The sequence below is a fragment of the Odocoileus virginianus genome, chromosome 27 (genome assembly GCF_023699985.2).
Source record: "Odocoileus virginianus isolate 20LAN1187 ecotype Illinois chromosome 27, Ovbor_1.2, whole genome shotgun sequence".
NCBI lineage: Eukaryota > Metazoa > Chordata > Mammalia > Artiodactyla > Cervidae > Odocoileus > Odocoileus virginianus.
In genome coordinates, this window is record NC_069700.1 from 20922098 (window position 1) to 21066276 (window position 144179).

The window sequence follows — 144179 nt, forward strand, 5'->3', positions numbered from 1 at the left end:
AATGAAACATAAAATTTAAAATATATACATATATGTAAGAGATACCCAAAGAAATACATAATTTATAATTAAAATCCGAGTCAATTTTTCAACGTGGGCATTATTCAAAAAATCCTTGAAATTGCAAGGGAAATTTTTTTAGGAAGCCTTCCCTAAGTCATTGAACGGGCAACAGCGCCCTCTGTCGGGGTTTTGTGTAAGCAAATTCTGCACGAAAGCACGATTTTTTGCTTTTTCCCGAGAGATTTCTTTCGGTTCTTCAAAACCTGTTATTATTAAGGACATTTTAAAAGTTCAAGTCTTATCATATCTACTAATTTTAGAAATGATTTTTTCCGCATCTAAAAATTCCAAATGTCTCAAGTATGCACAAATAAAAGTTCGTTCTCTTCTAAGAAAAATTTCCTAACTTGAGCCAGCTTCTAACTTTCCATTGCATTTCGCTTTAACCTCCAATCACGTGATGCAGGAACAGCTTCCCACAAGGACTCAATAAATGCAAAACAAAATAAAGGCAAAGGCAAAACAAACTCTGGTTTCGAAGGGAAGATAAACGACCCAATATATGTATTTCCATCATCATTTCATTTTCCATTTCATCATGCCTTACACCCATACATACTTATTTTTTTTTGTTTTGTTTTTCAAGGCTGGCACACGCTAGTCTAAGTAGAAGTGCTCTGGAGACGTCCCAGGTTCATATTTTCCGCTCTCACTTAAACTTACGTTTTTAACAGCAGAAAGGAAGGTCGATAACACTTCCCTTTTCTCAGCCTCAGAGAGAGGGACTATTTTCCGATAAATGCGGGCGCCACACATGGATGTGAACGCTCTTAGCATGGAGCCCTCTGCCGGCGGTTTTCTAGAAGATTTCCAACTTTTTTTTTTATGTCACCGAAAAATATTCTATTAAATAACTATTCCCACTCTCATGTCTCACTTCTTTCTTCTAAAAATCTAATTAAGAATTGTCTAAATTTCTCCGACTTCCTTCCTTCCCCTATTACTCACCTTGGCACCTGAGATTTAAGGTTTCATAAACTCTCTCTGTGGCTCCCTGTGACTGCCTTTTCTTTTACACGATACACTGTCGGCCTGGGTTTCCCTCTTCTGTCATTCCAAGCCACAAAGATAGTAAAATGGAGGAACACCAAGATTTAGGATTATCGTGTCACTTTAGGACCCGGATCCCTTTCATCCTGGGTGTTGGAGTAAGCTATTCAATAGCTAGTGAGCTGTGAAATGGGGATGCATGTGAGAATTCCTTAAGATCACACATGGGAAGGAATCCATTCCATACTGTCACTTTGCAAAACAATTTAATTTCCCATCATCAAGACCCCGAACTGGGTGTAAAGAAAATGAAGGCTTTCATCAGCTGGGGACGTGCATAATTTCCTGCTTAGAAAGTAAGGGTGAGAACTCCAACCTGGATCTCCCACCTATGTACATACTCAGCACTTTGTCCACACTGCTATGATGCTGTCTTTCTTCCTCCCACCCTTCATTCCTTTCTTCTTCCCGAAATGAAGGAGACAATATTTTTGGACTATCACTTTTCTCCAGAGTTATTTTTGTCCTGGATTCATAAACAGGCAAAAGAAAGCAAGAAAAGGGAGCGTTGACTTATTTTCACATACCCAAATACTACTTCAACCTCTTACCCGTCAAAAAGCATAACTGCTCACCAAATCAGACATTACAGGTGCATGTTTTGTTGTGATAGTCTGACTCTAATTTTTTTTGTTTACCACTTTTCTATCTGGAAGCTTTCTTGTAATCATATTTTGGAGGAATCTTGATTATATATTTTTAATATCAATTTGGAAAAATTACTGTCGAATGTGTGAAACTACAGTTCAAGTTCCTGCCCTTAGATTTATAAGACTTTGCTACCACGTAGGTGTCAGTGATCTGGATGTAAGAGAGCGAAATAGAAGGGACTAATGTTTGCATAAAGGTTTTCTTTTTCTTAAATTAAATGCGGGTGAAATGACCTCTAGAATGATTCTTCATGATTATACAGATGGAGGCAAACACTGGAAAGGAAACAACTTTTCTTGCTTTAACCATAATGTTTAATCAATGTCAATATTGTGAATTTCTAAAGTGATGCTTAAACTGAAATCACTTGTAAGGATGAAAATCACTGTGACTACAGTAACTTCTACCTTCTCTGGGACTTTGAGGAGCAGCAGTAATTTTATTGCCTATTTTGGATGTTCGAACATCCTTAGGCTTTTCTATTTAATTGTAGGGGTGTGAAGTTGCAGAAAGGAACACTTCAAATTTCTATCTCCTGGAGATAAAGAGGTTAAGGAATGGAAGATGGGGGTAGGGCTTGGAGTAAATGGTGCAAATAGCCAGAGAACAATTGTTTCCAACACCAGTAGATATTTCACATACAGAATGTGAGAGGTGCTCATTTTCCCTGGCGTGACCAATGCAGGGGGACAGGTATTTCCATCATTGTGAATATTTTCCATATTATTGCTTAAAGAAGGGGCAATCTCAAAGGGTGAGAACACTAAACAATTTGGTTTCAAAATGCAACCAATAGACCAATACACATCTGTGAGGAAAAATTTGCAAATAAAGACATGGAAAGATGTAGAGCAGAAATCTAACCTTTAAAGCATGAGTAAACACATACGATGTATAACATCAGAGCTGAAATGTTTCCTAAGTCCAAGGAACATTCAGGAGAAATTAGCATCGCATTGGAACTATTTCCTAAAAGTCCCATTCATGAACTTTGAGAAAAATGGAGAATTATGTGTATTCAATGACTTTTTATTTCTTTAACATAAGCAGATTCTTCCACTTACCAGCTATGTCATCTTGGGCAAGTCCTTGGATCTTTCCACTCCTCAATTTTCTCATCTACAAAATGAGACGAATTTAATGAAGGATATCGAAGTTCTTTTTCCTTAGAAAAGGACTTAATGAGATTTATAAAAGCAACTAATGGAAATTAATGAAAAATTTAAAACGAAAGTCTTTCTTTCTGAACATGTTACAGCAAAATCTGAACTCTCTCGGACTGTCTAGGGGACAGTTTAAGAGAACTAACCCTGATCTTTTGATAAATACTAGTCTCACACATGGGCTTCCCAGGTGGTGCTAGTGGTAAAGAATCCACCTGTTCATCAATGCAGGAGACATAAAAGACATGAGTTTGATCCCTGGATCGGGAAGATTCCCCCAGAGGACGGTATGGCAATTCACTCCAGTATTCTTGCCTGAAGAATCTCATGGACAAAGGAACCTGGAGGTCTACAGTCTATAGGGTCACAAAGAGTCAGACATGACTGAAGCGACTTGGCTCACACACATAAAAGCTTTTAGGAAAATCATATTAGAAGAAAATGAAGAAAGGATAAGAATAAAACTTGAAGGAAGAGGCAATCATGTTGATAGTACCTAATAGGCGCTTTGAAAGAGATCAAGTGTCAAGTCTAGAAGAATGACATCCTAATATAGTCAAGAGTTTGCAGTTTTGATCTTGAAATTATGGTCAGTTACCTTTGAAAATGTATGCAAAATGGGAAGAATGTGTAATAGCAGAGGCTGAAAAAAACTTATTTTTCAGAAAGAGGGAGAAAGAGGGGCTCTAGAAACTACAGGTGGGGAATCATGCTGTTGTTTCCACAGAAAAGTGATAGTTTAGATTGTCAGCGTGGCTAGTCATGCACTCTGGAAGGGAAAGACGGCACCCCTAGGGGCCAGCATGGATTCTGGAAGAACAGATCCTTCCATGTGTTTGCACATCCTTTGCTGTAGATTTACTAGACTGAGTATCAGGGCCATAATGTATCTGGAGCTTACAGAGACACTTCAAAACTTGCTCACTGGCTCTCCAGTCTGAGTTGAGTGATGCCGTGCTATGTGCAGGCAGTGTGCCTTTAGACTAAGGACATGCGCTTTGGAGTGGGACAGACATTTGTGAATTTCAGATCCATCCCTTACTCTCTTGGATATTAGAAAATTACATAACCTCTCTCAGCCATAATCTTCTTGTATGAAACCCTTGAAACATACCTCAATATATGAGAAACATTCATTATATGAAACATGCATAGCAATAATCTTTGCATGGGCATGGTTGTGATGATTAAATAAAATAATACATATGAAATGCTTATCATGGCCTCCAACATAAGATCAATTGGTATGTTGTATCTACCACTTTCACCCCAGATTTGCAGCTATTTGAATAATTCTCTCCCAAAGAGGTTGATTGACTAATAACAACCAATTTGAGACAATTGTTTCAATGATTTGCTATAGGACTCTTGTCCTTAGCCTTATCCTTTCTAATATTAAAAATTAGTGACTCAGAAGAATTAGAAGATGTGTTCATTAGAGTCAGTACCTTGCATTACAGAATGAGGATTCAAAAAAATGTTGACAGGCTAATACTCTGGAAAAAATCCTATAATTTAACAAAGATAAAAATAAAAACATAAGCGTAAAGGGGAGGATGAGAAATGGACAGAGGAAGACATGAAAATGTGTACAATTTGGGGATTCTCTGGCAGTCCAGTGGTGCCACACTTACACTGACACGGGCGTGGCTTCAATCCCTGGTTGGGGAACTTAGATCTTGCAAGCCACAAAGCATAGCATAAACCACATTAAGCATCATGCCCAGCAACATACTGAGACCGACAAACACAGGGAATGAGTGAAATCCCAGACTGCATTAGTAAAGATCAGGGGTGATGTGCTTATGACCTCATTTGTAAACCCAAATGTCCCTAACAGCAATCAGATTAGAGAGTCGTGGACATCATGTTGAGGGAGAAAGAGTTGAGGAGATTGTGATCATCATCCTAGAACAGAGAAAACTTAGAATTGTGAACCCTATCCTCCAGTATTTGGGGCTGGTTTTGGGGAAGAAGATGTAGACTGTGGATGAAGTTGGTATTCGTCTCTTTCATTCTTACATTGCCAGCATACAGCAAAATGGTTCACCCAGGCGTGCTCAAAGCATTTTAGGTGAAATCATGCCCTTTTCCTGTAAAGATATAGGATAAAGGTCAGTCAAGAGATGTTACCAGGAGACTGATCAAACTCAATGTGAGAAAATTTTTTTTCTAAAAATTTAAAGGACTGGAAAAGACAGCTTTGACTGTGGTGAACTGCCTGTCCCTTCAGGATGTAAGCTTAGCCTGGGCGATCTCTGTCAGGGATGGGGTGACTGTATAGAACTGGGTGGGAAGTCCTTAATGAAGCCAAGGTATGGTGATTCTGCTCAATGTGCTCAGCTTGACATTCTATTGCAAGTCTACCAGATTAATCACTGTAAAGGACTGGTATTGAGAGGTGTATGAGAAGATCCTATCATTTCTGCATCTGTATGACTATTATCTGATTGAGGAATTGCACACATTTACTCAGCACGTGTTTCCAGGTACTGTGTATGCTCAGTTCAGTTCAATTCAGTTGCTCAGTCATGTCTGGCTATCTGCAACCCCATGAATCGCAGCACACCAGGCTTCCCTGTCCATCACCAACTCCCAGAGTTTACTCAAACTCATGTCTATCGAGTCGGTGATGCCATCCAGCCATCTCATCCTCTGTCGTCCCCTTCTCCTCCTGCCTCCATCCCTCCCAGCATCAGGGTCTTTTCCAATGAGTCAACTCTTCGCATCAGGTGGCCAAACTACTGGAGTTTCAGCTTCAGCATCAGTCCTTCCAATGAACACCCAGGACTGATCTCCTTTAGGATGGACTGGTTGGATCTCCTTGCAGTCCAAGGGACTCTCAAGAGTCTTCTCAAACACCACAGTTCAAAAGCATCAATTCTTCGGTGCTCAGCTTTCTTCACAGTCCAACTCTCACATCCATACATGACCACTGGAAAAACCATAGCCTTGACTAGATGGACCTTTGTTGGCAAAGTAATGTCTCTGCTTTTTCATATGCTATCTAGGTTGGTCATAACTTTCCTTCCAAGGAGTAAGCATCTTTTAATTTCATGGCTGAAATCACCATCTGCAGTGATTTTGGAGACCCCAAAAATAAAGTCTGACATTGTTTCCACTGTTTCCCCATCTATTTCCCATGAAGTGTTGGGACCAGATGCCATGATCGTCGTTTTCTGAATGTTGAGCTTTAAGCCAACTTTTTCACTCTCCTCCTTCACTTTCATCAAGAGGCTGTTTAGTTCCTCTTCACTTTCTGCCATAAGGGTGGTGTCATCTGCATATCTAAGGTTATTGATATTTCTCCCGGCAATCTTGATTCCAGTTTGTGTTTCTTCCAGCCCAGTGATTTTCATGATGTACTCTGCATATAAGTGAAATAAGCAGGGTGACAATATACAGCCTTGACTACTCCTTTTCCTATTTGGAGCCAGTCTGTTGTTCTATGTCCAGTTCTGACTGTTGCTTCCTGACCTGCATACAGGTTTCTCAAGAGGCAGGCCAGGTGGTCTGGTATTCCCACTGTGTATGTTACCCGATGTCTATTAGTAGAAATAATATCCTAATAATTATACTCAATAACATTATTGGTCTGTCCGTCTCTGATTCTTTTGCTTCTGTCATTGTCACTTTTCTCTTTGTTTAATTGGATTTCTGGGGGGTGGTTTTGTAGAATTATAAAAGGAAATTTATTTAGGTTATGGATGAAGGGCACTTAAGCTTTCATTTGTAATCATTTTTGAGGGACATTTGTTTGATCCATAAAAGTCATAAATCCTTTGCTGAGGATTTATCCAATGACCACACTCCAAACCAAATTCTACTGGAGCCAGTTTCAAAACTCTTTTATTAGAGCTTTGTAATTCTAAACAATGAACAGTAACTTTTATTTCTGGATTCTTTTGTGTAGGCAAATCTTTTGCTCCCCATACCACAGAAATACTGTATCAACTTAACTCACAGAAAGGTGTATTAAATAAATAAATAATTTTAAACAATGACAGCACCACAGTAAAATATTTAGACAGTTTAACAAGCACACAATAATAGAAAAGTCATTCTTTTTCTTTTTCTTTTTTTTTTTACTATTTTTATTTTCCATTTTATTCAACGTGTGTGTTCAGTCGCTAAGTTGTGTCTGACTCTTTGCAACCCTATGGACTGTAGCCTTCCAGGCTCCTCTGTCCCTGGAATTTCCCAGGCAAAAATACTGGAGTGGGTTGCCATTTCCTTCTCTGGGGGATCTTCCTGACCCAGGGATTGAACCAGTCATGTCTGACTCTTTGCAACCCCATGGACAATACAGTCCATGGAATCCTCCAGGCCAGAATACTGGAGTGGTTAGCCTTTCCCTTCTCCAGGGGATCTTCCCAACCCAAGGATCGAACCCAGGTCTCCTGCATTGCAGGAGGATTCTTTACCAGCTGAACTATGAGGGAAGCCCAAGAATACTGGAGTAAGCAGCCTACTCCTCCAGCGGATCTTCCCGACCCAGGAATTGAACTGGGGTCTTCTGCAGTGCAGATGGATTCTTTACCAACTGAGCTATCAGGGAAGCCCCCTGCATTGGCAGGCAGTTTCTTTACCACTGAGCCTCCAGGGAAGCCCAGAAAAGTCATTCTTTTAAAATCTTTCTTTAATTGCTTTCACCATTATTTCTCAAGAAATTATGGCATATATTCTTTTCCTGTTGTATTGTAAAATCTTTTTATTAATGCCACCATCACAACCTAAACAAAGAGTGAAAAAGTATTTTAAAACCCAACTAAGTATGGACAGCATGTTTTAAATCATCTCTTTCTTACCAATTTCCTTCAAATTTTTGGTCAATACATGAAATATGGAGTAATCAAAATGGAAACTTGCATTAGGTCATATTTTCAACTTTTGAAGCCATCTGATGCTTTTATGGGGCCCATCCTTTCAGTAAATGCGTATTAAGGGTCTATTGTTGGCAGTGCTTTATACGGATATAAAGGTAAATCAGAGAAGGAAATTAATTGGAAAGATTTTACTGTCTTGGCAAAGGAAGTGAAATAGGATGAGAAGAGTTTGTGATTTTGGCAATGAAACTACATTAACGGGCATTTTATTTTCTAATGGAAAGCCTTAAATAACTTATCACATCCTATCTAGAGTTTAGAAGCCCTAGTTCTGACAAATTTTGCTTTTCTTTCTATGAGTTTTGCTTTATTTTAAAATATAGAAATCATGATTAGTGTTAGTATATGAAATGCATTTGTGTGTGTATGTGTGTGAGTTCAGTTCAGTTGCTCAGTTGTGTCCGACTCTTTGCGACCCCTTGGACTGCAGCACACCAGGCTTCCCTGTCCATCACCAACTCCCGGAGTTCACTCAAACTCATGTCCATCAAGTCAGTGATGCCATCCAACCATCTCATCCTCTGTCGTCCCCTTCTCATTCCACCTTTAATCTTTCCTGGCATCAGGGTCTTTTCCAATGAGTCAGCTCTTCCCATCAGGTGGCCAAAGTATTGGAGTTTCAGCTTCAGCATCAGTCCTTCCAATGAATATTCAGGACTGATTTCCTTCAGGATGGACTGGTTGGATCTCCTTGCAGTCCAAGGGACTCTCAAGCATCTTATCCAACACCACATTTCAAAAGCATCAGTTCTTTGGCATTCAGCTTTATAGTCCAATTCTCACATCCATACATGACTACTGGAAAAACCATAGTCTGATTAGACTGACTTTTGTTGGCAAAGTAATCTCTCTGCTTTTTCATATGCTGTCTAGGTTGGTCATAGTTTTTCTTCCAAGGAGCAACTGTCTTTTAATTTCATGGTTGCAGTCACCATCTGCAGTGATTTTGGAGCCCAAGAAAAAGTCTGTCACTGTTTCCATTGTTTCCCCATCTATTTGCCATGAAGTGTGTGCATAGGTGGGGGTCTATTTGTTCCCTTTCAAGCTGTATGATCCCTGAGCTTTCATTTATTCATAGGAAGAACTGTTCCATATTCTTCCAGCGGTGACTGTGTCCCATGAAGTTTCAGCCTGAGCACCCCAGGTCTTGATTTACACAGTCAATAGCAGAAGCCTGGGCTTCCCTGGTGCCTGCAATGCAGGAAACCCAGGTTTAATCCCTAGGTAGGGAAGATCCTCTGGAGAAGGAAATGACTACCCACTCCAGTATTCTTGCCTGGAGAATCCCATGGACAGAGGAGCGTGGTGGGCTACCATCCATGGGGTTGTAAAGAGTCAGGCACAACTGAACTACTAACACTAGCGGAAGCCTATCTTCAAGGCCACATCTCTTATCATCATCATAACCTTCGATACTTGGCCCAAGGAAAGCAAAGAGCTTTGGACTGTGAACTGAAGAGGAGCCTAGTCCTGGCTTGGACACTGATGTACTCACTACCTGGTTTCTTGACCTCCCTGGGCCTCAGAATCCAGGATCAGTATTCTGTGACTCAGCGTTCCTGTCTGTTGAATGACAGCTCATGGAGAGAGCTAGGTCAGGCAGCAACTAGGCAGTTACTTGGTGATGCTACAAAGTTCCAGGACTTAACAGCTTTACCAGCTTTTCTGATTTTCACAAATCTTGAGTTCAAGTCTGACCTTGGTTTATTCTTAACCTGGTTTCTTGGCACAACAGCTCTTAAAAAAAAATTATTTATTTATTTTAATTAGAGGCTAATTACAATATTGTGGTGGTTTTTGCCATACATCGACATGAATCAGTCACGGGTATACATGTGTCCCTCCATCCTGAACCCCCCTCCCCACCCCACCCCTCTGGGTTGTCCCAGAGCACCAGCTTTGAGCGCCCTGCTACATGCATCAAACTTGCACTGGTCACCTATTTTAAATGTGGTAATATACATGTTTCAATGCTATTCTCTCAGATCATCCCACCCTCTCCTTCTCCCACATGGTACAAAAGTCTATTCTTTACATCTGTGTCTCTTTTGCTGCATGGCATACAGGTTTGTTGTTACCTCTTTCTAAATTCCATATGTATGTTAATATACTGAATTGGTGTTTCTCTTTCTGACCTACTTCACTCTGTGTAATAGACTCCAGTTTCATCCACCTCAATAGAACTGACTCGAATGCATTCTTTTTATAGCTGAATAATATTCTGTTGTGTATATATACCACAACTTCCTTAACCATTCATCTGCCGATGGACATCTAGGTTGCTTCCAGGTCCTATCTGGGATAACAGTTCTTTGCAATCAACAGCTCTTTTTAACCATTGGCCTTGATGTTATTTTTAAAAATACTTTTAATTTCAGCTCCAGTCATGAGGACAGAAGTAGAAAATGAGGAATACAATTTTAGATGTGATGATGTGGCTGCAAAGCAACCTATTACCCAAAGGATTCCAAGAATAACAAAAATGAATTTGACTACAAAGAGAGGCCTCCAAAATCATATTTGACATGAAAAGAAAAAACATATCAGCTCTAGCCCTTTGAAATTAGGGTGTTTCAGAAATATTCTCCAAACATTACTTGGTGAATTTATTATTTCCAGTCATCATTTTTTTCTTCAATAGTAGAAGGGAGTCACTACTTTTGGAATGACTATTATATCAATATATTTCTAGTACCACACACTTACATTTGAGAATGAACTCAGTTGTTCCGGTGAAACAGCCCCATGACAGACACTTGGAAGGAATTAGCAATTTTTTGGTGTAACTTGGCAGAAAGACTCAAAGACTGATTGACCACCAATAAATTTGCCCTTTATTCTGCATTTATCTTCTTTGGGCTAATTAGATTGTACCTGTTTTGACAACTAACAATAATAATGTTTTAACTGCTATTGTGAGCTCTTCTACTCTTAAAATCTCTTCACGGTGACTGAGGTATGGCTTCCTTTTCCCTAGTAACCTCCTATTAGTAAGTAATAGTCGCCACCTGTTGAGACCTTCTCATGTCCCATGCCCTAAGCTAAGTACAGTAATTAGTTGAGCTCACTTAAGATTCTGCAACTCCAATGCAGAATTTAATTCTTGTTCAGGGAACTGAGATCCCACATGCCACATGGTGTGGCCATTAAAAACAAAAATCAAAAAAACCTAGATGTCCGTGAGATACCTACTATTGGTCATCAGTGCTTCAATTCAGTTCAGTCGCTCAGTCATGCCCAGACTCATTAGCATTTAGGTTATGATAAGGATGGCTAACGTTTACTAGGTGCTTTTCTGTGCCAGGCAAAGTTCTAAGTGTATGTGTTATAGGTGTTATCCCATGTACTGTAGCAGCCATTGGGCAGTCTGGAGATGAGCAGAAATCAAAGCAGGATTCCTTCAATTGAGAAGCAGTGCATACATCGCTTCTCTGCCTTTTGGCTAAGATCAAGTGAGAAGCAGTGCATACGAGTCTGAAACCCACTTATATATGGAAATGTCTGAAAAGAGAAAAGGATGGAAGGGAAAGCTAGTACTAGTCACACATGATTTTACTCAGAAAGGATTTCCAGGAGAAGGTGAATATGCAGCTAAAACTTAGGGGAAGCAGAGGAGAAGGAAAAATACGAAGAGGAGAATGGGTGCCCAGGAATTTTGAAAATATAAAGATAGCCCCTTCCAACAGTAACTGAGAAATCCTGTGAAAGATACTGGAATATGCCCTTGGTTGATGGATCATTTTCCATGGTTATATCTGAAGGTGGAGTTCTAAAGCTAACGAAGTGACTCAAGATGAGTCTAAATTCAACTTGATCCTCGTGACCTTGGGACCTGAGGTCTTTGTGTGTAAGCCAGACGGAAGGCAGTCTGAGCTGTGAGTGGTTCCAGCAGACGGACTGTGCCTTTCTCAGATGCAGAAATGGATGTCTACACCTCTACAGTGCATTCAACAGTTTATTTTTTCATCTAGCTAGCAATCTCATTCACTGAGATGAAAAAAAGGGGAAAAATTATCTATTTTCCCAGGTGGCCAGAAATGTGCATAGGATGCTGGCTAATTGGCTCACTGATGTAGTCAAATATTTTTGTTCAAAGGTGTATCTCACTCAAACATTCTATATATGGGCTGATTTTTAAAAAGCAGTAATAATACCACCTTTGTTTTAATAATGCTACTTCATTACATTAAAATAATACTGAATATTTTAGAGACACTATAACAAAATCCTAAAGCCTAGGTATGAAATTTCATTATGCAGTTTATTAAAAATATGTTTAAAAAGAATCATTTTGGTTAAAAAATATCATCTACTAATTTACCATAATATTCTGGTGGTGGGGGGGGCTACCTGTAGTTGAACTATCACAAGAAAGGCCCAGTTTTCATCTTCGTTACTTAAGGAAATCAGGATTGGCCAGGTTCAAGGATGCTCCTGGGACTATGCAGGGACTTGTGTCATTAGGGAGTAGATTGTTCTGTTTGCAAAGCAAATCTGGCTCTATTTTTACTTACTGGTTTATGTTTGTTTTCACCTCTTTGATTTTTTTTCCAGTGGTTCTCATTTGCCTCTTTCCTGGATCATTACTTTTGTAATCTTCAAAAGCAAGTTGTTATGTCTTTGACATTTCCTATCTACAAGATTTGAAGCTAGGAATAAATTATATTAAAGTCATATTTTAAAAGTTTTTGTATAAAGAGGACTTGTAATTAAAATCAGACATTTCAGATTAATCCCTGATACAAAATGGAACAAATAAAATGAATGAAATATGGTGAAGGAAGATAAGTAGCAAAAACTGATAAAGGAAATGTTTCTTTTTGTTAACATGTGTCTTAGGGTTCATGAGGAATGAAACTTCATATGGCTCTGCAAATTTGAATTTTGGCATAATTTGTTGTTAGACAATGGGAAAAATATAGCTTTCATTTCCTATGCAAATAATAGCAATGTTATACTTTAAGCATTCATGGGAAAAGATAGATTCATTCAAACAAATATTTTAAAATCTTTTTTTTTTTTTTTGGTATCTTTTAATACAAGTGAAGAACTTCCCCAATGGCTCAGAGGGTAAAGAATGCACCTGCAATGCAGGAGACACAGGAGCTGCAGGTTGGTTCCCTGGATCAGGAAGATCCCCTGGAGGAGGAAATGGCAACCTACTCTTAGTATGCTTACTTGGAAGATCCCATGGACAGAGGAGCTTGGCAGGCTACAGTCCAAAGGGTTGCAAAAAGTCAGACATGACTGAGTGATTAAGCACAAGATACAAATGAAAATGTCATACCAACTTGGAGGAACTGGACAAAAAAATAACACAATAAGCAACATTCTTTTTTTCAAATTCTGAAACATAGGATAGAAACTAAATATTCCCTTCAATTTTCCAGGTTATGGGTCTACATATTCACATACAAAGAAATAGTGAGAACATAACTAGTTAGGTACAAAGGATGGAGGAGATGGTGGGAGCCTTGAAACCTATATGTGATTACAAGTGGAAAAAAAAAAGTTGTCTTTGTAGCACTCACCCTTTTCTTGCAAACTCTCTAGACTGTGAAGTAAATAAGATGGTAAAACTCAGTCCTTGTGATTTAATGTCACCTGATTCATCCTGCAATTGTGACGGATAGGGAAGGGTAGCATGCAAGTGGAGACATTTTGCTTGAATGTTTTGGCTCAGACAGTAAAGAATCTGCCTGCAATGCAGGAGACCCAGGTTTGGTCCCTGGGTCGGGAAGACCCAGGAGTAGGAAATGGCAACCTGCTCCAGGACTTTTGTCTGGAAAATCCCATGGACAGAGGGGCCTGGAGGGCTACAGTCCATGGGGTCACAAAGAGTCAGACACGACTGAGTGACTAAGCAAGCACAGCACAGAAATTACGTGTTCTCATTGCATCCTTAGAAGGTCATTGACGTCAGCCTGTGCCACGATTGGTGCTATCAGTGTTGAATGACTGGCTCAAATGGTGTCTGCCATGTCTCCACTGTAAAGTTATTTTTTTCTTTTATCAGGAAGGAACACTGCATTCATGCAACTTGAGAGATAAATGACAAAATAACTGCTCATGTAATGAAAGAGGGAGAACTCTTCCATGTTAAAGGAGATTAAAGGGATAAGACAACCGAATGTAGTGCATGATATGATATTTTCTTTCACTTTAAAAGATGTTATTGGTATTATTGGTGAAATCTAAATAAGATTGTAGATTATAAATAGTATCTTGGCAATATCAAGTTCCTGATTTTGAAAGTTCTGTCGTGGGGTAATACATAAAATGGGTAGCTAATAAAATCTTACTGTATAGCACAGGTAACACTACGCAATACTCTGTTATGGCCTATAACGGAAAAGAATTTTAAGAAAAAAGTGGATATGTGTTTATGTATAACTGATTCATTTTGCTATATAGCAGAAACAAACACAATGTTGTAAATTTACTATACTCCATTAAAAATTTACATGGTCTTAAAAATTAAGAAAATTAAATTTTGTTTTGAAAATAAAAAAAAAAGAAAACTTAATGAAAAAGAGAATACCATCACACTTAGGAAACACACTGAAGTTTTCCAGGATAAAGCAGCATTATGTCTGCTGTTTGTTCTCAAATGGCTATACGAAAAACAAATGAACTAGATGGTTAGTATTTGGAGAATCTGATGAAGTGTATATTAACATACACAGCAATCAATAAGCAGAAGAAAAAGCACAGTTTTGGCAGCTGGTCCTTGTTTTGATTTCTTATCTAACCCTGGGAAAAATACTTGGACATCTTATTTTTTAACTACTGTAACCATCAATCTCACTATTTTTCACCTTGGTTTGTTCTCATTTGTAAAGACTTTATATTCACTTTCTAATGCATTTCTAGACTTTCTATTCATTTTCTTACTTTACAACCTCAAGTGAGTTCAGTTTTGCTAGGAGTAAACTTTGCTGAGAGGCTGTCTTTTCCAGCCTCTGAAGGTCATATATGTATATGACCAGTGAACTAAACATGCAGTGAACTTTCAGGATGGATGCTCAAAGAAAGATTAGGCTGGAAGAGTACATTTAGTCTTTTCTGTCTTCCTTATTTCTCTTGCCTGCTGTGTGGGTATGGTGGCAATCATCTTGGACCATGAATTGAATCTTAAAAATGGAAACCAGGGCTTGGATGGTGGATTTGAAGGATAGAAGGAGCTTGGGCCATTGATAACTGGTGTCACCACACCTACCCTGGGCCTCTTACCTCTGGATTCCTTTTATCTAAGAGAGAAGTAATTTTTATCTTACTTAAGGCTTTGGTATTTCAGATTTTCTGTTAAATCTTTTCCTAATTGACCATGTTACTGTGAGATTCTCAATAAGACAGTTTTTCTAGGCACTTACTTTTTAAAGATATCAAACCTAAGTTAATCATGTATTTCCCTAGTCTTTCAAGTTTGGCAGGCCTTATGGAATGAGTACATGGCTGAAGACCAAGCTATTATTTAGGTTTATTTATCGAGGGAGGATGAGTCAGGACTTAGCTTCACCTTTGGTTCTTCCCAAAGAGCTGCAGGCGGAGGACCCAGAAGTATAGTGATTTCACTTTTCTTCTTGTGCACAGGAGATGCATATATTTCTCCTCTCCTCCCAGACTTCAGAAGTTCACTAGGTCTGGAAAGAGAAGGCTTCTGATTCCTGGGAGAGGCTGACAATGTCAGGACATGCCTATTCTTGAGGGAAACTTACAGCAGACTCAGTATGTAGCTCAGACCCTCTAAGACAGCTATCGGCATCTCCCCTTCAAGCTTGAGACTTCCACTGTATTGTATCAAACCCTCTCTCTGGACTGTAAGACTTGCAAAATGTTTCTCCATGCCCTTTATTGGGTTGTTTCTTTCAGTCCTTGTCAACCAGTTTCCATAATCATACATTAACTACATCATTCCAATTCCCATATCTGACTTTTGTTACTCTCTGCCGAATTTCAACATTATTTAAGAATCAATCCAAGTTTCACCTTCTCCTTGAATCATCCCCCAATAGTTAGTGCTCCTTGATCTCTCCAAGTGCAGTTAAAGTCAGCAGCACACAGGTTAGTAATTGATTATTATATGGCTCATGGCGTAGCTATCTCCTTGCACAAGATTAACATCTGCTTGAGGGTAGACAATACAGCTTATCCCTTAGTGAGTCCCATAATTGCCTCTTCTCTTCTTTTGTGTACATGACTTTCTGTATCCTTGCTGTTTTTGTGGGGTTTTTAAATTTTTTAATTTTTTTTTTTTTTTAATTTGGCTGCACCACACAGTTTGTGAGATCTTAGCTCCCCAACCAAGGACTCAATCCATGTGCCCTGAGGTGGAAGTATAGAGTCCTAGCCACTGGACCAAAAAGGAATTCCCTCCTTGCTGTTTTCAATTTCAAAACACTCAAATGAGGTGGATAAAAGGTATTTTAAAAAGACAATTATTTAATAGGAAGAAAAGCTGTAAGGCTAAGAAAAGTGAAATGGTTAATGGAAAATAAATTGGACAATAAGCATTAGAACTCAAATCTCGTTTCCTAGATCTTCCTCATCCATTAGGTAACACAAGTTAGAATATACGCTCCATGAAGGCAGGGACATAAGTTTGTTTTATTTGCTGATATAACCCCAGTGCCTAGAAGAGTGTCTAGAACACAGTAGGTTCTCAGTAAACATTTACTGATTAACTGATGGGAGCTTTTGAGCCTAGATAATCATTTGCTCTTTATTTAAAGACCACAGACAAATAAGTGTTGGTCAGAATGTGGAGGAAAGGGAACTCTCCTGCACTAATGGATATTACACTCGATCTTAGCCAAAAAGCCGAGAAGTGATCTCCTGCACTAATGATAGGAATAAAAATTGGGGCAGCCACTATGGAAAACAGTATGGAGTTTCCTTCAAAAATTAAAAATAGAACTACCATATGATCTGGCAATGCCACTTCTGGGTATTACCTGAAGAAACTAAAAAACACTACTTTGAAAATAGATATGCACCCTTGTGTTTATTACAGCATTATTTATAATTGACAAGATATGAAAGCAATCAATAGGTGCTTATCAATAGATGAATGGACAAAGAAGATGTAATATATATGCATATATATATGTACAATAGAATCTTATTCAGCCATAAAAAAGAATGAAATCTTGCCATCTGTGACAACATGGATGGACCTGAGGGTGTTACGAAACAAGTCAGATGGAGAAAGACAAATACTGTATGATTTCACTTTAATGTGGAATCTAAAAAACAAAATAAATAAACAAAACAGAAACAGACCTATAGATACAGAGAAGAAAAATGGGTAGCTGCCAGAGAGCAGGGGATGTGGGGCAGAGAACAAAAGGCGAAGGGGATTAAGAGGCACAAACTTTCAGGTACATAAGTCATGGGGATACAATGTACATGATAGGGAATACAGTCAATAATAATGTAAGAGCTTTAAATGGTGACAGATGGTAACTTACGGTGGTAAACATCTCTCATAACATATATAAATATCAAATCACTATGTTGTACACCTGAAAATAATACAACATTTGTACTTGAATTTAAAAAAAGGCCATAGACATATAAGCTATTTTCCCATATCTTCAAGAAAGTGTCAGAAGTTAAGTGTATTTTAAGGCAGGAAGCAAATAAAAATACAAGGTATATTTCCATCAAATAAACATAAATATATGAAACACCTATTTTTCTTATGTTATTAATTAGCTGATAAAATGGGTCTTCAAAATCCAGGTTAGTAAAATTGCTGTTTTTTTGTATTTGTAAAACAAAGAATATTTTTAAGACATTAAAAAAGATCATTTGTTTAAAATAAAAAAAGGAGACATAATTTATTTTGAGAAGTGAAGAATTCTTAAATGTGACTTTATTGCCATATAAATTTGTATTATATTTACAAGGGTAGTGATTTAGAGTATTGTTTTAAAAATAGAGATAACCACATGCAGCTGGAATGTACTGATTAGTACCATGGAAACTAACCTGAAGTTAAGTGGAAATTCCCTCAAATTTTCCAACTTAGAGTCATAAAAGCCTGTTTCACCAGGGGGTTTATGAATGAACCATATAATTTTGTGGTTCACAAGTAAGGCGTATTCATGATACCCTCCCATCTGTTACTTACTTATGCAGGTTGGAGTTGCAGACACATGCGGAAAGACTTGAAGGACAACATTTTGATCCTGAGGAGGGAATGCTTCACCTGATTAAGGCAACCAAGACATGCAAACATTCTTACAGGGGAGGACATTATAAAATGGTTAACGGAATGATCTGGGCTGAAGACATGCCTGCTGAAAGGAAACGAAACGTTATCTATCCTGAAACCACCGGACCAGCAGGGAGGTCACCTCACTGCCGAAGAGGCTCTGAGAGTCAAGAATGACAGCCTAACACATCTCTACTGTGGTTCCTGGATCTTATGTTGTTTATAAATAATGATTGCTGAGAATGAACGGATTTTCACTTGTTCTTTCCATTTTGGACACATGGATTCTTCTCATAGATAGCAAGGAGGCTGGTCTGGATCTGTGGAAGTCATGGAATTGCCCTAATAGTTTAGAGGTAAATAGTTTAGAGGTGAGCACTGAAGGTAAACACACACACACACACACACACACACACACCTCACCTTCTTAGCTGCTCTGGTTGTAAACATCAATTCAGTTAGGTCAGAGAAGGGGAAGCTATCCTATGGCTCTAACCAACCTGGTTATGGATAAAAGAGGGGAAAGGAACTGGAGAAGCAATGATACATGTAAAGAGAAGGGTATTTCTCTCTCCCCTCAGGCTCTATAGGGGCTGCAGTTTCTCTCAGCTGGTCACCTGTTTATGGATTTCCACCCTCAGAATGGAGGGTCTAAGAAAGGTGGTTTTTTGGTTTTCTTCTTCTTCTTTTTTTTAATAACAAGCTGCTTTATACACCAGTTAAAACAAGTTTAAACAAAAAACAAGAAGCAAGATCTCCATTATAACACAAATCTGCAGCAGTTCTATTTTTCTGAGCTCAAACTATAGTTCCAACAGTGGTTTTGGATTTTTTTTTGTTTTTAATTTCTTTATTTTAATTGGAGGCTAATTACTTTACATTGGTTTTCTTCTAATGCTGCGTTCTGCAGGAAGATTCTGCAGTGAACTCAATGAGTGACCCATTGCTCTTAAAAACTGGAATAATGTCAGGTCATCCATAAGGACCAAGTCATTAAAGGACAAAATACCAGCAACAGTTTTTATCAGCACCTGCTAGGTGCCAGGACTTGTGCTTTGCACTCTGTATGCACTGTCCCCCATTCTCCCCTAAATTCAGCAAGCTGAGTTTCTTTACTTTCATTTTATAAATGAGAAAAATGCAATGCAGGGAAGAGATTTCATGACTTACTAACTCCATGACTGAAGTCAGTGAAAGTAACTTAATAGTTTCTGTGCCTTAGTTTATTCATGGGTAAAATTGGCACCTCTCTCCTGTGTCTCTTAAACATGGTATATACTATGCAAATATTTGCTCTAACAGATATTCAGTGCTTTGTTAGAACTGAGATAAAATTCCAAGTTTATTTGAGTCTGAAACCTATGCCTGTTCCCAGCATGATGATGCGAATAACATTCTTGAGTCAGTGTTTCTGTCCAAACATGACCCCAGTGAGTCACGGAGGCATCATTCAGAAGTGAGTGTCAGCAGTACCTGGCAAGGGAGGATACAAGCATGTTCCTAAACTAGAACAGCTTAAATTTTAAAGCCATTTTATTTCCAAGTTTATGGAAACTTTGAGTTAAACCTATGGTTCTAATAAAACTATGACATTAAATTTGACATCTGTTTTTAAGAAAATTCAAGCACACACAGTTTGTCATCCTCAGGGAACTTCGAATATTGGAGTAAAAACGTAGATGGGTAAGCTAAGGCACAAAGCAATGCAAATATTTATCAAATGTGTTAAGGGCTCTAATGGAATATATATAGAATAGAGAAATGAAATAAATTATAATGTGATAAAACCTTCTTTATCTATCCAGTTATTCTTTTCTTACTTGACAACAATTTTCCAGTTTCTAGCCTAAATCTTTTCCTTCTGCGGAGCATCTTCAGTTTATCGATTATCTGTACATGGGTTAGGACATCTCTTCTCACATTCCCTCCTTGTCAAATGCCTGCCATCTAAAAAGTGTTATCCTAGTTTTATCTTTCAAGTTTGTAGAAGTTTGATTTAGAACTGAAAATAGATCTAACACAGTTGCAGAATATAATCAATCTTATCTCTGAATAATTATCTATACACTTATCAATTATCTATAATCTCTATCATCTATCCATCTATTTATCTATATATCCACCCATCTATTAATCTCTCATCTGTCTATGTCTATATCCAGCATCTGTTTTAGATGATACATTGGCTGACAGATGATAACTAACCTGGATTAGTTGACCTTTTCAGTTGATGGGTGATAACTCCATCTCCCAGCAGAGGGCAGCAGAATACGGTCTCTTGCTTATCAACGCCTTCCTAGCCACTGCTAATATTTGGGAAAGGCAGTATTCATTTGGAGAGAGAGTAATGTGAAAGTTTTAGGTGAAAAAACTTAGAGGAAAAGTAGGGGTTACATTAATTCTTGTCATAAGAATGAAAAATTATTTTTATTGTAACTTCTTTCTTCTTCAGGGAATTGGTAACTGCTGCATGACTCAAAAACCTTCATTACCACAAAACCCTGTACTTTTCCTGTATCTTTGTGAAGTATCTCCTATATTTGAATAATATTTCATCCATTTTGTGTTGCCTTGTGAGACAGGTTGCAGGGCATGTAACTATAATGCCTGTGTGTGTGTGTGTGTGTGTGTGTTCAGTCGCTCAGTCGTGTCCGACTCTTTGTGGCCCCATGGACTGTAGCCCGCCAGTCTCCTCTGCAAGGAATTTTCCAAGCAAAAAGCGTCCCCTGCATTTGCAGGCAGATTCTTTACCACTAGCGGCATCTGGGAAACCCCCGTAACACCTGGTTACTAGTTTATTTAGTAAGGTAAATCCGTGCTTTATAGTTACTAAAATAATTAGTAGTCAGAGAAACCTGTGCCCTTAATTATTAGTAGTAAGTAGTAGTAAAAATCACTCGGTCATGTCCAACTTTTTGCGAACCCATGGACTGTAGCCCACCAGGCTCCTCTGTCCATGGAATTCTCCAGGCAAGAATACTGCAGTGGGTAGCCTTTCCTTTTTCCAGGGGATCTTCCCAGCCCAAGGATGGAATTCAAGTCTCCCGTATTGCAGGCAGATTCTTTACCAACTGAGCCACCAGGGAAGCCTATTTTATTCAAGAAACATGTAAAATAACTTCAAAAATATTTTACAGACAGAGATCCTCTTCCAGAACCCCACGTCTATAGATTATTTTATCCCAAACCTTGTTTATTCATGCCACTCCAGTGCGTGAGGATATATAGGAAGTTCCCTCAGTCCTTTGATCTCACTGCCTGTTTGATCATATTTTTATTCCCTGTTACCCACATGTACGCATCTCCACCATTAGCAAATATCTCTCCTTCCACTGCAGTGATCACTGTCTGTGCCAATTTTCCATTAAGAAGACAAAGTACAGGAAGTAAGAAAATGGAAATATTCCCTCAGGTCACAATTCCTTGAGGTCTCCTGGTGCTGGAGACATTTAGTTGTTTGCTAGTCATGATGAAGGTGAAACTAGAATTTGGGGAAACAGCATGAAGGAAAGAAGGATGGGCCATCAAAGGAGAGATGGGAAAGTCTGCTGAGCAAAATCACAGTTTTTTGTAGGTGTTCTTTCGAAGATTTAAAGTCTGTATCACCTCAAATACTCTATTCATTCTTATTTTTAGGACTAAGAGGCTGAATTATATTACATGTATGGTTTATTCCAATTCCAAATTCTCTAAATAGCTCCTCTTACCTGTTTGTCTGGTTGGTTTGGTGCAACATCTTTGATAACTTTTCCTGCTGCCCCAGGTGCTGTAGGAATAAGATAGATAAAATCCCTGCCCACTCATGGACTTAGTAGTTCAGTAGAGCTCACAGTGAATAGATAAACCCAATCAAGAATTATAGGATTGCCCCTTTATTTAGCCTTTCTTTATGTAATTGACTGACGTGTATTGATGACCTACTCTGTGTCAGGTATCCCACTCCCATGGACACATGAAATAAATCACTTGACAAATGAATAAGATACTCCCAGAGAGTGGCAAGTGCTATGAAAAATGTAATCAGAGATTCTGTGTGTGAGTTAGTCACTCAGTCATTACTCTTTGAGACCCCATGGACTCTCAGACTCTTTGTGACTATGTGGACTGTAGCCCACCAGGCTCTTCTGTCCATGGAATTCTTCAGGCAAGAATACTGAGTGAGTAGCTATTCCCTTCTCCAGGGGATTTTTTGCGACCCAGAGATCAAACTGGTGTTTCCTGCACTCAGACAGATCCTTACCACATGAGCCACCAGAGAAACTCAATCAGAGATTACTATACTACAAATATGGAGTGAGTGCGAGAAGCTTCTGCTCTGATCATATCTAGTATTATATGCTAGTAGGTAGTAGTTTTGGTGGTGCTAAGGGACATCACAGAATGCTTCCCAAAGGATGTGGTATGTACACAAAGAACCAAAGGATTCACAGGTGTGAGAGGTAAAAGGGAAGGTGCTGAGCAAAGAGCATTCCAGCATGTGCGGGATCTAGATGGGATGACTTGCCCTTTCAGATTGTTGAAAACGTTTGGATACTTCCCAGGATCTCCGATTAAATTTGGCGGCTGGCAAAATTGGAAAGGCTGACAGAGCAAAAGAATTGAAGTTCCCTCTGCTTTGTTAAGGTGTTTGGGCTTTGTCACAAGAGTACTGGGAAACAATTCAATAGAATTGCTTAACATTTTAAGAAATATTTTCTAGATATGCTTTGATACTGAATGACATTTTCAAGTTTGTGAATTCTTTGCATATGGTCCTTTTGTAAGGGTCCTGTATTAAATGTGTGTTTTCCAAAGAATACTTTTAATTTCATTCATTTATTCATTAATATTTAAGTGAAGTGAAAGTCACTCAGTTGTGTTTGACTCTTTGTGACCCCATGGATTATACAGTCCATGGAATTCTCCAGGCCAGAATACTGGAGTGGGTAGCCTTTCCCTTCTCCAGGGGATCCTCCCAACCCAGGGATCAAACCCAGGTCTCCCGCATTGCAGGTGGATTCTTTACCAGCTGAGCCACAGGGAAGCCCCAGAATACTGGAGTGGGTTGCTTATCCCTTCTCTAGCGGATCTTCCTGACCCAGGAATCGAACCGGGGTCTCCTGCATTGCAGGCGGATTCTTTACAACTGAGCTATCAGGGACAAAACATTAAATTTTTCCTCACGTGGAAGCTCATTTGAAGGAATAAATTAGAAAAAATTTACTCAGGGAACTGTTGTCAAGAACTATGTAGGGTCTGAGACTTTACTATACTCGCAAGACCCTGGTTTGATTTCATATAAGCTGGCAGAAAGTATAAGAATTCTGGGTCGGAGACAAAGGACTTTATTAGGAGCCAGAACGTAAGCATTTGTGCCCATTCCCACAAGATAATGTGGAGAGGGTTGGGTAATACCTATACATGCAGTGAGTTGTGTTATAAGAGAGGAAACCTGAGCTTCCTGAACACAGATCTTTTATAAAAGACAGTAAACAGAATGACTATCCCTTGCTCCAGAGAGAGACACTACACTATATTATTATTGACACAATACAAACAACCTTGAAGAGCCAGTTCAGACCAGAATACTCAGTGCAAAAGACAGAAGCACAGGCGATCCATGGAGAACAGTCCTCCAACAGCTTTGTCTCTGTTCTAGTCAACTTAAAGCATGGGCCACGATATTATTCCATGGCCAAAAAAGACCGAAGTGCATCTGCTGCTTTTTTAGTAACAGTATATCTGGATCTATCCTTAGTGGGTCTGTATAGGTGAGTTTTGTGACTTGCTGACCTCCATACATTAGATCTACAGACTTTAGTCCTGCCTACAGACATGTTCTGAGAGGCTGGGAGGTTTGGGGTTTTAGATACTCCCTTTTGTGACTGTTGGAGATTTGTTACACCTTTTAGCAAACTTCAAAGCTGCTTTTCCTGTTTACATGGCATTTACATGCTTATGTATAAAGATAAGAACAAGGTAAAATAAAATATACTGAAAAATAAATTAATTAGTAAAATTGTCATAGAGAATACATTGGTGGTTGCCAGGGGAAGAGGAGTGGGAGAGGGATGGATTGGGAGTTTGGGATTAGAAGATGCAAAGTGGTGTGTCTTGGCTTCCCAAGCGGCACTAGTGGTAAAGAATCTGCCTGCCAATGCAGGAGATTCAGGAGACGTGGTTTCCATCCCGGGATGGGGAAGATCTTTTGGAGTAGGAAATGGCAACCCACTCAAGTATTCTTGCTTGGAAAATTCCATGACACAGGAGCCTGGCGGGCCATAGTCCATGGGGTCAGAAAAGAGTTGGATGTGACTGAGGATACAAACACGCACAAACTGCTGTGTGTGTGTGTGTGTGTGTGTGTGTGTGTGTGTATTTAATGGGTAAACCACAAGGTCCTACTGCATATCATAAGGAACTATATTCAGTATCCTGCGACAAAGCATAATGGAAAATAATATGAAAAGATATATATATATATATATATATATATATATAACTGAGTTACTTTTCTGTATGACAGTACTTAATGCAACATTGTAAACCAACTGTACTTCAATTTTAAAAAATCAACACATTGTAAATCAACTATACTCCTATAAAAATTTCAAAACAATAAATAAAATAAAAATTTAAAAATTGCCAATGTGGTAGCTCTTAAAAAATTGTCATGGAGAATTTTTTGGCCAAATTTTTAATAGATATTTAAGATTGGGCATCCTTTTTGATGGCTACCTTACTCTGTCAGTGCTTCTAAGTGATTTTCAATCATATAAATAATATTTTAATTGTTACCTTTAACTCTAGAACTCTAGTTACTTTAAAGTTTAATGTTATAGTATTTCCATACAACATATATTTAGTTTCTTATGCAGTAATTATTGTAAATTTTAAAAATGAGAAATGCTATTCTTGTCAAACATACAAAACATCCATTTTGGGGAGCTGCAGGGATAAAAGTATTTTAAAACACTAAAGGAGACAGGACCAGTGTCTTACTTAGTTAAGCACAGAATTTTTTTGGCAAAAGCCTCACACTTGAAAGATTCACTTTGTAAAATCATTGATCAATCCAATGGAACATTCAACCTCACAAACTGATTTCACCCCAAGTCCCTCTCCTCTTTTTTTGGATAAACTATTGTATGCTAAATCTAGATGGCACTTACTTATTTAAATAGGAGTAGCTTTTTCCTATTTCTCCTCTAAAGAAGGTAGGGTGGGCATTTTTAGATGAATGTCATCAATATTTCTATTTCTTGATATCACAGAGTTAATGTAAATTCGTGTGCCCAACACACAGTGAGGACAAAGAAACTGAAAGCAGAGAAAGGTTCACTGCAGAGCCATGCAAGGAGACATGTGACTCCTGCCCTAAAGAGCCTGGAACTCCCCAAGGGTTTTGGCAAAGCATTTTTAAAAGTCAGGTGAGGGAGCAGGTTTCACAGGGTACTTTATTAGATTGTGCAAAGCTCTCTGATTGGCTAACGGTGCATCACGGAGGTTATCATTGTCAGTCCCTGGCTCCAGCAGACCTGGGGCTATGTACTCATGGTGATCAAGTAGTTAACATCTTCCAGTTGGTGGGTGTTCACATCTGCAAAACAACTCAGGAAATTTGCATCAAATACTATAATCTAGGTACTTCAAGGATTAGTCAAGGAGTACACCAAGGCTGTATATTGTCACCCTGCTTATTTAACTTATGTGCAGAGTACATCATACAAAATGCCAGGCTGGATGAAGCACAAGCTGGAATAAAGATTACCAGGAGAAATATCAATAACCTCAGATATGCAGATGACACCACCCTTATGGCAGAAAGTGAAGAAGAACTAAAGAGCCTCTTAATGAAAGTGAAAAAGTTGGCTTAAAACTCAACATTCAGAAAACTAAGATCATGGCATCTGGCCCCATCACTTCATGGCAAATAGATGGGGAAATAATGGAAACAGTGAGATACTTTATTTTGGGGGGCCCCCAAATCACTGCAGATAGTAACTGCAGCCATGAAATTAAAAGATGCTTGCTCCTTGGAAGAAAAGCTATGACAAACCTAGACAGCATATTAAAAAGCAGAGACATTATTTTGCCAACAAAAGTCAGTCTAGTCAAAGCTATGGTCTTTCCAGTAGTCATGTATGGATGTGAGAACTGAACTATAAAGAAAGCTGAGCACAGAAGAATAGATGCTTTTGAACTGTGGTGTTGGAGAGACTCTAAGAGTCCCTTGGACTGCAAGGAGATCCAACCAGTCCATCCTAAAGGAAATCAGTCCTGAATATTCACTGGAAGGACTGATACTGAAGCTGAAACTCCAATATTTTGGCCACCTGATACGAAGAGCTGACTCATTGGAAAAGACCCTGATGCTGGGAAAGATTGAAGGCAGGAGGAGAAGGGGATGACAGAGGATGAGATGGTTGGATGGCATCACCAACTCAATGGACATGAGCTTGAGCAAGCTCTGGAAGATGGTGATGGACAGGGAAACCTGGTGTGCTGCAGTCCATAGGGTCACAAAGAGTCAGACATGACTCAGTGAATGAACTGAACTGAGGTACTTCAGTGATGAGCTAAAGCAGAGGATATGGGGAGAAGGCCTATCCTGGCCCCATAGGGTCCTGCCTGGTTACAACAGGAATATTTATAGTTTGAAAAGCTAAGAAGATGTGAGCTGGAGTTTCTTAGGCCAGGCTCTGTATTTAGAGAGCCATCTCATTCATCTCATTGGGTTTTCCTTGTGGTAAAAAATCTGCCTGCAACGCAGGAGACCCGGGTTTGATCTCTAGATTGGGAAGATCCCCTGGAGAAGTAACTGTCAACCCACTACAGTATTCTTGCCTGGAGAATCCCGTGGACAGAGGAGCCTGATGGTCTTCAGTCCATGGGGTCACAAAGAGTCGGACACAACTGAGCAACTAACATTCATCCAACAGTGTTAAACTTTATGGGAAACCTATATTCTTAGGAAACAGCAATGTTTAAGAAATCCTCCCTCTCTTCTGCTTTCAGGAAATGCCTTACTGCCAAGAAACACTCTTCCCCATGTGACTTTGATAAGACCCAGGTATCCCCTCACTGACCTTTGGCCATGCCAGACACACACCCTCCACATTCTCATTCCTTTTCCCATAAATGATGGTTTGAACAGTTTGTACCCACTGACTAATCTGAACAAAATACCTGACTTGATCAAAGTGAAATGAAGTTGGTTCCTTCCCCCAAACTCTTGAACTTTGGGTTACGCTCAATCTGAGCCAGTGTACAAGCCCTCCTTAACCACCCTTCCAAGAATCAGCTGACCCAAAGAAGGGGCATTCCTGGATGAACTGTCTGATCACTCCACGTCCTCCCCTGCCCCAGATTCCTTCTAGCCTTATTTACTCCCCATCTCTTATTAAAGTCCTTTTCTGCTGGACCATTGAAATCCTGCAGATCTTCCAACTGGGGTGTCTCCCTACTGCAAGAGGCCCCCTTTCCCAACCTGTAATGATCTGTTTGAATGAAGTTTCTCCTTAACTAAGTCCAAATCAGTTTTTATTTAACACAGGTTTAGTCTCCAATACTGTTCTTTTCACCTCTCTTTGAGGAAATTGTCAACCTTGTTTACATAGAAAATTAAGTTCAATTCATAGGCATGTTCAAAACATTCAAAACACTTGACTGCGGATGGTCGGATGTTAACTAGGACTAGCATGGTGCTTGTATGTACAAAATCCAGTCATTAGAATGTACACACAAAACTAATAAAATATTGTCAATTATATCTCAATTAAAAGCAAAACAAACAAAAATATACTTGACTATGGTTTCCACAAATGCTTGGAATACATCTAAAATGGCAAGTTCATATGAATTTCTTGGGGGTCCAGTGGTTAGAACTTCATGCTTTCACCGTGGAGGGCCCCAGTTCAATCCCTGTTTAGGGAATGAAGATCCTGCAAGCCACACAGGGCAGCCAAAAAATAAAATAAATAAATAAAAATTTGAGATGAACTTTTGTTGCTGAGTACTTGCTAGTGAAAAGTCAAGTACAGTTTCTAAGGAAGCCATATACTAAAGATAAAACATGATGTGGCAAATACTTGAATATCAGTTGGTTGCCAGATCCACTCTCAGCAAGTGCTCCTGGGGAATTTGAAACTTCAGACATCAAAGACAGTGGCTCTGCCATGATCTTTGGTTGGGTATCTTCACTGAGGACTTCAGCAATCCTGGATTTTGAAGATGCAGATTATCACGCTTACCCCAAAGTCTAAGGGTTAGGGGACTGGGCAGCCTCCCTCTGGAATCTCATCGATGCTCTTTGTCCACTGCATTCTACAGACATGCACCTGCTTTTCTAATGAGATTTTAAAACATTTATTTCCAAGCTTCCAAAATTATTTACCTGTTTCCAACTATAAGGGAGCCCTAAAAAGAAAGAAAAACATAAGAGTTCTAAAGGACAGATAGGAGGAGGCTTTGAGGACTGAAAACCCCAATTGGTTTCATCATTTTCTGGATTAAAAACTCTCATTGGCTCTCTACTGCACATACTGTGAAACACAAGACCTAGAGTTGGACCACAGGTCTGGAACACTCCTGCCATCCCATCTCCACCCCTACCTGTGGTTCATCTGGTCCTAACTCACCCCATGGAAGCCACACTGGCCTCTGACAGTTCCTGCAGATGCCAAGCTCTCTTCTCGAGGGCTCAGCACATGCTGTTCCCCCACCAGAAATGATCTTCACTGTCCCCTTGGATTAGTTAACCACCACCATTCTTCAGGTTATTCTCCTTTTCATTAGTAAGGTTTACCTTCTCTCTCCTTGCCTAAATTAAATCTTTGTCATCTTGTCTCCATAATAGTACTTTATATTACTTGTTGATTCGTTAATTCATTTCAAATTAGTGCTGAAGTGCTGAGGTTGAGAAACTCTAATTTGCTGAAAGAGTGTTTTTCATTGTTCCTTTCCCAAGCATCTTTTTGAAAGACTTTCCCTCTCTTAATCTCAGTGTCAGAAATTGTATTTCTGCCTAGCAATTGTTTTGGCTTAGTCTTAGGTGCAAACACAGTGAATTGAATAAATGATCAATTTCCATTTTGCTATTAGAATTAAATCTGTTACCTACCTGTAGTAAATGGGACTTCCCAGGTGGCTCAGTGGTAAAGATGTCCTGCCAGTGTAGGAGCTGCAGGAGATGTGGGTTCGATCCCTGGGTCAGGAAGATCCCCTGGAGAAGGCAATGGCAACCCACTCAAGTATTCTTGCCCAAGAAATCCCATGGACAGAGGAGCCTGGCAGGCTACAGTCCATGGGGTCACAAAGAGTTGAATGTGACAAAGCACACCTATAGTAAATACTCATAACTCTATTTTTTATTTTAGCTTCATTTCTGGCTCTACTTTTGATGATCAACTTGTATTTCTGAGCTGTTTCTAAATTGTAGTATGTTATTATCTGCATAAGTTCTTGAAAACTGTATTAAATCTTATTTTTAAAGAATCTAGGGGTATAAATGAATAAATGCATAAAACAAAATAATGTATTTTCAGTCTGTGATCAAGGACTTACTGAAAAATAAGTACATAATAAGAAGTTCTACATAGCCACTGGAAATGAGCATGAGTATCTCAGGTCTAGGACTTGAAATTAATATGAATCTTTAAGAAATGAGGCCAATGAAAACAAGCAGGAAAAAAAAAAAAAAGGTTTAAAGTTCTAGTGCTGAGCTTATTCAGAATCCTCTATTAAATATTTAACATAGTGACTAGCATGTACTAAGTTCTCAATAAGTATTTGTTGACTAAATAAATAGATGAATGAATTTGATTAGTCTCCATTCTCATCATGACAGTGAAATGATTTTATAAGAAAAATTTCTGGGTTCAAGAAAGTCTGTTATTCAATATGATCTGTTGCTGAAAATTAGAATTTTAGCTTGACCAATTTATAAAAAAATCTGGAATTCCCAAAGTTACTACTATTTGTTCTAGAGTTACATGTCCATATAACAATTAAATACATGCTTTCATTCATTAGCCAGGAAATAGAGGAAAAACTTATATACAGTGTGCTCTGAGCATAATATTGCTTTTTCTTGCATGTTCTAAGAAAGTGACAGGCAATCTTCGCCAAAACCCTTTCAATAAAACCATCATAAATCTTCTGTTTCAAAGCCATTATAATAGCTTTATAACTTCTAGGATAAAAGACTATAATTTTCAGTGAAATTCTGTCATTCATTAAGAAAACAAAATTTATCCACTATAAAATGGAAGTTAACCAATTAGAGAAAACATTTAGGAAGTCAGAAAGAAAATGCAGCTTTGCCATACCCTCTCCACTACTCCAGAAAAAAAGAAAGCATCTCAACTGCTAGTAAATAGGCTTTAAATAGATAATTAGGATAACTAGGAACAATAAGCGTTTATACCCATTTCAGTGCTTTTTGAGGATATGACACCATGTACCAAGAATGCTCTGCTGTGCATGAGACAAGAAGTTGTCAGTTTTATTTTGCATCGCTCTTTCATTTAAAATCTTGGTTTTAGCAATGTGCTTACAGGATTTATACACTGGAGGGTGAATGTGACAGTGACTTTTTCTGTGTTAATACAGGAGATATTTTGCTACTATCACTTTTTGTTCTGGTACTGTGAATCTGAAAACACTTCTAGGGCATCCAATAATTTATGATTGTCCATTTTCTTAAGAGTCCAACCTGCCCTGCTTGACAGCTACCTGGGTTGCTTCTGGGTGTGCCTGAAATATCCATTTTTTGCTTCATCTCTATGAGTTGCCAGAATAGCTGCTGCTTTCGTTTTCTGTTCACCTGCACACCCTCCTGGTCTCTCCCAGCCATGCTGAGAGACTCTTCTTGTCTGAGAACTGTCTGCCTAAGACACACTCCACATAGACAGCACCCCAGCTTCTGCTCAGGGCTGGGTCTTCTTTCTCCCTCCTGCACCCCCAGGATGTGGTCTCATCTTAGAGGGATGCAATGATCACTAACCTTTCTTCAATGCTTCTTTTATCCTCTCGTTCTTTTGTCAACGCGAGGACTGTTTTTTTGGGCTGCTGTGTGTGTGTGTGTGTGTGTGTGTGTGTGTGTGTGTGAGAGAGAGAGAGAGAGAGAGAGAGAGAGAGAGAGAGTGTATGAGGAGAAAGATAAAGGTCCTGACTGACTTTTAAACCTCGAGTCCTAGGACTTCCTTAGATTAGGACTCCATGCTCCCAACTCAGGGAACCCAGGTTCCACACCTGGTCAGGGAACTAGACCTCGCATGCTGCATGCCACACCTGAAAAAAACAAAACAGAAGCCCGCAAGTCCTCCTTAAGCCTTAGGACTTTGCAACTGAAAACTTGTATAGAGGGGCAACACCTTTGCAGGCTGCATCCGCTTGGTCCTTCCCTGAGGCAATATGGGCAACTTGTTAGGTGACTCTGCAAATGGAGGAAAAAATAACCGGAAGTCCAAGCAACATCAGTTAGTTTCCAAAAGTCACTACTGCTGCTACTGCCAAGTCACTTCAGTCACATCCTGCCCTAAATGTTTTTAACTTACCCAGAACCATAAAGTCTCCTGTTTCCGGTTTCCACCTTTCCTTTCCCTTCCACCTTCACAACTCCTTCCTTGATTTCCCTCCCTCCCCACAATCCTCTGGACCTGGGTCTGGTTTGTGTTGGGGTAACTTGATACATTTACATCAGGACACTAACCATATTCTAATGGCTGGGATCATCACAGGAAACCGCAAGAAACTCTCAAGAAAAACACTTAATTCCACTATCTTCAGTCTCTCAGACAGAGCCTGACATATATAATAGAAAGGATTCAATAAACTGAGGAGATAAAAAGTATGGTTTGTCCCAACTCTAAGTATTAATGACAACAACTAATAGCAGTAGCTACGCCCCTGCTCTTGGCAGTTTGGATCTGTCAACTCTTTGATTCAGACAGTAATTCTGTGAATAGGTATCTAGTATTATCCTTATTTTACAGATGGGGAAGTGGAGACACAGAAAGGTTCAGCAACTTGCCCAAGATCACATAGAAGCAAATGAAAGGTCCGTGATTTGAACCCAGGTAATTTGGCTTTAGAGTCTATGCTCTTAGTCACTATCTCAGGCCACCTCTCGTATATTGACTTGGCTTTCATAGGGAGATGGCATATTCACTGTGTAAAATATGCTGATACATTTTAAAAATTACTGGTCAAAAACACCTCCAAAGAAACCCAAAAGAAAGAAAATATAAGGCAATGGAATTACATTGCTTTACTCATCTTAACAAGGATAATTCATTGACACATTCATTTTAAAAGCACCAGATGACAAAAGGTCAAATTCCTATCACTCTCACTCTAGCGTCTGGACGCTCATCTGTGCTAAAGGTCACGTTTGGTCTTAGATGCTGAAGAGAACACACCCTCACAGATGGAAAGGAAAAAGGAACTGCAAAGCTAGAAAGAATTACTCTTTTCAAAGCATCTGGAAAGAAGGATGCAGGAGAACAGACTAGATACCTTTCCTGTGCTCTGATCTTTCCAGAGAAGAAAATATAGAATAATTCAGAGTTTACTTTGCAAGAACCACCAAACTTAAGTTAAAAGGTAACTACAGTGAAATAACCATAGCAATGGCATTTAAATTGGTTACTGAAACGGCTTTCAAACAAACATTTCTTTTTGTGGGAGTTTGACTCAATCTTTCACAGGTTTATTAATTCTAAGTAATTAATGACAGATTTGGATAAAATGCCTGGGCCAGTAATAGTTAATCTGGAAAGCTTTTTCATTCCTTTCTTACGTACTGAAACACTGAAAATCAGATTTTGGTGACTTATCTTCCTTTGCTATAAATTATGATACTGATAATGATCATAATTTTACTTCTGTGGACATTCTGATACTTACCTTGTTGCTTTTATTGTTTTATATTAAATGCACCTAATTGCAACTAATGTGATAGAGTGGAAATATTTTCTTACTCAAATAAAAAGTGTTATCCATAAATTACCATGGAAGAATCCAGCCAGATTGAAGCAATGGGTATCAAAAAAAAAAAAAAAAAATCAAAAGTAAAAGTAAAAGGTCCTTTGGCCCATTTTGGACAAAGAACACACACACATTCATTTACTCATTTATTTAAAAAGTGTTGAGTACCTATTATATACAAGGTAAAAGTTGGTATGTTAACAATGTCTATTAAATATGATAAATAATTACTCTGAACATGACCAGTCCATTAATTCATTTATGTCCTAATGGCTGGGTAAGTTAAATGATGGGTGCTGTCCATTTAAGGCTCTGAAGACACCCAAAATCCTGGTAAATAATATGCACTGTAGTTATAGTTTTACTTCTGTTTCAAAGTTAATAAATATAACACCCCACTGAGGTGTTAAGAACCCCCCAACTAATTACATCTATGGGTGAAGTAAGCTGGTACGATAAGCCGGATCTAATTTTTTTGTCTGATTATGGGTGAACATTTGACATAGTATATAACTACATTAAGCACCTAGCAGATATGCATATCAAAATGCCATATTAAGTACATATGTATGTTAATAATAAAAGGAATAAAATTCAATGTGGAAATTTCATTAAGGAAATTAGTAGCCCACATTACCTGTATATAGCTTTCCTACTAGTTGTTAAACTGAAATAGTCATCATTTTTTGTTTCATGTATATATTTTACAATATGAGAATTTTCATGTAAAATGGAGTCAATTTATTTTGTGATGAAATTTGGAACTGCAGCAGAATCTCAGCTTTTATTCTATTTTATTAAAAAAATTTAAAGCCATGAATAATGGTAAGATTTTAAAAAAAATGGAGCTAGAGAAACACACGAAGTCACAATGCATTACTTTTACATTTTCTTTAAACTCTTCTACTGTGTAACTATAAAACCGCTTTATTATAGAATTCCTTATTAGGGTCTTTTGTTAACTGAATTTAATCTAGAAAATTTAGATATTCATTGGTTATGTTCCTCTTTTCTGTACAAGATTGAAGATAAAAGTTAAATGATTTTAAGAATTATCAGGTAAAAAACATTTTCTTGTGATCTCTTGATGAAAACTCTCAAGCAATTTCCTTTCCATTAAAAATAATAATATTCCTTACGGGGTTATAATGTGGCCGAGACTTTCTGAAAGTAATTGATGTATGTTAGCGAGAGGAGAATATTTTCATGCTAAACAATATCAGGGGTTCATGTATTTTTTAAATGATATTTTTCATTGACGATGACCTACGTTTTTATTTGCTTACAACTTTGAAAACTGTTAACAGTAGAAAGGTTAGTACTATGTGGTGCCAATCAGGTTTCTCTACACATTCAGGTTTTAAAGGACTGAACTTTCATTCAATTAGCCCCTGGACTTTGCAGCCAGGAACCTCTTGTTTTCAATGTTTTAACTAAAGGACAATAAGGCTTACGAACAAGCTATGAAAAAAGGAAGCATCTTAAAAGCAAAAGTCTTCTCTGATCATTGTGTTTTCGTTTTCTTTATTGAACACAGACCTGAATGCTTTGAGCCTCTAAAGGTTTAGAACACAGCTACTGGGCAGGGAGAAGAACCACAAAGGTAGAAAAAGAATAGTGGGTGTCATTATAACCATACAATCATTGGCCGCCAACACGTTGAGGGGCCTCCACTAGTTCCCTGGGCTCCTCTCCTGTCTCTGAGGGACGGGTTTCCTGGAAAGTGCTGTTCCTATCCTCATGCTTTTCCAGCTGAGACAATACCACAGCTTTTCTTTGGAAGCCTAAGTAGCCAAGCTCCCCTTTCCTATATCCATCTTGCCCTGACCCGCTATGCACAGTCTGTTTCCTTAAACTGTTAGGTTGGGGATGTGAGAAGATTGGATAGAAGAGGTCATCTCTTATCTCTTAAACATTCTGCTGAGTCTTTAAAAAAATTGGTCCTAGGATGGGATGGGAATAATCACACAAAGAGGGGATAGAGTTTTCTGGAGTTTTTAAATACCACCAAGGCACTGGTAGTTAAGTGGGCTAGCGGTGACCAAGATTTAAAAATTGCTGTCAATTCACAGGACAAAGATTCATGAATGCCCTTTTCAGTTCCCAAAGCATTTAATGATGGGTTGATTGCCAAATTGGTCTATTTAGTGGAAAGAGGCACTCTTTTGTAATAGGGGATTAAGTTGAGAAAGACGGGCGCTGTTGGCGCTGGTGGTGGGTTCCAGTTTGGTCATGCTTTCTGATCCCTAACTACAGAGTTGGATAAGAAAGTGCATCAGTTAGATGTGAAAAAGCATGTGCTGCCTCTCCAAAGTCCAGAAGTGCTTAAAAATTGTGATGTATATAATTCGGAACAATAAATTACGTGCACAAAAGGAGTTTATCATAACATAAAATTAAAAAGTGACAACTTCATCACACAGTTACACTGCTGTTTTCCGGGTTTTTTTTTTGTCTTTTTTTTTGGATTTTGTCCTTTTTTGTTTCATTTTTCATTTCCTTTTTTTTTTTTTTTTTTTTATGGAGGGCTGGGGGAGGGCAGAGATTTTGTCCACTGAAGATTAATCACCCTCAATGATATATAAATTAGAAAAAATATCAGCAGCAAGACTCTGGAAATAGATTCTGTTTGATGTAGCTAGTCTGTCTTTTCTGTTTTGCCCTCTTTCACGGCGGCCTCTGAAGTTTTCCGCAGGGGGGCTTTCTCCGAGGTGCCATGTCCTTGGCCAGAATCTGCCGCTCCACCATTTTTGTGAGTAGTGTGTTTTTCCAAGTAGTTCAGCATTTCACTGAGGACTGTTTGGAAAGTGCTTAGGGCTGCACATATTGCTGGGGTCCCAAAGCCATGAGTGATCAAACTGGAAATGAGAAACAGTAGGAAAAAGAGATGAGCAATTTGCAGTATGATATGAGATAACAAATCATCCCTCCCTCATTTAATCTGGAACATTCCATTAAAAAGCATTTATTGTATTCCTAAACGGTGCCAAGCATTGTGGAAGGTAGACGCAGGTCAATGTATTGCTCTGAGTGATAAGAAATTCAGGGTCTATTTGTTATAATATGTCATTAATAGACTTGATTTGTTGTTGTTTAGTTGCTGAGTTGTGTCCCATGCTTTTTCGACCCCCATGGACTGCAGCCCGCCAGCTTCCTTTGTCCACGGGATTTCCCAGGCAAGAACACTGGACTGGGTTGCCATTTCCTGCTCCAGGGTGTCTTCCTGACCCAGGAATTGAGCTTGTATCTCCTGCACTGGTGGGTTCTTTACCACTGAGCCACCAGGGAAACCCTGACAGACTTGGTGGGCACTAATTATTAGCAATTCCAAGTGTTTGACACATGCCTTGACTCAGTCTCTATATCACTAAGAAAGCCAGTAAATACAACTTTCTATTGTGAGAATCATTGCTTTTAAGAATGGCACATACACTTACATAAGCAGAGATCACATAATAAGAGACCAAAAGTGGCTGAGTGTGCCTGACCGTTAGCTGTTCCTCTAACTTCATTCTTCTTTTCTTCAAAGTTATGAAGTTTTATCTGAGCATGAGGCATCCTGTTGGAGACCACATTCCCAAACTTCCCTTCTTGCAGGTAAGTTTGGACCCAGGACTAACTTTTCCACAACAGACCAAAAGAAGAAGTGATGTTTGCAATTCCCATCTACTTAAAATGAAAAGTACTGCCCTCTATTTTCTCTCAAAATAGCCATGCAGCTGTGCAGATGAGAACAGAACAAGATGGCAGGAATCTACTCACCTCCTGTCTCCTATCTCTTTTTTGGGGTTTCAGCAAGTAACTAATTCACTAATAGCCATGACTAATGAGTCATGTAGGGAGGGCTGTGGCAATCTCAGCACTGGTAGCCCATCCAACCGTAACAAACATCCTCTCTAGTTGAACAAATACCTAAGCATAGATTCACTCTTTCTGCGAACAAAACCCATGCAGATTATTCACTTGTGTCTGTTGTTCCTGAAATGACATTGTCAGGTTGCTCCCCATTATTCATATCTTGTAAAATATAGAAAAACATGCTTTACATACATCATACACATGTGATTATATCCATTTATCTATATATAACATGGCAGATAAATGGTACATTCGATAAATGAAGTCATTAACTGCTTACAAGCCCTAGTTGTTACAGTTATTGTGACATTGTGCTTAGTCGCTCAGTCGTGTTCAGCTCTTTGTGACCCCCTAGACTGTAGCCCACCAGGCTCCTCTGTCCGTGGGGATTCTCCAGGCAAAAATACCGGAGTGGGTTGCCATGCCTCCTCCAGGGGATCTTCCCAACCCAGGGATTGAACCCAGGTCTCCTGCACTGCAGGCGGATTCTTTACCAGCTGAGCTACCAGGGAAGCCCACTGTGATATTAGCAGTTTTAAAATCAGATAGTACTATCCTTCATAATATGTTAACTTGCTAGTTATCCTTCTTAGGGTATGTAATCTTAAGGGACAAAAATGACAAGTTCTTAAAATATTGTAAATGATGAATTTAGGATCAAGGCAGCTACTGATATGCCTCAATGGTGATAATAGTAAGATAGAGCACATGGAGTTGTTGCTTAAATTAATACATGCAAAGGAGTCTGGATGATGCCAGACTATTAGGAAGTGTTTCAGCAAATGGTAGAAATTGTTGGCTGTGGGATGTTCATGGTGAGGGTGAATTTTTCTGCATGTACATTATATTTTACAGGTTGCTACTATCTTTCATGCTGGCATTTTACAAAGCCTACCCTATTCCTGAGTCATAACTAACATAAATTAAAAAGAAAAAAAAACAGACCTCAGTCACCAATTATTTAGAAAACAAGACTGGTTAATGCTTGGACAACTATATACACCAAAGTTTGCCTTTTATGAGTAAGGCATCACCATTGTTGAAGCATATACATATACATATCTTGCACTGCTGAACAGGAAAACTGACTTCAGCTCCATTTCTACAATGATAACAGCTAGAGGGGAATCCAAATATTTTAAAACTTATCAGGAAGAACAACATAAATGGAGTTGATTGAAGTGATAGAAGAATTAATCATGGCGGCAACCACATAAAGAACAAATGAGGCCATCTATTAATGTCTAGATGCTTGACCCTGAGCTCAAACTGTTGGGTTGACCAAAAAGTTCATTCAGTTTTTTCCATAGGATGTTATGCGTGCTAACATGATACCTCTTCTCATGCTTTATTCCTGTTCAAGGCTCCTGGTACCATTGAAAGTGAAAGTGAAAGTCACTTAGTCATGTCCGGTGTCTGACCCATTGTGACCCCATGAACTGTAGCCCACTAGGCTCCTCTGTCCACAGAATTCTCCAGGCAAGAATACTGGAGTGCGTTGCCATTTCCGACTCCAGGGGATCTTCCTGACCCAGGGATCAAACTGGGGTCTCCTGCACTGCAGGCAGATTCTTTACCATTTCAGCTACCAGGGAAGCCCATTAGATGAATTTATTTTTTTCTCTATTGCCATGTCCTCTTGGTTTTGACTCCTCTTTTCAGAAATTACAGAATTTAGTTCCACTTGGGTAAATATTAAGGTTAGTAGCCAATATTTGAGTCCTGATCATATGACAGGCCCTAAGTGCTTTCTTCTGCACCTCTGATACAATCCTGGCAACAACTCGAAGAAGTATTATTATGTCCATTTTACATATGAAGAAACAGATATTCAGACATATTAAATAATTTGCCTGAGAAATTCTGTATTGCCTCTGTGCTTATTTACGTTCCTCTCAGGCTGTGGGTGTGTTTATGACTTCACTTTGAGAAGTGAAGTCTGTTGGCAGTTTTTGCTCAGCTTCTCTAACTGAACTTTGTTTTACAGGCAAGCTTATAGCCTGAAAGATCATTCTTACTCATTTTCCTGTTTAAGACCAGGGTTCTAAAAGGCCAACTACGGGGACTTCCCTGGTAGTCCATTGGCTAAAACTCTGTGCTCCCAATGCAGGGGGCCTGGGTTTGATCTAGTCAGGGAACTAGATCCCACATGCTACAACTAGGAGTTCACATGACTCAACTAAAGATGCCACATACAGCAATGAACCTTGATGATCCTGCACACCACAATTAAGACCTGGTGCAGCCAAATACATAAATAAAAATAAATATTAAAAAAAATCTTTTTAAAGGCCAAGTACAAAATAGATAGGTCTGTATAAATGCTCTACTTCTCCATGTTGAGAAGAGTGGTTGTCATAATGAAAGATTCTCAGGCTGGCATCCCTCCTTGGCTGATGATCTTTTTTGCTTCTAAAATATGTACCTGGTCTTTAGTAAGCTGCATTGTCCCATATGCCCTGGGTTGAGAACTCCTTGCATAAAGTCTTCACAGTGCCTTTGACCTCAGGCACTGTGTAATTTGTGGGAAGTTATGTAGCCTTGTAAGATGGTCTGATGAAAACATCTGCAAGTATCTTTCCAGCTCTAAGCTGCAGTTCACTGGTATAATGCTTATGGTGCACTTCTTAAAACCAAGGACATGACAGAAGGTTATGGACATTGAAAAACCACTTAGCTCAACAAAGAAGTCTAAAACTCTGAAATATTCAATGTAAGGAAAGGAAGGGCCCGAAGCGCTATCTTCAACACAAAAAATATAATGTAAATGTTAATTTCCTTGATTTCACATTATCTGCACATCAAAAAATATGCATGGAACACTACATAGGATAATGTTAAATGCAAAGTATAGCTCTGCTCTAGCAGTGTTCGGTGAGGTTTATGAATCCAAATAATTAAAGTAAACTATTATTGTATGAGAATCACAGAATGAAGTGTAAAATCACAGGCTGATTAAAAGAATTTCTGGGGACATCATGTTTTTCTTTTGGCCCCAACCATTTCAGAAAAATAGGTATATCTCTCATTCACAGTGACATACAAAAAGGAGAAAAGGAATAATGTAGAGTCTACAGAAAAACAAGAGAAAAACAGAAAGCTGAGGCTGACTTTCAGTCCTAGACAGAAAATAAAGTCATGTGTAAGGTAACACCCCATAGTCAAATCTTCAAAATCTTTGATAAGGCCCTTTTTTGCCCTTAGAAAATATTTTTAGCCATAGATTTAACACTTAAGTTATATTTGGTATTTGCATCTATTTTTATCAAATTAATATCAGAGAGCATTTCACAAGTAAATATTACCTGGGCTAAGTAGCAGCCATGATGGCTTGAAGGAGGTTATCAAAATATAAAAGTCTTTATAAATTCATGTTCATCTAAAAGTTTGTCCTCAAGTAGACAAGTGAGAAAGACAACCAACATGGTGCTAGATGTATCATCTTCATGCCACGTTGAACACATTTTGCTCAACAGTGGCAGACAATACAAAGGTTGTATCAGATTCTTAATGTATTTGCATTCTACTGCTCTCCTTTCTTCACTCTTTATAATTATATGTTCTATTATTGTATTTTTGAAAGGCTTATCTCTTCTCTATCCTTAAACCTACAATGGTCATTCCCACTTGTGTTTGTTTATCCGCCCTTTCCAGCCAATCTAACCTTCAAAGCTCCTTGGATAATATTGAAAAAAGGAGAGAGTTTCCTGGTCCCCTGATTAAGACACTGAAAAGGATGTTGCTTCTAAAAGCATGGAAGCTTGCCAAAGGACAAAAACTTGCCCAAGTGACGAGAAAACTTAACTTGAATTCTGAAGAGAAAGGAGTAACATTCCCCACCCCACCGCCACCCTAAAATATAAAAGTAGAGCCCAGAGAACACAATGAAAAGAAAATAAGTGTGGGCAAGATCTCATCATCAAAGAGGAAGCTATACGGAACCACATCAATTACAGCATAAGTGATCATCAAAGTTTCAACTTCAATCATGCCTGAAAGGGCAGTCAGAAGGTCCTCCAGTGCCGGCAGGAGGGCCTGGGCTCCTGAGGCTCCAAAGGGAACAGCAGCCTCCAGGTTCTGCCCTTGCCCTCAGGCTTCTAGAGGCTTCTCAAAGCTGCTCCTCAACTCTGGGACCCCTCCTACTCTGTGTTCGTAAGCTGCGAGCAGATACCAGCTCTCATGTGGACACGCGTGTCTGCCCAATGCAGGGGAAGATGGTGCTCGTGGCTTCCTCCAGGCAGCCCTCACCCCATCACTCCCTGCAGGGCCTCGGCGTTTGCACATCCCCTGCCTGAGGCCTGAGCCGTCCTGCTCTCAGCACCCTGGGCTGTGGGCTGCTCCCGGGCCGGGCCCTGATCTCCCTTCTGCCTCTGGCTGGGTTGCCTGCCCTGGCCAAGTGAGTTCTGACAGTGCCTCCCCTTCCTGGGGCCTCCAAGAAAAGTATTTTTACACCTCTCTCTTGCTTCCTTTTTTATTCAACTTGTTAATAAAGAGCCTGTAGTGAGAAAAAAATTTAATATAAGATTTAGTATATTCATATAAAATCTATATTAACAGAGATTTTAATGTAAGTGGCAAATAAGATGTTAACTGTATCTCCAACAATCTGGCTTGAACTCTTACCATAAACTGGTAATCAAATGTTAGAGTCTAGCCTTCAAAAAAATACCAAGGGCTGTTAAAACAAAATAGAACCAAACCACCAGCTAACAGCAACAATTAAAACAAAGAGGACTGAGACAGGGCACTTGTATTGTCAACCTACACTCTACTTGACATTGTCTGATTGCCACCATTTGTGTATTTGTGACTTCCAGGAGGCAGCAGTCTTGAGGGATAAGAGGCAGGACTCCCATGTATGGAATAATTGAGTTAACGAAGACTAAAGTTTCCTTGGTTTCATCCAGGAGTCTCTGTTGCCCCAGCCTATAGAATTTAAGTTTTTTTGGTTGTGCTGGGTCTTCATTGCAGGCACACAGGCTTAGTTGCCCTGAGGTATGTGGTATTTAAGTTCCCCGACCAGGGGACCTGTGTCCCCTGCATTGGAAGGTGAATTCATAACCACTGGTCCACCAAGGAAGTCCAAGACCTGTAGTTTGAATTTCTGCTCCAAAAATGAGAAAGAGGAACAATACAGACAGGCTTAGGTGAGGGAGTACTATGTTAGCAAGTGATAGATTAAATGGTAATTAAAATATTTTGCTTTCTTTTCAAAGAGGTTAATCTTTAAAACTGGCAAGGGTATTAGTGGAACTGCAACTTTTTTTTTTTTTTAACATAGGAAACTCCTATTTAAAGATAAAGAAAACATAGGTGTTTGTTTCTGACATATTCGAGTGGCTGAGTAATCTTTGAAAAATCACAGAAGATGGAACAGAAGTAGTGAAATAGAATACTCTAATACTCTGGCCACCTGATACGAAGAGCCAACACATTAGAAAAGACCTTGATGCTGGAAAGATTGAGGGCATGATGGAGGATGAGATGGTTGGATGGCATCACTGATTCAATGCACATGAGTGTGAGCAAACTTCGGAAGATAGTGAAGGACAGGGAGGCCTGGCGTGCTGCAGTCCATGGCGTTGCAAAGAGTCAGACATCACTGAGCAAATGAACAACAAATACCTTAATAATCAAAGCAGGGGGAAAAGAGACAGATTTTAGAAATTCTAGGTTATTAAATTACATTTAATTAGTCCCATAGTAAATTTCTTATAATGAGATATTTTTAAAAATCATGTATACCTAGTTTGAATTTACAGACAGTAATAGTAACCCTTTTTAGGGATGTAGTTTGCTGAATTTCGACAAACTCACAAAGTTGTATCATGAACACCATTACCCAAAACATTATCTTGTGATTTGTTTTGGTCAATGACACTTTCCTCACCCCAAGATCCTGGGAATCAGTGTCCTAATTTCTATCTATATAGTTTTTACTTTTCCCCTGAATGTCATACAAATTGAATCATGAAATCTACAGACTTTTATCACTGGCTCTTTTCACTTTTCCTAGTAATTTTGGGATTCATCCAGATTGCGGTGTTTATCAATAGATGATTTCTTTTTTACTGCTGGTAGGTTTTCCATTAAATGGAATTATTGCAGTTTGTTCATGTAATGAACACATCTAAGGGGCTAATATTTTTTAAAAATAGAAGTGATCACTACAGTGCTGCATGGGTTCAGTAATAATAATTGAGTTCACAAAAGCTAAACATTCCTCAGTTTCCAATGGAATGCTGCAAGACTTTCTCATTAATCCTACTCTGCTCCACATCTTAATTGACAACGAGATTGACGGCATCATGGATTTGTAACTTAATGGCTGGCATTAGAATAGAGAGGAAAATTCCTGCATTAGATAACAGAACCAAAGTTCTGAAATACCTTTATGTGGTAAAAAGCTTAGTTGGTGGGCTAAATCAATGATGTGAAATTTAGGAGAGATTAAGGAAACATCCACTTGCAGTATATTGAGAAAAGGAGATAGCTGACTCGAGCAATTTTCAGGGAAAAGGCTCACCAAACAGTAAGTCAAACCAAAAATCAGGGTCAAAATGTGAAGTTTGGGTGCTAGCTAGTCAGGCTTAGAACTACATTCACCTTGAACTATTTTCTCTCTAAGTAGATTCCAGCTCATTGATTTAATTTTCCCAGAACTAATTTCACACTGAGGAGCAGACAGGTTTTGACAACCACGTGCTGAGAAAACCTAGACTGTTATAGTTTACAGCACCTGATGTTCTAGAAAATGTAACTTATATTTAACAGTCATCTTCTTAATTTTACTCATGGTTTTAAAAACCCCTACTTTGCTAGACCTTTTAATTGACATTCTCTAGAGTATCTTTCTGCCACATAAACCATTTTCAAATTGGCTCAGTTTAGGACGGTAGGTAATAGTTTGCTGGATCCAGAGGTGAAACCCTACTTTTGACACTGCCCCTGGTGTTAAAAGTATGTTCACATCTTAGCAGTGGGAGAGGTACCAAACGGTAGAACCACCTTTTCTAGGGAGACTCTCTGTGTATGCACACATGTATACCCAATCGACTTACACTGTTTTTATTGACCTGAACACATACTACAGAGATAGACTTTAACTTTTTAAAGGAAAATATATTGCAACAGTTCAAATTGTCCTCTCTATTAGTGAGATTAAAAATGAAAAAATTCAGGGACTCTCTGGTGGTCCAGTGGCTAAGACTCTGAGTTCCCAATGCAGGGGGTCTGGATTTGATCCCTGGGCAAGGAACTAGATCCCACACGTCTCAACTAAGAGTTTGCACGCTGCAACTAAGACCCGGCACAACCAAATAAAGAAATAAATATTTTTTAAAAAAAGAAGCAATTAAGGAAAAATGAAAGCAGTCATAGAGGATGGTAGAGACGAGATTGCTGCTTGAAAAGGAATAAATTGTTATTCTTTTTTCTTTTTCCCTGTGCAATTTTCTAATAAGACGTTATTAACAACACATCTTTAACTTCAGCAGTATTTATGTTTATAAACTACTTGACATTAATCATGAGGAATTATCAGGAGACTTCTATATAATAGAAATTTCACAAACTCCCTGTGATCTCTGGCTAAATGAATATTTTTTGCTTGTGGCTAAGTCCTTACGTATTTATCTTTAAAATCTTCAAAGCTTCAGTGCTTACTTGGAATATAGGTTAATATAGGATTCTGAATAAACATCTATCAGAGGAACAAGTAAATATAGTTTACATTTCAATAGCCTTGCTGTCCGCTAGAGACATGTTACAAAGCCTTTTCCATATTGCCCTAATTGTCCTTCAGAAATGCTTTATCACAACTTTAATTGATTTGTCTAAACTAATTTAAATTAAGCTACTAAGGTAATTTTCTAAAGCATGGCCTAAAGCAAATTTCTATGGAATCTTCCCCTGAATTCTTCCTATCTTGGCAAGAGTTAGGCCTGGCACATGAAAAGATGATCAACACCACTAATATTAGAGAAATTCAAATCAAAACAACGAGACATTACCTCACACTTGTCAGAATTGCTATCAACAAAAAGTCTGCAAGTAACAAATGTTGGTGATGATGTGGAGAAAAGGAAAGCCTTATACACTGTTGACAGGAACATAACCTGTATGTTCTACAGTTATGTAGAACATAATTGGTAGAAAACAGTATAGAGGTTTCTCAAAAAACTAAAAATAGAGCTATGATATGATCCAGCAATTCCACTCTTGAGTATACATCCAGAAAAAAAAAATGAAAGCACTAATACAAAATGATGCATGTATACCAATGTTCACAGCATTTATTTACAATTGCCAACATATGGAAGCAACCCAACTGTCCATCAACAGATGAATTTACAAAGAAGATATGGTATAGCCACTCTAGGAAAAATTAAAGTCTGCCCTTTTAAGCAATGTGGATGAACCTAGAGAATATCATGCTTAGTGAAATAAGTCAGAGAAAGACAAATACTGTATGAAATCACTTATAAGTGGAGTCTAAAAAATAATGCAAATAAATGACTATAACAATACAAAAACAGGCTCACAGATATAGAAAACAAACTAGTGATTACCAGAGAGCAGAGGGAAGGGGAGAGGGGCAAGTTAGGGTTATAGGATTAAGAGATCCAATTATTATGTATAATAGATAAGCAATAAGGATACACTGTATAGCATAGAGAATTATAGTCATTATCTTATAATAACATTTTTTTAAAAGTCTAAAAATACTGAATCACTATGCTATATAGCTGAAACTAATATAGTACTGTAAGTCAACTGTACTTGCATTTTAAAAAAAGTTGGGCCTGGGGCAAAATATCCTTTCTACCTACTAAGTAAACACTCTCTAATGGCAGAAAGTGAAGAGGAACTAAACAGCTTCTTGATGAAAGTAAAAGAGGAGAGTGGAAAAGCTGGCTTAAAACTCAACATTAAAAAACTAAGATCATGGCATTTGATCCCATCACTTCATGGCAAATAGAAGGGGAAAAAGTGGAAGCAGTGGCAGATTTTATTTTCTTGGGCTCCAAGATCACTGTGGACAGTGACTGCAGCCATGAAATTAAAAGACACTTGCTCCTTGGAAAGAAAGCTATGACAAACCTAGACAGCATATTAAAAAGAAGAGACATCACTTTGCTGACAAAGGTCCATATAGTCAAAGCTATGGTTTTTCCAGTAGTCATGTACAGATGTGAGAATTGGACCATAAAGAAGGCTGAGTGCTGAAGAATTGATGCTTTCAAACTGTGGTGCTGGAGAAAATTCTTGAGAGTCCCTTGGAAGGCAAGGAGATCAAAGCTGTCAATCCTAAAGGAGCTCAACCCTGAATATTCACTGGAAGGACTGATGCTGTAGCTGAAGTTCTAACACTGTGGCCACATGATGTGGAGAGCCGACTCGCTGGAAAACACCCTGATACTGGGAAAGATTAAAGGCAAAAGAAGGGAGTGGCAGAGGATGAGATGGTTAAATAGCACCATCGACTCAATGCACATGAATTTAAGCAAACTCTGCGAGAGATAGTGAAGGACAGAGGAGCCTGGGCTGCTGCAGTCCATGGGGTCACAAAGAGTCAGACAAGACTCAACGACTGAACAATAACAACAACAAGCAAACACTAATTTAACAGGATTAAAAGGAAAATGAAAGTCTCATTACCATGTGCCACTGAAGACTGCCTCACTTAGTTATGTCCAACAGCCAAACACAGATTTTTTTGGCTTTCTTTTCGGATACAAAAAGCTGGGCATAGTAGATACTATCATGCTACAAACTAGAAGACTGAAATTCAAGAGGAAATATCCTGGGACTTTCCTGGTGGTCCAGTGGTTAGGACTCTGTGCTTCTACTCAGGGGGCACAGGTTTGATCCCTGGTCAGGGAACTAAGATCCCATAAACCACACAACCAAACAAAAAACAAAAACAAAAAAACAAAAAGAAATAAAGAAAATTATCATTTAGATAATTACAGCAAAACTTGATTTTATTTTATAAAATTTTAACTTTCTATCTGGAAAAGTTTTGGTGTCCGTAAAGGCTGAAATAGTTTGGGCTACTCCTATTATTTTGTTACATTGCATCATTCCAATGTGTGCTTGCTCTCATGTATCTTTGATTTCCTGAATAGCATACGGATGCCACTGTCACCAACCTCAGTTCTGTTTTCTGGCCTCCGGGAGGCATGCAGGTAGCAAGATTTAAAGGGAAGATAAGTCTTCTTTTCCTTCTCTCCTGGATTATTCAGTGACTGCAGGTTTGGGTCCAACTGTAGCCTGAGGCACAGTCTGTACTCACTACAGTTTTAGGTGGCAGCTGGAAAAATGCCTCCTTCCACTCGTGAGAAAAGCCATGAGGGCAGGAGGCTGGGAAATAGCCGCTGGAGAATGCCAGCAAAGGATTGTGGGGCTTCTCTGCAAAACCTTAGTTCTTTTCACAACCATGAGGGGAAGATGCTTCATGTCTCCTGAATATAGGTCATGGAGAGAGACCTCAGCCTGAGAAAAGAAGCTGGGGCCTTTGCACCCAGAGCTGCTTGACGGCATCTATCCTTTGTACCCTAACTGGACGAGGAAGCAGAGAAAAAGGGAACTGGCTGATTATGCTTATTGTCTACATAAATTATATTATCCCACAGGCCCAAGGGCTTTTGAAATGAGGTTGATTGAGGTGTATAATTAAGGTGTATGGTTCTCTGGGAGTGAGGAATCCTTATAGCCCACTCATTAGCAAGGCCTGTCAGCACTCACAAATGTTCTGTGGTTCCTTTGGTTGCTGGTTCTCAATCCTGGATACATGCAAAAATCACCCGGGGACCTTATTTAAAAAATGCCAGTAGTCTAGATGGGAGGGAAGTTTAGGGGGAAAATGGATACATGTATATGCATGGCTAAGTCCCACTGCTGTTCAGCTGAAACTATCACAATACTGGGCTATGCCCCAAAACAAAATAAAAAGTATTTTTAAAATAGATTAATAAAAAATGCCAACATGTGGGTTCTATCCCAGAGATCCTGATTTAATTGGTTTGGGATGGGTTCAAAACATTAGCATTTTAAAAAGAGTACTAAATAGTTTAAATGTAGCTAAGGGAGTTGGTTGTGTTCCCTCATTCCCAAGAAATGACACCCAAATACCAAATATCCTCCCTGGATAAAGGAGGATGGTGAACTTTTCTTGCATTTCCTGGAAGAACTTCTGCCCAACCTCAGTTCCATGGAATGTTAATAGGTATTCTGAGATAAAAGAGTTTCTGTGGTCAAGTTTTGGAGACTGGAGGCTAAGCATTCCTTCTATTCAAAAACAGTTCTGGGAGCTTATAATATGCTAATTGCACTAGCTTCTTCTAGAGAGGAGAATGGTAGTCAGTTTCCTGAGCCAGAAAACACTAGACCATGACACATTTTCAAGGAGTAGCTCATGGAACTATGAAACTCACCTTGTAAAAATGCATTTATGACTGTTCTGAACCTCTGCCAGGTTGGGAGATGTGTTGCCTGTCCACCATCCTAAAGTCACATTTCTCCTGTATTTTTCAACCACTTAACTCTGAGGTCCCAAAGAGAATAGGTCCTTATGATTCCATTTTACTACACTCCAACTCATTAGCAAAGGAAGCTAAGGTTGTAATAATTTCACACACATTAGGACAGACCGAAGTCAATCACATCCAAGTCAACTTTTTGAAGGTAAAGACATTTTTTTTTTTTAATCGGTGCCCTATTTTTACCATATGGAGAAAGAGCTTTTCAGGATAAGTTAACCATGTCTTTATATGTCTCCCTATCAGACAACTCAAAATTTTCTATGTAGAATAGGGGAAGGAAAATGCTAAGCTGAGGTCTCTTGCGCTTTCTTAGATGAACTGTACTTGACTGTTGACTTTTGCGGGAGTTTTTTTTTTAATTGGGGTAACACTGTTTTATAACATTATGTAAGTTCCACATGCACATTATATTTCTACTTCTGTATATACAACAGTGTATATCACCAAATATTTAGTTCCTATCAGCTGTTGACTTTTTTAAATGAACAATTTGCTAAAACATAAAGAGAAGAAATGAGATCACGTGGAAACACAGCGTAAATGATTGATTTAGCAGTAAATGGAGGATAGAATAAAGAAGCTTAGAAAGAGCCTTGGAGATCACCCAGTTTAACTGTGTCAGTTTACAGATCAACCTGCAGAGGCCAGACTGGTAAATGTCTGCTCTAAACCCACATTTCCAGCTGGTAACCAAGAGAAGACTGAGCTAGACCCTTTGACATCCATCCTGAGTGTCTCCTTCGATCTCATGCTGTCTCTTCTCCAATCCAAAGACAGAAATTATTTAAAGAAAAATTTACCAAATTATTCACATGGAATAGTTAGGAAACAGTGTTATAATTTTTTTTATAACTGTTGCCTCTGGTTTCTCTTGTTTGAATTACTAGTCTCCTATATGCTGAACCTAAAACTCCACTAAAATGTTATCAAATGACCTGCAATAGATGTTTGTATGTTCGTATCTCTTGCAGCCTTTGGTTTGGGGCCATGCACCTTGGGAAGCGGGCTTCCTCGGTGGCTCAGTAAGTAAAGAATCTGCCTGCAATGAAGGAGACCTGGTTTGATCCTTGGGTCAGGAAGGTCCCCTGGAGGAGGAAATGGCAAGCCACTCCAGTATGATTGCTTAGGAATTCCCAGGGACAGAGGAGCCTGGCAGGCTACAGTCCACGGCGTCGCAAGAGTTAGACACCACTGAGCAACTAAACCACCACCACCTTATAAAGTATAATAAATGTTGGCAACTGATTTACACTTTAATTTCCTGCTTAACATTAAATGAAGGTAAGTAATTTAATATAGATTCACACAAGAAAGGCATCGTGGTTTCACTTGTCTGCTAAGGAAACCAGTTGTCTGTTTTAATTTTTAGTCTATATTTCTTTCTATCGAAAGTTTTACTTCAAGGGAAATGGGGTTTTTTCTCCTATGTAAATACAGACTATCCTTTTTAACTTAAGTAGTAAATAAGACGAGAAGGCAATGGCACCCCACTCCAGTACTCTTGCCTGGAAAATCCCTTGGATGGAGGAGCCTGGTGGGCTGCAGTCCATGGGGTTGCGAAGAGTCGGACATGACTGAGCAACTTCACTTTCACTTTTCACTTTTATGCAATGGAGAAGGAAATGGCAACCCACTCCAGTGTTCTTGCCTGGAGAATCCCAGGGATGCGGTCGCACAGAGTCGGACACGACTGAAGTGACTTAGCAGTAGCAGTAGCAGTAAATAAGACCTGACCACTTACAGTATGTTTTTCTTTGTAGTTGTGAATGTAAGTACATTTTTGGAGTTTAAGTTTTAAAGTTTAATTTCAACCTTACAAAAAGGAGTTTAAGTTTGCAAAGCATAAGATTTTTTTTCCTTCACAATTCAGGCCTATTATTTCTGATATTCTTAAATAAAATCATCTTCGAAGTTGCCTTGAACTGGCAAAACATCCTGAAGGAGGCCTAATGATTCTATTTCTTAAATCCAAGCCCAGTCATGTAATTTATGATGTTTTTCTTTGGGGACTGGAGATTGGAGATTTAATTGAAATTTAAGTTGAAATGACTTCTCTTCTGATATTAAAAATGCTTTCACAAGATTAATAAAATAGCCCCTCCTGATTATATTCCTCACCAGTTTTCCATCCCAAGAAAATTTAAAAAATAAAAGCAAACAACAAAAACAGTATACATCTTAGGCTCCTTGGAGAGGAAGACCAAATGTGCTCACATTTAGTAGAGACATATATCCTATCTTCCATGTATTGCCAAGCCAGGGCACTCAGAAAATACTATTCAAGTTGACTGGAGTGCATGTTATGTGTGGAGCACAAAGAAAAGGAGGATGAATAGCCCAAAAAGAGCAAACTCAGAGAGACATGAGAGCTGCCTTTAGAAACTGGAAGGGAAACAGGATTAAACTGACTCTGTAGGGCCCCCAAGGAGTGGAATGTTAGGAAGACAGATGTTGCCTCAGTGGAAGGAAGGCATTTCTAATAGAGCTGTCAGAGCTAGAAGGGATGCCGAGGCAAGAAAAGAGCTGCCTATCATGGGGAGGTTTTGAGCCTGGAATGGGTGACAGCTTGACAGGGATGTTGGAGGGATGATCCAAATGTTGAAGGAGAGTGGGCAACTTGAGGGGCCTTCCAACACTGAGAATCAATGATGAAAATTTAATCACCAGCAAATACAGATACCTAGAAAGCCTAGGCATTTCTTATTTCCAAAGTGTTACGGGAGTTGTAGGAGGGTCTAAGAAGATGTGATATCAGTACATTTTGTGACTCAAACAGAACAATTTAAGTGCATGGATCATTTCACTTCCCCAGCCTATGGTTCAATTGAAATACCATGGCCCTGGGAAGGAATCAGGGGAGAATACATACAAGACCTAACAGAGTTAGCATCATAATCTACATTTAGTAAAATATTTTTGGGCACATATTAGTGCTAGGAGCTTCCCCAACGGCTCAAGCAGTAAAGAATTTGCCTGCAATGCAGGAGACATGGGTTCAATCCCTAGAGAAGGAAATGACAACCCACTCCAGCATTCTTGCCTGGAGAATCCCATGGACAGAGGAGCCTGGCGGGCTACAGTCCGTAGGGTCGCAAAGATTTTGACACAACAGAGCATGCACACGCATTCATTCATTTACTAGTGCTAAGTACTGTGGATCTAAAGAGGAATCCTTCAAGTACCTGCTGTATAGCACAGGGAACTATACTCAATATTTTGTAATAACTTATAAGGGAAAAGAATCTGAAAAAAGACATATATGTATGTATAACTGAATCGCGGTGCTGTACATCTGAAACTAACATGACTGTAAGTCAACTGCACTTCAACTATAGAAGTATGTACAGTAAAAAGGAAGAAGAAATCCTTTCCTAATTACTCCAGGTAAGTACCTGCACTCTGCTTAATCCTCTATTATAAGCTCCCTCTCTCTTATATTTTAAATCTTTGCATGTAATTGCCTTCCACATTAGAAGTTCTTAAAGATAGGACAATTCTGTAGTCATCTTTGCAGCACCTGCCACTAGCATGGGGAAATACAAGAAAAAATAAAATAGGCTCCCAAGGTGGGTGTTGAGAAAGAAAATGTCCTTGTTTTTCTGGTAAGCTGTTCTAAGTATTAGAAAGGGCTTCCCTGGTGGCTCAGTTGGTAAAAGTCTGCCTGCAAGGTGGGAGACCTGGGTTCGATCCCTGGGTCGGGAAGATCCCCTGGAGAAGGAAATGGAAACCCACTCCAGTATTCCTCCCTGGAATATTCCACTAGAAACAGTCTAACTTCTTCCCTTTATTTATATTGGTTGATGTGCTTTCACTTGACTGCAGATTCAAGGATATTATGAGAACATAAGAACAAAGAAGGGCAAAGTTATTAAAATTTCTTGAGCTCTCCAAGAAGGGAATCCCTAACGTTTCAGAAAATCAGGGTTTTGGTTTCTATCTGAATGGGGTCTGTAGGGGCGTCTGCAGATTTTTATCAATCATCTTCCCCTTTCCCGTAGGTGTTGTGGTGTCTGCTATGTTCTCTAAAGCAATACACACTTTGGCTGGCCCTCAGTAAATTATAAATAACGAATGAACCTGCCTCCTGTCATTTTGATAGAAAGAAGCAGTTTTCCAGGCTGTGAGTCAATCAGTGGAAGGGTCACTGCTCTGCCCACAGGCTCCCAGAGCACCCTGATACGTGAGCTAGCACAGAAACTGGAAGTCGTTATTTGGGCTTCCCAAGGCCAGTTCATTTCCTAGCTCTACCTGGACATATTCAATCTGTTGAAAGTAAGCCAGAGTTCTCCAGATATCAAAGCCGCCACCCTGGAAGGTGTAATTCAAGAAGTTCGCATTGGGAAGGAGATTTTGATCAAATAAAATAGTGTAGCACAACTTGACGCTACTAGTTAGAGTTGTCTCAATGCCTGTCTAATTACACTGTCTCCTTACTTCTTTCCCAGCCAGCACTCAGCAAAAACAATGGAAATCAGTCTCTCCCAATGGACTGCTTTCAATGTCAGATGTAATATACTTCCTTTCTAAGTCATTTTTCTCTTGAGCTCATGCTTCTGTCAAAATTAAAGTTACCACTATCAGTTAGGAAATTACAAAATCGATACCCTCCATGCTAACACATTGCTACCCAGATTAATAGTAAGATAATAGATGTAGAATTTCTTTAATTCACCAGCGTATGAGACAGAACTTTACATAATTCTCAGTCACTTTAAAAATGAATTAGAATTATTTTTTCTTCTAAGGGAAAAAAAGCTAATAGTCTAGGAATATCCTAGGACTGTGGTTCTTTCAAGCTGTCTATGAAAATCAACTTCAGAGTTTGCAAATTATAAAGATGCCTAACTCCAATCTGAGACCTGACCTACTAAATCAGATCTTTAAGAATGTACATCAGGTTTCAAGATTTTTTAAAAAGCTCCAAGAGAAATTCCACTATGAAGCCACATTTAAGAGCTCCATTTTTAAAGTGTAGAGTCTTTTTCCAAGGTCAGGCAACAAGCTGGACTTTGAGCCTATTGAGGCTACTTTTAATAAATGCATAGTGAAAACCAAAAAGCACACATTTAAATTCAGTTTACAGCAGGAAACTTAAATTTGGATTTTAATTGGAAATGTCAACCATGTTTAAACCCTGTGTTTAAAAGAAAATTCCTTAAGACATGCAAAAAAGTGAAGTTGGACACATCTTACACTGTATACAAAAATTAACTCAAAATAGATCAAAGACCTAAACATTAGGCCTAAAACTATAAAACTCTTAGAAGAAAACCTACTAGGGGGAAAGCTTCATGACACTGGAAATGGCAAGGATTCTCTGGATATGACACCAAAATCACAGGCAAAGAAAGTAAAAATAGGCAAATTGAACTACATCAAAAACCTCCATACATCAAAGAATACCACAGAATAAAGAGGCAACCTGTAGAGTGGGAGAAAATACTTACAAATCATACGTCTAATACAGGGTTTATATACAGATTTCTAAAGAACCACAACTGAACAACAAAATGCAATAATATTTACAAATGGCAAAGGGTGTGAATAAATATCTTTCCAAAGATATCACAGAAACAGCCAACAAGCATATTAAAAGATGCTTAACATCATAATCATTACGGAAATACAAATAGAAACTTCAATGAAATATCACTTCACACTCATTAGGGTAACTACTACCCACCCCCCCAAATCAAACCACAATGGTAAATAACAAGTGGAGACCCTGTGCACTGTTGGCGGGAATGTAAAATGGTATAACATTTTCTCAAAAATTAAAAATAGAACTACCAAATGACATAGTGATTCTATTACTGGACATATATATAAAAAAATTGAAAGCAGGATCTCAAAGACATATTTGCACACGCATGTTCAGAGTAGCACTATTCACAATAGCCAAGAAGTGGAAGCAACCCAAGTATCCACTAATGGATGAATGGATAAGCAAAATGTGGTTTATGCATACAGAAGAATCCAATTTAGTCTTAAGGGAAAGGAAATGTAATATGTGCTCAACATACATGAACCTTGAGGACATTATGCAAAGTGAAATAAGACAGTCACAAAAAGACAAATACTTATCAACTTACTTATACAAAGTATTTAGTCAAATTCATAGAGACAGAAAGTAGAATGGTGGTTGTTAAGGGTTGGGGGGAAGGGGAAACTTGTTGTTTAATGATTATCGAGTTTCAGATTTGCAAAATGAAAAAATCCTGGAGACTGGTTGCCTAAAAATGTGAATATACTGAATACTACTGAATTAGAAATCATTAAGATGGTAAATTTTGTGTTGTTGTTTTTTTTTAACCACAGTTTTTAAAATGATATAATTTAGGAAATTTGCTATAGGGTAAATTTTGGTTAAGTGATTTCTAGCATCATACTATCTACCATTATGAAATCCAGAAGATTTCATCTAAATAAATAATCTGGGATGTAGTTAAAGCAAAATAGGTGAAAAAATCTGACAAACATTAAAAAAGTATAGTAAATGAGAGTTTAAAACTTTCTGATGGCAAAATACTCAGCATATAAATAGCAACACCAAAATTTTATAGGTGATCCTTTTATAAGTAGATACACCAGGTAATGTGGAATGTTTTAAGATATGGTTATACATTTCAAATTGCTGTGATTGAGAATCTGTAGCCATACATCTTCTCAATAGTTTTATACCCAAAATGTAATTTCTCCCTCTTTTCTTTAAACTGAGAATAAGGGGGTGGGGGGTAATTTACCATACATTTAGCTCTTCTCTGGAAAACATCAGACTAGCTTCTCTGGGTAATTTTACACTAGATTGTTACCATATTCTGCGTGGGTAGGAACCAAACAGCACATAAAGCACACTAGAGAACATTCAGCCCAAGTGTAGCAATGAACATTTTCTCTAAAACGTCCTGAGACATTAAGCTGGCAGTGACTAAAATTATTAACAAATCAGCAGATTATGCGTATGCTAAGCAAACAAATGGTTGCTGATATTCAATTTACACATTGATGTGTAGTCTGTTTTGAACCTGATAAAGGACAGACCACTGTCCAGTAAAAGCTGCAACATCTGTGATTGGAAGTGACCTAGCAGACACGACAGAGAGCCCCAGTTCTCTGTATTTGAACAGTGAATTTCTTCTTAGAGTAAATTCGTAACTCAGTAAACTTCCTTAAATCCAGAATTAAACTTGTATAAAAATTATTAAGCTTTGAATTGAACTTCTGTTGAAATTATCTTTTTAGTATGTACACAAATAAAACTATGGAAAATATTTGTACAGATATGATAGTAGAAATCTTTAAACTTGGATCAGTGGTGCAGTAAACAGTGTATTATTTATCAAATGCTTACTCTATGTTCATTTTCTCATTTTAGCCCACTGCCACCATATAATGGAGGGGTTCTTATTTCATCTAAACCTAGAAAAAGATAAGCTTGAGAAGAATACATACATTACTCCAAATAACCTAGTTAAAATGTACTAGGGGTCTGGATTTGAAGACAAGTTCTCTTGACTCCAAAACCTTTTGCTCTTACTTCTGGGCACTATACTTTCTCCAGTTTTAGCACATTCACCTTCACTAATCTAATTGAATGGTAGGAGAAAAGGGGAACATATACTACATTTGATGCATTTTTAGAAGACAAATTCTAAGTTTAGTTTTCAGAGATGCGTCTATTACATCTTGAGGAGCATTGTGATGCCTGAAAACTTAAATATTCCTTTTTGACAATCTCTAAATTGCATATAAAATTCCAATTTACTTAAATACCCACTACTTTACAAAATGGAATATCCTCTTCAAAGGCATTATAATCATCGAGAGATATCAAAAACTTTTAAAAGTTTAACGTATGTTAGTCTTTCCTTAGCATTGTTTTTTGAAAAACTAAATGATAGTAATAAAAAAAGAGGATATATATTTTAATTGGTGAGAAATACCATGTTGGCATTAGAATTCTAGAGTTTTGCAATTGGAAGTCACCTGAAAAATTATCACATTCTTTTTCACATTGCATTCAGGGTATAAATTAATCAGGAAAAATAGTCTATCCTCTTCCAAAGTATCTCAGAAAATTAAAAATATGTTTTCAATAATCCTGGGTTCTTTAAAAGTATCCTGGGTTCTTTAAAATATGTTTTTGTGGTCTAACTTAAGAACCATTAACTGAGGTGTGCAATTTCTAACTACAGATAAATCATTAACATAGTCCTGGAAAAATCAGTCTATGATAGGCTACTAATTTCATCTGTCCATTCAACAATTTGATAAGCAATCAAGATAAAGAACTGCTTAGAGGACTTCAGTATCCTAATCTGAAAGTGTTATGGTTTGAAATAACAGTGCTCACTCTCAAAGTCACACACTCTTGGAAATCACACAAAAATATAAATTTTCTGATCCAAAGTGCTTTATGCTTTATTTATCTTTACAATTTGATCTTAGATGCTTGGAATTTCAAAAAATTCAGGCAATATCATATAAATATATATGTTGTCTCTAAATGGAACTGTGGCAGGACTACAAACATGCCTAGGTTAGTAAAGACTGTTTTAACAACTGAAAAGAGAGTCAATAGAGGGGAGAATGGGGGGAAGGGATAGTTAGGGAGTTTGGGATGGATATGTACACATTGCTATATTTAAAATGGATAACCAACAAGGACCTACTGTATAGCACATGGAACTCTGCTCAATGTTATGCGGCAGCTTGGATGAGAGGGGTTAGGGGAGAATAGATACATGTATATACATGGCTGAGTCCCTTCACTGTGCCCCTGAAACTATCACAACATTATTGATCAGCTATCTCCCAATACAAAAGAAAAAGTTTTTTTAAAAAGGGGAATCCAACCAAATTGGAAAACCAGTCTTACCTGAAATGTGTTAAGTGTCTCTGAATGTCAAGGTCTAGAATTGGAGTGGGTCTGGAGGATCCCAGAGGTGATCTATCTTGACTCAAAAGGTCTTGAAATTCTTTACAAATTTGTCTAAAATGAAAGACTCAAAATTAAGGTTGAACTCTTTAAACAGGGTTTTAATTTCATTCCATGATATCTTTCCAAAAGTTTGTTTTCTCTTTTAAAAGAAGGCTTGATAAAATTTCACAAGACAACCTCTGAAGTTCCATCTACAACACACAGGTGAGGAGGGACAAATTGACAGAATAACACTGAAACATATACATTAACATATGTTAAATAGACAGCCAGCTGGAATTTGCTATAATGATGCAGGGAGTTCAAACCCAGCACTCTGTGACAACCTAGAGGGGGTGGGATGGGGTGGGAGGTGGGAAGGAGGTTCGAGAGGGAAGGGACATATGCATGCCTATGGCTGATTCATCTTAATGTTTGGCAGAAAATAACATAATATTGTAAAGTAATTACTCTCTTATTAAAAAGAAATTTACAAAAAAATACAGATGAGGTTCACAATGGCAACTATGTCTCAAATACTACAAGATGATCATTTAAATATATTAAAAAATTTAAATGAAGGTTAAAACATTGCTTCAGTTCTTGTATTAGGATATTTGAATATTTTTGATAATTGAATAAACTAATTTATAAGTTGGCAAATCAACTGACTGCCTTACTGTTTAAACAATAGAACGAGTTACAATAAAGTTAAAGCTGAGGAAGAAATGAGGAAAATGCAAGTATGGAAAAATTTAGCTTATGCTAAGCAATTCAAGTACATCACACATGAAGCTGTATCCGGAGTAGTTTCAGAATTTCAACCTTGATGTTTGATTCTTCTTAACTCCCTGACTTAGGAGAGCCTCCAGACTTGAAAACAGATGACAACTTTGTAGATTTCCTTTAGGCAATTATCATATCTTATTATGACAGTTACTGAGTTATTATTTCTATGTTTAATTTCATTCTTATTTAAATTGTTATTTATGAAGCTACAGTAAAAAATATTCTTATTTTTAAGCAAAATGTCACATTGTGAATTATGTAACACACAAGATGATCTTTGATGAATCATAAATTCCAACTTTATCACTTACATCATTGTCCTTAAGGACATAATCTTTTAGCTGATGTCTGAATTTAAAGTTCTGTTTGTCCTTTTGACTATCAGTGTTACACCATCAATTAAAACTCCCTAACTATTCTGCTTTACCCTAATACAGATTACTGTTAATCATACTGAGTTCTAAATTCAATGAAGAGGTTTATTCACGTTTTTCATAAATCAAATAAATGTTTTGTCAGGTACATTTTTTGATTCCCAAAACTGTCTAACTCATTTCCATTCCTCTTTTTAAATAATTGCCTAATTAATCAAAATATTTAGTTAATCAACAAAGCCCTGGGAACAATGAGGAGTTTAGGAGGCTAATGGCATTTAATGAGCCCTTCGTACAATTGTATATTTGGCAATATAATTAAATAGAACAGAATCTGTTATTCATAGAGGTAAAAAAAAAATATGCAACCCAATGAGCCAAGGTAGATGAGTAATTCGGTCTCTCATCTAAAGAGTTTTAAATTTTGTATATATTTTGGATACAGCTGTCACAGTCTTGTGAACAAAGGTGAACTGATTAGAATGTAATGAATATCCATATAGACTACTTCATTTCAACTTTGAACATTTTATTTGAAAATGGCCAATGCCTTACTGCTGGAAAAATTAGAAACTATTCAGAACACATGTTGGATGCACTAATATTTGCAGAAAGGCATTAATTCCAAAACTTTCCTTACTTCATCTACTTATATTAATTACTGCTTGTATTTAATACGTTTGCTATGACTGCATAGTCTCTGGTTCTTCAATTCTTCATGTGGTCTAAAAAAGATGGAATGGATATATATAACCACAAAGACAAATTATTTTGTCTGTCTTTTAATTTCTAGATGTTTATAGCCTATCCACTCTTGTATAAAATAAGGTAATTTGAATTAGTGAATTCAATTCTTGCTTAACATTTAATGGTCTGCTAATGTCCAGCTATGGGCAGAGGGATCAAAGAGAACTACATGTTCTTGAAATATTTTTTGAAATCAAAGTTCAAAAATCACCTAAAATAATATATAATTACTTAGATCCCAGGTAACAGGGAAATACCACTCCTTATTGAATCCAGTACTATAAAACATGTCTCTGTATAACTTTGACAAATATGAAAGTACTGATGCTTCTCTTACTCCTCCTAAGTTCTTCTAATGTTTACTTCTATGAAAACAAAATCTCAGCATCCATTTGAATGCACTGACTTCCAAACACTCAAACAGAGTGATGGGAATTCTTAAGGAAATGGGAACTCGTGTTTGGAATGGCAACGGTAGCACTGCTGTGGACAGGAGGGGTGGACAGTTATACAGACATTTCTGGAGGAAGGAGGACAAGAAGGATTTCTCTGGATTAGGGGGGTGAAATTCTTGGAATACACATGATAAAGCCATAATCAAGTGATCTCGAGGTATAAAGCATGAAGGTGTTTTATTTTGGGTAATTAGTATTGGCGGATAATAGTATCATTCAGAGGTGTCACATGGCTATGCATATTGGGAAATCAATCAAATCCTGCCAGTTACAATGCTTTGGGAACACCTAGAAGATACTACCTAACTTCTAGCACTATATATTTCTCTGAATCTGTAACAAATTGTTATAGTCTCCTGAGATTATATTAAGGATAGAAATGAACAAATCACATGTGTTGGGCTGGCCACAAAGTTCATTCAGGTTTTTTTGTAACATCTTTCAGTTCCTCTGGAAAAACTGAAATATGGTGGATGAAGACCCCTCTGAGTCAAAAACTGTTGGAAGAGGGAAAGAGTAGAAGCAAAACAGAAGTGAAGACACCCAGGGAGATAAATGGCCCCAAAAAATCCAGGTTTAGGTCTTTTCACTCACAAGTATTTGGGAACTTCCCCATCACAAAGCTCATCCCAAAACTTTAAGTCCAAATGCTATATCCCCCACAACGTTCTTTCTCAAATTTCTTGGTCTTCATTCTCTTTCTGCTAATCTTTTCCCCTTTATCTCCTTGTTTTGTCTTTTCTTTTGCCCTATCTTATGTTTCGCTTCTCTCTGGGGGCAAGATGAGAGAACTATCTAGCACTCTCAGAAAAGCAATAAATAAATATATCTGAAACCCAAGCAGTGGCAGACATGAGCAGCACAAACACCACATGAGGGGTTTGCATTTCTTGGGCAAGCCTGTTGGGTATCCCATATACAACCTTAAATTTTAAAAAAGACCTATCTTACATTGGATGGGGGTAGAAGGAGGAATATTTAGTTTTTGTTTTATGCATTTTGAGCTGATTTACATTTTAGCCAACATATCATAAGGTAATTTTTTGAAGCAATGTTTCTAACACTATCTACCATATACTTTCTCTTTAGAAGTTTCCCCCAAATAAGAAACTAATTTATAAACGATAAGTTAATCAGCTGGAACTATTAGTTCTAAAACCTGACCATAGAGGTAAGAAATTAAACAAGACTATTAATTGTCTATATGTAGCAATAACTTATTTTAGTAAAGGGAACAGAGCAAGAATCAGCCATCACTTGAAAGATTTTGGACTAAAAATCTGAATGTGACTTGAGCAGTACTTAAGTACTTAAACAGTACTTAAGCAGTACTCCTACTGGGTTTTCACACAGTAAATGGTAGTTCTTTCTTTAATTATCAAAAAGTTTTCAAGTTTGAGGGAATATGGAATCATCTTATGCAAGCTTCCTCCTTTCAGCCTCATTTGTTTCATTATCTTAATTCATATTTTAATTGAGCTTTTGCAACTTGCAGAAGTTCTCATATATTCTGTCTTTTTCATTTTGACAGTATCACATGAAAGCTGGGGCAGTACAGGGATCATTTGCTTAATCATATTCAGGAAAAAAATGGGGGCACTGACGCCAATCCTGGATCCCAGAAATCTCCATTACCTCTCATGCATCTGGGTCCTGAATTTTTGTCACACTCCCTGAACACTTCTACTGTTTCAGATCTTTATCCTCATTTACTATGGCACAGTGAGTGGCTTAGGCCAAATTACATATTTAATACCAACTAACTGGCCTATCTGCCTGGAACTTGCATCTTCTAAACACATTTTTCTCCTAAGAGTTCCCGTTTTTCTGAAGAGGTTTTCTAAGAACTTTCATCAGGGTCAATGGTAGCTCCATCACTAACACAACTGGCAAATCTTGCTAGGGGTATCATGCTGAGGAGGTCCTTGTTTAATACATCTAGCTGCTGGTGTGTGAGACCCTCTTGTTTTAGAGAATGGGTGTTTTCCAGACTGTTTTCCCTCATTCAAAGAAAATGAAAAAACAGGATGAAGGCACATAGAGACTCCCCCACTCTGCTTACTTGGTGGCTAGGATCATCTTTTTTCTTGCTGTCTGTTCTTTCTGTTCCATATGTTGTCTGGCAAGATGTTCTCCTACTGCTTTGGCTGGAAACTCTGTTTCACAAGTGTAGCCAAAATCTCGAGCCAAGTGTAACGCCTCGCCTGTTGGCAGACAGAAAAAGTCAGTTTCTCACTGATGTCCACACTCAACAAGAGGAACACCTTCTCTTTCCTCAAGCCTCATTCCTGGCTGTGGGTCAAATGGATCATTTTTCCTATTCATTGTAAAAATCCAGGAGGAAAGGAGCTTTGCAGGGGTGGTGAAGAAACAGAAACAGAAGCTACTTACCAGGCAGGGGTATGTGGAAAATTGTAGGAGGAAAACTGGAAACACAGTCAAGCAGTTCTGACTCCCCACGAGGCTCTGACCATTAGACCAGAAGGACATCAGAGATCCTACATCTTAATGCCCTGGGCAAAAGCTCTATGGGCATGGCATTTTGTTGCTGCTCAACCTATAACTTATTCTCAATGTAGCTGAAATATTCAGGTATCTTTTCCATGATATCTTCCCTTGTGGCTTCCTTAATAGCTTCCTTGTGGCTCAGCTGGTAAAGAATCCACCTGCAATGCGGGGGACCTGGATTTGATCCCTGGGTTGGGAAGATCCCCTGGAGAAGGGAAAGGCTACCCACTCCAGTAATCTGGCCTGGAGAATTCCATGGAATTCCATGGGGTCCATGGGGTCACAAAGAGCTAGACACGATTAAGCAACTTTCACTTTCACTTCACTGCCTTTTCCATGAGATCTATCAAAACGTTGACAAACAGTCCACATAATTTTTCAATGAACTTGGAACACTTTGGAAAGGCAAATAATCAAATTGTGTCAATTTCATAACATTACCTTGCTAAAGAAAGCATACTGCATAATTAGAGTACTAGCAATGTCAGGCTTTATGGAGAGCCTCAGTACCTTTCAGCACTATGTAAGTGCTTCTTCAGTATATTATTAAAAATAATAATATTTTTAAATATAGTATAATGATTAATAATGTTTGTTCTTTCATATAATCTGAACCCTGAGCAAACTTTTCAGACAAATGGTAAAATGACTTATTGGCAAAGTGGGATTTGGCCACGGACGTCAGTTTGGAAAACAACAGTATTTTAAAAACACAATCAAGCCAATTTTGACTTGACCATTAAAACTTTAAAAAAGCAAGTTCTTGCTACATATGTACTAAGCACCTATTTTGCTCAAGGTGCAGTGCTAGGTAGGTATAAAGGGGGTATAAAAGGACACCAAAGATTGTCCCTGTTTCTAGGAAGATGACAATCATATCAATAATGGCAGTCACAGCAACAATAAACCCAGAAAACACCTTAGTAGCACTTCATAAGTTATATTGCATCTATATAAGCATTATCTATAATCTGTACATGTTCATTAACACTATACTAATATAGCATATAATGAATGTTATCATATTGTATTACAAGTATCAAGTGAATATTAGAGATAAAAAATTTTCAGAGGAGGAGAAGGTGGTACTCATGGAAAGGTGACCAAACAGTCAATCAAATTTTGCCATGAAGAAATTAAAAAATAGGTTTGATGACCAAACCTCATGACACTTGTTTGGTGATTGGCCAAAGCAATGTATTTGATTCTGCTTTATATTCATAGAATAAAGAGTAGTCAATAAATCAATACCAGGAAGAGATAAAAATGATTAATATCACTACAGAGAAGGAAGAAAAGTTTATAGATAAATATGCATAATAGGCTAACTACTATCAATGAAACTTCTCTTAGTAAAGCTACTAATTTTTTCTCTAGAAAAAAAGAGAAATATTAATCTTTCAGATTGGGAAGCTCATATTTATAAAAATGACCCCAAAATTATCAACAACAGAAAACAGGAAAACATTTTAGGATAGTACAGAGCTGAAAAAATATAATCCCAAGAGTACTTATCCCTTAAATTTTTCTTAGATACATTTTTTTCCCTTAGGATCTTTAGTTGTAAAAAATGTACATAATAATGTTCAATATTAGTTTGTGGGATTTTTTTTCCCTAAGAGCTTCTATCTCAAAGGTTTTTCCTTATCTGTCTTAAGGAGAAGAAGGAACAAGATGAAGGGTTCTTTAATGATGGTTTAGTTACACACTAACTGCACGACTGAAGTGACTTAGCAGCAGTTACATGATTTATGTCCACAGAGCTAATGGAAATTGGTAGGGTTCCTGCCCTTGTTCATTTCACCAAAGGCACACTTAGCCTATGGAAAGCTCCACTATCACTATGCAGATATTAGTTAATACCCTGATTTGAAGCTTCAATGTGTACAAATATTAACACCAAAATTAGACTTGCATTTATACAAGTGTGTTTAAGTTTTATTTATGCTACTATGAGACATCAATGTTGCAATTCATCCTTTTCATTCATCCCCTGAGTCTTAAACAATTTTTTTCTTTCCTCAAACCTAAAAAGCCCTGCTCTAGACCTTGGAAGAGTCTAATTTAATATAAAAATATAATAATGTGGTAAAATGCTAGGTCAGATAATGCTTTGTGAATGATCCAGTCATGATTTTCCCCTAAGTCTGTTTCAAGGCAGCGGCAGGTCTTAAGTCAAGACTTCTTCATGTGGTAGAAAACATCATTTTTCCTCCATTTGAAATAGAAAGATGACAAAACTGGATAAAAAAGGTCTCTATATTGACTAGTCTGGGTAGTGCTAATTATTGGAGGGTCACACTTTTGGATAAAGCTTCAAGGTATGAGCAATATTTTAAAAGAGCTTATCACAGGAGTTGATCACCCTAACCAATTAGGAAAGAGAATGTGTTGTTATTTGACAGAAGAAAAGGCACAAAGATTTTTTTAAAAGGGACATTGTAGGGATGTCCCTGGAGGTCCAGTGGTTAAGACCTTGTCTTCTAATGCAAGGGGTACAAGTTTGATTCCTGGTGGGGGAACCAGGATCCCACATGCCTCATGACCAAAAAACCAAATATAAAAGGAGCAATATTGTAACAAATTCAATAAAGACTTAAAAAATGGCCTACATTAAAAAAAAATCTTAAAAAAAAAAGGACATTGTAATGCCCTTTGTAATGCCCAATGTAGGATGATGACTTTTGCTAAGAAAATGACCACAGGGAGATAATTCAAGAAATTTCAAATGTGAGGTAAAACATCTTAAAGCTTGACCCAGCAAAGAATGGCTATAGCACCTGACCAGAGAACAAACTCATGTGACCTCAGGACTCAGAAGTATTCTGTAACTAACACAAACACCTTTCATAACTTCATCCTTGTAGAGCTAGTCGAGTTATATAAATTGATATGTCTTCATATTGCAATATTCATACAGAAATTGATATTTAAATAAAAATTTAAGTGACTATTATAGATACACACACACATATATATATGGATATATGCACAATACATTCTTTCCCTCTACTGTTTGTATAATAGGAGAAGGAGTGAAACAGTGCATACAGGGGAACGGCAGCATGTCTCTTAAATTTTGTGCTACAACCTGATTCTTGGGGATCTGGAGTATTTTATGCAAAGCTCTCACCATGGGGAAGTTTTAAAAACGGTTTGGATGGAACAGCTGCTATTTACATTTGCACTGACAGCCAGATCCTTTCTCCCTTACTTCTGTTTACTGCTTTCTCCTGCTTGCGAGGTAACATTGTTACTGGATGTAGAGCAATGCTATATCAAAAGAAGTGGCAAGTGAAGACATTCTGAGGTGTAGTTAAAACGTGTAGACTGTGCCACAAAGCTTTGGGTGTGAAAACCCAAGAATGAATGACTAAATGGGTCTGTGAGTTAAATGACACACACCATTCAGGAACCATGACAAATCTAGAGTTCAGTCCTGTTCCATAGGCATCATAGAGTCAACAGGTTTAAGAAAAATGAAATATGGGGAGCAGAAAAGCACGTGAATAAGACGTTAGGGGATTCAACTGATTGGTAACAATAAAGATCTACAAGCTTCCCTGTCTCTGTGGGGGGACGAAGTATCCATGTGAACAAGTAGGTGCAGGAACCTGGGGTGACAGAGTGATCCCGGAAGGGCCATGTTCCATGCAGTAAAAACGGCTGCTGTTGCCTCATTTCTGGGCACGAGGAGGCAGGCTGCCCCATCGTGGCTGTTTTCCAAAGTGGATTTAATCTCTTCCTTTATTTCAATGCATTGTGCCCCCTGATAAACCAGTACCAGCCCACCCCCTTTATTACACCACTGAAGCAACACAGTAACTTTGGCAAATACGTCCATTGTTATTTCATGCCATTGCAAGAATGACCATTTTAGAAGTAGGTTACATGGGGATAGTAAGAGAGCTTAGAGTATTCTCAGTGCAAGGCGTTAGGCTCTCTAGGCCAAGGAGTGCCATCCTCCCCTTCCAAACAAGGGGATGGGGAGGGAGGCGGGATTGGGGATCGGGATGGGGAACACCTGTAAATCCATGGCTGATTCATGTCAATGTATGGCAAAAACCACTTAATTAGCCTCCAACAATAATAAATATAAATGAAAAAAAAGGGGGGGGGGGAACCACTAAGGGTTTTTGATTTTTCAGCAGGAGCAGCATCAGATGATGACCCATATTGAGGATCTCTCTCCAAAAGTTGGTACAAGCAAAGTTACAGAATATGGGAAGAACATAAAGAGAGAATTTGCTCTTTGGTTTCAGGGCATTTGTTTTTCACAATGAAAAGCAAAAAGGAAAAAAAAAAAGCCAAAAACAAACTTAAGGGTAAATATTAGGAAAAATGTAAATGGCAATTATTGATGCAGTCCAGAAATGCACAGTTAATGGAAAAATGTTTTCTGAAGAAAGTGAATTGCTCATTTTCCTGACATTCTGGGTTTCCCCATTATTTTACCTGAAGTAGATCTAAATGCATCTTTTTCAAAGATTTTTAAAAATTGGAGTATAATAGCTTTACAGTGTCATGTCAGTTTCTCCCATACAACAAACATGAAATCAGGCATACATATACATATATTCTTTTCCTTCACATCTAAATGTAGTTTTAAAATAGAAATGAACACATCTGATTTCAACCTTTTATCCAGTCATTAAGGATTTTTTTCTTCCTTTAAAATGACTGTATTTTAGAGGTAAATATATTTTAGACAACTATCAATAAATATCTAAAACTAGTTTGTACTAAGGATACTTCTACATTATTATTCACTGGAAATTCTCACCAAATGTCACTAACTGCACTGCCTTAGAAACTATTTAGGTTTAACTTCTTACTGTAATACTCAGTAGTATTCAATGAAAGCAATAATTCATATGTGTTAAATTCTAGTCACATATCTGTGATTTCAATTTTAACTACATGTATGGAAAATAATACATTCAAATCTATCTCTGGGATTATTCCAAGAAGTACATATTGGAAAGCAAACTTGAAAATATTTTCAAATCTGGGTAAGATATTATATTAAGCAAGTTACCTTATAACATCAAGCTGCAGTAAATCCTAAAGCTGAAGGACAAGTTTAATGTATTTGTTATAGGCATCCAGAACGATTCTAAAAGGAGTGCATTCTGTAACACTATATATCATACAACCTGGGTTATAGATATGGTCTCATAAGGTGGTAGTTTCTCTATTTAATGATGACTTTGTTTCAATACCAATACTTTGTTTTTAAAGTGATAGTTTTATTCCCCATTCCATGCCCTGTACTTAGTGCAGTATCTGATTCATAATAGGTACTTAGTAAACATGTATTAAATGGAAAAGCTTTCAAATATTTTATTGGCTAATTGTAACAACAGTCTTGAGAGGTGCCCCCTTACAAAATATATAAATGAAAAACTAGAGCAAAAGAGAATTGCTAGAAAGAATGAAATAAAAAAACACTTGAGTATATCATTGTATCAGTGAAGCCACTTAATAAAATAGGTAAGTTTAAAGGTAGTGTTTTTCAACCCTTGCTATTCCCACAACCGGGGAGTCTGTTTAATACATGTATATACAAGTGCACACACACACACACACACTCACCCATACACACATCAGGGTTTCATCCTACATCATTTAATCTCTGGAGCCAGGGCATCTGCATTTTTTGAAAGCTCCCGACCTCCTCTTAAGTCAGGTTGAGAACTACTGTCCTAAGATGAAAGGAAAGCGTCAAGTGGGAAGGAACTCTACACCTCCCCCAAAACCAGGATTCTGCAAAAGAAAGCAGTCGCTACAGAGTTAATATTAAACTGTACAGACCTCTGTCTGTCTGGGTTCTCTGCATTCTGCCTCATTGGTTCCAACACAGTACACACTCTAGAAATAAAAATGGCTATGTGGTGGTAACGGAGAGATAGCATTCTTGGGGGGAAAAGTCATCGGTCTATTAAAAAGTACATTTGTATAAGGAGATCTAATGTAAGACAAAACTTGCTTATCATAACAGTAGGGGAAAATGAATTATCAATAAAAGGTGTTGGGACAACTGGCTGGCCATCTGGGCCAAAAAAGCAAATAAAATTATATCTATATCATACATCCAACAACAAAAAACATCCAGATGGATCAAAGATTTAAAGTATAGACCCACAAAGTAATTAGAAGATAATGTAGGAGAAATATTTTATAATCTTGGAATAAAAAAAAGGACTTTCAACGTATTATAATAAAAACTAAAAGCTATGGGATAAAATATATGAGAAATATGATTATATCAATATAAAAAAGTTCTGCATGATATAGACCTGAACAAATAAGTAAGCAAAAAAATGTCATAATAGCAAACAGACAAACCAGAGATGGGGTGGAGAGGCTTTGCAGCTCATATCAAAGACATACAACCTGTTTTTCTTATATATAATGAGCACGTACAAAGGAATGAGAGAAACGTCAAAAAATACCCCACCAGTACAAAGTAAATGGACAAAAAAGCTCATAAAATTCTCCTAAGAATATACTCAATCTCTTTCATAAAAGATAGAGTTTCTTTTTTTTCAATCAAATTAGCAAAGATCAAAAAATTGATAGTACCTGGTATGGACTAGTGTATAGAGGGAAGTACTAGCATATAGATGCTTCTTACCTCCATCACTGATAAAACTGTAAAGAAAAATCTTCCAATAATCTCCCAAAACTACAAATGCAAATATCTTTTGATCCTGTAACTCATTCTTAGGAATTCACTGAATAGGTGTACTTGCATATCTGTAGAATTATTCATATAAATGTGAGCTTGCTCACTGTAGCACTATTTGTAAGAGCCAAAGATTAAAAACTCCTGTATGATATCTAGTGGAGTACTGGTTAAATACTTTATGATGCATTTAAACAATGGAATACTGTGAATGTTTAAAAGAATGAACAACTTGCAAAAACTGAAATAAAAAGAGCACTAAGATAAGGTGTGAAAAAATGTGTAGGACAGTATGCAAAGATTGCTATAAATTCTTTTATTTATTAAAAAATAATTTATTTTTAATTGAATGATAATTGCTCTACAGAATTTTGTTATTTTCTGTCAAATATCAGCATGAATCAGCCATAGGTGTGCATAGGTCCCCTCTCTCTTGAACCTCCCTCCTATCTCCCTCCCCATCCCACCGCACTAGGTTGATACAGAGCCCCTGTCTGAGTTTCCTGAGACATAGAGCAAAATCTCATTGGCTTAGATTGCTATAATTTTTAAAATGAAAACCAAAGCTATGCGCGCGCGCGCACACACACACACACACACACACACACACACATCTCCTTGGAAGAAAACAGAGAAACCAATAACATTTCTTTCTTCCAGGAGGGGAACTAAATGAAGGATAAAGTTAAAAGAAGCTACTTCACTCTTTTGTAACTTTTGGGTTTTTACCATCTACATAAATTATCTATTTAAAATCATATTAATTAAAAGCAAAACTACTCTCTGACCTAGATCTTGGAAAGTTTTATTCAAAACTCAAATATTTGTTGTAAATTAAAACCTAAGCAATTTCAAAATTTCCATGACTATTCAATGGGCATTAGACATTACTAGGAATTATACAGTTTGCAATTTTATTAGAATACCTACAAATTTTGATAAATGTAAACAATGGAAATAAGCAGAAACAAGAGTGTTTGAAAAGCACATTAGTTGGCATAAACTTTGAAAGAGAGGATAATAGAAAATAGAAAAAAAAAAAACTTAGGCAAGTAATGCAGGGACATACTTTCAAGGGAGCATCCTGATTTATGAGAGTGAGTACTAAGTTGGACCTAAGGGGTGGGGCAGGACTGAGCCAAACAGGCTTAGATAAACTTGACTTTTTGTGCCTGAATAGGAGTAGGACTCTAAGGACCCCACAAGCACACAGTCAGACACAAAGGCATGTGTGTAATAACAGCCTATTTCCTCTACCCCTACATGTAAACACCTTTGTCCCTGAAAATGAAAGAAACATAAGATGCAGGTCAGAGGAGTACTGTTAGGAAGTAAGCAAACAATTTAAGAAGATTCCTCTGAGATTGTGTCTGTTTATGCATAATATTATAAGATGCTGAGACCAATCATTGACCATTCTGATAAATATTAGTTCTCAAATATTAGACAAGGATATCGGACTGTTATCTATCAACAGTCAAAGCAGAGTCTCTCAGATAGAAACTATTCCATGACTTAGAATAAGAACTTTACAGATAAGATTATACCTATTAGTCTGAAAAAGAGCCATTTTCCAAGAAAGATCTTAAAATAACTAACATAGACTGCACTAGCATTTACTTATTGAGTCCAATTCCACTGGCATCTCTGAATGCCAAACTATGCCCGAAAAGACACTTCTCAATGCCAGAGTGTGTGCAAAAGGGGAGAGCAGGGTCCCCTAGTGATTGGGCTTTTCTAGCTGATCATACGACCAAAACGAGCACCAGTGAGAACAGTTACAATATAACAGGGAGTCAATTTATGGTCTTTCTTTAATATCATATACAGTTTTAGAAGAAAGCTAGACCTTGTTATCCCAGAGGAGGGACTAAAGTGGAAATATGTCTGGAGTGGGTGGTGGAGACGTTATATCAGGATGATGGTCCTTTCAGACCTACAAACATGCCGTGGAGGTCCCTGGAGTCCCTGGAGGTCACCCTTAAGCTCCATATGCCCAGAGAAATCCACTGTAGTACCTGTGTGAGTATCATGGTAATATCAGCTTTGTCCTAAAATCCCTGAGAAGAGCAAACAATGCTGAACATACTCTGTGCATTTATTTTTACTGATACCAAAGGATTTTGATGTTTTGAAGCCTCAAGTAGTTAACAATACCTCTTCCTAAATTAAATAGCCATAGACTAATTATAGCCAAAAAAAAATCTGCTCCCTAATATCTCTTTTAAAGGAAAAGAGTTTATTGTCAACTTGATGGTTCTTTCCCCTGTTTTCTAGGAAATGCAATTGTACAGACTCAGGATTAGAGACAAAAGGGACACAGCACCAAGTGATAACACTCCTTTCTCCTATCTTTGGTTGGTTTGGCTGAAGTGGAAAGAAAATATTTTATAAGATAGTCTAACTAGATTGGCATCCCCTTGAAAGGACAAGAGGTACTTTTGATAATTATTCCAGAAAAGTGGAAAAGAACCAAGATTTAATGTCATCCTAATTTTGAGGGATTAAGTGGCAGCAGATGGTATATCAGGATGTTAAAAAATAAACAAATAAAAGTTGTACAAGAAAGCTCAACAAACGTGCTCAGGATTCCTACCAGCATGGGATGTCCAATCCGTGGTGAAAAACAGGCCAACTTCTTTCTATTCCTTCGTTATACTGTTACACCATTGTAACTATAACTATAAATATATAGCTGAATTCAGAAGTAGTTCAGCAATGCAACTGTTCACAATCTATATCACTGACATAAATCTGAGTGGAAAACACATGGTAATGTTGCAAACCAGACCTGGATTCTCCTCCTTGCTGTTCCCATGATCCTGTGCAAAATGGTGAATCTCACTGTACCTTCCTTAGGTACATTTGAGAATAATGATCACTAAATTTAATTGACACTTACTTTGTGCTGGAAACCCTGGGAACCACTCTACAAACATTCAGATTTCACTCCCATGACCATTTTATGAGGAGAGTACTGTTTTTGGTGATGGACAGGGAAGCCTGGCATGCTGCAGTCCATGGGGCTGCAGAGTTGGACATGACTGAGTGGCTGAACTGACCTGAACACTCCTTAACACTGATGCTCATAGAGGCTGTGTGTCTTTGCTTATAGGACACAGCTAGCAAGTGGTAAGTGGTAGAAGTGGGTTCAGACAAGGTTATTTGACTCCAGAAGCACACTGGTAACCAGTGATACTATGACTTAGCGCCTTGGACTACTCAGTTTTCCATTTCCCTCCAGGGCTAAAGTTTTATGATTCTGAGTAAATTCTGCTATGAAGTAATACTGTTGTTTAGGGAGAGGAAAACCAGAGGACAGGTACTTATTTTTAACAACTGCCTCTGTGCCGCACGGCGTCAGGTGTTTAATCTAGCAAATGGGTTTAATGCTACAAAAGACACACAAGGCAATGTTATGGAAGAAAGGGGTGCTGGGCCGTCCAGGGTCTGTCCTTTCTTTTACACTATAGAGTTGCTGCTAAGAAGGTTCGGGACACGACACTTTACAGCATATCTCACACCCACCTCTGGAATTAGGTGTGCTCATGGGACTAGTTGTCATGGAACATAGATAGCGGCAATGTAGGCTGCTTCCTGGCCAAGCGGGTAGGAAGCTGTGTCCTTTTACCATCCGATCTTTCTTTATTGTGAGCTGAATGCACAGGGCTCTGAGAAGCAAGAGAAGGGCATAGCTAGAGGCAGAGGGACTCTGGCCCCTAAATGAGACTATGAGAGGAAGGAAGGGTCCCGAGGAGGAACACTCATGTCATCTGCCAAGAGTGAGAAATAAGCTTCTCCTGTGTTAAGCCCCTGAAAATTTGGAAATTAACTATTATAACAGATAGCATTATCCTAACCATTACAGATAGTATGAACTTTATCTGTATATTAGGAAACTGAAGCTTAATCAGGTTAAGCAACTGACCCAAAGTCAGACAAAATGTCAAAAGTGATATTATGGGGGGTGACGATGTGGGTGTACAGGATAGGGTCTGGACGCCTACTGATTCCTTTTTAACTAAAGAAGGAAGCAATAGCAACAAAGGTTTTAGATTTGAAAGAGTGAATAGAAATCATACACATATTTGTAAATGGTCCCCTTTCTTTTGCTGATGGATATTTATACCCTTCCCTCCCCCCATATTGTTTTTTAAAATATATATGTTTGTTCAGTTGCTTAGTTGTGTCCAATTCTTTGTGACCCCATGGACTGCAGCACGCCAGGCTTCCCTGTTCTTCACTATCTCCTGGAGTTTGCTCAAACTCATGTCCATTGAGCCGGTGATGCCATCCAACCATCTCCTCCTCAGTTGTCCCCTTCTCCTCCTGCCTTCAATCTTTCCCAGCATCAGGGTCTTTTTTAATGAGTAGAATTTGACCTCTAGCCACGACAAACTGGAAAGGGCTTCCCAAGTGGCGCTAGTGATAAAGAATCTGCCTGCCAATGCAGGAGATACAAGAGACACAGGGTTCGATCCCTGGGTCAGGAAGACCCCCAGAGGAGGGCATGGCAACCCACTCCAGTATTCTTGCCTGGAGAATCCCATGGACAGAGAAGCCTGGCGGGCTATAGTCCACAGGGTCGCACAGAGTTGGACTGAAGCAACTTAGCATGCATGCATACATGACAACCCGAAAGCCCAGGCATTTACGTTCAAGGACTTAAACTGTGCTTCAAACTCCTGGTGTTGCCTCAGGATGCTATGTGAGCTTTCGCAAGTTCAGCAAGACTGTCCCAGGAAAGCATCCCACTCAGGTAAACAAAACTTCCCTTCAGCCACACTCTGCAACTTTGACCATCTTGGAAAACCTCAAGTGAGGTGGGAGTGATGGGCAAGAATGACTACATAACTGACTCCTCATATTTAACACCACCAACACTGCAAAGATTGTTCTGGAGTAAAATGTAGGGGAGGCAGTTAATTGGTGATTCATAAATAATAAATATATAGCAAGGATATTAGAACTAGGACAATAACATTGGCCAAATTCTTTGAATACTTTCCAGAGATAGAATTTTTCCCACTCTAAGAGAGTCTGGGATTATCCCAAGATCTCAGGAAGATCAGTAAATTGGGTTAAGCAATTCTAATCTGAATTTTCCAGAGAATGACAACTCTCTGGTAATATAGATACCAGAGTGGACCAAGAAGAAGTCATAGCAATGTGATTAACAAGGGGAAATAAGAAGAACTTCAGGCTTGCAATAAAGTGGATAAAAGAAGCTGTAAACAACCATTAGTTATATATTTAAACTCCATTAAATGAAGGCATATGGGTAACAAGGAAACAGTTACATTCAGGGGATTAGTATTACATTCAGGGGATTCTGAATTCAAATACTTATATTTTATTGTAGATCAAATATATCTGTACATGTGGACCAAAAAATAAATCCCCATTCTAAAGACGTACCTTACTAAAACGTCCCCTTTCAAACAGCTTTAAAAGGTGAAAGAAGTCAGCCACTTTTGAGTTCATCCCATTGGTGCAGTGATACTTGTAACAAATGTTGTAAATAATTTAAATATAAATTTGCATGAAATAGCCCTCTCATATGTTCTTAAAACAGTCTCTAAAATAATGACTCTAATAGGTTGATTTGACATGGATGCTAGGATGGCACTATTAGTAGCGCCAGTCCAGGTTGGATGCATGAGACAAGTGCTCAGGGCTGGTGCACTGGGAAGACCCAGAGGGATGGGGTGGGGAGGGAGGTGGGAGGGGGGTTCAGGATGGGGAACACATGTACACCCATGGTGGATCCATGTCAATGTATGGCAAAATCACTACAATATTGTAAAGTAATTAGCCTCCAAATAAATAAAGTTTATATTTTAAAAAAAGCATTTACAATCACAGTGTATTTGTAAAATGCAAATAAACTTGATTGAAAGTTAAAAAAAAAATGTCTAAATGATTGAAAAAAACTAGTATTCTTTCCTATAAAACCAGAGATTTACAAGAAAGCTGATGAACTATTTTTGACAATTAGAAGTCTCATTTTAGAATTTCTGGAAAAATGCATCTAAAATGTTGCTGGCTCCTGTAAAAACGTCTGCTTGAGAGGCAAAAATATTAACCAAAGACATGGTCAAAACAAGGTCCATGAATACCAACTAGTAAATATGGTAAAGTTTTAATATTTACTAGCTAAAATTATGCAAGCAAAACACGCTTGAAATAACTAAATCAAATTCACATTAGTACCAAAAGGACCAAGGTCACAAAATATTAGGTTCTCCTCTTATTTTAAGACAACTTGTAGTTTTTAAACTGTCAGTCATGACACATGACTCAACAGTGAGTCTTGAAATAAATTCAGTGGGCTTATGTTCAACATTTAAAAGTAGTGGATCTACAATTAGCATTCTAAAATAATATAAAAATATGGAATAGAATAAAAATACTATAGTACATATTAATGTATATAATATAGTACACAAATGAAACTTAAGATGTGCGTGTGTGTGTGCATATGTGTGAGAGAGAGAGAATACACATTTGAAGGTCATAACATAATATATGGGGAGTTGAGGGATACAAACAGTCCTTTGCCCTTAAATCTCATTTTTTCAGTTCCATCAAAATGCCTGGCCTGGAATTCAACAATAAAATATTTCTTTCTCTACATCGTGAATATCTGGGGGATTTCAAAAGCATCAGTGAAAAGTAGGACATATCTGTGGAACCCTGCTCAATGTTATGTGGCAGCCTGGATGGGAGGGGAGTGTGGGGAAGAATGGATGCCTGTATATGAATGGCTGAGTCCCCTCGCAGTTCACCTGAAACTATCACAACATTGTTAATCGACTATACCCCAACACAAAATAAAAAAGTTTAAAAGAGAAAAACATAAAGTAAGATGTATCTGGGAAGAACAAAATTTTAAGTTTCATCAGCCAAGGCTGACGTAACTCCTCTGTGAACAGAGGTCAAACGAATAGAACACAAGTTAGTCATTTTTGTGATGAGAGGTTTGCTGGAAGAGTAGATGCCAAAACCATGAGATGGTCCTAGGATTTCACACATTTAACCTGTATCCTGTCCGGTAGCATCGCTCAAGGATTCCCTCACAGGGTACTCGGTGTTTCGGGATACCATAAAAGTCAACAAGAAGAAATGTGAATATGTGCTTTTAGGGTTTTTAAGGTTTTACTGGGCAGTACATTCACAGACACTGTGGATAAAGGTCTTTCTTAGGTCTTTGCTTTTCATACTAGCTACATGAAAAGTATCTCAAGGAACATTTAAATCAAGGATCCTAAAGCCTCATTATATATCAGGGGGTGTTTTTAAAAATAAAGATATGTGCACCATACCCCCAAAGACTACATTTCAAGTGGTTTGGGGATGGGGTCCAGGGATTTTTAATAAACATCTCAGCTGATTTTACTGTGGAATTGGGTTTGAGAACCAATCAAGTTCTTCTATTCATGTGATTCTTGAATTCACCATTATATTTTTAACATACCTTTGTTCTTTTGTTAGGTAGCTATAATTTTAATGACATTTTTACTTAAATTAAGCAGGAATCTGCATCTGCTTCTCTTTTGAATCAACCCATGAGTCATTTTTTCTACTTTGTTCTTCCTTTAGTACCTCCAACCCCTATGGGTGGATTATGAGTCAACTTCAGTTACCATATGCCAGCTCTCAGTAGCAGCACACACAGGCAAATAGTACAAGATGTACAATATAATAAGAGTCTCTTTCGTTCAGCTGCTAAGTCACATCTGACTCTCTGTGACCCCATGGACTGTGCACGCCAGGCTTCCTGTCCTTCACTATCTCCCGAAGTTTGTTCAAACTCATGGCCATTGAGTCGGTGACGTTTATTAAATGTTCATGGCCAATAATAATATTGTGGTTGTTATCATTATTACAACTAGGAAGTAAAGCAAAGATACCTATTAAAAGCAAAATCACCAAAGTGATTTTGTCAAGACCAATGTCAAGAACACACTACTTCACAGTTGTTCAATAAACAGTGTGTGTTGATAATCTGGAAAAGGACAAGATGTTTGCTTTTGGGTCTCACTTACTTTTCACCTCCTACAGTGCCTTATAGACAAGTGAGAAATCAATGCAAGAAAAGTGTCACAGGTGTGTGCAGGTGAGTCTTGGCAAAAAGGTTCCTTCAATCATTTTTAAAACAATAGCATTCTAGGTTATACAACAACTCTCCCTGACATTCAATGGCTCCTCTACAAAGTGTAAAAGATGTCCAATGATATTAGAAGATTGAATGAGAATGTAAGTTTAGTTCTTACAGAAGAAACACAAAAGAAAAAATAAACTAGAAAAAAATAACTTCTGGGAATATGTTTCTACCCCTGTGTCTACCCCATTGGTTAGCCTTTGTGGGTCAGCTCACTTGCTCATAAAGCCATGGAACTTCACTGTACCTTAAGAGATGTACAGGATTAATACAATGTGCTCTCAGACTCAGGACCATGCATTGAGTCCTGTGAACTCCTTATAAAGGATTATTGGTTATCCTACAGATCATGCTGCACTGAATAACAATTAGTTAAGCCAGATTGATCTGAACTTTAAAATAAACAATAATAAAAGTAGCTCAGTTTTTTGTTGTTGTTATGAAGGGAATACTTGTCTAAATATAAAAATCTTCCATTGCTATTGCTTTTCCTATTACTGCTAAGATTAGTAAATCAAATGATAGTTTATGAATCTACATCTAAACCTTCTATTAAGTCTAACTGAATCATCACTATCACAATTAGTTGGGAAATTCACCTGTAAATCAGTCGTCTTTAACATATAGACAAAAATGAAATGGCATCATTAACAAACCTGAATTTCAAAGAACTGCTAACCTTCCATCATTACTTTGCTGCGCTGAAAAGTCCTACCTTCAACTAAGGAAGTGAGGAGGGTCACGTTGGCTGCTTTCCGTCTTCCCGCTGGCAAGTTCAGACCCAGCCTATCCAGCTTCTCCCTCAGGCAGCGACCTCCATTCTTGGATTTTGCTCTGTCCAAAAACAAACAAAGGCTAGGTTTTGCAAGTTGTCATTTAGAGGAACACAATAAGACCATCTGAGGTGTTCAACATGGGACAGAAGACGTAAGGGCTGAGGGTTGAGGCGCGTGGTATCAGTACAGTTGGAAGATCACAGTGCCAGTGACTTCGCTGGTCGCCCAGTGGCTAAGACTTCGAGCTGCCAATGCAGAAAGTGCAGGTTCAATCCCTGGTCAGGGAACTAAGACCTCACATGCCACACAGTGCAGCCAAAGGATGAAACACCGCCCCCCCAAACTACAGTACCAGAAAACGCCTGAGTCTTACCTTCTCAAAATGCCTCCCAAGAGTGAAGCGTTGAGGCATTCAGGGGGTGAGAGGCGTCTCTTCACCTCGGCAATGGTCACCTTGTATTTGGAAGTAGAACTGAGAAGGGACAGACGACCAGGGACAGAGCAAAACAAGTCTGTGGGGTTGACCACACAGGTGCCACCTTTGGAGGGAAAAGTATATTATATATTAGTGACCGTGAGCACAGATATTAGTAACTATATAAAACACAGTTACTATCACGATGATACTTAGCATTTGGAAATACACAGTATGATTTTTCTTTCTTTTTTTTTTTAAATTTTATTTATTTTGGCTACAGTGGGTCTTCGCTGCTTTGTACTGGCTTTCTTTAGTTGTGGGGATCAGGGGTTACTCTTTATTGTAGGGAGTGGCCTTCTCATTGTGGTGGCTTCTCTTGTTGTGGAGCACAGGCTCTAGGCGCGTGGACTTCAGTGGTTGCAGCACACAGGCTCAGCAGCTGTGGCTCGTAGGCTTAGATCCATAGCATGTGGAAACTTCCCGGACCAGGGATCGAACCTGTGTCCCTTGCACTGGCAGGCGGATTCTTATCGACTGTGCCACCAGGGAAGTCCCACAGTATAATTTTTCTTATACATTCACCACCTGAGATATCTCAGAAAGCTGCTCTGAAGATGTCTCTTCCAGTAACACTGAAGCTTTGTCTTTCAAATATCATACAGAAAATGTTTGTGAGGGTATGATTTTCATTTTAGCCAAAATTAGCCTCCTATGAAGTGCTGGCTGGCCCACCAATGTTCATTTTGCCATCATCCACCACCAGTCCATCCTAAAGGAGATCAGTCTTGGGTGTTCATTGGGAGGACTGATGTTGAAGCTGAAGCTCCAATACTTTGGCTACCTGATGCGAAGAGCTGACTCATTTGAAAAGACATCAATGCTGGGAAAGATTGAGGGCAGGAGGAGAAGGGGACGACAGAGGATGAGATGGTTGGATGGCATCACTGACTCAATGGACATGGGTTTGCGTGGACTCCGGGAGTTGGTAATGGACAAGGAGGCCTGGCGTGCTACAGTTCATGGGGTCGCAAAGAGTTGGACACGACTGAGCGGCAGAACTGGACTGAACTGAACACCAAGAAACACTTCAATTAGTTAAAAACCTCAAACTATACCAGCTAGCCCATAAAGGGTAGGTATTACATAGCCATGGCTCTGTGTGTATGTGTGCACACACATGTACACAATGAGTAGATATATTTTTATCCATGACTTACCATACACACAAAAGGTTTGAAAGCTCTGTTCTAAAATGATTGAGAACTGCCATCTCTTTCCCTCATCTATCTGCCAAGTACAGGCACCAAAGTCACTTAGTCCCCAGGTACCATTGAAAATCACATGCCCGTTGCCAGATACCTCCAACCCATATGTGCACATGTGCATGCTAAGTCACTTCAGTCCCGTCTCTTTGCGACACTATGGACTGTAGTTCTCCAGGCTCCTATGTCCATGGGAGTTTCCAGGCAAGAATACTGAGTGGGTTGCCATTTCTCCTCCAGGAGATCCTCCCGACCCAGGGATCGAACCTGCATCTCCTGTGGCTCCTGTATTACAGACAGATTCGTTACCGCTGAGCCACCGGGGAAGCCCTGCACTGTGCATGGGGCATAGGAACTTGAGCTAACATTAGAACATAGTAACAGTAACATATAAAATGCTAGTGGCCATTAATATTGTTGTGCTTGTTATTATTACTATTACTAGGGAACAAAGCAAAGATAACTGCTGTTGGCAAAAATCACCAAAGCAATATCCCCCTGCTGGTGCTCCTGGAGCAGAAGCCTTCTGTCTCCAGGATCCAGAAAGCCCCCTGGAGCTTTTCTGTTCTCCAGGAATAACAGAGAACATCCCCTACCCTCAGGCAGCTGAAGTAGACTGAGGACCCAGAGCAAGCCATCAATCATGAGCGGGGAAAGTTTCCTACTGTCAGCCCCTCCTTTATTGCAAAAATCCTGAGCCAGTGTCCACACCACTGCATAGCCGCAGGATGCAAGGCTGCCTCCCCGGGCACCAAGGGCAGAGCTTTGGAGGTTCAGTGGCAAGTTCAAATTCAAAGGTTACTTTTCTGAGCATACACTGGATTTCTTGAGTTATGGGCATTTTAAGATCCATCTCCAGAAAAGGGTCAAGTTCAATGAGGTTAATGAGGAAAAAAAAAAGAGAGAGAGAGATGACGATAAAAGAAAAATGGGCAGGAGAGTGTTGCCCAACGGTTTTACTCAAAGGGTGGTTCTCAACTGGCAGCACTGGCATCTCCTGAGAGCTTGTTAAAAATGCTAAATCTCAAGCCCAACCTCAGACCTTGAGTAGAGCCTGCATCTGAATGAGTCCCTCAGAGGGCTCACCCGCACTTTAAGTTTTGAGAAGCACTGGTCTAGGACTCACCACCTGCCCTCCGTTCTTTGACAAAGCAGCTCAGATGGAATGTTATGTCCATCGGGTCTGCGGCATTAAGATTCAGGTGTGCTTTCTAGGCACAGGGGTTAAGGAACCTGGGACGATTTTAAAAAGAGGCCCTAGACCTGGGTGCAGAGAACAGACTAACTTGCCCCACTCTTAGGGGATTCCTACCCTTGTGCTGTCTGGAATTCTTCCTGCTTTCCTAGGGTTATCCAAGATTCCCCCGAAAGTGCTGGCACCCACCAAGGTCTTTCTCCTGAAGCATTCCAAGACTGGAAATCACCCTGAATGCCTCCTACCCCAAAACACAAGAGAAGATAATAAGAACATCCAAGCAGCCAGCTCGCTACACGTTGGAAGATGCGCCATGTACACTTGGCTAAATTCCCAATGGTAGAGTTTGGAAACCGGCCCCCAGTTTGAAATCTAAAAGGTAATAGTTTCAATGATCAGATTTGAAATCTTTTTCTTGGTAATTAAATTTGTAGCCAATATAGTGGAAAAAAACATACAAATGCCTGCCTCAGGAGCAGGGAACAAAAATTCAACTGTGCTTCTTCATCTCATATTCTCAGAGAGGATTTTACAACCAATAGTAATAATAATAATTTCCCCAGATGTCTAGAAGTAGATCCCTGTTGGCTCAGATGATACAGAATCTGTCTGCAATGAAGGAGACCCTAGTTCGACCCCTGGGTCAGGAAGACTCCCTGGAGAAGGAAATGGCTACCCACTCCAGTATTCTTGCCTGGAGAATTTCACGGATAGAGAAGCCTGGAGGGTTCCAGTCTGTGGGGTCACAGAGAGTCAGACAGGAATGAGTGACTTGGCTCACAATGGTCTAGAAACTACCATTATACTTTCACTGATGCTCTCACTTTGTACTTGTGGATGCAAAATGTATTTTAAGGACTTTCCCAAATGGCACAGTGGGTAAGAATCCACCTGCCAGTGGAGGGGACCCAGGTTCAATCCCTGGTCCCTGGTCCAGGAAGATGCTGTGAAGCATCTAAGCCCATGTGCCACAACTACTGAAATCTGCACGCCTAGAGCCTGTGCTCTGCAACAAAAGAAGCCATCACAATGAAAAGCCATGTCCCCACAACGAAGAGTAGTTCCTCTCGAAAAGAGTAGTTTCGCTCAACACAAGTAGAAAAAGCCCACATCCTACAACAAAGACCCATGCCCTCCTCCAGGGTATCTTTCCAACCCAGGGATTGAACCCAGGTCTCCCACATTGCAGGCAGAGTCTTCACCATCTGAGCCACCAAGGAAGCCCAAGAATACTGCAGTGGGGAGCCTAAAGCTTCTCCTGGAAACTTCCGGATCCAGGAATCAAACAGAGGTTTCCTGCATCACAGGTGGATTCTTTACCAGCTGAGCTACCAGGGAAGCCCAACAAAGACCCAATGCAACCAAAATTAAATCAATAAACTCAAGCAACCGCTCAAAAGTTGAGATGAATAGGAAAGTAAGTTAGGTATCAGTGAATCTGGATTTTATTGTCATGTAAGAATCATGACCATGTGAGCTTCAGAACTTAGGTCATACTGACTTCATCTGAAGCAGAAATATTAAGAAGATAATACCCTGAAGGTTCAGTGGGTTAGGACTCTGTATTTGCACTGCTGGGGACCCCATGACACGGCCAGAAACAAACAAACAAAGAAATGATAATGTCTTCACTAAAAAGTCACACATTTTCACCTGATAATGAGCCTTTCCCTGTGGTCACTAGGAATCATTAGCAAATTTATATTCTTGCATAAATCGTCTTCTCTTGCACACTAGCCAGTACACAGTGGAAGACACAGGAATCTCATTTAACTGGTCTCAAGTTTATTATAAGTGTATGTGTTGTTTTCCAGGAAAGGAAAGAGCATAGTTTTAGAACTTTCCTATCTTGGCTAATCTATGGTAGGTTAGACATGAAATTTAGGGAGATGCATGAGACTGGAATTTTTGTAAAAATTTAAAAAGAGTTAAATTGGGTTTTCTCCAACTGGAAAATTGCTTCCTTTGGACAAAGTGAACCCACATGCTAAAAGCCAGCTACTTTCAAGGAAGTCACTGAGTCTGCTACCTCACCAAAGGTGAAATCCCTGAACCCTAGGCCTTGTCTCCTGAATCCAGGTTAGTCTTCTGGCTTATGCTCAAATAAGCATTTATTAGGTAAGTCACACAGGCTGCATATTAAGAATATGTTTTATGCACACACAAATTGCCTGGAGGATTTATTTTGTATTCAGGATTAGCCATCAACTCCAGAGTCTTTTATTTTTTATGTCACAGCATCTTTAAAGGGAATTTCTGTTACTTTGATACTTGGCATTGCTGCAGCCTTGGGGAACTCTCTTGTCCTGGCTGAAGATTTGGCAACTTGTAGAGTTTACAGCAGCGTGAGGAACTGATGTCTTTCTTCCCAGTGCTTTATTTTTTAAGGAGGAAGAAAAGAGTCATAGGTCAACATAACCAGAGTTTTGCATTTGGAATGAAGGTGGGCCATCTCTAAGGGGATCCAGACTACAGATGGCAATGATGAGATTTCAAAGAAGGAAAGGCATGACAGGGTCAAGGATGCCAAGCCACTGACAGTGTTCCTCCTCAGTGTCGCTAGCTGAAGTTCCTCATGGTACCTGTGATGCATGTCAGCTCTGGTTGAAATCACGCAATATTCATTCCAGATCCAGCACTCCAGTTAGGGGCATCTCTGCTGCCATGGCCAAAGTCCTCACAGCCAGCTCTCTTTTCCAAAGAGTACATCTCTTTTCCATTCATAATGTGCAGAGGCAATAATACTTCCACGGGGCTTACTATTTTAAAAATAGAAATTTGGAGATAGAGACTCCTATTTCCAGTGACACTTCAAACTCAGATGGGTAGCTATAGTAACAGCATAAGAAATCATCTACTCAAGGTCACTTGTCTAGGACATGGCTATCATAAAAGGGATAACTTTGCCACAGCTATACTGAAAAGTCAGCCAAAGACAGTATGTGGGGCAAAACCAGCACAAAATACAGAGAGGCAGATCCTTCAGCTGCCAGACTCTGTCAGATCCAATGAAGCCAAAAACAGCGCGGGGAGGGAGCTGCGCCTCTCCTGGTGTGGCCAGGGACGGTGTCGGGGCGGGAAAGAAGTAAAACGTTGGCCGACTAGTGACCCATGCCACCTTAGGGGAGTTGTTCTGGGCCTCAGTCTGCCCATCTGAAAAGTGGGGATGCTCACACCTGCTCTATTTAACTTGAGGGAGTAAATAGGCGAAACGGAGGCACACGCCCTCAGTATCCACAGTTTTCAAGCCACTCAACCCCACCATTGTGCAGAGCAGCCGCCGCGGCGCTGGCGGTGGAGCGCGATAAGACTCCGCCCACTTTGTGCGCGGCTACGGAATCGGAAAGCCAGGCGCCGCTGCCCGAGCGCGCTTTTTCTTCTCCTCCCAGGCAATTAGGGCCGAGGAAACAGCCCGGGCCGTCTCCCAGGAACTGCGGCTCCCCTGGAGCCCCTAAAGCTGCCTCTAGGCTACTCACCCCCACTGGGTGCCTCCCCGTCTCGGAACAGAGCGGGTGAAGGCGAGAGGCCCCACGCGCTCTGCAGGTGCGATCAATACTTCCCGGCGGGCTTCCGGGCGCGGGCCGCTGCGCGCAGCCTCTCCAAAGCCGCAGCGCCGCCCCAATCGCTGCCGCCTCGGTGTTGACATAATTAGACCAAATCTTGAGAGCAAAATAAATGTTCTGTTCGCCTTACAGCCAAACAGATGTTTACAATTCAAATGAAAGAAATACAAACGGCAGGGATTTTTTTTCTCTCTCTCTCCTTCTTTATCTCCAGTGATCGCTCGTTTTTCCTGACACATTAAAAAATGTGTAAGCGATTACAGGAGTTTCCTGTCCCTGTTTGTTCTTCGGCTGCATTTCTGCGAGGTGCGCGTGTAAACGGGGTGGGGTGGGATCGTTCTCGGCTGCTTCCTCTCTAGCCTTTCGCCCTTCTCCATCCCAAACCCCCCAGGAATCCCCTTCCTCCACGCAAAGCGGATGTTAATTGTAATCAAACACCAAAGGGATAGGGGCTTAACTGCAATTAAAATGGGCCTCGGGATGCTGTATCTGCAGCGAGTTGCAGTGTTTAGGAGAAGGTTATGTAGTAACAGGTATTACTGGATTACCAGGTTTGAGTGCGCTTCTCCGGGTGAGGATTCCACGCAGAACAAAAGAAAGGGAAGTCTGCATAGACCTACTGTTTTAAGGTGGCGATGGATGTGCAACGGTGTGTGTTGCGGGGAAGGAGGGGGGTGCGGGGAGCAGGGGGTGAAATTAATCCCCATTTCCCAGCGCAGAGAGTGCTTTGGCTTTTGGTGATGTTCAAAGCAATAACGAAATTAAGAGAGGCGGCGATAGGCTATGGAAAAATAGTTCCCCCTCCCCGTAAAATAGATTTCCCACAAACCAGGCCTCTAGATCCTTTCCTACATGAATTTTAGACTTCTTAAAGGAGACTGAATCCTGGATCTGCAGCATCTTTATTTGGTAGTGCAAGACAGGTGAGGCTCCTGGTGTATTTCTGACAATATTTTCACAATAGATGAGCCACAGAAATGAGTTTTGGCGATTTAAGAGCTATTCCCTGGGCTCTGACGAAAGATGAGGAACAAGGCTTCTCACCCCACTTCAATCTTACTCCTTTCAAGAGCTTCCGAAAGAGCCAAAAGGCTCTCTCTAACCCCAGTTCCAAAACTCAGGACCCTCGCGAAAACCGAAAAAAACAAAGGAAAGTTCGTCTTCCTGCCCAAGCCGCCTGTGGGCAGCCATGAAGGCGGCAGACAGGAAGAGCGGTCAGGCCCATCCACTGTTATTGGCTGACTGGGCGACTGATGCCAAGCTCCATTTCACGGAAGCTTTTTTTTTTTTTTAAATTAAATCAGATCTGACAATGTTTGTACCGCAGCGTAAATGCCTCCGCTGGCGTGCCAGTCACCTCTAAGCGATCTGACAAACTCCAACTCTCTTAAAACGTGCAGAGTTCAGATCATATTAATTCCCCAAAAATGTTTTGATTCAAAGTAGTTTGTATTTTGTGTAGCCACGGGCAATCCGGTAAGCGCTCCTGCCTGCCCGTGGCCGGGTCCGCTCCCTCTCCGCGTGGCCCAGAGGCTATGGCGGTATTTAAGCTTCTGAAATTAGCCTGGGGCTGCAAGGCAGAGTGATCACAAAGCGAAACAAGGGCGCTTCCCCTCTTCACTTTTTTCATTTTTTTCTTTCTTCCTTTTTTTTTTTTTTTTTTTTTTGAATTTGCCATCCCGATTTCACACACAAAAAAGACCAGGGCCAAAATGTCACTTTTCCACCCAAATATGGAAAAGCTATGTCTTCTCTTCTAATCTCCTTTCTCTTCTGAAAGCCAGGAGCTCCTACCCAATTGAACCCCTACCCCTGCGATTTCAATCTAGATCCACTCATTATTAGCTTCATCATCATCATCGTCGTCATCAACATTGTTCTCCTTCTGTTAAATTCTCAGAGCAAGAAATGAAAGGGACCAGCATCTGACAAAGGGGAGGGGGCCATGAGGGAGCCTCAGAAGATTCATGGGGAAAAGAAGAGTGGGTTTTCCTTTCTTTCTTTCTTTTTTTTAATGATTAAAAACACAGACGACTCCTGTAAATAGAAGCCTCATTTCTTCAAGAGATGCCTTTTGAAACCCACTATCTGAATATTCAACGAAGGCAAAGCTCCACTCTGTACGTACAACATTAATATGATCTCTGCAGAATTTGCTACTCAGAAATATTAACATATCAAAGCCGATGCCGGAGGCGAGAGAAGCTATCGATACGCGAGCACGGGGTAAAGTAAAGATTATTGGTTCTGATGGTTGGAGTGGCGGAGCTGCGGGCAAAATCGTGCACACCATTAACCGAGAGTGAGCGCGCGGGGAGCTGCACCTCCGAGGCGGTGGCAAATATTTTATCTAGGTGGTAATTACCTCGCCGCTGCCCCTCTTCCGCTTTCTTTGGCTATAGGGCTTCATTATAGGCAAAAACAATGTAACTGCTACTTACCAAAGTGAGTCAGGGAAATGGTATTTTGTTCTCTGCAAACAGAAGTGGCTAAATTTAAAGAACCGAGACATCACTGCCCCCCTACCCCCAACAAACGCACACACTCAGCACTGTAAACAGGACAGCCTCTCCCTGGTGAATCTGTGTAGGGCATTAAGGGGTCTTTTTTTCTAGAAGAGCATCCGGGGATCTTGAGAAGTAAAAGAGAATCTCTATTTTTTTTTCTCCCATTGCAAATTCTAGAAATCATTAGAAATTTAAGTGAATCCAAGAGCTCAGCAGGAGAGAAACAATGGCAAAAAGTTGTGCTTTTCAAATCATGTTTCATATGGTGAGTCACCGGAATTAGAAGAGAAACAGACTTTTCCATCTGAGCTATATTGCACAGTGTGGTCATATAGCAGAGCGCGGGAGTTAAAGTCCTCCCAATTCTTGATGAACAAAGGTGACTTGAGCTACGGATATTAGAATGCTGTCTGCTGCCATGACAATAGAAACTAGAAACTTCCTTAGCTGTTGTTGAAAAACGAGTCCTAAGATGAAGGACCTGGGACGGCGACAGGATAAACACCGCCTTTTAATGCAAGACTTCCTTGCTCTCCGTTTGTCAATTGTCATGAACATTGATCGTTTCAGAGTAAACAGACACACACAGACACACTCCCTGGTCTCTGAGGCACAACTAAGTTAATTGGTCTTTTTCTAAGACACGTGGAAATGGAATAAACTCAACAGCTAAATTCTGAATTCCTTCGCATGGAGGGGGATGGATCAAGCTTAGTCAGACAAAAGAGATGTAAACCCCCAAGTTACCTCCCATTTTTGCTTGGAGCCCTGGTGTTCTTCTAAAAGATGAATATTTGATTTAAAATACATTCAGCTGTGATTTTTAGGTGAATGACACCGAATTCTACAAGAGCAATCAAGCATCACCTAAGGAAAACCATTTCCGTGGCTCTGAGAGGGTAGGAACGCAGTTCCCATCTTGCGGTGACTGGAGAGCGTTGGCCTTTCTTGGATAGATGGTTAAGTCTATTCCGTAAATCTCTTCAAAAATTCAAGTCATTGCGCAGCAGCCTGTGCAACGTTTCCAGCTCCCCGCCTGGGTCTCAAATAATTCTAACCCCCTGTCAGCTATTGTATGATCTGATGCAATTTCCAAGCATTTGAAAAGGTGATCTTGGAGCAAGCGCGGAACTGAACGCAGAAAGGCAGCAGCGAGAGTCGGGCTCCGCGAGGAGCCGGCTCCGGGCGCTAATTAGTGGCGCTGTTCTTCAGCACCACCGACGTCTCTGCGCGCCCTGACCGCTTGGCGTCACCTTTAGTGTGGTCGCCTCCACACACTTGTCACCTGGCCCCCCTTTCGCGTGTGTTTTAACCCCCTCGCTCCAGCAATATGTATATTTTATTTCAATTTTCACTAGTCTAGGCCTATTTCATGTCTTTTCAATATGGCTGAGTATTGGCCTGGCTGAAAGCTTAAATCTGGCTCATTTTTAAAAAGTCTTCCTGGAACAACACTAGCATTTGGGGGGGGGGGGGGCGGGGGAACAACTTTCAAATCTCCATAGGGTGAAACAACAGATTTAAATAGCCATTTTCCATGTAATGGAAATCCCAAATATCCACTCTGACAATAAGTTTCTCAAAGGAAAACATTCTGTTTTCTTCCCACCTTAATTTAAATGGATTTTTCACGTTGGACGCTGGGTTGTAAAACCTGCAGTTTAAACATGAAAGAAGCCACTGCTTCCTATCCATGCAATCCTTTCTTTGGAAAAGCACTGGAGTCTTTCAACAAGCTTTGAAAGGGATGGAGAGGGACTGAAGAACGTTTATTTGGTGCCACCAGGAGTGACTCCGTTTTTAGTGGTTCAGTTACTAGAGACAACTGTGGCCCTGGAGCTGGAATTAGTCCTGGTGAATAGGCCATGTCTTATTAATTCGTATGAAGTTGGGATAACAGCTGGTCCCCCTTGCGTTGTGTGCTCCTCGGGTTACTCAGCTTGCTAGGAAAATAAGCTTCAGAAGCTCTGAGTACAGTGAAGTGAGGAAGCCAGTGAAATTGGCATTGCCTTGAGGCTCATAAAATGTCATAGTTCAAAACCTTTTGTCAAAATGGAACATTTGAGATGCAGCCCTCTTCAGTGTCTGGGCTGAAATCAACAGCTCTCCATTCTTGCCTTCCCCCCACCTTCCAATTCCATGGGTAACTCTGGGTTCAGATGTTTTCCTCAACAGATGGGAACAAGAAAGCTTTATCTGGTACCGTTAACACCACCTCCTCTTCTCACCCTCCCTTAAAGAAAGAAATGTTCTGGACATTTAGAAAAATAAGGGCAGCTACAATATTGGTGTTTCATTAGCTTTCCCTGAAGCCCAATGAATTTAGCCTTTCACAGAATCCTTCAAAGCCTCAAGCTAACACCAACACCTCAAACACCCAGGCTGTGGCTGGCACATTTAGGGCTAAAAGAGACCAGAAATTCTGCTCGAGGATGTGGTGATGGGGGAAGGGTATGTGAGAAAGATTTTTTTTCTTCTTTTTTCTTTTCTCTTTTGCCGCTAACTTTGATTCTGTCACTGTGGACTGAGGAAGAGCAAATCTATCACTCTCTTTTGGGCACAGACACTCCACTCCTCAGTGGAGTAAGGGAAGCTTTTTAATCTGGGTATGCCTGTGTGGGACAGGTGTAATTGACCAAGAGTCACTGTTTTCTTTATCATCAAGTGGGGATCTGATGTTTAAAAGCACTGCTGGACTTTCGAAACAAAGTAACAGATGAGAGAAGAATGTTTAGTTTCATTATGTTGTTACTTACCTCTTCTTATCACTCCACCTTGGCCATTGAGAACAAGCCCACATTGGGCTTCCACAGAGCCCTTAATGAAAGAAAAAGAAATACAATCACTCACATGGATACTAACAGATACATGAGTTAAGTCTTTCAATCTGCTCCAACTCTGAACCCCATATCCTCATTACCCCATAGTAGACACTTAGAAGCAACCATTGAGCTGAAGCAACTTTGGCAGCACACACTATTGTAAGGGGAAAAAATTGCCAGAAAAACCACAATCTAAAAGTTGTATAAATCTTAAGGTATGCATTTTACAGCACCACACAATATTACACTTCAAAGCACCTGAATGCCTTTTATCTTGGCATAAGAGAATGAGAAGCCCTTTAAGTCTCCATCAAGGCACATAGCATATATATAGACAGTTTCCACAGCACTTTCTGCATGGAGCAAATTACACTGGAAGTGTCAAGCCTGGCACTGCAGGTTTCTTGGGAGCTCAGAGGAGCTATTTCAAGTGCAGGATTCAAGGTATTTTATGAAGGTACTGTTTTACCCCAGATGTAGGAACATCCTATCATGCTACCCAAAACGTGTCTTATAGAGGGAGCACCTTCAGCATCACTCACTGTATATCTTCAGGCTCCTAGTGGACTGAGGGATCATTTGAGCTGGGAAGAAGGAAAAGGCCTGCTGATTTTTGATTAAGAAAAATAAAAATTTCTGTCTGTCTTTTTTTTTTTTTTCTGAGTCGAAATGTGTTAAAGGCTCATTTTCCTTTACAAACAAACGAGGTATTGGACTTGAAAGAGGCCTTGAAGGGTGTTAACCTACCCAACAGCCCGTGAAGAGTTAAGTAAATGCGGAGAGAGTCGGTGCATAATAAAAACCCACTTTACAAAACAACCTTTACAGCCCTGGCTCCCTTTTGCCTCCCCACTTTCACCATATTGAGGCAGGCCTGTAAGACCCCCCTTTTCAACTTACTCACGAGTTCTTTCTTATTTTAACTGTTCTGCCTTAAAGTGATTATCAAATCAATATGAAAAAAAAAAACTTAGAGACTGAGCATAAATTAAAGCGGTGATGGGAAAAGGTGTGACAGTTTCCTTTGTTGGCCATAGCAAATCTTTTTAGGGGACTCAAAGATGGAACTGAAGCCACAAGACTGTTTGCATCTGTTAGGCAGACTTAGACCGCCCTCCAAACCATTGGACTTTCACTTAAAATTCTGTGCAGGGAAAAGTATATTTACATTTGTTGCATTTGAAATGAGGCATATGCTGATGAATGTTTTAAAAAGGAAGAAATAAAAGGAGAGAGACAGGTTTCTCCCACACATCCCCTCCCCATTTCTCTTTTTAAAAGTAGCTATGACTGTTTTGCTTTTTCATTTTGACAACTAAGTCCAGGAGGAGTGGAAGAAAATACCTTGCCAGATATATAACTTTCTCCATATATCCCTATCTATGTAAAAAATGTATATACACACTTCTATAGACATAGATACATAAATATATCATATACCTCTGTTCTCCATTTCTGCTAGTATCTTGGAGTGTTTCTCTCAGTATGAATTTTCCCTCAGTGTGAGCAATAAATGGGAAAAAGGAGGTTAAGAATGTAAAAAAAAAAAATGAAAATAAAGGTTTCAAAATATCTAAAATGGAGATGGTAGAGGCTCTCCAAGGGATGAAACCACTTTTCCTCCTAGGCTCAGCGCACCGTTAAGATGTTTATTTTCTTAGAAGAAATGAATCTTGGTCTCTTCACTTAACAAACTTTCCCCCCTCATAAGTAAAACATGTTGTTTGGTCGGATGACATTGCATAAATGACCAGTTGAATGGCACTAAGTCGAAAATTGGATAAACTACGGTGTTCTTTTGCACGGGATTCGCTCTTTGTCTGGTGCTTGCAAATGTTCTAATCCCCTCTTTTGAAAAATGCCCGGCTTTGTGCCTAGCACAGAAAAAAAATTTGTACAGATACAAAAAAATCAGCAGCAGACGCGGCTATTAAAAGAAGTAAATAGGTTTTAGTTGAGCTAAGCATTGAATGGCAGATTTTTTTCCTCTTGAGACATAAGGAGATCCTTGTGAAAAATGTAAAAATGCCCTGAGCGTATAAAATTATTTCGTGAATGTAAATGTAGAAAGTCAAGGTTTATGGAGCCAAATCTTTTTTCTTGTGCACCGATCTTGTGGCTTGGGCTCTTTGTTGGGACTATAAGGGCTTTCACTTTAATTTTAAAATAATCCCTTACTCAGAGGTAAGTGAGGGGAAAAGATTTTCTGTGCGCAACGAGGGATCTCTTCTGTCTCCAAATCGGGCTCTCCCAGAATCTCCCTTTTCGCTTCGGGGACCTTAGAGAAAGTAGCCAGCTTTGTGCAGACTAACAGGCAAAGCTGTAATTTCAGCCAAAAGAAGTTACAAATATGTGTCTTCTGGGTCTGTTTGGGACAAGTGTAGACTTGGAAATATGGCTGTGACAGTGTATCTACATAATTATAAATTCTATTGTTGGCAAACAATGTGCAAAAATACGTAAAGAGAGAAAGTACATCATCTGATTGAGTCATGGCCTTCACTGTACCTGAATTCCTTCCTTCCTTCCTCTTTCTTTTTTCCCTCTTTCCCTCCCTACCTTTTCTCCTTTCTTTCTACCTTCTTATTCATTTTCTCCCCCCCCCCCCACCCCTTTCCTTATTTCATTTCCTTCTCTTTAAGGAGTTGCATCTTATTTAAAAGTTAATGGCTTGGAGAGACAGGAGAAAAAAAAATAATAAACTTGTGAATCGTCCAGCGGGTGATGAGAGTGGGCACTCCTCAGGCAGCGAGAATCAGGTTCAAGCCCGCACCCGGGTTAGACGCACGGTGCAGAGGCTTTTACTGGGGTTCGTTTTTGAGGATTTCATTTGGGATCCTTCACTTTTCACAACAATCTAGAATACTGGTGAAACTTTCGCTGGAGCTCAGGGCTTCCCCGCCCCGCAAAGTTTTGGAGCAAATCAGCCCCCCTAGTTCCTAGTAAGCGCCCCACAAGCTCAGTCTGGGACAAATGCCTGAAATACGCCGGTAGACCGAGCAAAGCGCCGAGACTGAGGGTGCGATTGGTCATCAACTTATCGGGTCTTACTCTGAGTCCAGTTGGCTCAACCCCAGCCTCCTTGATCTCCCCCACCCCATCCCCTCGGGGACAGAAATGCGGATTCACAAAGACCTCGGTGCAGACCGACGGGAAGTAGGGGCCCCGCAGCTAGCCGGACTCCCGAGCGTCCAGGTGAAATGCCTGCTCCAATGAGAGGGACAGAATGGCACACGCCTCCTCTAATTGTTTTGATAACTTTCCATAAGTGGTGTGAGAGAGAGAGAGAGAGAGGGAGAGGGAGAGAGAGGGAGAGGGAGAGAGAGGGAGAGAGAGGAGACGGCTTACTGCCGGAGTATTAACGGTGCGGGAGGGGGAGGGCGAGGAGGGGAGGGCGCAGACAAATTCGCCGCATGCTTATTTACCTGCAAGTCGTCGGCTCCCGCGGCGGCCAGCCCCAGGCTGGGCCCTGGCAGGAGTCTTTGATCTGGGTGCATTCCATACTGAGAGCCATGGCTCATGAGGGACAGGTCGTGACGGCGGTAGGCATCGAGGCAGCCCAGCTCCCGCCTCTGCTCGTCCAGGCAGGACGACTTGAGCGCCCGCGCATTGTGCAGGTTAATAAAGTCGGTGGGCTCCCCGTGGTGGATCTGCTGGTAGTACTGCTGCGAGTGGTGGAGCGAGTTCAGAGAGTAGGCGTCGGGAGTGACGGCCGGGTGGCTGTGCTGAAACTCGTAATGGAAAGACTGGTGGTGGAGCGGGGTGTACTGGTGGTTAGTGGAGAAGTAGGGGGACGCAAACTCGGTGCCGGTGGTGGAGTAAGTTAGAGGGGAGGAGGAGGAATAGGCGACAGTGGAATTGGCTACGGACTCCAGACAGCCAAGCTGCATCAAACGGTAGCTGTTTGATCCGTCGTGACGTATCTGGAAGGAAGAGGGGGAAAGGGGAGAGCAGAAAAACTTGAGGTTTGTCATTTTGCAACCGAGGCGCAGCTCTCCCGGAGCCCGGGAGCTTTCTCTGGCTCTCCAAGCGGCGCGAGCGCGCAGGGCTCGGGCCGAGCCGCAGCCGGGCTCCGCGCCTTTACCAGGGAGCGGCTGCGAGCAGGCGGACTGGGGGTGGGCGGCCTCGTCCTCACAGTCGAGAGCGCGGAAAAAAAAAAAAATCCCCCACCCTATATAGGTGCGGGTGACACACACACACACACATACACACGCGCGCACACACACGCGCGCACACACACTCAGCCCCTGCCCAACTTGCGCGGGGAGCTGGGCTCCGGGAGCCAGGGTTTGCTATTGACTCCGGGGCTGCCCGGAGCAGAACCAGAGAGTCCACAGGCGCCCGGGAGCCACTCCAACCCGCTCCCAACAGCGAGATGCCTCGGCGGTCCCCGCCGGGATGGTCTGCCAGAGCGTCTCAAAATCATTATCTATGTTTTTTTTTTTTTTAATCCAGTCTGTGCAAATCGTCCAACTTGCTCATTTCTTAACCATTTGGGGCAAGGAATCCGACGCCCCCCACCTCCTGTTCTGCTTTACTTTCCTAGAATAAGCCCATTCCAAACGGGGTGCGTGTTCCCCACCCCCCTTGTCCACCTACCCCCCCCCCCCCTTCAATCTCTTTACTTTGCCTTTCTGAGTATCTTTTCTCCATCTCTATCTCTTTCTCCTCAGCCCTCCTCCCTTTCTTTATTATTAGGATTATGTTTTTCTCCCTCATTATGGCAAATGTTTCTTAACGTGGCAGAGAGTTGCCCTTCCTGGCGACAGATGTCATAACGAACTTTCCTCCCTTTCCTTCCTTAACTTCCCCCCGAAAGCCAGATTATAATTAAACGTAACGGTCCAATATAGATTAGAGACAGGGAAAGCTGCCACCGCCGCCGCAACCGCCGCCGCCACACACACGCGCGCTCAAAAAAAAAAAAAAAAAAAGTAATAATACCTCGGCATCGTGGACTAGTCCCGGAAAGGTAGTTGACATGTTGGGTTTCTCCGAAAGCTTACGATGCAATTTCCCCCTCCAAAAAAAGAATCGGGAAAAAAATCCAAACTTCTTGTATTTTCCAATTTTTTTTTAAGGAAAAAAAATGTTCTATAGATAGAGATCTAAATTGTAATGGCTTTGCCCGGATCAGATAGCTCCTTGCCTCGTACCCACTTAAAAACCTGTAGGAACAAAATTTTCCCTCTGCACAAAAGCAGCTCCCTGGAACAGATTTTGTACTTGCTGAGTATTTCTTTGGCTGATGTCGTAGGTCCCTTGGTAATATAGAAGTTTTGAAAATTAAGCATCAGCACTGAGAACTGGGAGGACAATAGGCAGAAGAGATTTATCCCAGGAGACAAGGAATAAATATTGTATCTTCGCCTAATAAGGAACTGGAGGTTCTTTCAACATTTTTATCCATTTTTTCCAACCTTTATCATGCTTTTCTATACCAACTGAGGTGGGGACTCATCTCTGCAGAGAGCATTTGCACACATTTTATTGTGAAGATAAAGATCTAGCCCTGCTGTGTGTATATTAGAGATAGAAATATATATTAATTAAAGCTTCCTTTTCCAAGTAAGTGTTCACTCCTATTGGTTCCACTCCCTGGATGCTGAAAGCTGCCTTTTTCCAACGAGCACCCAAATCAGTTTCACCCAGATTGGGGTATCTGCCTTTGCCCAAGTGGGAACAATACTCCTCTGTCCATATTTACATGAATTTGGGTTCTTTTCCCTTTTTTGAAAGGCAACACCTGGCAGTGGCTTACACTTTCAGCAGCTTTAAAACAAATAACCATGATGGGCAGTCCCCAGTTTCCATCATAAGGAAATAGTGTAACTGGCAATATATTTAAGAAAAATATAAGAGAATAAAGACTGGTGGCAAGATTCTACATTTAGGTGAAACGTTGTCTTCCACTCCTCAACCCAACCCGTTTCCCCCTCCTTGTATTTTCCTTTTTCTTTTTCAGAAAGACTGTTGAATAGGGGGTGGGGTGTGGATCATTTAGCACTGACACAAGCTATTTGAACATCATTACCCCCTAAATAACCCTTATATGTTTGAAAGCAATATTTTACAAAGAGAGGGCAGGAAGGAGTCAGTGCACACCTAGCTTTGTCTGTTTGGTGTCTTTCTCAACTTCCAAACAGCATTTGAGGTTTACTTCGTTCAAAATTCAGCTTCCAACACTAAGTGCTCTAGTGCCTGGAGCAGGTAGCTGTGGCTACAGGCCCGCAATACTGAGGCTCTGCTGATCCGCTAGCCAACTCTGCCTATCTCCTAAGAGCTGGCTGGCCCCACAGACTCATCTCAGAGATAGAAGGGGTAATTTGGTCTTAATTGCCATTTCATTTGGTTAGCTTTTAAGTGTTTAAGCTAAGAAGGTGTCTTAATAATAAGCCGCAGGCAAACAGGCATGTGGCTTTTTTTTTTTTTTAGATCGGGGTTTGGGAGGGTTTATTAGGATCTGCTCATGCAGGCTAACTGGGGCTGTCACTCAGAGCTCTTCGCTTTATATAAATGGACAAAGGCACATGACAAGAATTGAAATGCACTGTCTGAAATGGAGATCCGTGATGCTTCAGTCCTGAGCAAGGGTCAGCTGCCAACACTTGCTCCCCTTTTCAAGGTGTGCACGTGCCCCCCTCCCAACTTCTTGAAATTCCATATTTTGGTTTAATGAAACCAGCCCAATGAAGATGAAAAGCAAGAATGATCAACTTGATCTTTAAGTAGGAGGGGTAAGATAAGGGCCATTGCCACTGAGAAGATGACTTCCAAAAATGCTTGCAGCGAAATCTTTTGTTTGGCAGCACCTAGAAAGGCCTCTATATTCAGCCCACAGACAAAACAAGTGTCCGTGGGAGCCTGCTCCCACAACCTTACCGCAGGAACCTCCACCCCTATAATACATCCCCCGCAGAAGAAGAATGTGTAAGGCCTGCAGTTTATCAGGGGAATGGCCAGACACCCCTTCTTTCCCTGGGTGGCTGTTGTTGGTTTCCCAGTAAGTCCCAGCTGAGAAGGACGGCCCCTTCTCAGACAAGCTGCAAATCCTTCCCCCAGGTCCCCTACTGTCAGATACATCTTCATTGAAGGTGAAGGGACCTTCTTTCCCCGGCTTAGGTCCAGGCAGCAGATGCAAAACCCTGTCCCTTAGGAATTACCAGGAGGCTCAAGACATCTTGGCCGCCTGCTGTCCCAGCCTGTTTGGCCCTGCATTTGTCCCAGTCAAGGCAAATATCCACAGGCAGCCCTTGCACTTCTGATCCTCCTGGTGATGAGCTTTGGCCTCGAGATGAGTACATCCACAGAATGACCTCTAATTGTCTCCGCCATCTGAATCCTTCCGGACATCACTGAAGCCCTGGTGAATGTACCTCTCCCTTCCACTCCCTAACCCCTCTCTGTTCTCCTCAGTGACTTCTAGGTACCAAGACAAAAGATGCCCAGGGCTTCATCTACTGTGCTTCTTGACCTCCCCACGACAACCCCCCACCGCTGCCCTCACCGTGATATTAGGGGAAACTGAAGATCATGAAGGGTGAGGATAAAAAAAATAATAATAACTGGTATTTAAAGGAGACGAAGTGTAGAGGGTAAAGTGCTTCTCTTTTTGCTTAGGAGTCTACTTTGCCAGGGCCCACGTGTTCTTTGGAAAGTGCTCCTTTCACCCTACTGCCCCAGCTTCCCACACCAGCGTCTGAAAACTGTAGGGAAACCCCATTTGGCCAACTGCTTCCTCTCGCTTCATCCCAACTTAAAAAAAAAAAAAAAAGCTGTTTGTCCCTGAAAGAGAAGTTGGGGGAATCGTGTGTGCCATATGCACATACTGGTCAGCAACTCCCTTCCATCTGCTCCAGGGTTGCTCGACGCGCCCCTTTTCTAAAGAAACTCATCGAGGCAGGTGTGTGCTGCGTTGGGTGTGTGTGTGTATGTGTGTGTGTGTGTGTGTGTGTGTGTGTGTGTGTGATATGCGCACACAGGATTTGTTTCTGTCAGACAGCCCCTCCCCCATCCTCCCTTCCCATCCAATTAATAGTCTTAAGCAATTAATAAATGCCATCCTGCTTGACCCAAAGGCTGGGCTTTTCAGCAAAGCTCATTCCTTTTTCTCTGCTTGGGCCCTTTCCGGGAGAGCGATTGGCCACACATTCTCCAGCGGGCGGCGTAATTGAATTAACTGGCCACAGCGAGTTGGAGACACAGTGACAATCGCCTGGGGCTCCCTCCCTCAGGAAACCGATAGTGAGCATCCCAGCCTGAGCCCCGAGGCTCGGCTGGCTCCCTCCCACTCGAGATGGCTCATAAAAGCACAGAGCACCATCCTGGAACCCTAGAAGCTGGAGAGGGTTTCTCTTAGCACCCAGCGCTTCTGTTCTGCCTTCTGATTCCATGCTCCACACTCCAGGAGGGATTGTTCCACTGCAGTCGCTTTACAGATCTGCAGGGAAATCTTTATATCTATCCTAACTGTTTTGGTTGGGATCCAGAGCTAGAGAAGAGAGTTTCTGAACGGTTTCCCATAGTTCAGACTCTGATGCGGGAAGCTCAGGACCTGTCGTGGGCTTCTGAGAGCATGCATGCTAAGTCGCTTCAGTCGAGTTTGATTCTTTGCGACCCCATGGGCTGTAGCCCACCAGGCTCCTCTGTCCATGGAATTCTCCAGGCAAGAGTACTGGAATGGTTGCCATGTTCTTCTCCAGGGGATCTTCTAGACTGGGAGCATATCGGTCACTTTAGTTTTCATCCAATCCCAAGCATCTCCATGGAAAAGTTCTGCCACATACTGTGCGTTTGAGTTTTGTACAATTAGCAACAAGCAAGGGCCTATCCCTAGTTTTATTAAAATATATTTCTCCTCCTTCTCCTCCTGCTTCTTCCTAGGGGGATTCCTTTTGCTCCTCCAAATTGACTCCCCCCCTCCCCCACCATTGCTTGAATGGACTTACCCTACAAAATTGCTTGCATAATGCTAAGTGAAGTAGAGTAGTTAAAGACTGTAATTACATGGGCATTTTTCAACCCAAAAAAAACCCTTCCTTGGATATTCACATACACCAGCCAAGATTTCTTCTTTCCTCTCTCCGTTTTTCCTCGTTTCTTTTCTTTCTTCCTGCCTCCTTAGAGGAAGGTAGAGATTGAATTCATCAAGCTTTAAGACAGCATTGTGTACATTCTCTAATAATGAAATTTAGTGTGGTCTGTTCCCAGGGGGGGAATGTGGTTCCATAACCCAGATATGAGTTGGCAGAATAGGAGACAATTTTCACAATCACAAAGACGCTGGCTTCAGAACGATACTTGTACAGGAAGACAGCAGAACACTGACAATCCAATATGTTCTCTCCACAGAATGGCCAGGAGGTGTAAATGTGTTCATCAGTACCTCTCCTGACCCTTTCAAGCCTTCAAGCCCCTTTCCTTTCACTTCTTATTTCAGATGCACAGAAGGAGAAGAGGTGCCTTTAGAGATTTTTAAAACCAACAAAAAACAGTGTCCTATCCTAGTGGTGTCTTATCGGGGTGGTGTTTTGGTTCTATCTGCCCTCACTCGGTGAATCTCTCACCTTCTGAGCCCTCTGAACTGGATAGCCCTCTAAGACATCAGCCTAGGGTCTCCAAGAGTCAACCACACAGGGGTCCCTCAGGATTGTAATGACCTGGAACCATCTTCTTATCCAAGGACCTACTCTGGTGGGATTCTCCTGGCATCCCCGTAGTGGGTGGGGGAGTGATCCGTCAGGTGGTGGAGAGGAAGATAAGCTGGGTCCACCAGACAGTATCATAATCCCTGGTTCATTCAGTTTCCCTGATTAGAAAAGCTAGGGAGAGAAGAGTGCTCCAAATATCAGGAAAATTCCGGGCAGGAGCCAGGAATCTAAAACTTGACCCAGTTACATGGACCGGGGATATTAGAGGAGAAAAGTCATGGCAACGTGAGTAGGTAAGGCGCTCGGGGTCAGATTCCCCTCCGCCCACCCCTGGAGAGAAATGAATAACCTGCCTTTCTTACTTCTGTTTGCCCAAGCTGGTGCCGGGTCTGGGCGTCTTTCTAAGGGTCCCTCCCTTTGGCTTTCCAGTGAAGATTGGCGAACTCTTTTCCTCTTGGTATTCCCTACCCCACCCCCATTCATCCATCCTCAAGAGAAGGGCCACTTTGAGAAAAAACGTTACCTTAATTGCAAATGAGAAATGGCAGATTATTTTTATTTTTTGAGAAATGGCAGATTATTTTTAAAAAGAACTGTGGGGTATTTAGGAGAAATTAACATTTCTGATAGACTCGCCAGTCACTCCAGTTTAAGGGATGTCGTTGATTTAAAAAACAAACAAACAAACAAACAAACTCCGTTTTCTTTTTCTTTCTTTCCTTTTTATAAACATCCCCCCCCCCCCCCCCATAAAACCTTCAGGCAGGACCCTACCGCCCCGCCCTCTGGGCTGTTTGTCAAAAGCCTAACGCGGATCTGTATTCCGCCTTAGCCTGGCAGCCCACAGGCAACGCGGATTCCGTAATCGTACAGAGAAAATGTATTTGCAAGCAATTAAAAAGCCCCGCGAACGTATTAGTCGAAAATTAAGCGGCAGCACGCTCTCGTCTGAAGTCTTCCCTTTGATAACCGTGCAACTTGGAGCGGAGGCCCTCATCCGAGAGGGCGGACTCGTCGGCCTGCGGCCGCAGCTGCTGAGTTGGGCCGGGGCGGGGCGCCCACCCTCTCCCCGCGGCGCAGCCGCAGCGCCCGCCTCGCCAGCCCCGCGCGGTCTGGGGGCGCTCACCCCAGGCAGCCGGGCGAGCCCCGGAGGGCGCGGCGCCCGGAGGTCTCCCGGCTGGCTGCGCTCTCCCTGGGCGGGAAGCCGAGGCCTTACTCTCCCAAGGGAAACGTGCCTTTTTAGCTAAGAAACGCGTGAGTTCGCAAACGACCGCGCTGCGTCGCTCGCTCCTCCCTCCGTTGGTCTAACCTTGGAGCGCGTTAGGGGTTTGGGAAAGTCCGCCGGCCGGCGCTCCCGTATCCTGAGCCCTCGTTTACTAAAGCACTTTTACAAGTGTTGACTGCTCTGATCCCGAGGGCACACTCTCTCCCCGTTACTTTCTTTTGATAGAGCCAAGAATAGCAGTTAAGTCACAGCAACACTACCACCGAGCGCTTCTCCGTGTGAGCTCGGTTCCCAGCTCCTCAGGAGCCTTGTCACCGTACACATCCTTCCAGCATCCGTGTGAGTCAAGCATCATGAGGTAGGTAACGAACGGTGTGTTGCTATCTGTGTGAGACAGGTGCGAGCGCCAGCGAGGACCCTGAAGCGCTCGGCGGCTCCGGACTCTCCCTCGCCCAGCAGGTGGGCAAGCGGTGAAAGTGAGGTTCAGAGAGATTTGAGTGATCGCCTGGGTCACAGGAGCTTTGAACTCAGTGACTTTCGGATTCAAATCCAGATCTCTCTCCCCCATGCCCCTCCCCACTAAATCTTCTGGCTTCTACTGCATCTAAACTTTTACCAGGTTTTAATTTCCTCCTTTTATGCCAAGTCTGCATTCCTTTCTAGATGCCTAACAGAACGCACCCACACGAAGTACCCACATCGAGGCCCCCATCCAGGTTTTTTTCTGTGGTAGTAAGGGAGGGCCATCTTGACACTCTTGGTTGCAAATCCAGGTTCCCAGATCTGGCCCCTCCCTTTACTGGTGTGGGGGGCTTCCTGAGCCTGCCCCACCCACCTCCCCACCCCAGGCCGATCTGTCTCTGGCGCTATCCCCGGGAGACAGTGGTTCTGGCCGGCGGCCCCAGCATGGACGCTCTGAGGCTGCGGCGCGACCCCGGAGCCAGGCCACAGGGGCGGCCAGAGGTACCTGCCAAACTCCTCTCCTACATCTTTCCCGGTTCTGCGGCGGCTGTGGTTTTGTGACTCCACCGCGGGCCTCCCAGGCCCCCTTGTAACTGAGATGGCTAATAGTGCAGCTGTAGAACCGCTGGATTTGGAACCACAAAATCTGAGCTTCAATCCCCGATTCTACCTGAGCAGGTTACTTCATTTTCTCACTTGTACAACGGAAGATAAGTTACTAACACTTAGCTTCTCTGTCTGTTGTAAGGCTGAAGTGGAAAAACAATCTATTATCTATCTGTCCCTTTTGATCAGCCTGGACCAAGGGGAGCTTTTAATATATGTTGGGTATTATTATTTGGAAGGACGGCAATTGTTAAGAAGGCCCCCAAAGAGAGGTTTTATTAGTAGGACATCCTGCCTTCCCCAGGGTCCATTTTTGCAGCCCTTGGACAGATGGCACCAAAGAAAATACAGCTGAGAGGGACTCCAGAGGCCACAAGATCCTATCCTTTGCTAAAGTGTAAAGTCGCACAGCTAAATAAGCCACAGGGCCAGGGCCGGAGCTGGACTCAGACGCCTGTGCTGTACCCACATAGTCCAGGGCCTCTCATTCAGGATCCAGGGAATGGACAGCTCACTTCCTCCACCCCACTTTCTTTTATGGCTAATAAATATTTTCTCCTGATTTAATTAGCATGTTGGTCTGTAAAAAATTTTTGAATTTCATTTCTTCTCATTCACTCTCTCTCCCCTCTTTATTTCCTCCCCTCCCTCCCCCTCTCCCCCTACTTTTGCCCCAGGGTCCCCATATGCTTCCTGGGATCCTGCTCATTTATCCCCCTCCATTCTAATCTCTGGCTTCCCTGGTGGCACAGTGGTAAAGAATCTGCCTGCCAATGCGGGAGAAACGAGTTCAATCCCTGGTCGGGGAAGATCCCCTGGAGAAGGATCCAGTATTCCTGAATATGTTCTTGCCTGGGAAAACCGCATGGACAGAGGAACCTGGCGGGCTACAGGGGTTGCAAAAGAGTCGGACACGACTGAGCAACTAAAGAACAACAACAAATAACTTCTAATTTCCAAAGGCTTCTGTCTCACCTTGGGCTCAATATCCTGGGCATCTTCTCAGCGATGTGGTTGGGGAGGGGAGGGTTGTGTGCTTCTCCATCTTCAGTACTTCAAGTTCCGGTCACCCTAGCACCTATCTCACCTCCTACCTTCTAACCACCCCCTGTGGGTCTGCCTAGTTGCTGACCCCAAGCCCCTGCCTCTTCTTCTTCTCCCTCCTAGCAGCCTTGGGGAGCTTTGAGGCATCCAGGCAACCAAGGCCTTCTTCTTCTTTTTTTTTTTTTATACGAAAAGAGCTTTGTCTGCTTCTTCTGTCAATTACCCCAGCAGCCTCTCAGAGGTCCCGTTTATTTTTCCATTGACCTTTTCTTCCTTATGTACTGGAACAATGCCTTATTATTTTATTTATCTTAATCTCTGGTGCAATCGCCCTTTTATTCTTCAACTTGGCTGTGCTAGTGTTTGCCTTTACACTTTCTTGACTTCATTATGTAATCTTGCCGAATCTCCACGCTCTGTGCATGCTGTTTAGACCTCACGTCTGTCTTTTACTTACCCTTGAATAGTTTTGTTTTGAAACTCCTGGTCCATCCATATTTACCTTATTCCTTTGTTTCCTACTATCTGTCTGCTGCCTGGAATGCCTACAGATGTTATCCAGAAATTTGCACCGATTCTGCTTTATTGCACATCTTACCTAACAAGATGCTCTGTTACAATTTTATTTTCCTACTTCGGTCCTGCCATTTTTGGCAGCCTGTGATAATGTCCCTTCTTTCCAAGTTATTTCTGGTTATAGGGTTCATGTGGTCCTTAGACAATTGCTAAGTTTCTCTCTTTTGATTTCCCTTTGAGCAAGTGGAGGATGATAAAGAATGCATAGATCCTGCCACTGATTAGCTCTGTGACTTTAGACAAGTTATTTCACCATTCTGCTCTCTCTCACAACCAGGTTATATTAAATGGAGGGTAAATATGTATGAACCAGCATTGTAACTGATAATGATTGGGTATGATTTATTTATGCAAATCACCTTGTTGCTGATAAGCCATGTTGCTTCATTAGGTTTGTGTCAACCTTAATTGTGATGAGGGCTTCCTTTGTGGCTCAGCTGGTAAAGAATCCACCTGCAATGCGGGAGACCTGGGTTCGATCCCTGGGTTGGGAAGATCCCCTGGAGAAGGGAAAGGCTACCCACTCCAGTATTCTGGCTTGGAGAATTCCATGGACTGTATAGTCCATGGGGTTGCAAAGAGTCAGACACGACTGAGCGACTTTCAGTTCACTAATTGTGATGAAGAGTGTTGTTTTTCTTCCATGACTCATCCTTTCCAACAGTAAATTCTGCTTTGTCCATGTCAGAAGACTGTTCCAGAAGTCTAGAATCAGAAGGAGACACTTTTTGCTCAAGCCTATTCTCCATTCTGAAATCACAGAAAGCCTCAAGGGAACCTACATGCACCCTCTAAATCCCCTGTCTCTTTATATTATTATTATTTATTTGGCTGTGATGGGTCTTATTTGCAGTTCACAGAATCTTTGTTGAGTCATGTGGGATCTTTTGTTGTAGCACATGCCTCTCTAGTTGTGGCATATGGGCTCCATAATTCGAGGGCTCAGTCATTGTGACTCATGGGCTTAGTTGCAACACATGCTCCACAGCATGTGGGATCTTAGTTCCCCAGCCAGGGATGGAACCTGTGTCCCCTGCATTGCAAGGTAGATTCTTAATCACTGGACCACCAGGGAAGTCCCAATCCCCAGATCTTAGTGTTCTTTTTGAAAGATGGAGCTTGCAGTCCCAGAAACAACTCATCAGCACTCCTGCCCTCTGGTAATCCCCTCCCTATCAATTTCTTTTTCCTCTCTCCACTACTCACGCCCTTTCTCTCTCCCTGTCTTCAGATAGAGAATCTTAACAGAAGGAAGAAATTGCCCCAGGAAAGAAGTGACCCACTTGGGGCTTTGCCCCCTGAGGGGTACCCCGGTAGTCTGCCTGGGAGTAGACCATGTCATGGAATGTCCATTTTAAGAAGTTTAGTAAAGTGGGACAGTATGGGTTAATGTTTTGTGATCTTCAGATGTGAAAATGACACCTCTCAAGCCTTCCCTTTTGGAGGAATTAGAGATTAAATCTAGCATTGAGATTTCTCTCTGGTACAAGACACTGGAAACACGTATAGACTGTGATGTATTAAATATGTGCCATATATTAGAAATATCTGTAATGAATGCAGACATTCTGATAAATAATACAGTGTAAGGTTCTTTGTATGACTGAACACTATCTACTTCTCATATATTTATCTGGCAGCAGTTAAAGAGAACAGGTTTCTTTCCCTAGTTAAATACGTTGAAAGGAGTGTGTTCCAATCTGAATGCTAAGATTTAGATGGTGACAAAACTAAGCACATGTAGCTGCTCTGCTTTGGCACATTCAGTTTTGACTTAGAAGAGAAACTCTTCCGTTAATTATCTGGACTCTGGTGGTAGGGGAGCTGTAGTAATGCAGAATGTTAGAGCAACATCATTTTAATGTTCTTTTCATTGATGAGATCAAGTGCATTTCAGATACAGTTGGCAGCAAAATTCAAAATCCTTGAGATGTAGAAATTGTATACCTTGACAATGTCTTTACCATCATTGTAGAAAATAACTGTTGGAAGGTCATCCTACCTCTTCCCAAGATGGTATGTCTAACATGAGACAGAGGTTATGTTAGGACTCTTACTTGGTTGAGAAGAATGTCAGTAGGGTGACTTGAAATGACAGAGTTAGGGTTTTATGACATCACAGAAGCTATTTTTTAAGAAGTGATTCATTGACTGGACACTCAGAAATGCTAAAAAGTAGAAAGATGTTTCACCCATTTATTGAACTGCTTATGCAACTCCACACCAACACAGAAAATGGGGCCATCTTCACACACCTAACTACAGAACTCTTCATCATGTAGTCAGTACATTACATGATAGGGGAAAAAAGCTGATGAGAAAGAGAGACAAAAGACAAAAGACAAAAGAAAAATCCAGAGCTGCTTTACTAGCAGTGAAATTTGCAAAATCTTTTTGATTCTACTGGAAAATATCTCCAGTCAATTTGGCTCTCTAACAAATAGACACAATCGATTTCAGATTGTCTGAAATGACTGCTGTCTTATGCAATAATAACTAGCCACGTGTAGTTATTGAACACTGTTATGGATTGAATTGTATCCCCACCCCCCAAATTCATATATTGATGCCCTAACCCCCATGTAACTATAATTGAAGATGGGGCCTTTAAAAAGATAATTAAGGTGAAATGGGCCATAAGAATGACTCATGTTCTTATAAGAAGAGAGAGAGGCACCAGAAATGTGTACCTGCCAAGAAAAGGTCATGTAAGGACAGAATAAGAACTCAGCCATCTGCGTGCTAAGGAGAGCCTCCTGGAGAAACTAAACCTACCAACACCTTAATCTTGGACTTCCAGCCTCCAGAACTGTAAAAAAATAAGTTTCTGTCCTTTAATATACTCAGTCACTGATATTTTATTGTGGTGAACTTACCAGACTAACACAGGCACTTTGAAGAAGACAAAAAATCCAAAAAGCAAAATGATCCTCTACTGTTCAAGCGTTGGACTGGTATTATCCGTTAGGCCCTGGTGTTGCTATGGGCTGGCCTAACTGACACTCAGAGTCAGATCTTGGTGTCCCGTTGAACACAAGCCTTCACAGAATGTCAACATCAGACAGTACCACACTGTGACCATGAGGAATTAAGATGGAAATAAAACTACTCTGGAAGCCTCTCTGAACACATAACACAGAAGCACCCAGCATATACATCTCTTGGTTAATGTGGATTACTGTTGCTTCCTCACCAATACAACTTTAACTTTAGTTTTTCCTCTCTATAAAAAGTTTATTGGGGGACTTCCCTGGTGGTCTAATGGTTAGGACTTGGAGCTTTCACTGCTGTGGCCCAAAGTTCAACCTCTGGTTAGGAAACAAAGATCCCACAGGCTGCAGCATGGCAAAAAAAAAGGTTTATTGATAAACCCAATCATAAAATTCTCTTTCTGAGAGCACTTAATCTAGTGTGAACCTCTGCTTCCTTGGCCCACCCCTGAAGTCACCCAACCAAGACACAAATCCTGTAAGTTCTTCCTAATACCTTTTATTGGATGTTCCAGATCCTTGTGATGTGTGTCCTCTCTTGCTACAAGTTGTAAACCCAGTTTCTTCAGCTGCAGAGGTGTGTTCTGTGGTTTTTGACTAGAAGGCATTGGCAATTTGAATTAAGCTAGTCCAAACTGAAATATGTTGTAAAGTATAAAACATGCACCTGATTTTCAAATACTTAGTATAAAAAAGATAATGTGAAATATCTCAATTTTTATACTAATTATAATATTTTGGTTACACTTATAAATACCTTGTCAAATGTTAATTTCTTTTTTTTTTTTTTTTGCTTTAAAATGTGGCTACTAAATATTTAAAATTACTTATGTGGCTTACATTTTATTTCTTTTGAACAGTGTTGGTTTATGATGTCCCCCAAAAGGTCGATTATTAACAATTCCAACCATGGGCAGCTTACTGCAGGTTTTTTTTTTTTTTTCTTCTAAAGGAGTTTATTAGTTAAATTAAAAAATGCTTCAATGTAGTAACAACTCCAAAATCTCTGTGGCTGAACACAACAAAAGTTTATTTCTCTCAAACACACAATGATCCTGGGTTTGGAGTCCTCACGCTGCTAGCCTCTATCTCCATAGCCTCAGGGACCTACTGAGATCCTTATCTCTACAGCACCTCGAGGTGGGGGTTTGGGTGTGCTCTGCAGGTTCTAGCACTAGTAAATTAAGTAAATTATCCTTTGTTCCTTTGTTGGAAAAGACCCTGATGCTGGGAAAGATTGAAGGCAGGCAGAGAAGGGGGTGACAGAGGATGAGATGGTCAGATGGCATCCCTGACTTGATGGACATGAGTTTGAGCAAGCTCTGGGAGTTGGTGATGGACAGGGAAGCCTGGCATGCTGCAGTCCATGGGGTTGCAAAGAGTTTGACACCACTGAGCGACTGAACTGAACTGAAATTGATCCTTTTTTCCAGAAATACATTGGCCAGATCTAGTCATGTGGCACTGGTTAAGCATAAGGCTGAGAGAGAGTGTAGTCTTCCCACATGCCCAGAAAGAGAGGAGAATTGAAAATGAGGAACAATTGTAATTAATACCCTCCATAATGGGAGAAATGTAAATAGAGATACAAGTTCTAGGTCTCAGTTTAACACAAACCTGTGACATGTTCGATACATGCCTAAGGTATTTTATTTGGGAGACCTAGACTCAGAGAACATCTGCAATGTTTTTTGGACACATGGTCCAAAAAATGCTTAAATTTTCCAACTCACATTTCTTTGATAACGTTTTAAAGTTTCAAGGTCCCTTTAAATGAACACAACATGTGATTACCAATAGCTCACAATTCCTTACATCTTTTTTCTTATAGCTAGGTGAACCTTAAAAGAAAGTTAAAACTTTGCTTGAAAGCAGCATATAATTGAACTAAATAGAGAAGAAGAAACTTTTCAAGATCATTAATATCCTTCAATTGGGGATGAGGCTCTATGTCTGTATCTATATTCATATCAACTCTATTTCCATGTCTCATTATACATATACATACAGATATACACACACACACATATATATATATGTGTGTGTGTGTATATATGTATTCACACACACAGAGAGACACATTTCACCTGCATGTATTACTTTATTCAACAAGGATTCGTAACATTAAAAACAAATGTGATCCTGGAGATTTCATTAGTAAGAATCCTCCCATCTGCAGGAGGGATTCCTAAAATGCAGGCGAACTTGCCTTTTCTTATCTTCAAAGGTCTCCTCCTAGCATCAGAAAAGTTGTTTGTAGTAAGCCCAGGGGAGAGAGGAGGGTCTGACAAGCTTTCTCCTCCCCTTTTGTGGCTGAACTGAGCAGGCTTCTAGTATGACTAATTTTACCAATATAGATCAGTAGGTTAATTTCTGGAGGAGGCAAGCCTATGGCTGTGTGGGGCATAGGAAGGGGGTGAGTGGAGAGCTGGCACTTGTTCTTGTTCTCCCACCCCCTCTTTCTCTTCTCTCTCCTGGGTCTGCCACTGCCCTCCTACACTGCTAGCCCGCAGCACACAGCCTAAGAGAAAGGAGCTGTCCGTTCAGTACCAGGGCCACGTGCAACCTGCCCGCCAAAACACAAAGAACTGAAATATTAATTAAAAAAAGCCAATCTGCTCAATCCTCCGCCCGCAGGCAGGCTCTAACGGAAAACCGCATATGCTTTCCCTTTCTCTTCAATAAATCTTCATCTGGGCATTAAAATACCTAAAAGGATTAGTCATTAAATGCTTGTACATTTGGCTTAATTCGCAAGAAACTGTATGTCACAGGGTTACATCAGAACTGCAGTTTAATCTAATTTGCAGTATTTGCGTAAGTGCTTTATTTCTTCTGCTCACTGTTGCAGGGGATAATATTAATATCGCACGTGTCCAGAGGGAGAAGGTTAACACGCCAGCACGGAAATGAGCTGGATGCTGACTGATGTATAAAAATATCAAAGCATCTTTTAAGGTAAAACACAAAAAAGAATAAATGGGAGTGTGGCTTTTCCTCCTCAAGCTGCATTTATTATTATTATTTATTATTTGATCTTAAAGTAATAAGGAAAAGGCATTTTTTTTTGAAAAGGGGTTTTGCACTTCAGTTGGGTATGCTATCCGATACAGAGCATTCAAAAGCTTTCTATATGGAAACAGTGAGACAACTCTTCAAAGTATTTAATTGTAGTGTCATTCTTATTTTGTTTCTGAAGAGTTCCTGTAGCAACAACATCCAGTCCAGTTATGTGAGTCCCACATATGTGAGTTCCTCCCACCCCCTGCCAAACTTTTCTCCTTCCACTGAACTACTGGAGCACATACTGTCTGCATTATGCATCTACACCTGGCCCTGATAATGTACTTTTTGGCACTCCTACTTAATTTTGTGCAAGGTTTTTATATTTTGTGTGTGTGCTCAGTTGTGTCTGACTGTTTGTGACCTCATGGGATATAGTCTGCCAGGCTCCTCTGTTCATGGAATTTTCCATTTCTAGGCAAGAATACTGGAGTGGGTTGCCATTTCCTACTCAAGGAGATCTTCCTGGCCCAGGGATCGAATCTGTGTCTCTTACATCTCCTGCACTAGGCAGGTAGGCTCTTCACCACTAGTGCCACCTGGGAAGACCTTTTCGTCATCATCATTTAGTTGCTAAGTCGATTCCAACTCTTGGGACCCCATGGACTGTGGCCCACCAGGCTCCTCTGTCCATGGGATTCTCCAGGCAAGAATACTGGAGTGGGTTGCTATTTCCTTCTCCAGCGGCTCTTTCTTAGCCAGGAATTGAACCCAGGTCTTCTGCATTGTGGGCAGATGCTTTACTGACTGAGCTATGAGGGAAGACCCTTTACCAGACAGTAAATTCCCAGGTGAAAGGAGATCAAAGCTCTAACACTATCTTTAAAAAAATCTCATTTGTTAAATACATATTTATTGATCACATGCTCTGTGTGAGCACTCACTGCTGATTTTTACACATGATATATTTTCTGAACTTATTTTTTGATTACATATTTTGGACACATCCTAAATTAATGAAAGAAGCTTTTAAGTTGGGTTAATTCTTGCTTTATTTTGTCAGAATGCACACAGAATACAAGCTAATATATTTTTAAAATATACATTTAAAATTAAAAGTTTGTATTAATTTTAATAAAACTAGTTTTTGAGGGTATGAGAGATTTGAATGTGAAGTCAGCACTTGATTGCCCAAACTTTATCTATTGGTAATAAATAGCATCAGATTGGGGCTTCCCAGGTGGCACCAGTGGTAAAGAACCCCCCTGCCAATGCAGAAGACTTAAGAGATCCAGGGTCGATCCCTGAGTCAGGAAGATCCTGTAGAGGAGCTCATGGCAACCCACTCCAGTATTCTTGCCTGGAGAATTCCATGGACAGAGAAAGCATAGTAGACTACAGTTCACAGGGTCACAAAGAATTGAACATGACTGAAGCAACTTAGTATGCATGCATATAGCCTTAGACTGGTAACGAGTCCATTTCAATCCCATTTTTTCCTTTGTGCATGATGTGCTAGATGACATAGCAAATGTTTCCTCTAATAACTTGGAAGGTTAGCAGTAAGTACTTTATTGACATATTGTGCAGGTGGAGAAAAAAGATGATAAATGGACAACCAGACATTCCTTGGAAAAGTAGATGTTTTTAGTTGATTCAAAACAGCAGCATTACAATTGAGCCCGTGTGCATTACTATTCATGACAAATGAGTGAATATCTGTATATTGTGCTAAAATAGCCTATAAACATATAGAGAGTTTTTTTTACATTCTTGGTTTAGTCTCTAATTTTTCCATCTATAACAGATCTCTTGGTCTCTGATGATTCACCTCTGATGTCAGACCAGTATATTAGGCATTTTTCAGATTTCTTCATGCTCTGATCTTCTGTGAATTCAGCTTCTGAAATTTTCATTCCATAGCCCATCATGATATTCTTATCTAAGTTAAAAATTTTCTTGAGTTGCTCCTTTTAGTTTGTCTTTAATAAAGAGGTAATTAAATGGAGATTTTAGTTAACAAAGCTGAAATCACCAGAATTATTTCAGTTTTTACTTATTGTCTCTGACATTTGCTTTCTTACTTTTTTTACTCCTATCTCCTTTAGGTGGTATTGTTGCTGAATAATTAATTGTTTGTCAAAACATAAAATGATTATTATTGATTTCTTAGTAGTCAATCAAGGTTATGTCTTGATGTTTTTATCATCAAAGTTTTGTTTTACTTTGAAAAAATTAGTTATACAAAATTAAACTGATTCTGATGCTCAATGCTATTTTTAACACTATTTAAATATACGTTTAACATTTTGCTTCTCAATAATTTAATTAAATTCAAATTAAAAAAATTACATAATTAGTAGGAACCTATTATATTTATATCTAATATGTTATTAAATAGTGAGGAAGGCACTAGGAAGTATATAAAAATAATTTTCAGTGGGGAATTTACAATCTGGTTGGGGAAACAGTATTCACATAAAAATGTAAAATAAGAATACAAAACCAATTTTAATGAAAAGCAAAATGTGATAATAAAGTATGACTCATGAAGTGAGTCAGAGAATGACATAGGTTAGTTTTCTGGGATTTGGTGCAGAGGGACATTCTAAAACAATATGGTCATAGCCTAGGCATTGATTAATGGCATTAAAATCAAGTTACAAAATCATAATAATTTATTCACATTTTCAACCTCTAATTCTTCTTTGACATAAATTTTTCTCCACTTTTATATTAGAACATGGCTATTATTTTGTCCTTTATATAAAGCCTTTTTTTCTCCCAAGAAACTCTCATGTTCTCTTTGCTCTAAGGAAGGAAATGATACTCACATTCAAAGCATAAACCTGAACTTCCCATGGGACAGCTTGGATGATAACTGGATAAGAGAATTACATTAGGGCAGAAGTGCAGGTCATATCATATCAAACCAAAAGCATAAGGCGAGAGTCAAGTTTAGTGAATTTTGTTTGTATCTGATCATTTTCAGGTCAGCTCTGCAATTTAAGTCTTCCTAAATAAGGATAATATTCCTGTCACTGAACATTCAGTTGAGTTTCTTTTAAAGTAATAAACTAGCACACAGAGTACCACAGAGTCAGAAATTAGACTTGATCTGAAACAAATTGAAATGAACAATCCCTAATTAAAATAATGGCAACTAAAATATGTGAACCATAGAATTGCTTAGATGAGATTTTAAGCTAAGCATATTGCTTTTTAACAAGTCCATCATTTCCAATGCACTGGTAATTCTAGGGAGAGAAGTTTGGGGAAACTTGCAATCTACAAGACTATTTAATATCATCTGTTGTCTACAAAAATACATAGCCTTTACATCTAATTTGTATTTTTAACAATTATTTTGAGAAAGTTCTTACTATGACAAATGCTTTTTTGCTAATATATTCTGTCTGTTACATTTGGTACATATTTACAAACTCTGAAATACAGAATTTAGGGTAAAAGATGCCTTAATTAAAAAATATATATATACACACACTACTTGCTATATAATAGTTTCATTTAAATAATGTTTGAGCTATAGTCTTGAGGCAGGAGGTAGATGGGCCCCTCCTCAGGGTAGATACTATAAGAAGAAAATAGCAGGACAGTTGAGGGAGAAGGCTGAGCCCTGCCCAGATAGAAGATACGAGAACACGTATTTCTCATTCTTGAAGTAGAAAACTTCTCCAATTACACATGTGCAGAAAAGCTCCTCAGAGGTCAAAAGAGGAGTGATGCTAATTATTCATAGGCCTCTTTGGTGGAATCCATCTTTTCTAAGAGATGCTTGCACACACATGGGAGAATCCTGAGATATACCAAATAGGGACTCTGAATCAGGTAAATCAAAATACCAAACAAAAAAAACCCAGAAGAAAAGCCTCATGTAAGTGATTTAACCTGCCATGTAATCACCCCATGAAAGTGATTTAAGAGACTTAGTGATGTCTCTCTCTGAGTTTGCCCACAAACTGTACTGTACTCTTCCCTCCCAATAAACACTTTACTTGTTTCTCTACTTTTTGTCTTTGTGAGAATTCTTTGTCTACAAAGTTGAAGAGCCAGGGCCTTGTCACTGACCATTGGTTAGTGGCTAGTATTGGTGCTCTTACCACCATGACTTGACCTCAATCTGTGGCAGGGAACCAAAGCCCTACTTTAAGCTACTGCAGGCTGAGGCCAATGGAGATCAAAACCAGGATTTGGACTCCATTTCAATGCTCATTTTCATTTTGGTTTTTGAATGGAAATTGCTAGCACTATTTTTTGTGTGTGTATGTCTAAAGAAAGTGAAACTTGGTTTATGTCCCCCACCTCCTTGCAAACTTGGCTATCATTGCACAGTAATAAGAATATATACCTGGTTTCTTTTGAATAGCGTAGATAATGATGAGATTTTTAAATTTAATTTTGAGCCAACACTGAAATGTAGAGAGAGCAGCTTAGATGTGGTCACGATGTGTCAGAAAAATTTCATGTTTAATTTTTATGTGGAGTAACAAGAATCTCTGCTTTTGAATAACGATTCAGGAGTGATTTGCTGGTTGGAGAGACAATATGCTTCAAACATATGTTATTCAAGATTGGAACAATTTTCAGAGTCCAGTCTTTAATTATTTCTGAGAATGTCCTGTGGAAGGAAAATGAATTAGAAAGGATCTGATAAGGAAAATTCATTTGCATCCCATGTACAGCAGAGAACCTGTTGAATGATATTTAAAAGAGGATTAAAGCTGATTTCTTACAAGCTCTGAGATAATCAGATTTCTAAGCTCTGGCAGAGTTAGGACTTCCAATTCATTTACAAAGTAACTGATGTCCTTGACCAGAACCCTCGCAGTACATTTGCTTCTGGACAAATGATCCCTGCATCTTTTTATCTCCTTCAGGACTTTGCTTCTTTCCAATATATTTTGATGATGGTGGTTTAGTTGCTAAGTCATGTCTGACTCTTTCGACCTCATGGACTCTAGTCTACTGGGCTCCTCTGTCCATGGGATTTCCCAGGCAAGAATACTGGAGTGGGTTGCTATTTCCTTTTCAAGGAATCTTTCCGACACAGGGATCGAACTTGCATCTCCTGCGTCTTCTGCTTGGCAGGCAGATTCTTTACCACTGAGCCACCTGGGAAGCCCATTTTTTCACAGTGGGGCTAAAGATGTATTGTTGTTTTTTGTTGTGGCTGTTATTGATGTGCAAACTCTAGTTAGGTATTTTATAGTCAAGATTAATGAAGCCATGCTATGGCTCCACAGGATCCATGTTATTTCTTGAACAGCAAAGATCCTTCCATTAATAAATATTAGCTGACAGACATAAGCACACTATTGAATGGAGCATATTCCTTGAGTAAATAATGATTTTACCATTTTCAACTTGTCAATGGACTGTGTACTTTTGAGATCATGCCCCTTTCCCTCTGGAAAGCTCTGGATGCTGGGGTCTATTGGATTTCCTTGGGAATAGTGTAATGCTCCCATTATATTTTTTGTCTATATTTGTCAAATTTGACTCTCTTCATTTTAAAGTGAAAAATGCATCTTGAGTGTGATTTCTGGCTATTTGCTTTACAATGAGAATCTTTCTCCAGATTCCTTTTATTCCCCCCCCATTTTTGATTGAGATATAATTGAATTATAACATTGTTTAGGTTTAAGCCATATGATTGATACCAAGCAGAACCCTGTGGGGCTCCTGGGCACAAAAGCCTTTCTGTGTCTCCCATTTCTTGATTACAGGATGGGCTTCATTGAGCTTCCATGGTCTTCCCTAAGTTCCAACAGGGCAGGTTCAAACAATTGCTTATTAGGGAAGGGAGGGGAAGCTGAGACAAACAGTCAGAAGAAACAATAGAGCAGCCTTAGAGTAAGGTCCTGGTTCCCCCTCAAGGAATACACATAACATTATCTTTAAGCTGTTTGGCAGATACGGAAACCTCCACTAAGTGGGAGAAATTAATGGTTCAGTTCAGTTCAGTCGCTTAGTCGTGTCCGATTCTTAAACAAGTAGACCTCAGACCTTGTTAGAACCAGAAGGTTGATAATGCTGACTCCCGTTCATCTCCCCACCAACTAATCAGAAGAGTGTCCATGTGCTGATCATGCCCTCTTTGAACCATTACAATAAAACTCACTTACTACCCTCTCCAGGTTGGTACACATGGGTTTGAGGGCATTAGCTCACTGTGGCCATTACCTGCAAAGCAATAAAACGATTCTTTTCTACTTCACCCAAAACTCTCTCTCTAAGATTTAAATCAATGTCGGGATGCAGAGGCTGGATTTGGCTTCACAACAGAAAAAATCTGTTGGTGTGATACTTTGATACATTGTAATACAGTTGCCATCCTAGCATTAGCTAACACTGCTGTCACATCACATAATTATCCTCTTTTTGCATGAGGACACAAAGTCTAGTCTCTCAGTAACTCTGAAGTTTATAATGCAGTTTTGTCGATTATAGTGACAGTGCTGTGCATTCGATCTTCAGAACTTAGGTATCAGCTAGTTGTCAGTTTGTACCCTAATTCTCCAACCCCCAGCTTCTAGTGACCACCCCCACCCTCCTCTGTTTCACAGCTTTGGCCTTTTTAGATTCCATATTTAAGTATTTGTCTTTGTCTGACATAGCATACTGCCTTCCTTTGCATAATGCCCTCAAGGTCCATGCATGTTGTCAAAATGGCAGGCTTTCCTCTCCACACTGTTCTTTATTTTAAAATTCTCACCTTCGCTATCAGTTGTCATGACAGTCAGGATTATTGTTCAACATGCATTCAGTGCCTCCTCTCACTGAGGGTAGAGGATGCTTTACTGCCCTGTTTAATATTGACTTAGGCCATGTGACTTGCTTTGGCCGGCGGAGTGTTCTGGAAGTGTAATCTATGCTTTCACAATTTTGCTTTGTTCCTGTGCTTCTGCCATGACCATGATGCCCTGGTGGCTGCTGACCCTCAGCCTGACCCAAAAATCTGACCCATGGAACAGGTCTGTCCTAGCCCTTGCCCTAGAGCCAAGCCCGGCTGAGTCTGGCTGAGATCAGCAAAATTTCAGCTCCCGGGAATGAGAAAGGTAAGTATTTGTTGATATAAGACACTAAGAAGATGCAATTAGTTGTTATTCAGCATTATTGTGGCAATAGCTGATTATACTGATGGGTAAAGTCATTGATCTAACATTTTGTGACAGATACATCAAGGCAAAGAAGAAGGATTCTCAGAGCATACATGAATTGTGACACCAAGACTATCACTTCATTACTTTGAGAGTAAATTGCTAATTTTATTTATTATGGATGATGCTCAAAACTAATTGAGCACTTGCTATAATATATATCCTGCACTGTACTAGATCCTTTATGTGAAGTATCTTATTTATAAAAAAATTGTTTTTTAAAACATTGAGTTTATTTATTTGGCCATGCCAGCTCTTAGTTGGGTACACGGGATCTTCATTACTGGAGTGGGTCACCATGTCCTCCTGTAGGGGATCTTCACGACCCAGGGGTCGAACCCATATCTCTTAAGTCTCCTTCACTGGCAGACACGTTCTTTACCACTAGTGCCATCTGGGAAACCCTTCTATCTTGCAACATTAGAACTCTTAGTTGCAATATGTGGGCTACATACATCTCTGACCAGGGATCAGTCCTGAGCCCCATGTGTTAGGAATGTGGAGTTTTAGTCACTAGACTGTCAGGGAAGTCTCCTGGAGTATCTTATTTAATTTTCACAATAACCCTGAGAGGTAGGCCAAGTCATTACTGTTTTAGAGCTAAAAAAATGAAGGCAAAGAAAAATTTAGTAACTTTACCACAATCCATTAGCTGGTTAAATGGTGGGAGTGAAGTGAAGTGAAAGTTGCTCAGTCGTGTCCAACTCTTTGCGACTCCATGGACTATGCAGTCCATGGAATTATCCAGGCCAGAATACTGGAGCGGGTAGCATTTCCCTTCTCCAGGGGATCTTTCCAACCCAGGGATCGAACCCTAGGTCTCCCGCCTTGCAGGTGGATTCTTTACCAGCTGAGCCACAACAGAAGCCCTAAATGGTGGATCTAGGATTCAAACAGGCAAGTGGGATTAAGACCATACTCTTGACATTGATCTAACAAGGGAACATCTCTTTAAGTTAGTAAAACATCTCTTTATGCATGTCCAGTGCTACCACGCTGATAGGAACATAAAATAGTGTTTTGTGTGAAAGCATCATGGTCTTCATTTATTTTCAGTAGAAAAAAAAAGAAACCTCAATGATATATAACCCGATTTCTTTTCTCTAGCTGTAGGTTTATCATTTTTATCTCTTTCCAACATATAAATCTTCTAGTTTATGCCAGTACTTGATGAAATCTGTATCATAGATACACTGCTCACAGTGGTGAGTTGTTTATGCTAAAAACAACTCCTTCAAATTTCATGACTTAGGTCCTGGTTTTGAAATTTTTGAATTTGGTGACAAAGTCTAATTAATCTTATTCATAACTTTCTATAAATTACAAACCTTCACACCTTCTCAAATTTTGTTTTCCTGAGATTCTCCCATGTCCTACTTCAATTACTTGGGTTATATTTCCTCCAAACCCTTTCTTCAGGGAGTAGTCCTTATTTTGCACTAGAGTTAATTACTACTTTCACTTTTGTTTCCTACTGTCTTCTGGAAGATCTCCAGAATTATTCTGAACCTTCAGCTTTTGGCCTTGTCATCTTTAGGAATGTATATACATTTTAGGTCTTCCAAAATACTCAGCAGTACTTAGGCCACATTTCACCAATGATAATATACTTTTCCTAAAATAAGTTTTCTATAGTTATAGTGAGTCAATTTTGAGTCACTTTCTCTAGTAGTAAGGATGCCCGGATTGCATGGTTTTGTTGCCTTGATAATGCAAATATTGAGGCAGTATTCATATATATTATAGGTACTTTTGAAACTCTCTTGACAAATGCCTTGTAGTAAGAGGACTGTAAGCATGTCTTTGCCAAAGTGTATGTTTGTTAGGGGGCTTCTCCGGTGGCTCAGTCGTAGAGAATACAACCACAGTGTGGGAGATTCTTGTTCAGTCACTGTGTTGGGAAGATCCCCTGGAGAAGGAAATGACAACTCACTCCAGCATTCTTGCCTGGGAAATCCCATGGAAAGAGGAGTCTGGCAGGCTACAGTCCACGGGGTCATAAGTGTCGGACAGACACGACTTAGCAACTAAACCTGCCATGGTACCATGTTTGGTGGGGATGGCAAGTTGTGGAGTGAAAATGAGATGTGTGTTGTGTTTCTGCTTGGCCATGACAGAAACATCGGAGGGCACACGAATAGCATGTCAGTAGTCAGGTGGGACTCCTGTTTACTCTGGCCCATGAAGGCAGTTATGCCCATTTGACAGCCGAGCAAAATCCAGTATATAGTTTGGGTTGGGGATGGGATCTGGCTCAAGATGGAATCTGTTAATTATGACCTATTTAGTTTCCCATTGCTTCACGTGGGAGTGTGTTGTGTAAGCTACAAAGGGATGAAGCAGATGCTGAAGAATTGATGCTTTTGAACTGTGGTGCTGGAGAAGACTCTTGAGAGTCCCTTGGACAGCAAGATCAAACCAGTCAATCCTAAAGGAGATCAGTCCTTCCAATGAATATTTGGATGCTGAAGCTGAAGCTCCAATACTTTGATCACTTAATGCAATGAACTGACTCATTGGAAAAGACCCTGATACTGGAAGAGATTGAAGGCAGGAGGAGAAGGGGACAACAGAGGATGAGATGGTTGGATGGCATCACTGACTCAATGGACATGAGTTTGAGCAAGCTCTGGGAGTTGGTGAAGGACAGGGAAGCCTGGTGTGCTGTAGTCCATGGGGTCTCAAAGAGTCGGACATGACTGAGTGACTGAACAGAACCGAGACGTTCCAAAGTATATCAGCAGAAAGTAGCAAGATACACACAGACACACTCACGCATACACGCATCCATACCTGGCCTGTGTTCTCTGTCAATTAGACTACTGATATAGATGATTATGGGCTTCTCTAGTGACTCTGTTAAAGAATCTCCTTGCAAAGAAGGAGACAGGAGACGCGAGTTTACTTCCTGGGTCAGGAAGATACCCTGGAGGTGGGCATGGCAACCCACGGCAGTATTCTTGCTGGGAAAATCCCATGGACAGAGGAGCCTGGCCAGCTACAGTCCATGGGGTCACAAAGAGTAGGATCTGACTGAAACAACTGAGCATGCATAGATGATTATTCCCTTTGGTCAGCTTGTCACAAGCTTGTGATTTGGGGTCTGAGAGTGCAAAGCTAGTCATGTTACAATATTACCACTCTAGATAGGTTGTTTATTTTTTTTTCACCTCCTTTCTTGGCATATCACAGCACAAGTCGAACAGACTAATAAGTTTGAAAAATCCATTTTCACCCTTCTTTAAAAAATATATATATTTATTTGGCTGCACCAGGTCTTAGTTGCAGCATATGGGATCGTTCAGTTGCAGCATGCAAGCTCTTAGTTATTGGCATGCAGGATCTAGTTCCCGACCAGGCATCGAACCAGAGTCCCCTGCACTGGAGGCACAGAGTCTTAGCCACTGGACCACCAGGGAAGTCTCTTCACCCATCTTAATGGCTAATATAATGTTTACATTTTATATTTCTTATAATTGACAGAAGTGTATGGTCTCATGAAAATATAGGGGATGTGACCATCATTATATGGCAATTTGCCCTGGAATGGAGGCTATAAAAAGTACAGAAGTTCAAGGTTTTCACCTCATCCACCAGTGGAAATACACAGGGATAGAACCAAAAGAAAGAAAGGAGACCTTATATTCCTTCTATCCTAAAAAAGGAGGGCTGCTGAGGTTGGAGAAATGATTCTCAGCATGATTTTTGGTACTGTTGTCACTTTAATTGGGACCGGTTTTGGGTGGAGCTACATCGCACACATAATGATGGTTTCTGTGTGAGGTTATGTAAAAGCGTTCTTGGATGAATTTCTTTTCCTGGGAGCAGCAGGAGCCTTGCAGTACCTTTTGTCTGTCACTCAGGTTTATGACTAACTAGAGAGGAAAACTGTAGGAACTGAAGGGACGTTCTTCTCCCTGCCCCATCTATCCTGGGAGACATTCAAAGAGAAGAAAGTCTAAACCACTAGATATCCACTACTTAGTTTTGTAACTGTAGCTAATTTCTGCCTGTGACCATCGACCTTATATCCTTCCTTTCATCTTCATGTACGCACCCCTGGACAATACTCTGAAAAGAAGGACAGAGGGTGCTTTGATGGGTAAATGAAAAACTATCTACTAAACAATAGATTCACCAGCAGCTTTGAAAGAAAATAACAGAATGTCCAGAGGAAGGGTAAATCACTAACAAACAGAAGTAGCAAGTCGCTTCCCCCCAAATTTCAATCAGCAACCCCCATTTTGAGCAGCTTGACGGCAGTTCAAGAGCTCATTGGAAACCAGGAGAGTCTGGCCCTCTGGATTAAGAACTAATTTCATACTTCTCTTTCTATTTTAAACCCTTTTTCTTTGTTTTCCTAAATCTCTCCAGATTTTGCTGAACTTCAGTTCTCCACTGCATTCTAGCAGCTTACATTCAGAAGCTTCCCTCCAGGCTAAGAAATCATCTGAAGGTGGCCAAACATCATCTTACCTCAAAAAAAATAATAATTGCATTTCTTTTCATTTAATGTCCACTTACATTATACAATGAGAAGTTACTAACCAAGTTGCCACCCTTTCACCCCTTAATATCGAGTGTGGTTTAAAATTTAAATTCAACTTGTATTCATGACTTTTAGTTTTCAGAACCTTAAATATTTAAAATATCTGCAGTAGTAATTAAATAAGGTAATTCATGAAGGCAGTGCTGAAGTAATAACATCCTTCCTTAAAAAAAACAGTAAAATAAGTAATAAAGAAAGCCTTAAATTTTATTTTATTTAGTGATCAAATCTGTTTCTTGCAGAAAATTATATAATTGGGATAGATATTTAAAATTGTTTTGGAAAATACTGTGGTTATGATATGAAAAATGTTTTGAATGGTAAATTATAAAAAATAGTTTACAAAATAATAATGCATATAATGTACTAGAGGAAGGAATTTTGATGTGCTTTTTCCCGACTATGAGTGTACTAGGTAGGTACTGTATGTTTTGGTGTGTTATCTATTTTTTTTTCTTTAGTGGATAAAGATCCAATTCAAATTATAATTAAATTTTGTCCTGTTCTTTCTATTACTAGGTCTTAGAGAAAAAGAAAACAAATTCCAGCTTAAGTGGGTAGCAAAGATGAACAATTATTTTTTCTGGGTAATTTTCACTGGTTAATATTTCTCATTCTCAAGAAGCATTTTTTTTTAAATTATCTTCCCTGAACTCTGCCCTAGTGCCTTTTTCCTTGCTGTTTTTAATCTATATTCTTTCACTTTCATAAACTGTAACCCTGAGTACAACAGCTCTTCTGAGTTCTTTGAGTCCTCACAGATCACTGAAACTTGGTGTGATTTTGAGGGCCCTCAAACACCTCTCCAACAAGTGTGACTCAGCCCCACAGGTCGGGGAGAAAGGGAACCCTTCCTTGGGCATTCTATCTCGGCTCTATGGGCAGGATCTGTTCTCAAGAAGCATTTTTTCCAAACGATTTTTCAAACTGTTTTAAGTAAGGTGTTAAGAGCATCCAGTGGTTTTCAAAAGGTTTATATGCTAATTACAAATAGCTCTTATCTATTAATTATAGCAAGACTTTAGGGAATTTAGGCAATGCTTCATGAATCTGAGATGTGTGTGTGTGTGTGTGTGTGTGTGTGTGTGTATTTGCCATACCATGAGACATACAGGATCTTGGTTCCATCCCCCAGAGATCAAACCTGGGCCCCCTGCAGTGGAAGTTTTGTGTTTTAACCACTGGACCACTAGGGAAGACTCTGAGACATTTGATAAAATGGAAACGTGTCCAGTACACACTCTGTGTTAATGTTGCTCCCTTCCTTTTGGTTCACTCGTTAAATGTATATTTAACAGGATCTTAACTGTGTTCTAGAATAGTGCAGGCTCCCCTGGTGGCTCAGATGGTAAAGCGTCTGCCTGCAATTCGGGAGACCCGGGTTCAGTCCCTGGGTTGGGAGGATCCCCTGGAGAAGGAAATGGCAACTCACTGCAGTACTCTTGCCTGGAAAATTCCATGGACTGAGGAGCCTGGTAGGCTGCAGTCCGTGGGGTCACAAAGAGTTGGACATGTCTGAGCGCGAATAGTGCAGAAAAAGGGGTCAGAGACTGTTGGAGGTTGATGGGGAGGGGCTGAGATTTTATTGAGCTGGCATTTGAGTGAGACCTGAAGGAAGTGAGGAAGCAAGTCACCTAGGAGAGGAACGTTGTGGGCAGAGGAAACAACAAGAAAAAATTTGAGTAAGAGTGTACCTGGGGTCTCCAAAGGACAACAAGGAGGCCACTGTGTCAGCTGGGAAGATAGCAAGGAGGGTTGGAGAAGATGAGAGAAGTTATACGGGGCTTGATCATTTTGATGAGGCTGCCCCTGCCCCCCACCCCTTGTGTTTTACTGTGAATGAGATATGAAAAGATTGAAGCATTTTGACCTCATGTGACATAGTATTAATAGATTCACTCTGGCTGCTGTGCTGAGTATTTTCTCTAGGAAAGCTCAGGCAAAAAAATTTAGTTATTACAATGATTCAGGTGAGTGATGATGGTGTCTTGGGCCAAGAATGGTGAAATAGTAAAAAAAAAAAAAAAAAGTCTGGTTCAGGATATATTTTAAAGCTGATAGGACTTGATGACAGACTGGGTGGAGAGAAAGAAATCAAGTATGACACCAAAGTTTTTGGTATGATAACTGGAATTACCGAATGAGAATTATGATAGAAAGCTTAAGAGAGGAACAGATTGAGGGAGAAGTTTATGACTTTGATTTCAGGAATAGCTTGAATATTAGGAGGCAGGTTGGCCCTCAAAGTGTATATTTGGTATAAATTTTGGAATGATCAACATTTTATCATTTTAAAACCCATGGACCTGGCTCAGGTAAGTACAAAGATCAGAAAAAAGAAAGTCAAAGCCTGAGTCTTGGTGTCCGCCACTGTCTAGAGTTTGGAAAAGAAGGGGAGATCAGCAAAAAGGGTTGAGAAGCAATGCAATGAGCCCAGAGGAGAGCCAGTGGAGTGTGTGTCTCAGAAGATAAATATGAAAAGTGTTTTAAGGAAACACCCGTTGCTGCTGACAGATCCCGGAGGAGCATTAAGAAGTGCCAACTGTAGCAGCAGGTGGAGGTCATTGGTGACTTTGATAACTGTAGATTTTCTTTAAAGAGAAAGAGAGCCATCTGATTGGATTCCACAATGAAATAGAGCAGCAGGAAGAGGCAGAAGTAGGGTTAAGTATGAACTTTCTTTTTAGGATGAGAGATGTAATAACATGTTTATGTACTGAAGGAAAAGATCCAGTAGAGAGGGAGGACATAATGATTCAACAGAGAGAAAGGAAGTTACCAGAGAGCAATTATTTTTGCCTTGGTGTGAGAGGGTGGGATATACTGTGCACGTGGGTGGGTTGACTTGCCCAGGAGCATAGATAGCTCACCCTTAATAGTAGCAGGAAGACATATCATAAGGGGACAGGTGCTGATAGGAAGCGTATGGGAACTTGTGGATGTTTTCTTTTGAAGCAAGTATGAAGCAGGGGTGTTGGAGGGTTGAGGATAGAACATGAAGTCTGAAATAGACATCTGCAAGTGTTGCTTGAATGAACCAGGAAAAGACAGTATGATCTCCAAGCAGTACTGAGGATCGGCTTGAGGTTTGTGGTCGTACATGGGAAGTGAGATCAAGTCAGCAGGCTTTTTTTTTTTTTTCAGCCTGAATACACTGTTCAGGTCAGTTATTTAAAATGTTATTTTCCATGCTAAATGTCATGTACTGGGGATATAAAAATGACTAGGCAGGCATACCTAACCCTGAGGAGCTCATAGTCTGCTGAATTTGAAGGACCTTTAAACTAATATTTCCCTGGTGGCTCAGATGATAAAGAATCTGCCTGTAATGCAGGAGATATTGGTTCGGTCCCTGGGTCGGGAAGTTCCTCTGGAGAAGGGAATGGCCACCCACTCCAGTATTCTTCCCTGGAGAATTCCATGGATAGAGGAGCCTGGCAGACTATAGTCCAAAGGGTCATAAAGAGTTGGACGTTGCTCAGTGACTAAAGTGACAAAAAGTAAAAATATTGGGACAATTCCTTAGTAATTATATTAATATAAAGTGTGCTCATGACTTACTTTACACTGAATGGAACTCAGTTGTTTACATACCAATTGGTCATAGCAAAATGAAAAAAAAAAAGATTTTTCAGAGTGCTTATTCACTTTGATATTTGGCATGTCTGTGTAAAATATATCTATGGTATTTGTAAATGGTTGCAAAACACATGCTTTAGGGAAATTGTTAGGGTTACAGGAAATCAGAGCTGGACTGAAACATATGATTCAGTCTCTTACAAATGAAGAAGCTGGATCTCAGAGAGGGAAAGCAAATTGCCTAAAAGGACAAGCCTGGCGACTCTCAACCAGGATCTTTCTGTTTCACCGCCTACTACCTCCAGACCAGGCTTCACTCAACCCAAGGCACTATAATAGTTTTCATTCTGCCCAGTTTTATTCTAACTGGACTTGGTACTGAACTTTTCTCCTTTGCAAGACTTTCCACTCTTTCGTAGTTTCAGAGCAGAAATTGCTGTGGTTTACTTCAGAGATTAAACTTGAAAAGTACGAAAGCAATCCAGAAGTGAAAAAGAGACAAAAGAAAATGTATGAAGCTCTCCAGGACAGAGTCATTACAGGGGATTTAAATTTTTTCTAAATTTCTGCTTTTCCTTAACAGAACACATATTATTTCAGAATATCTCATCAGGTGTTGTGAGCATATATAAAAATACATAAGATTGACACCTTTGAGAAAATTAATATCCATGGGCTTAGCAAGCAAACCTGCATATCCCTCCATTCTATCCTTCCTTTTGTAGATTTCTCCATCCATACTCTACCCTTACAGACATTCCTAAGTGAAAGGAAGTATTATCTGTTATGAACTCAGTAACTTTCTCTTAACTCTCTGAAAACATCAGTTAGGTTTAGGTAAAAAATACACCAGAGAAAAGAGGACTTTTTTTTCCAGCCTAAAGGTCAAAATAAGTACACAAGACAGTCCAATCAGCCCAATTACTCAATTAGTTAATTATTAAAGAATTAAATCAACATTAATTTAACAAGTAAATCAACATTTGAGTGTCCATTATAGGTGCTCAACTGTTTTAAAAGCTAGAGTATATGTATCAATTATCCATGCATAATACAGAATACATAAAACGTGAACACTGAAGATTGATAATGAGTCTAAGTTGATCAAAATATTTCTTAAAATTTTTGGTTTCTACACTTAGGTGAGAATCTTTGATTTCTATTTTTGAGTCAAAATGAGCACAAATTGGAAATATATATATATGTTTGTGTATGTATGCTGTTGTTTAGTTACTAAGTCGTGTCTGACTTTTTGCAACACTGTGGATTGTAGTCCACCAGGCTCCTCTGTCCATGGATGTCCCAGGCCAAGAATACTGGAATGGGTTGCCATTTCCTTCTCCAAGGAATCTTCCCGACCCGGGGATTGAACCCCAGTGTCCTACATTGCAGGTGGATCCTTTTACTGCTGAGCCCCTGGGGAAGCCCATGTGTGTTTCTACTCACACATATTTGCATATATACACACACACAGTGGAGGCTGCTGGGAATTAAAGAGACAGCTTCAGCATGAAGTACATGAAAACCCCTTCTTGAAGAGGTTTTTTTTTTTTTCTCGCTACACCACACAGCATGTGAGATCATAGTTCCCTGACTGTGGATAGAACCTGTTCCCCCTGCAGTGGAAACAGTCTTCCCTGGCCTGCTAGGGAAGTCTCCCAAAATCCCATCTTAATGATCATAAACAAATACTGAATGAGATGTTTATTATTATTATTAATTTTTGGTTTGTGTTTCTCTAGTTATAAACAGAACAAGAAAATTGGAAAACCACATCCATCTTGCACCATTATTCTTGCTTTTCCTCCTGGTGAACAATCTTCCTAGTTCTCCGTCCTTTAATTGGTCCTTGGAGAGTCCTCTCAAACCTTTACAATGACATTCAGTGAACAATTCTGAGTGGTGCCAAGACAGAATCTCTGTGATAGCTCACAAATTACAGATTGAACTAAAGCTGTATTACTTCCTTTTGCGATGTTTAATGCATGAGTTTTCTTATTTGGTATGGCTAAGCTGATGACATACAATCTTTCTTTTCTTCTTAAAGCTTCATGAATTTGGGGGAATATGGTTTAAAATATATTCTTTAAAAATAATTACACGACAAACCTTTCCTTCTATTGTTTTCTTTGCACGTGATTTTAAAAATCAAATGATTACTTATAAATGAAATATTTTCAAAAAATAGAAATAGTCTCAGAGGTGGATTTAAAATACTTTAAAGTCACTGATTCTGCTTTGACAGTTCCACACAAAGAAAGGTGAATTTAGGAATACTTGCAGATTTCTTCACCATCTCATAAATGAAATAAAAGGCATATTTTGGTGCTTATATTACATCAGCTTGAAAATATTGAAAATATTGACTAGATAAGCTTCAGGTGTAGGAGAAAACTTTAAGAACTTTTTTGAAAAAGAAGAAGGAAACAAATTTTCAAATGTTACTCATAGGTGATTATCATTTTCTACTTGAATTTCTCTTTATTCCAAAATTATGGAACATATTATGCATAAAAATCCAATAAATGTGATTTTGAAATCATGTATGAACTCATTAGATAATATGCTTCCATCCCCCTTATACTTCTTAATTTTTTTTAACATTTATGATTTTTAGACATATTTTATATATATTACATTTTCTGTTAACTGACTTTCTCTAATGACTAGAATGAGAACTCCGAGAGGCAGAGGGGTATGGTCTAATAATTTTGTTGACCACTATATCTGAATAGTACACAGAACAGAAGCTAGTGGGGAGTGAGGTTGGCCCTATCTGAACAACACATAATAGATTCTCCATTGGACAAGAGGAATTTTTCCGGGAGTTGAGTTGCTAGACAGATAAAATAGCAGTCTACTGTATTTGAGGGGCTTCCCAGGTGGTGCTAGTGGTAAAGAACCTACTTGACAATGCAAGAGATGTGAGACATGGGTTTGATCTCTGGGTAGGGAAGATCCTCAGGAGGAGGCGTAGCAACCCTTTCGAATATTCTTGCCTTGAGAATGCATGGACAGAAGAGCCTGGTGGGCTACAGTCCATGGGGCTGCAAAGAGGAGGACATGCATCCACAGCATTGGACCTGTGGTTTCCTATTGTGAATTCCTATATTCCATTCCAAATATGGCATCATATTGGGACATACATACAGTAGCACATGTGTGTGTGTGCTTTTTTTTTTACCAGCTATGATTTTAAGAATCATATCAGTCGCAAACAGAAAAGCACTCAATCCTCCCCAGTGGGAGACATACTGTCACTTCTGGCTAGTCCTCATTCCAGGGGATATGTTTTCCTTGATGTGGATCCAGATATGGCTCCTCAAGTTTTGACAAAGAATAAATTATAAATTTAACTGTCCTTAACACTCTCCTGGGCTTCCTGTGTAGCTCAGTCAATAAAGCATCTGCCTGCATTGCGGGAGACCTCAGTTCAATTCCTGGGTTGGGAAGATACCCTGGAGAAGGAAATGGCAACCCACTCCAGTTTTCTTGCCTGGAGAATCCCATGGACAGAGGAACCTGGTGGGCTACAGTTCATTGGATCCCAAGAGTCAGACACGACTTAGCGCTGTCTTTCTTTCTTTCTAACACTCTCCTGGGCAGGAAGAACAAGGCATCTCTGCCTTGGCAGGGGAGATGACTTCTTGGTGAGTCCAACAGAAGATTTTACCTGGCTCCTTGTTTTCCAGGACTGAAGCAGAACTAGATAGACAGGAATTTCTCTTGTAGGAGCTGAACCTCTTTAGCCTCTCATCTCTATAATGTGTAGTTTGTTGGCAGTGTGGCAACAGGTAGAGAATGAATTACCTTAAGCCCAGACATGGGAAATGGATGACAAGCTTCTGTTTGTCAGACTTGAACTTTTTTTTTTTTTTTTTTTTGGCAGTGCAAATGCTGTATTGCCAGTCTGATCAACTGCTACTTTATTGAAATTCTTTTCTGTCAGTTGTTCAGGGTGTTCTTATCTAGTTGTGGTCCATGAATATAGACTGCCATCAAAATCCTCATGCTTATCTCCTTTTGTAGTTCCTGCTTCTTAGCAATCAGCTTCAGAATTCTGCCCATTTCTCTCATCTTCCTAACACTGGCTTTAGTCTTGACTTGTTCCTTCAATCAGCAGGAAAGGACAGGCTTCCCCAGGTTTCTTCTATATGGAAGGAATATAGAAATTGTTGTTTAATCAATCAAACCATCTACTTATCAAAATGAAATATATTTAGCATATAACATTGTATAAATTTAAGGTATTATTGTTGTTCAGTTGCTCAGTCATGTCCAACTCTTTGTGACCCCATGAACTGCAGCATGCCAGTCTTCCTTGTCCTTTACCATCTTCTGGAGCTTGCTCAAACTCATATCCATTGAGTTGGTGATGCCATCCAACCACCTCATCCTCTGTCATCCCCTTCTCCTCCTTCCTTCTTTTCTTTCCCAGAATCAGGGTCTTCTCTAATGAGTCAGTTCTTCACATCAGGTGGCCAAAATATTGGAGCTTCAGCTTAAGTCTCAGTCCTTTCAATGAATATACAGGGTTGATTTCCTTGAGGATTGACTGATTGGATCTCCTTGCAGTCCAGAGGACTCTCAAGAGTCTTCTCCAATGCTACAGTTTGATAGCATCAATTCTTCAGCTCTCAGCCTTCTTTACATGCCAACTCTCACATCCATACTTGACTACTGTAAAAACCATAGCTTTGACTATACAGACCTTTGTCAGAGAAGTGATGTCTCTCCTTTTTAATATGCTGTCTAGGTTGGTCATAGCTTTTCTTCCAAGGAGCAAGCATCTTTTAATTTCATTGCTGAACTCACTGTCCACAGTGACTGGAGCCCAGGAAAATAAAGCTGTCACTAATTACATTATTTCCCCATCTATTTGCCATGAAGTGATGTGACTGGATGCCATGATCTTCGTTTTTTGAATGTTGAGTTTTAAGCCAGGTTTTTTCACTCTTCTCTTTCACCTTCATCAAGAAGCTCTTTAGTTCTTCTTCACGTTCTGCCATAAGGGTGGTGTCATCTGTATATCTGAGGTTATTGATATTTTTCCTGGCAATCTTGATTCCAGCTTGTGCTTCATCCAGCCTGGCTTTTCGCATGATGTACTCTGCATATAGGGGCTTGCCTGGTGGCTCAGATGGTAAAGAATCTGCCTGCAGTGCAGGACATCTGGGTTCAATCCTTGAGTCAGGAAGAGCCCTTGAAAAAGGAAATGGCAATGCACTCTATTATTCTTGCCTGGAGAATTCCATGGACAGAGAAGCCTGGTGAGCCACAGTCCATGGGGTCACAAAGAATCGGACATGACTGAGTGATAAAGTGATAACACACACACACACACACACACACACACACACACACACACGCACAGTCTGCACATAAGTTAAATAAGCAGGGTGACCATACACAATTTTGACGTACTCCTTTCCCAATTATGAGCCAGTCTGTTGTTCCATGTCTGGTTCAAATTGTTGCTTCTTGACCTGCATTCAAGTTTCTCAGGAGGCAAGTAAAGTTGTGTCATATTCCCATCTCTTTAAGAATTTTTCATAGTTTGTTGTGATCCACAGAGTCAAAGGCTTAAATAAGTTTAAGGTATATAGCATGTTACTTTGATACAGCTATATATTGTAATATGATTGCCATTATAGCAGTAACACCTCTATCATGTCACAGGATGATCATTTCTTTTTTGAGGAAATAATAACTGGTTGGAAAAATGTAAGCAGAGACAAAGGTCTTTGCCAAAAAAGGTCCATGTAGTCAAAGCTATGGTTTTTCCACCAGTCATGTTTGGATGTGAGAGTTGGACTATATAGAAGGCTGATACCTGAAGAACTGATGCTTTTGAACTGTGGTGTTGGAGAAGACTGTTGAGAGTTCCTTGGACTTGCAAGGAGATCGAACCAGCTAATCCTAAAGGAAATCAACCCTGTATATTCATTGGAAGGACTGATGCTGAAGCTCCAATACTTTGGTCACATGATGCGAAGAGCCAGCTTATTGGAGAAGACCCTGATGCTGGGAAACAGAGAAGGCAGGAGGAGAAGGGGACGACAGAGGACAAGATGGTTGGATGGCATCACTGACTCCATGGACATGAGTTTGAGCAAGCTTCAGCAAATGGTGAAGGACAGGGAAGCCTGGTGTGCTGCAGTCCATGGAGTTGGAAAGAGTCGGACATGGCTGAGCAACCGAACAACAGCAACTCGTTTTTAACTGCACCTCTCTTCTCACTGCACCCCCTCTCTCCCCGATGAATGACTGAACCTCGCCTTTGGATCCCAGGGAAGCTCCTGGAGGCTGAAGCCCATTATCCAACAAGCACTGGGGGACGCAGAAAGGCTTCTTTGCCCAGGAGCACCTCAGGGTCCTCCTCGGTGTCGCTCGTTGCACGTTTGTACCTTTAAGCATCTCTCCTACTCCTAATCTCCGGCCCCCACCCTCACCCCTGGTAACTACCGTCCTACTCTCTGATTTTATGAATTTGGCTTTTTAGAATTCCACATATAAGTGATAGCATGCAATCATTTTTTTTTGTCTATGTAGACAGTGTTTATAATGTAGATAGTTATTACTTTTGTCAGGCTGGCACACATGGCCGGAGTTTGGAGGGACCTGTCAGATCATAATCCCCCTTTCTCTAGCTTTTCCTATATCACAACTTAATTTTCCCCAGTTTCTACCCTCCCGCATCTAATTTTTGCTTATACTTTATTTGACTCAAAGCTACCTAATGGGCTGAAAATGTTTGATTAACATAACCCTTAGCAGTTTTAGGTTTCTCGCTCCTGGCAAAAAAGTTATCTTGCAACAAAAGATTCTTACTGTTATTTTCTTCTTTTTGAGGGATGTATCAGCTTGAAGAGCCTCCCTTTTTGTAATTCCTCATTCAAGTAGTCAGCATATTCTAATTTCATGATATTTTTCTACCGCATCTCTCAAGTTTCTAGTCTAGGTATAAGTATGGGTTGCAAGATATTAATACAAAATTCTACAAAATATATATAAAGATAAGGTTACCACAAAGCTAATTATGCTTTTCTTCTGGGCATAGTAAAAGAAGGAAAACTTCCTAATTCTTACAATGAAACAAATATAAACTGATATAACAACCCGAAAAAATTGAACCAAAAAGAAAACTATAGCTTATCAATTTCAAACTTGTAAATCAGATGTTAGCAAACAGATTCTGAGGATCCTTAAAAATTCATCATGACCTAGTGGAGCTTACTTCAGGAGTGCAAGGGTAGTTCAACAAGAAGAAAACCAGTAATATAATTCAAAATATTGATAGAGCTAAGGAGAATAAATATATGATCATTTGACAAGAAAAAATACCCTTGACAAAATTCAACAGTTATTAGTATTAAAGGTACACAATCTGTTACATTTAGATTTATAAGGCTTCTCAGACTAAGTCTTGTGTAAGATTTGAATCAGAGATCAATATTTGGACTTGCATGGTGGCCCAGTGGTTAAGACTCCATGCTTTCACTGCGGGGGGTATGACCCTCATCTTACTCAGGGAACTAAAATCCCACATGCTATGCAGCAAGGCCAAAAACTTACAAAAGAAAAAAAAAAAGGAGGTCAAGATTCACTTTTTTATCAATATGGATATCCATGTCCCAGTGCCATATATTGAAAAGATCATCCTTTCCTTACAGAACTGAAACAATCTCTCTCTCTCTCTTTTTTTTTCCCTCCAATTTTCCCCCCATAGAGTCAGTTCCCCAGGTAGCAATCAAGGTGATTTTTAAAAATCGTGCATCATATGATATGAGGTCCATGCTCAAAATTCTCCAATAGCTTCTTATCACACTTTAAATAAAATTAGAGAATCTCATGACCCCTGAGAATCTATAGTATCTGGTTTATACTTTATCACTTTTGACCTCATGCTCCACCAGAATCTTTGCATCATTCTACTCTAGCCACACACACACTGGACCCTTGCTGTCCCTTGAACTCTTCAAATATGTTCTAGTTCAATAGTGTTTCTCTCTACTGACAGCGTCCATCTCCAGGTATTTGCATGGCTCCCTCTACCGAAGTTCCTCCAATGTCATTTCCCCAGAGAGGTTTCTCCTGAAAGATTCTTGTAAATGGTCTATAATAGAACCATTTCTCTATTCTTACACTACTTAAGTTTTCTTCATGGCATGTTTTGATACCTGACATTCGTACTATTTTGAATTTGTTTTTATTTCATTTTTTATATTTCAGTTGCGTCTCTCAGCTTGCAGTATCTTTGTTGCTCAACCAGGGATGGAACCCAGGCCCTTGGCAGGCAATGTGCTGGGTCCAGGGGATTCTCACTACCTGCTTATATATACTTGCTTACTTGTTTATTGTCTGCCCAACTCCCGCATTAGAAGGTAAGCTCCATAAGGGCAAGGACTTTGTTTTATTTACCTCTGCCTCCCCAAATTGGAATAGCACCAGATATCATTAGGAACTCAATCAATATTCGTTAATGAGTTATTGAAGAAATAGAAAAATTGAAATTGATGTTAAGATGTTGAAACACATGAAGGATGCAGTGAGAAGAGGGCTGAAATTTCACTTCTCTCTTTGAATTATTTTGTACTGTGTTGCTGCTGCTTCCTACATGTGCTCTTGTTGTCCTTCGCATAGCAAAGTACAAAAAGATTTGAGTTCAAATATTGACTCCATATGCACCATTTCTGTCATCTTTGATCCTGAATTTCCTATAAAATGGAAATAAAAAAAGTCTCTGCCTCGCTGTGTCATTATTGTCGGTTTATAAATAATTCATGTAAAACACCTTCCCAAAGATGCATATGGAGGATTACAAATACTATAACTACTTTTATTATATATTGTTTCCTATTTGTAAATTAAAAGGAATATCACTGATTAAAAAAAAAAAATCTCCATACATCCTCCAAAGTTGCTAGTAGAATTTTTGCACTTATTAAGAGTACAACAAATGTTTGCTGAATAAATGGATAGATGCAGACAGGCTCTTAAGAACTAAAATTGTAACAGGAGCCTGCTTCCTTCTTTCTGTCTGTGTCTCACATTGATTTATTGATTAATAATGGAATTAATGTGTCCTTGGGCTAATTAGGAAAATCTCTGGAGGAAAAAATATTCCCATTTTATCAGTACATAGACTCCTAGTCCTGATATATATTATAAAATATCTTTGACTTATTATTTCTTCTCTAACTTTAGAGCTAGACCTTTGGATTCCTCAATACGCACAATTATATATTTCAGTTATTTTTTTTCAATAGGCAAAAATCCTTCTCCCCCTTCCCTTTTCACTTCTAAAACCTCACAAGCTGTTCAAATGTCCATCCCTTCTGCTCCATTTCCTCACCAAAATCCTATCACATACCATATGAATTTTTAACCCTAACACCTGTCTACCCACATGGTTTCAGAGGGGTAAATTAAAAAAAAAAATCCACAACAATAAAGCCCTATGCAACTAGCCCACAAAGTCTATAAAAGATAGTTTGTCAGCATGGATTGTCTACTGTGGATGTAACCCCAGGGGCCAGAGGAACACACATGTTCTGTACAAAAATCACAATTTTCCCCCCTTTTTTTGGTTCTTGACCAATGATTCTGCTACTCTTCAATTTGTATAGCTTCAGAAACCTCGCATTTAGTGCTTCTGCCTCATTATCCAGGTGCCAAGCCATCCTCCAGGCTGCAGAGAAAACTGCTCTGTGCGATCTGCTCCTGCCTTAGGGTGTGGTGCATGACAGAAAAGAACGAGAAGGAAGTGTGTTATTGCCAGCTTTAATTTGATTCATTAATTACACAAATGCTGAATGTTATCATTTTCTTATTCGTGTATTGGGTGTGAGTAGGAAAACCTTTACAAAAAGCTTCTGTATGAAGCCCTTAGCTCTGTGAATATTTGAATTTCTATGTACTGGTAATCAGTCATCTCCCCTGTAGGGTACCTGGAAAGATTGACAAGCTTCTCCATGTAGCCTTTATTGTCCCATACTTCTCCACATTAACCTATGATGATCCAGTTGGAAACCAAAGAAAAAACATAGGTGGGAACAGCCCATTTTGGCAGGGAGGAAGAGTATTACTGACATTGTTCAGAATCAGTACACGGTAATAAAGAAAAGCAGATCAACTTTTAGCTGTTTTTTTTTAATCACTGTTTTAAGATTTTCTGTAGACAACACAGTCTCTTGTTGCTGGACCCAGGGCAGATCATTCACACTTCCTACTCTTCCTTGAACACTATTGATAGCTTGACACAGTTAATTTCTCAAGAGATATTGAAATTTATCATTGGAAGATCAATTCAGTAATGAGAAGATGACTGTTTTGATAAGAAAAGTCCTCTTTTTTTTTTCTTTTTTTTTGAAAAGTCCTCTTTTAATAACACTCCATGTTAGGTATGTTATTTAGGGAATTGCATTTAACTGTTTATTTATTTATTTTTTCCCCCTTTGCTCATTCTGTTTTGTTTGTTTGTTTTCTTCCAAAGTTTCATGCTTAGGGGGTATGTTGGTAAAGAATAGGAGTCCATTTACTAATAATTTAGGTAGTCTGATCTACACTTTTATTTCTGTTTTAAAGTTCAACAAGAAAGAATAAAATAAAAACAAAAAATTTGGTAGAGCATTTTTTTTTATGTGGGAAAAAATGACTTTTACCAGTGATTAATGTAAGCACTGGCTTCGGGAGTTGGTGATGGACAGGGAAGCCTGGCATGCTGCATGCAGTCTCGCAAAGAGTTGGACACAACTGAGCGACTGAACTGAACTGAATGTAAAACTAATGAGGGCAAGTTTATGGATCTTAAACAACTGATTTTCTTTAATTTTTATTTTATTTTATTTTTTTAAATATTTTTTTGTTTTGGTTTTTGTTTAACTTTTTTTTTCTCATTTATTTTTATTAGTTGGAGGCTAATTACTTTTGTATAGAACAGACTTTTGGACTCTGTGGGAGAAGGCGAGGGTGGGATGTTTCAAGAGAACAGCATCAAAACATGTATATTATCTAGGGTGAAACAGATCACCAGCCCAGGTTGGATGCATGAGACAAGTGCTCGGTCCTGGTGCACTGGGAAAACCCAGAGGGATTGGGTGGAGAGGGAGGTGGGAAACAGATCACCAGCCCAGGTTGGATGCATGAGACAAGTGCTCGGTCCTGGTGCACTGGGAAGACCCAGAGGGATCGGGTGGAGAGGGAGGTGGGAGGGGGGATCGGGATGGGGAATACATGTAAATCCATGGCTAATTCATGTCAATGTATGACAAAAACAACTGATTTTCATTGCTATGTTTTATAGCTATAGAACACAGTCTGATTCTAATCTTGATTCTTTATCCTGAGAAATTATGCCCTTTTTATAAGTGTTCAGGGGCTGTAATGTGCACAGATACCGTTGATTCTATAAATATCTTGTTAAGGAGAAAACATCAAAAGACAGTGACATACCATATTTTAGTATATCCAAAATGTCTCTTGATTATAAGTGAAGTCGCTCAGTCATGTCCGACTTTTTATGACCCCATGGACTGTAGCCCACCAGGCTCCTCCATCCATGGAATTTTCCAGGCGAGAGTACTGGAGTGGGTTGCCATATAAGATGCTCCTTTATTTCATGTATCATAAAGAAAGAAAAATATAATGCTAAGCATTTATGATACAATGGTTTCTTATTATTAAAATGTTTATTTGCTATGTACCAATTTAGATGATATCTAAATATCATAGATATCATAGATATCTATGATATCTATTTAGATGCAAATTTTATATTTTATATTTTATCATACTTGGGTACAACATATAAAAATATATTAAAGATGAAATGTTCAAGTTGTTTCTAAAGTTTTTTTACACTCTAAGTCTAGTCTACTTGGGATGACTTACACTTAAGGTTGTTGATGTCAGTATTTTTCTAAACAATATCGTCGTTTGATGTGAGGATAGCAATACCTCATTCTAGTTACAAATATTCAATGACACTATGTTACAGTACTCATGTGATTCATCGAGAACAGCAAGTGCTCAGTAAATGGTTGTGATGATGGTGGGGATCATGGTTTGATATGTAAGAGCAATATTTGTAGTAGAAAAACCATCAATCAATCTTAAAATTATAGACAAAACAAAAGCAGGAAGGAATTTTACAAAGTATCCATTTGAGAAATCAGAGTATCTGAATGTCAGACACACAGAAGTTGAACAATTCATCAGCAATAGACCTTCACTATTTTGTAGCAAGTCCTCTAGGCAGAAGGAAAATGATATCAGATGGAAATATGGATCTACATAAAAGGATGAAAAAATGGTAGCAACATAGATAAACAATTTTTTTCTGGTTGCGCAAATCATTTTACGAGATAACTGGCTATTTCAACACAAATAATCACAGTGTTGTGTGGGATTATAACAGGATTAAGGTGAGATGTATGACAGCAATAACATAAGGGTTGGGAGTGAACAAACAGAAATCCAATAATCTAAAATTCTTACGTTGCATATGGTATACTTTCACTTGAAAGTAGATTATGGTAGTTAAAGATCTATAAAGATGTAGTAAGTTAAAGATATAAGTAGTTAAAGCAAACTATAAAAATGATTAAAAAGTTGTGGCCAATAAACTAAGAAAGAGGATATAATAGAATTATTTCTTTTTTTTTTAAATCACACAAACCAGAAGAAGGCAGAAAGAGAGAAAAATTGGGAAAAAACAAGATTGGGCACCCTTATCTGCTTTAAACAATGTGCCTCTGCTATTATATATTACACATAGTGAGTAATATTTCATCTTAACAGTCTCACTTGGCTTTAGAAAGGGAAAACAAAAACTAAACTTATCCAGTTATCTCACTTACATATGAGATATAGACTGAATGTGAGAATGTTTATTATATCAATCAGTATAGGTTTGATTATACTGTAACAATAAACAAAACCCAATCTCAGTGGCCTAACACAATGAAGATTTATTTTTTGCTTATCCCTAATGCTCTTCTAGATTAGCAAGAAGGATCTTTAAAAAACTGCTTTTCAAGAACCAAAGTTGATTGAAGCTTTATCTTAACACATGCTTTTATTTGACAGAGGAAGAAAATGTGGTAAATCACACGCAGTATCTTAAAGCATCTTTTTTTTTTTTAATCTTTGTTCATATTGCATTGGCCAACCTATGTCACATGGGCATGCCTCACGTCAAAGGGAGCAAGAAAGTTAAATCCTACCCTATGCCTAGAAAGAGTTGGAATATCTATGATAAGCCCTAAAAACTATCACTGTTAAGAAACTTGACCAAGCTCACTCAGCCCTCTTGGTTTTATATAAATTTGTTATATGTTCCGTCTCTGCTCTTTCCACTATAAGATAGATGAATATTGTACTGAATCTAGAATAAACTATAGAGTTCTTTGTGGATTTAGAGGAGAACAAGAGCAAGAGAAACTAAACAAGGCAAGGGAGGTTTTCCTTGATTATTCTTCTCCCTAACAGATCACCAGTCCAGACCTCTGCTTGATTTCCTTGTCTACAAATAAGCACTATTGGTTCTCTATTCAAAGAAAACTGTGCTCTATTCTCTTCCCTCCACTAACTAAAGTCTTATTATTTTTTAAAAACTATTTACTTATTCTATTTATTTGACTGTGCTGGGTCTTAGTTGCAGCATGTGGGATCTAGTTCCGGGACCAGGGACCAAACCCAGGTCCCCTGCATTGGGATTACTGAGTCTTAGCCACTAGACCACCAAGAAAGTTCCTAAAGTTATTTTTTTGCTTCCGTTCTCCTCCTCACTCTAGTAACACTTTGCTCTTCTATTTTTTTAAGCTTCTAACTGTTCCTTCTCCTGTCATACTTTATACTACTCTTCTGAGTGCTAATTGAGTACACTTTACAATTTATTAGTCCACAATGACTCAAAGATGAAAAGAGAAGTGAAATTAGGTTTAAATCCCAGGTCTAGCCTCTACTAGTGTGAAAACTTGGATATGTTAATTCACTTCACTAAGCCTACTTTTACTTTAGTAAAAATGGTGATATTATTCCCAAAACATTTAAAGGGGGATTACATGTGAATGAACTTGGTGAATAATAGGTACTCCCTAAATGTTTTCCTGTTTACTTTTGTTTCTCAAACTCCCTACTTCAGACCTTATTTTCTTCTGCCAAAACTACTGAAATTTTCTCCAAACGGACTTCTCTGCTTAAAGTCATTCTCGTATCATTTAAACAGTTCTACCAGACTATTCTGCATAGGATTAAAAATTTTTTTTTGCATTAGAGAGTAACATTATAAGATGTACTTTAGGAAATGAAAGTTCAAATCTACTCAGTCTTTCTGTGAAGATGGCACCAATAAGGTCTCAAAGTATGTCTTCTACCATAATTTCATCATTCTCCTAAAAGAACGCTTTACTATGATAGATTAGTTTGTTGTGAAATTAAATTCTATATGCATAGACTTCCCCCTCCCCCCCCACTCATCTCTAGAATGTCTTCCTTGTTTTTTCTTATTTATTTTACTTTTTCTTCTTTCCAATACCATTTTCCTTTGTGAAGTCACCCAGGGCTACCCCAGCCTACAGAGATTTTGTCTCCTCTAGACTTGTAGAGAGACCTCTTATCTGTACCATTGCATATAATGGTAAAAGTATCTGAAAGTATCATAATGAATGTGCTTTTAATAATAGGATTGGATTAAGTATGACAGACTAATTGTTGTAATAAGCAACCTCAAAATCCTAGTAGTTTTACCAAGTAGTTTAGTCTTGCTCATGTAATAATTCACAGAGAGTACTTTGGAGGTGACCTTTGATGTAGTGACTCAGAGATCCCACTCCTTCCACGTTAGGTCTCTACTGTCACCTACAGCCGTGTTATCCAAAATTGTCATCAGGGGCCTGCCTGTGGCTCTCAAGCATTGAAACGTGATGTACTAATAAACTGAGATGTATTGCAAGTGTGAGATACACATGGATTTTGAAAACTTAGTGTGATAAAAAATCGAATTGGTAATTTTTTATTGATTACATGTGAAAATGACAATATTTGGTATGTTTTAGATTAAATAAAATATAGTATTAAAATTCATTTTACTTTTGTGTGTGTGTGTGTGTGTTAAAATTTCACATGTGACCATATTGAATTTCTGTTAGATTGCACTGTTCCTGAGTTCTCTTGGTTCTTCTGTAGTTGGTGAAAGAGAGAGGAAGAAAAAGAGTGCTGATGAGTATAATAAGCTTTTATGAGCCAGGCCTGCAAGAGACATATGTCACTTTCATCCCAATCCCATGGCCAGAACTGAGGCATGTGGCCTTACTTTTCTGAAGGAGGGCTCAGACATGAAGATTAGTGTCCCAGCTCAAGAGACACTATTGCTCAAGAGAGATAGAAAATGATTTTTTTTTTTTTTTTGGTGGGATCTTATTTCCTTGTCCAGGATCGAATCTGGGCCACAGCAGTGACAGCACTCAATCCTAACTGCTGAACCACCAGGGAATTCCCTGGAAAATGGATATTAGCCTTCACATAGGCTGTCTTTTCTGTATGTATTTGTGTGTGTATGTGTGTGTGAAAGCATGTCTTGCTAGCCATTTTAGAGACCAGCTCCCTAAATCTTAACATTTTTGACAGTTTCCCTGCTGGGCTTTGTAAGTCATTTAAGCTGAGTTTCAATAAATATTTTTAGACTGATCTGAAAATCAGAGGAAACAAGGAAGCAGAGATGAGAATTCTTGAATTGGGAGACAGTGAAGATATTGGCCTTATTGAAATGGGTGGATGTATATGAATGGGTGTAGGTTGAGGGATGGAGTAAGGGGGAGATGAAATACCAATGGAAGAATAATTGGAAATTTGACAGATGAAAGGTTTATATGGAGGGCAATGAATAGCATGCAGAGGAATATAAACTCAATGCTATTAAAAATAAATTGATTAAAATTAATTGATTTAATTGATGGTGAGAACATTATTGAAGAAAATTCAAGTTGTGTGTCTGATGCATTGGAGTGGGGAAAAACTTTGAATCAGGGAGGTGTGGGGAAAGAAGGTTATTGATGATGTATTGAGGTCAAGTCAGGTTACTGAAACTGTATATTAGGAGTCAGAAAGAGAAGGGTGCTATGTTACTAACCTACTATCTCCCCGTCTTAAACTTTGCTGCTACTCTTTTCTAAACAAAGACTTTTTTTTAAACATCGTTTGCCACAGAGTTCTGTTTATTTATTCTTCACATGCAAATTGCCTCTTGTTTTCCAGCCGGTCTGCTCATTTCAAAGCCGACACAGGATAGATGGGAGGCTTATGGCTTTATACCCTCAAATAACAAGGAAATACTAAAGTTTCCTCATTCTTGGAAAAACTCCATGTGGTGTACCATGAAGTCAAGCTGTGCCTGTTTGGTGTCAGTCTCTTTTGTCATCCCAATTGTCTCAGAAACTTCCTCCTGCGGAAGAAGATGGTGGAAGCCCCTATCTTTGAGAAAGGAGCCACTGTGGGGCCCAGGGATGCCCAGGTGTGTTGGTAGGAATGTCAGTAACAGCTATGGGTACTTGAGTGTTCACCTATCTGTACACTACCACCTGTGAAACAGATAGCTTAGCACAGGGAGCTCAGCTTGGTCCTCTGTGGTGACTTAGATGGGTGGGATGGGGTGGAGGTGGGAGGGAGGTCCAAGAGGGAGGTGATACATGTATACATACGGCTGATTCACTTCCTTGTATACCATCGAGTAACACAACACTGTAAGACAACTATAGCCCAATAAAAAAGATTTGGATTTGTTATCTTTTATCATTTGGTGATGTCTAGAGTAGAGACAGTGGAAAATCTGCTCACCAACTTAGCAGTGGCAACAATATGTGTGTATGTATGTATGTGTGTGTGCGCATGTCCACATGAATGTGTGTGCACTTTAGTAAAGCATATTCTACACTCCATAGTCATTTTGGATAAAGGCTAAGTAGGTTGAAGTTCTTATGGATGTGGGTTGAACATATAACCATTCCTACGTCAAAGCATCCAGATAAACTTTGTGTCTTATTATGATTATTATTATTATTGTCATTAGAATGTATGCTTTGTTAGCCACTCAGTCATGTCTGACTCTTTGCAACACCATGGACTGTAGCCTCCAGGCTCCTCTGTTCATGGGATTTCCCAAGAAAGAATACTGGAGTGGGTTGCCATGCCTTTCTCCAGGGGATCTTCCAGACACAGGGATCGAACCTGGGTCTCCAGTATTGCAGGCAGATTCTTTACCATCTGAGCCACCAGGGAAGCCCATATATGCTTTAATATTGTTTTTAAATAACAGTTTCTACTGTTATAAACATTGTGACATCTGCTGTGTCATTTGATCTTTGAATCCATCCTTTGAGGTAAAGAAAATATAATTGTTCCCATGTAAAAGGTGAAGAAATGAGGGCCCAAACAGGAAAAGTGATTTACTTTGGTTTATGTCACATAATTGGTGGTAGAGCTGAGACTGTGGGGATGGATGTTCTTGCTTCATTTTTAAAGGCAGACAAGAGAAAGCAGGTATAGTCCTGTCTTAATTAGAATGTGGAAGACTTGCTTCAGAGTCATCTGGAATTTTTGTTAAAAATTCAGATTTCTTAGCTCAAAGATCTACTGAGGCACAATCCTCAGAAGTAATATCTGAGCACCTGTGTGTGTGGTAACCATGAGGGCTGATTTTATGCATGCCTAAGTTTGATAACCACTGGAAAGAGGAGTGCAAGTCAGCCTTGAAATTTAGTAATTCTAGATATGGATCACAGCTCTTGTACTGAGTTTTTTGACACAGAGCCTCAGTTTTCTTATATTTCAAATAGGAGTGATAAAACTACAGAAAACTTTGCTTAATGTACAAGAGGAATTGCAGTGGAAAAATGACTTCTGAAAAAATGATGAGTATAGCTTTATGCCAAACATGAGTTTGTCCTATTGCTGATGGACACAAATTCAAACCTTTTTTTTTTGTTGCCCACATATGACTAAAAACGAAAAGAAAAATTAGTTTAAAAAATCAATAAAAACAAAAGACCTATACATAGAAAACTATAAAACACTGATGAAAGAAATCAAAGAGGACACAAACAGATGGAGAAATATACCGTGTTCATGGATTGGAAGAATCAATATTGTCAAAATGACTATACTACCCAAAGCAATCTATAGATTCAATGCAATCCCTATCAAGCTACCAATGGTATTTTTCACAGAACTAGAACAAATAATTTCCAATTTGTATGGAAATACAAAAAACCTCGAATAGCCAAAGTAATCTTGAGAAAGAAGAATGGAACTGGAGGAATCAACCTGCCTGACTCCAGGCTCTACTACAAAACCACAGTCATCAAGACAGTATGGTACTGGCACAAAGACAGAAATATAGATCAATGGAACAGAATAGAAAGCCCAGAGATAAATCCACGAACCTATGGACACCTTATCTTCGACAAAGGAGGCAAGGATATACAATGGAAAAAAGACAACCTCTTTAACAAGTGGTGCTGGGAAAACTGGTCAACCACTTGTAAAAGAATGAAACTAGAACACTTTCTAACACCATACACAAAAATAAACTCAAAATGGATTAAAGATCTAAATGTAAGACCAGAAACTATAAAACTCCTAGAGGAGAACATATGCAAAACACTCTCTGACATAAATCACAGCAGGATCCTCTATGACCCACCTCCCAGAATATTGGAAATAAAAGCAAAAATAAGCAAATGGGGCCTAATGAAACTTAAAAGCTTTTGCACAACAAAGGAAACTATAAGCAAGGTGAAAAGACAGCCCTCAGATTGGGAGGAAATAATAGCAAATGAAGCTACAGACAAGGGATGAATCTCAAAAATACACAAGCAACTCCTGCAGCTCAATTCCAGAAAAATAAATGACCCAATCAAAAAATGGGCCAAAGAACTAAACGGACATTTCTCCAAAGAAGACATACAGATGGCTAACAAACACAGGAAAAGATGCTCAACATCACTCATTATCAGAGAAATGCAAATCAAAACCACAGTGAGGTACCATTACACGCCAGTCAGGATGGCTGCTATCCAAGTCTACAAGCAATAAATGCTGGAGAGGGTGTGGAGAAAAGGGAACCCTCTTACACTGTTGGTGGGAATGCAAACTAGTACAGCCGCTATGGAGAACAATGTGGAAATTTCTTAAAAAACTGGAAATAGAACTGCCATATGACCCAGCAATCCCACTGCTGGGCATACACACTGAAGAAACCAGATCTGAAAGAGACACGTGCACCCCAATGTTCATCGCAGCACTGTTTATCATAGCCAGGACATGGAAGCAACCTAGATGCCCATCAGCAGACGAATGGATGAGGAAGCTGTGGTACATATACACCATGGAATATTACTCAGCCATTAAAAAGAATTCATTTGAATCAGTTCTAATGAGATGGATGAAACTGGAGCCCATTATACAGAGTGAAGTAAGCCAGAAAGATAAAGACCAATACAGTATACTAATGCATATATAGGGAATTTAGAAAGATGGTAATGATAACCTTATATGCAAAACAGAAAAAGACACAGAGGTACAGAACAGACTTTTGGACTCTGTGGGAGAAGGCGAGGGTGGGATGTTCAAGAGAACAGCATCGAAACATGTATATTATCTAGGGTGAAGCAGATCACCAGCCTAGGTTGGATGCATGAGACAAGTGCTTGGGCCTGGTGCA

At 39.8% G+C, this 144179-nt stretch overlaps 1 protein-coding gene across 1 annotated transcript; it reads right to left on the reverse strand.

Annotated features, from left to right (window-relative positions):
- Window positions 1-35363: 35363 nt before the first annotated feature.
- Window positions 35364-93648, reverse strand: TFAP2D (transcription factor AP-2 delta). Its single transcript, XM_020885419.2, has 7 exons — window positions 93020-93648; window positions 89529-89589; window positions 78201-78366; window positions 77767-77885; window positions 61754-61895; window positions 57285-57398; window positions 35364-35860 (listed from the first exon to the last, which is right to left on the reverse strand). The coding sequence occupies exons 1-7, from the start codon at window positions 93566-93568 to the stop codon at window positions 35641-35643; spliced, it is 1371 nt and encodes a 456-aa protein (XP_020741078.2). The 5' UTR covers window positions 93569-93648; the 3' UTR covers window positions 35364-35640.
- Between the last annotated feature and the right edge of the window lie 50531 nt (window positions 93649-144179).

Coding starts and splice junctions, on each gene's coding strand:
- TFAP2D (XM_020885419.2), bottom strand. CDS start 93,568: ATGACAAACCTCAAGTTTTTCTGCTCTCCCCTTTCCCCCTCTTCCTTC. Junction 77,886..78,200: donor TTGGGAGGCATTTTGAGAAG/GTAAGACTCAGG, acceptor GTTTTTGGACAG/AGCAAAATCCAAGAATGGAG. Junction 61,896..77,766: donor CCTCACTTCCTTAGTTGAAG/GTAGGACTTTTC, acceptor GTCTGCCAACAG/GCGAGGCGTTACACTTGGCT.